This window comes from Chionomys nivalis, chromosome 1, assembly GCF_950005125.1.
Source record: "Chionomys nivalis chromosome 1, mChiNiv1.1, whole genome shotgun sequence".
Classification (NCBI taxonomy): Eukaryota; Metazoa; Chordata; class Mammalia; order Rodentia; family Cricetidae; genus Chionomys; species Chionomys nivalis.
Window position 1 is genome coordinate 3609969 of NC_080086.1, and position 144179 is coordinate 3754147.

General features: G+C 46.5%; 2 protein-coding genes across 4 annotated transcripts in view; both read right to left on the reverse strand.

Annotated features, from left to right (window-relative positions):
• Window positions 1–5243: 5243 nt before the first annotated feature.
• Window positions 5244–68640, reverse strand: Stk38l (serine/threonine kinase 38 like). Of its 3 annotated transcripts, none has more exons than XM_057785778.1 (13): window positions 68537–68640; window positions 27282–27426; window positions 26135–26186; window positions 16807–16929; window positions 16325–16408; window positions 15305–15428; window positions 14003–14157; window positions 13388–13490; window positions 13156–13217; window positions 9768–9885; window positions 9206–9329; window positions 7955–8050; window positions 5244–6254 (listed from the first exon to the last, which is right to left on the reverse strand). In XM_057785778.1, the coding sequence occupies exons 2-13, from the start codon at window positions 27413–27415 to the stop codon at window positions 6035–6037; spliced, it is 1395 nt and encodes a 464-aa protein (XP_057641761.1). In that variant the 5' UTR covers window positions 27416–27426; window positions 68537–68640; the 3' UTR covers window positions 5244–6034. The 3 variants fall into 3 exon arrangements, with proteins under 3 accessions (XP_057641761.1, XP_057641751.1, XP_057641772.1); XM_057785768.1 differs by lacking the exon at window positions 68537–68640 and adding an exon at window positions 68070–68160; XM_057785789.1 differs by lacking the exon at window positions 68537–68640 and having other exon boundaries at window positions 26135–26182; window positions 27282–27387.
• A 75113-nt stretch (window positions 68641–143753) lies between these two features.
• The window catches only part of Med21 (mediator complex subunit 21), a 7635-nt gene continuing 7209 nt past the window's right edge, over window positions 143754–144179 (reverse strand). Inside the window, exon 4 of the mRNA XM_057777269.1 lies at window positions 143754–144179. This exon is cut by the window's right edge and continues 33 nt beyond it. Within this exon, the coding sequence (XP_057633252.1) occupies window positions 144036–144179 (144 nt within the window). The 3' untranslated portion in view covers window positions 143754–144035.

Here is a 144179-nt window from a genome sequence, read left to right on the forward strand (position 1 = left end):
GGCTGGATGAAGGGGGAGGGGAGCTCAAGGTTATCCTCGGCTGAAGTTAGTTCAAGGCTAGCCCAGGCTGCATGAGGTCCTATCTTAAGGATAGAAAGGTACTTTCCCCTTGGGAGAATTTTGAGAAAATAGTTTTGAAACCCAACTTACAGAATCTTGGCTAGTTCTTTCTGGTCAACATTGGTTGGTCCTTAGCTCAGAGCCCAAGAATGAGCTGGTGTGGCAGGAACCCTTGCTCACCCGAGTGGGCCATATTCTGCTTCACTGCTAAAGATCCTGTATGTTCAACTTCCAGAGTAAAGCTAGTGTTATTTTGCCCACTTGGGAAGGAGTCCTCTTTACAACCATGATTGGGAGGGCTTTCCCAACAGCTAGAATCAAACAACAGCATAGTTAATTACACATAATATATTGTCCAAGGTTCATAAAAATAAAAAATATCCAATTTTGAGCTCTTAAGAGGTTGAAGAGAAATAGCTATATAGATAATATTTTGGATTGAGAGAACACCATGGAGAAATTAAAGCTCAAATCCTCATTGTGTCTAGATTGACAGACCCAATAGGCGCTTCTGGGGTAAATAAGGATGGGCTTGGGTTTGGCCTCAGACAGGGAGGTGTGGCAGAGAAGACGCTGGGACAAAAACATGGTCCTGGGAGAGGGAGAGAAAGGGAGGGATGCAGGATTGGAGGAAGGCCTCTTCAGAGGGCATTTAGGAAGTTCTACTGGGTAGTTTGAACCTAAACCTAAACAACTTCAGCAAAGCGTCATCCTGCTTTTCAATGTTTTTGGAGTTGTCTCTATTAAAAGCCCAAACATTTTGAAGCAGATTGTCTTTATGAAGTAGGCCCCCAGCGCTTACCATATGCAGGGCTCTGTGGTGCTTTGGTCTTCACCTACTGCACACAGTCTGTGAATTTCTATAGTTGCTCTCATAGTAACCAACAAGGGACAGATCACACTCTGGAGAGTTTACCTGTAGCCTTTCTAGACTCGTTCAGTAACCCCACATCCATTCGGGAGAGCCTGGTCTCAGCTCCACACTGCGGGTTCTGGTCTCAGGGTGAGCACACTATCAAGTTCTTCCCAGTAAGTCCCATCTGCTCCAGGATGCAGGGCTTCGTTAAAAATGGAGAATTCCTATATCTAGATTGTGGGTAGAGGAAGGGGAGATTATTTCTCCAAGCGAGAGAACAATAAAATCCTGAAAAAACCATAGTTTCAGGTATAGATCGGACAAGAATGAGACTGTCTGATGACATGGCTCAGTGGATAAGAGCAAGTCTGGCTCTTCCTGAGGACAGAAGTTAGGTTCCCAGAAGCCACCGTGGGCAGTTCATAACCACCTGTGAACTTCCGACCCCTTTTCTCATCTCGGAGGACACTGTACAAACCCACACATACAAATTTTAAGTTTTTCCTTTTAAAAGAATGAGGGAATCATCAAAAGAGTTTGTGTGTGTGCACACGTGTGTGTGTGTGTGTGTGTATGTGTGTGTGTGTGAGAGAGAGAGAGAGAGAGAGAGAGAGAGAGAGAGAGAGAGAATGTGTACACTTGAATTAATACTTTTCTAGGGTTTGGATACTCTGGAAGCAGTCATGGCGTTTTGCTCAAGACAATACTCTACCGGCAAGACCAAGTACAAAGAGAGCTAGGCCCAACTGTCTTTGTCCTAGGGAAGGGACTTAACTTTGACTACAGACATTTCAATGAAAGTTAACATTTCAAAGTTAGTGAACATGCTCCTTCCTAATTTAGACACAGCACCTGAGTCGACAGTAGTTGGGTCACCCACCCGACTGGGTTGAGGAATTAAGCGGGAACTCTGTATTTCTTCATAACCGTTTTGGAGGGAACTGAGCCTTGGAGAGCAGCGGGGAAGACAGAAGCAGAGGAGGAAATATGGACTCCGGGGACTCCCAGAGTGCGAGGAACCTGGGATCTGGGAACCCAGCACAGTGGTTCTCCTTGCTCCAGTCAGGAAGGAAGGATGGGAACCCTGCCTGCAGCTCACTGGCCCTGACAGACCGAGTGCAGTGCTGTAGACCGAAGACCATTGCTGTCGCTGTCTCCCTCCGAGACAGGGTCTCACTGTGTGACCCATACCAGGCTTGCGGGTGACAAGAGCTCATCTGTTTAATGTTCCGAGAAGCCCAGTTTGGTTTCCGGTATCCATGGATGTATAGTGAGGCCCAGCCTGGTACCAGTTAATAGTTGACAGTCACAGTCACACACGGGGCCCTTTGCAGAACATCATTTTTACCTTGTCTAATTACGCGGACATGTGACTGCAGATGCCACAGTCATCTGATCCCCCAGAGTTTACAAGCGACTGTGAGCCGCCTGTGTGTGGGTATGGGGACCCAAATTCAGGTCCTCTGTGAGGGCGGTGCTCACTCCTGACTGCTCAGCTATCTCTCAGCACCCCCAGGTTCTTAAAAACTTGAAGCTGTGTGAGGACTGATGCTTATGTTTTGAGCCACCTAGCTCCCTCTGACAACAGAACAGAATGAAAGAGGTTCACACTTCCATGTTTTGGTGATGAAACGCTATCCTGGAGATCTTGTGATGGGGTCACTTCCTTACCGTGAGGTCACTCACCTGCCTTGTGTCACCTGCACTCGTTCCTACTCCCTGTGTGTTCTCAGCTACGGATCCCAACAATTTTAAACCCACACTTGGTCAACTGTCTTAACTGTTTAAATGTAATACGATCCAGGCTCCAAATACTTGTGTCTTTTCATGTGATCTTCAGGTGAACTAGCTACCTTCATGATGTGGTCGTCAGGTGAACTAGCTACCTTCATGATGTGGTCGTCAGGTGAACTAGCTATCTTCATGATGTGGTCGTCAGGTGAACTAGCTATTCTCATGATGTGATCTTCAGGTGAACTAGCTATTCTCATGATGTGATCTTCAGGTGAACTAGCTATCTTCATGATGTGATCATCAGGTGAACTAGCTACCTCCATGATGTGATCATCAGGTGAACTAGCTACCTCCATGATGTGATCGACAGGTGAACTAGCGATTTTCATGATGTGATCTTCAGGTGAACTAGCTATATTTGGTAATTTCAATCACAAAATAGTATTTAAGTTTTAGATAGCACCAACCTGCAAACAACAGAACAAAACAAAACAAAAAAACAAAAAAAAAAGGAAAGAAAGAAACCCCACCAACAGAACTTTCAGAAACATGGTTTTTATTCTCGCTGTGCCTTCTTGCTGCCCAACAGACTTCGAAACGCTGGACTTGGAAGCGCGACGGTTCTGGACAACTGCTGAATTATATTGCTTTAAAAAAATAACTACAATACACTTTTATTTCTTTATTCCTTTTAAGCAGCATTCCCTGTTCACATTTTGTAATAAAAATCTAAAATATTTCTAGTAGTCCCAATATTTATTAAGTGTAGGCTTCCTAAGATTTTCCAGAAATAAATGCTCTAGAATTTGAAATAAAACGACAAGTAATCGTGATCACAGCAAAACGGCTGCTTTTGAATTTTAACAATTCAAAGAGAGAATGTGCCAGGTAGCCAGGGACTCTCATCTGACCCTTAAGTTATTTGTAGGCCTTAAAGACAGGTAGCTACTACTCCTGACAGCATAGACTGTCTAAGGATCTTCTGCACCAAAACACCGAGAATCAGTGGACAGCGTGTACAAAGCTATGCATGTCTTACAGAGCTGTGCTGTTGTGGGAATAAACGAGCCCTATCTTAAGCCTTAGCAGCCAACGAATGCTGTTAACATCCCACAGCTGCCTTTTCACTGAACTAACACCCGCTCGGTCACCTGTGGCTAAGTGGGTGCTGCTGCTCTGGACAGCCTAGGGTTTCACGCCTGCAGACTCAGCTGTGAGTAACTGCTCTGACACAAAGGTTTCAATGAAAAAGCGAAAGACTGTATTAAAACAGGAAACCAATAAATCCGGATTATGCTTACTTTATCTTAGAGAAACCCAAACCATGGAGTACATGGTAAACCTTCTTTGACCCAATTAGAGACTAGAGAAAATGTCATAGGCTTCTGTCTCCTACATTACGTGATTCACCTGAGATAAGGGGATCTGTAAGGGAAAAAGTCCGTCTCAGGGCATCTTTGCAAATTATTTGCTTAATTTGCACCGTGACTCATATTTTCAGCTTCCAAGCGGCAGGCGCAGTCTTCAGTCGCCTTCAGACAGTAGCTTAAGAAAGGCTCTCATGAGAAACCCTGAAGACCGAATCGTGTGTTAACCTCCCAGACGGCCTCCACCACCAGGAAACCTGCTTCTCACAACAGGGAGGTCAGAGAAGTGCTGTCCCTACATGGCGGAAACAAGCTGGGTAATTCTTTACAGCACTCCCAACCCTCCCGAGCTACCTGCACTTGACAACACTGTCTTCCTGCGGTAGCTAGGTAGTTATTGCATCTGAGCTGGAGAATACAGCAAGATCTCTGTATCCAGCCTACTCACCCGGGCACCAGTAAAGCCCCATACACAGCCGGGAGCCTCTGCCGCTAAATACCTTTGAAACAGGGGAGTTGCAGAAACCCATACATCCCGCATAAATTAAGGCAGCTAGTTAAAGTCATCAGATGAGTTCTCCACCGTGTCCGGTCTGCTTTGATGAAAGACGGCGCAGTCAGCAGTGGTGCTACAAAAGCAATGCTCTCAGGAGAGACATGGTTCCCTACGAATCCTCGTTCCACCTCCATCACATGTCCATCATAATGCTCAGCCCTCAGCATTATGGCTCCCGATGAATCCCTTGCTCCACCTCCATCACAGAGGATAAACATTACTCACTCGCTGAGACGTTATTTCTCAACAACAGCTTAGGTAACTAAACCTCTTCAGAAAGTCAGTTCAGAATCAAGATGCTGAGCAAGAAAGGATGATGTAGTCATTAGGGGAGTACCCAAGGGATTTGATGCTTGACGTTTTCTGCCCAGTCTCCAACACCCCCCCTCCCCCCCCCCGCCCCCGCCTGTACTCCTTTCCTTTACTCCACTGAGGGCTTTAACCACAGTGATGAACTAACCATAAACAGGGCTGGCCTTTGTCACAGGTCCATCATGGAGTGTCGCACCCCTGGAAAGCAGAATTCCACTCACCACTGGGAGCCACTGTTCAGGATCTTTGGTTCATTGGCAAACAATGACACTAAAGCTATAGAAGGAAACGAACGTCACCAGCAAAGAAAGAACGCACACTCCTGCTCTTCACATGTCCACTGACAGGATCAGAAGTCTGACATTTAAAAAAATATTTAATAAAAATACTCTAGGTTCTACAAGCAGCTTTCATGGTCATTTCTGAAACTCAACTCACCATCACCCTGTTAAAATAATGCCTGTCCTCTTGTTAAAAAAGAAGTCCTCATGTCACAAGAAAAGTAACCGACATTTGCACAAATGTCTCCCTGCGTGTGTAAAACAATTACTACCACCTCTCAGCGCAGTCAACCTTGGCAGATGCTGGAGGGAGGCAGACACATCCTCACCCTGACAGAAGCTCGCCTTCCCTGCCCCGGGATCTGTGTGAGAGCGTACTTCTCCTTCAGTTCCTTAGGACCAGCACGGAAACCGTCTTCACCTAGAGCTATGATGTCCAAACGAGCAGGGCGAATGTTCTAGCAGTAGCTACAGATGGCTTTTTCTTTTTACTGATTCAAGAACCACGTGCTTTGCAGTGAAGCAGGGACACCGAGAGTGACCTCTGGCTGCCGCGGTGCGGTCAGTGCTACGCAGCTCTGGCTGGATTAGTGTTGTAGTGGGGAGCTCAGCACATGGCAGGATGGACCTCAACATGCACGTAGGCCGTGCAGTTAGGAGGGAATATCCGTTCCTTGTTCCAGTACCTTGTATAATAAAGTTAATACAAATAATATTAAAAAAAAAAAAAAAAAGCCGAGCGATTCCTGTAGCAGTCTCAGAATCCGACCCTGCAGAAGTTCCTCGGGCTGGTGAGTGTCTGGTGCTGGCGCTGCCAGCCTGCAGAGGCAGCTACCTGAGTTCTCGGCTGCGGAACTGCACTCATCCCTCATAATTTCCCAGCTTTCATGTACGTGGGGATGGAGCCACGCTGAGTCAGCCCTTCAAACCTTTTATAGGTGTAATTGAGAAAAACCCAGTCTTTGGATTTGTAGTCGGGCTCCGCCGCATTCGGCACCGGCTGTAAGATGTCAGACTCAGGGAAGTCATCGAAGTTGGAGGTGTCGTCGATACTCTTGATTTCTATAGGGATGGCTGCCGGCCTTTCCCTGAAAAAGACAATTCGTATCAGCCACGGTGAATCTTCTTAACTCTTAACTGTCCAACAAACCATTCTTGAAAGCCCTGCCCACCACTGCATGGGACAGGAAACCCAAGGGTGTCTGCTGTGCATCTGAACACAGCTACGTGGGTGTCAGGATAGCTGAGGTGACACCCTAAAATGTTTGCATTTACTTGGAAGTTTCACACTCTGCATAAAGACGTTCTCTTGCTTTCCCCTGCAGTCCTGGAGTCTGAACACAGCTAGGTGATACTCTTCCACCGACCCACAGTCTCCTCAATCCTTCACGCTATTTTTTTTTAAGGTGAAAAAACAAGACCCAGTGAAAAGAAAATTAGAAGATAAAGAATTTTTACTTTTTTTACTTATTCGTTTGTCTTTTGAGACAGTTTTTCTCTGTGTAGCCTTGGCTGTCCTGGAACTTACTTTTTGGCCAGGCTATCCTTGAACTCACAGAGATCTGCCTGCCTCTGCTTCCCAAGGGCTGGGATTAAAGGTGTGTGCCACCACCCTGGTTAAGAGATGGTCTTTTACTGAGAAGATTTTATGTGGTGTCTAGTATGTGTGAGACAGTGAGATCTATCTAAGTGAGGCAGGGCTACAATTCTAGAAAAGATCTGTATACACAGATATCTGTCTGCGAAAGAGGGAACATGCATATATTTGTGATAAGGTCTGGATGCAAAAACTGTCGACTGTAGGAATTTAAGACAATCAGAGAGGTTAGGTTAAAAAAAATCTCCACAAAAATGCTTTCTTATAGTAAAAACATTTAACTATAGAAATAGATAAGAGAAATTATTACTAAAATTTTTAAGTTAAATTTATTGACTTACGATGCACACACGCATAAGCACGCATGCACGTGTGCACACACACACATGCACATGCGCATACACACACGTGTGCACGCACGTACACACACACCACAGAAGAGCGGAGGTCAGAGGTCATCACTCAGGAGTTGGCACTCTTTCTACCACACAGGGCTGGGGACTGAACTCAGATCTTCAGTCTTTCCCTGCTGAGTCACCTCAACCCCTTATGGGTTTTTATTTTTCCACAAATTTTTAAAGGCTCTACTAGGTGCTAAGCCTACAAAATTATGAAAAAGCAGGTGCCGTCCATGTCTGTATAAGAGTTAGTCTTGTGCCCAGTACTTTCATGAGTACATACTGTGCCTTTCTTGTCTTCCCCGAGGAGTCTTAACACCTTGTCCACGGTGTCTTACCCACAATTTCTAGACCCAGGCATGAAGATTATGGAAGTTTAATTAAGACTCAACTGAGTAGAAAGAGCCACAACCTTGGCCTCTGTGACTACCCGTTCCTGTCCTGTGACCGTTTCCGGAGCAGCACAGCAGACGGCTCTCAGACGAGGCAGCATTGTTTCCTCTCCTCAGTTCTCAGCCTTCCTGACGCTGCAGCCTTCATACAGCTCCTCATGCTGTGGGGACCCCAACCATAACCCTATCTTCGTGGCTACTTCATAACTGTATCTTTGCTGCTGCTATAAATCATGATGCAATTGTGTGGTTCTGATGGTCTTAGGCGATCCCTGTGAAAGGGCCGTTCACCCCCAAAGGTCATGACCCACAGGTTGAGAACCTCTGGTCTAGACAAATCAGAGGCACACGAACCACCAATCAAGAAGCTCATTTTTCTCAGCCCAGGCCTCAGAACATACCTGATATGTCCCCAGTCTACACCCTCAAAGAAGGGGTGACCTTTGATCTCTTCTACACCACCATTCCCAATTCTGTTTTCAGAATCAGCACAAAATCTGGAAAAGGAAACCAATTACCAGTCACATCTTTCACTTAAAACGCTCTAAATGTATTACTTCAAATGTTTTTAGGAAGCATTTTCTTACTGAGTTTACTCTGGGAGAAACGGGGAAATACAAATCACCACAAGTATCTACCATTTAGCTATCTCATCAATATTCCGAATCCATTTCTCTTCATCTCTCATAATAATATTAAAAACAGTGTTGACACATTAATGATTATTTTAAGACTTTTTCCCACTTCGTATACTAACAAAGTTTCTCAATGCTGTTCAGTGTTTTCCTGTGAGGTAATTTTTTGAGAGCCGCGTATGGAGACATCAGAGTGTAACATCCATCGCCGCTGCTGAAGACTTACATGAGTTCCAACTTCTCACAACTAAAATAACACAAGAAGCATGTCTAACTCTTTGCCCCTACATGACTTTATGCTCTATAAATTCCTAGAAATAAAACTGCTGGTAAAGGTCATGTACAGTTTGATAATTTTACACAATATGCCGCTGGCTGGCCACTCACAAGGGATGTCACAATTCATATCCTGCTGTGGGATATCTTGGTACCGTGTGAAGATCTAGTGCTGCGATTGCGGTGATAAAAAGCAGAATGGTCAATAGCTAGGTAGGAGGCATAGGCGGGACTTCCAGGGAGAGAAAGGAAGAGGAGGAGAATCTAGGCATGCAGGAGAAGCCAGGAGACACGGAAAGGAAACAGGAGGTACAAGAGAGGTAATGCCACAGGACAGAACATAAATTAATATAAATGTGTTAATTTAAGTTATAAAAACTAGTTAGGAACATGCCTAAGCTATAGGCCAAGATTTCAGTAATAAGAAGTCTCTGCGTCATTCATGTCATTTTGTAGGGAATGAGAAATAGGTAGTTAGGAGCACTTGCTGCTCTTGCAGAGGACCTGGGTCCAATTCCTAAGTGGCTCACAACTGCCTGTAACTCCAGTTCCAAGGAATCTTCTAGCCTCCATGAGCAAGTGGTACCCACATACTTACACATAAAAATGATAAAATCTTTTTTGAAAGTTTGAATTGTGTAAATCCTTTAAACTGACCGGATCAGCAGCATTCTCCCCAAACACCAGCCCTGCCTCCGAGAAATGGATCATTTGGCTCCTAGGAAGTTTTAAGTCACTAACCTGAGAATCAAGTCCTTGGCTTTCTCAGAGACAGGCACTTCTGGAGGAAAAGCCAGTGTCTCCTTCCAGCTCATAACTTTTCTGTATGTCTCCTGAGGTGTCTCGGAGCAGAAAGGTGGGAAGCCTGGGTATCAGGGAAACAAAATGTATCAGGTTTGGTGATCAGTTCAGCCAGACCTACAGGTACAGAGCCGCAAGAAACAAACAACCTGAGCGCTCTGAGGTGACCCCAGCGTGCACTGGTTTCCTGTGACGTCACTAACGAAGTCCCGCCTTGTCTCATCTTAACCCTTCATCTTAAACCCTTCCTTTGATAAAGGAAGCCAAGATAAATGACTCTCTCCCTGCCATAAGGTCCCTGGGCAGTTTATTGGGTATTTATCAATTCGTATTTAACACTGAAGAACGTGGGAAATAGATTCAAAACGGCTCTGCTAATTTTGCCTTTAATAGCTGTAATAAGCTCAAACGATGGCACCAAAACAGATACGTATCACACACATGAACAGATATGTATCACACACATGAACAGATACGTATCACACACATGAACAGGACTTACCTATCAGCATTTCATACATGATCACTCCCAAGGACCACCAGTCACACAGTTTGTTGTAGCCAGTCTGCATGAAAACTTCCGGAGCAATGTAGTCTGGCGTTCCGACTGTGGAATACGCCTGCAAAGGAGCAGCTTGTCAAACTGGCATTCTGAACCTCTCAGGAGTGTGGATCACTCACTACAGGAGGGGGTTCTCACGTATTGGTGCCTTTGTGTGTCACATGTAAGGCTGGCTGACAGGTGCTGAGTCAGGCACCACATGCAGAACACAGGATTCTGGGCCAAGGAGAGGCCCTTTGTCTACTTCAAATGGAAAGAAAAGGCTGCGCCCACTGGGCCTGACTTCCCCGCTCACTGCTCCTGTGAGCTACCCTTGGAGCCCCCGCTTCTGCTCACGAAAGCTCCGCATGGAAGAACCTACAACAGCCTGACCTTAGGCTAAACCAAGAAAACACACTCTGTAAGCTCCCTTCCTTAGAGCTCAACTCCAGCACATTGCTACATCAGGAGCTACATGCATGTTCCTCCTCGATCCACATCAAATCCTACAAAAAGAGCCTTAAAGCCGGCAGCTCTCCACAGGGCACTATCGTAGAGCCGCTGAAAATGTGACAGCAGGCGTCACTTCAGGGACCGGGGATAAGAAACTGGCAGTTGGTGGGCTGAAGGGATCCCCTGACCCAGACACCGATGAACTCTCTCTTCTTCCTCGGCAGCCACTGGCCCATGAGGATGACTCTTGGTAGGAAATACAGACATCCTCTGCCGTGTTTTTATTTATATTTTAAGATGGGGTCTCAGTATGAGGCCCAGGCTGGTCTCAGGATTCAGGATGCCCCTGTCTCAGTCTCTTAAGTAGGGGGTTACAGGGGAGCACCAATGCCAGCCCTCAGGTAAGTTTTTAATTGCTATTCACTTCTCCCCCTGTAAAAATAGGATGACTGTAATATTTTCTCAGATGTAACATCTGATCTAAAACAACACATTCAAAAATAGAATGACGTTTTTCTCCTTAATACACGGCTGGGCACACTTTAAAAACAGAAAAGTTTACTAGAACATCAAAGTATGCTGCTACTTGGGCCAATGAACAAATGAGCCCAAAATGCAAAAGGTGCCGGGCTGTGGTCACCTGAGTCTAGCACATCCCAAAGGAACACAGAGTCAGCAGCTTTGTCACTGCTGACTCGAACTGAACAATGAGGTGTCTGCATGTGCTGGGTGCTCTGTAAGAGACCAGGAAAACAAAGTCAAAGCTACCTTCCTAGCTGTAGACGTTCACACCTCAGTTAATTCCCAACTGTAGATGTTCACACCTCAGTTAATTCCCAGCTGCAGACGTTCACGCCTCAGTTAATTCCTAGCTGCAGACGTTCACACCTGTTAATTCCTAGCTGCAGACATTCACTCCTCAGTCAGTTCCTAGTTGCAGACATTTATACCTCAGTTAGTTCCTAGCTGCAGATGTTCACACCTCAGCTAGTTCCTAGCTGCAGACGTCCACACCTCAGTTAATTCCTAGCTACAGATGTTCACTCCTCAGTTAGTTCCTAGCTGCAGATGTTCACACCTCAGTTAATTCCCAGCTGCAGATGTTCACACCTCAGTTAGTTCCTAGCTGCAGAGGTCCACACGTCAGTTAATTCCTAGCTGCAGACGTCCACACCTCACTTAGTTCCTAGCTGCGGACGTTCACATCTCAGTTAGTTCCTAGCTGCGTATGTTCACACCTCACTTAGTTCCCAGCTGCGAATGTTCACACCTTACTTAGTTCCCAGCTGCGGATGTTCACACCTCAGTTAGTTCCTAGCTGCGGACGTTCACGCCTCACTTAGTTCCTAGTTGTGGACGTTCACACCTCAGTTAGTTCCTAGCTGTGGACGTACACACTTCAGTTAGTTCCCAGCTGCGGACATTCACACCTCAGTTGATTAATTCCTAGCTGCAGATGTTCACACCTCAGTGAACCATATATATGAAAAGAGGAATGGCCTCGGAAGCAATTCTTATATTTACTAAAAAGGATGAGAGACAGCCGTGAAATTAAACATTAGGGGCTAGGACTGCCTACTGATGTAGTGGGAAGGTGAGTGGGCCGTGTCCCGCCGCCTGGCTAGCTTAACCCCCGAAATAACCACACAGAAACTGTATTAATTAAATTACTGCTTGGCCCATAAGCTCTAGCCTCTTATTGGCTAACTCTCACATCTTGATTAACCCATTTCTATTCAATCTGTGTATTACCACGTGACTGTGGCTTACTGGCAAGATTCTAACCTATGTCCGTCTCAGGCCAGAGATTCATGGCATTTGCCTGACTCTGCTCTTCTTCCCAGCCTCCAGTTCTGTCTTCCCTGCCTAAGTTTCTGCCCTATCAAAAGGCCAAGGCAGTTTCTTTATTTAACCAATGAAAGCAACACAAATATTGAAGGACCTCCTACACCATACTGAGCACTGCACCACTGCCAACACCCCAAGCTTCCTGTTTGCTTGGTTAACTGTAAAGATTGGTGGTTGTTGTTACACCACCCCAGGTTATAGAACACTCCTATAGGAGAAGAGGTGATGTCTCCTCTGAGGTTCTCTGTAGGTGGTGAGGGGACAAGGCTATGGTTATGAGAAAGCTCAGGGGATCCAGCACAAAACCTGAAAGGCCAGTGTGGTGGCTGCCACCTCGTGAGGCCCTCTCCTTCAGGCATGTACGCTGGGCTCCACTGCCCTTTGACATCTGCCTGTTTCTAGCTCACAGATTAGGAAGAGGCAGCTTTGAGAAACCCCACCTGTCTTGGGAGGGAGACCCCAGACCACCCCACAGACAGATGACCAAGCAGAACTGCAGTGTCTTCCAAGGCCGCAGAAACCAACAGCGTAGTGTAATCCTGCAAGGTGGAGGCCAGCAGGCTGTTCAAGTGCCCAACGGTGACCACCATGGGCAGCAGCTAGTAAGGCGGCAGACCACAGAGCGGGGCTTCAGTCACAGCTAAAGGCATGGGCGGCATGTGAGGAATCCATGAGCAGCTCCTGGCTGGGCCAGGGGGAGGAGACACAGGCTCGGCCCATGACAGCCCAGACAACTGTCCAGCCTCCGCAACCAATTTCTGCCACAGCCCTAACAGAGGAATCTCAGCAGCTTCTCCTCTCAGGAGCCACCCACCCCCCACTCTACCAAGCTTCTCTCTTTTCTGAAACCCTCCTTAACAAAACACGCTGCTGCTCTGCTCACTCCCACAAGTGTCTGGTCCTTAACCTTCACTGGCTGGAGAGGATGAAGTGTGTCTCCGCTGACCTTTGGTGAGCCTAGGTCCTGGGGCCAGGCACAGCTGAACCCAGAAGGGTCCCCATCCTGCTCCGCCTGGGAAGGAGACACCCAAGTCTGCGGGGCACTCACCAGCTGCCTCCTGTTCTTCTTCCACGTCTCCGCTTTCCGCTTGGAGTTCATGTTCTGAAACGCTGATTTCAACAAGACAGAACTGCAGTCAGAGGGCAAACTGGCAAAATATAGAACCGCACCCCAAATCATCTAAACCACGGGCAACTCAGGGGAGGAGGGAGCCTTGCTTCCTCGCAGAACTAGGGTTCAGAACTACAAATTTCCAACCAAAGGAGACAGGAGAACTCACAGAAGTCGCTTGGGGGGTTGTGTGAGAGGTTCCTATAAAATTCAGTCCTGTGAGCTTTCTTTAGCCCCGTGCATAGACCAAAGTCAGACAACTTTACGTGTCCCTAAAACGACAAATTCCAGTCAAGTCAAATTACATTAACTGTGAAAACAGAAAAGCCTTATTATAAACTCCTTTGATGAAATCATTCTAAGAATTCTTAACTTAAAACACAGATAGCTGAAAACATGAGGTTATGCATGTTTGATCATTTTTAAAAATGGAAAATGGCATACGCCTTCATCCCAACACTCGGGAGGCAGAGGCAAGAAAATTTCCGTGAGTTCGAGGCCAGCCTGGTCTACAAGAGCTAGTTCTAGGACAGTCAACAAAGCAACACAGAGAAACCCTGTCTCAAAAAACCAAAATAAATAAATAAAATTTAAAAATGGAAAATGGAGGTTTTTTTCAAAAAGCCATTTCCCGTGATGTTATTCCAGAACAGTCACTTTCATGCCTTCTACAAAATAACTTAGTTAACCCCAAACAACCTAACCATGGCTGCTGTCTGCAGCCAGGGAGCTGGCGGTTTTTCACAGCATGAGAAGCCCGAGGACTCGCTCACTCCGCACATGCCTTGGCATCCAGTAGAAGGTTGTCTGGCTTGATGTCCCGGTGGATAAAGCCCAGCTGGTGGATTGCATCGATCGCCAAGACAGTCTCTGAGATGTAGAACTGCGTCTCCTCTTCTGTCAAGGTGTCCTTCTTCATTAGCAATGTCATCATGTCACCTGCGCGATGCAGAGGGTCCAGAGACCGCAACCTGGTGATGCAGCTCCTCTCCCCACACCCAGCCCAGGTTCTCACTGTCCTCACACCTCCTCCTGCTCTGCTCACCACAGGGGTCAACAGCTTTCACCTTTGCTGGTGTGAGACCAGAATCCTAGTGCTGGCGTGATGGGCGTGTGGTAGCCCACACCCAGTTAAGGGGACCCTCTGCAGACTTCCTTCTCAGGTACAGACCGTGCCAGATTTGCAGGTTTATGACTTGCCCCATACCTCAAACCACCCTGCAATGTGCATGCAGCGGTGTCAGTGGGGAGCACGTGCCATTATTGTGGGCAGAGCAGAGGTGAGCACAGAGTGAACAGGCCCACCTAGGGACAGAATTCTGACTTTCGGAATAAGGCTATTTCCTTAACTCTACAGTGCGCTAGACAGACAGACAGAGTGAACAGGCCCACCTAGGGACAGAATTCTGTCTTTTGGAATAAGGCTATTTCCTTAACTCTACAGTGTGCTAGACAGACAGACAGAGTGAACAGGCCCACCTAGGGACAGAATTCTGTCTTTCGAATAAGGCTATTTCCTTAACTCTACAGTGCGCTAGACAGACAGACAGAGTGAACAGGCCCACCTAGGGACAGAATTCTGTCTTTCGGAATAAGGCTATTTCCTTAACTCTACAGTGCGCTAGACAGACAGAGTGAACAGGCACACCTAGGGACAGAATTCTGTCTTTCGAATAAGGCTATTTCCTTAACTCTACAGTGTGCTAGACAGACAGACAGAGTGAACAGGCCCACCTAGGGACAGAATTCTGTCTTTCGAATAAGGCTATTTCCTTAACTCTACAGTGCGCTAGACAGACAGACAGAGTGAACAGGCCCACCTAGAGACAGAATTCTGTCTTTTGGAATACAGGCTATTTCCTTAACTCTACAGTGCACCGCAATGAACACTCAATAGGAATATATCAAATGTCATCCCAACTCCTTCAAAGTGACATGGTTTGTGGCCAGATCACCTTCCACTACTCTGGAAGTAAATACTGAAAACTGGTGGCTGTGTATAAACTCAATAAGTCGGTAGTAAAACTAGCTGACGTGATCACTGCCTGTGCCTGTGAGCTCAGGTCTGTCCACCACTGCTATTTACCTCCAGGAAGAAATTCCATGATCAGATAGAGATTCCGCTTGTCCTGAAAGCTGTAGAACATCTTCACCACCCAGGCACCGTCTGCTTCCACCAGAATGTCTCTCTCTGCTCGGATGTGAGCCACCTACACGAGTGTTTTGTAAAGGTAACTGACCCGTTCCAACGACCCATCCCTACTAGTTACACAGGAGGCGCACAGACACTCGTGTGCTCGTTAAATAGGCAGAACCGAGGGAGCCATTTACTTTAGCTCATCTCCTTAGGCCTATGGGTGAACAGATTCTCTAACCCTGTGAATTAATTGGTGGATTCCTGTTTGCTAGGATGGGCTAGTGTTCCTACAGGAGGAGACGGCAGGAGTGCCCAGGGGATCCCGTGTCTGCTCTCCCAGCAGTCACCAGGAGAGGGAGTGTGGTACCCGAAGGAAGGCAGCCATCAGAAGGAGACAGCAACCATCAGAAACTAAAACCTACCCAACTTTCTGACCTTGAACAGAACCAGGAGAAAGTAATGGCATCTGTTGTCTGTGACCCCAGCCTGTGTTGTTTTCCTTCCTTCCTTCCTTCCTTCCTTCCTTCCTTCCTTCCTTCCTTCCTCCCTCCCTCCCTCCCTCCCTCCCTCCCTCCCTCCCTCCTTCCTTCCTTTTTTTCTTTTTCTTGTTTTGGTTTTTCGAGACAGGGTTTCTCTGTGGTTTTGGAGCCTGTCCTGGAACTCCCTTTGTAGACCAGGCTGGCCTCGAACTCACAGAGATCCGCCTGCCTCTGCCTCCCGAGTGCTGGGATTAAAGGTGTGTTCCACACCACCTGGCTCTGCTGTTTTCTAATAGCAACTGTGCAAACTAACACAGAGTTTATAAAGCTGGAGAAACTGGAATTTGAACCTATGTATTGAAAACACTAAAACAGACTATAAATTTAGTAATATTTAGTAAGCTGGATTTCTTTCTACAGTTTTTCAACACCAGCACTGCTCTGGGTCCTCTGATAGAGGCCCCTGGCACTGCACGGTGGGGAGACACACCTGCTCTTTCTCGAGCATGTCGGCTTTTCTCAGGATCTTCATGGCGTAGATGTGCCCTGTGTCTTTCTTCTGGACCAGCCGTACCTAGAGCACAGATGTAAGTGTTGGACAGTAGAACAGCTTCCTTTACTGAGCCTTGGAATTTACCATTGATAACGTCAAAGAAATCACACACACACACACACACACACACACACACACACACGGAGCAGGGGTCTAGTGTAGCCCAGGCTGGCCTTGAGCTTATTATTAGCTGTGAATGACCTTGAACTTCTGACCCTTGGCCTCCATCTCCCAAGTGCTGAGGATACAGAGGTGTGCCATCACACCTGGTTTCTATGGGGCGGAGTCAAAAGCAGGGCTTTGCGGATACTAGGCAAGCACTCTTAGCAACTGACCTGTGACCTTGGAGCCTAGGAACTACATTTAAACACGGTACAGCACCTGCTCTCAACAGTGGTGATGTCAACAAAGCAGCTCACCTCTCCGAAAGCTCCTCTCCCGATCACCTTCAGAGACTCAAAGTCATCCAGGCCAAGTCTGGTCCTCTTGAGGCGTAAAAACTCTGTTTCTTTACGAGCATGCTGTGATCGGCGTAACTTTTTCTATCAAAAATAGAATTTAAAAAGATTAAAGAAAGGCTGTTTCAAAGGCATGGATGATACACATAAAAACAAAGACAGGCGGTGGTGGCGCAGCCTTTAATCCCAGCACTGGGGAGGCAGAGGCAGGTGGATCTCTGTGAGTTCAAGGCCAGCCTGGTCTACGGAGTGAGTTTCAGGACAGCCAGGGCTACAGAGAAAGTGTCTTGGAAACCAACAAAGGCAGAGCAGCTGAAGAGACAGCTCAGAGGCTAAGACTGTGATTTTCTTGCAGAGGCTGCAAATCACACTCAGCTCCAGGGCATCAGGTGACGCTGGCCTCCTCAGGCCCTGAGCTCTCATGCACATATCATTTAAAATAAATGACGGGAGAGAGGTATGGTATCTTAATTATATGTTTGTCTATAATCTACATGCCAATGTCAAGTATTTATTAAGCAAGGGAAAAATACAACAGTAATAAAAAGACATTTTTAAAACAACTTTTAAGTATGTACCCTTGAAAGCAGACATTACAAGTAGGCTTTTCAAGTAGACCTGTAAGTAGACTACATCATCTTAACCTCTATTATATGTGTATATTGCTGCCTTGTGAGTGGTAATTTAACTCACAAAAATAAATCTTAGATACTGCAAATGCCCTGAGTATTCTGATATGTGTTATTTACTTATTTTTGAGACAGAATCACTGAGTAGCCCAGGCTTGACTGGAACTCATGGCTGTCCTCCTGCCCCAGCTCCTGAGTGCTGGGATTACAGGCATCTGTAGCCAGGCTCTACTTCCTCTGACAACTTATTTTTACTTTGTCAGCAAATCTGCCTCAATTAATTTACTTTCCCAGGTGCTGTCACAGCTGCTGAACCCTGTGACCTGCAAAGTCACACAACAGCAGTGTTTCCAAGGTGATTTACTTAGAGTAAAACTGATTCTTGCACAAATTTCAGCAAACTGCATGAAAGTTCATATAACTTTCTAACGACATGAAATTACAAAATAAAAATTACAAAGTATCATTAAAATATCAACCTAGCTGGGAATGGTGGCATACACCTTCCATCCCAGCACTCAGGAAGCAGAGGCAGGTGAGTATCAGGGAGTTCTAGGTCAGCCAAGATTATAGGGATACCCTGTCTCAAATCACAATCCCAGAGAACTCAGACAACAATGAGGACCTAAGAGAGACTTACATAGATCTAATCTACATGGGAAGTAGAAAAAGACAAGATCTCCTGAGTAAATTGGGAGCATGGGGACCTAGCGGGAGAGTTGAAGGGGAGGGGAAAGACAAGGAGGGGAGCAAAGAAAAATGTAGAGCTCAATAAAAATCAATTTAAAAAAAAGGTGCACACCAAAAAACAAACAAACAAACAAAAACCAAACCCATCCAAGTCAATACTAACACAGTAACACTCTGATTCGGCAAAGATAATAAAATAGGAACTATTTCTAAGCAACATTTTGAACTACCCAAACGCTGCATTTAGAAATCATTCACTTTCTTTTCTAACCTCACTGGCTCCTCACCTAATAAAAAGTCGAGTCCATGACTCAGGGACAGTTCCCAGAACAGGCAGCACACAGTGGGAAACAAAACCACTCCTGCTCATGTCTGAGTGACCCCATCAACCTTTCTAGGCTGAGCTCAGGACACAAGTCCTAACACTCCATCAGCTCAGCACACTGCTCCAAGCAGAGCCACTCACCTGTCCTGAGCCTGCTTGTCTGCGGTAGGGTTAGGTGTCTAACTAAGTCTGAGTTCCATCAAAACAGAACTCTAGTACTTGGAGCAGAGGTAGGAGGGAAGCAATAACTTCTTCAGTTCACACAGTTCAATGAAGACACACTGATGTTTTTTATTTTAAATTTATTTTATTTTATGTATAAGGATATTTTGCCTGAATGTATGTCTTTGTACCATGTGAACGTCTGGTGTCCACAGGTCAAAAAAAGGTGTCAGATCCCCTGGAACTCAAGTGGCAACTGGCTGTGAGCTGTCATGTAAGTTTTATGAACTAAATCTGGGGCCCTTGCAAGATCAGCCAGTGCTTTGAATCACTGAGCCACTTCTCCAGCCTCCAGTTTGATTTGTGGTGTGTCTGTTTCGTGTGTGTGTGTGTGTGTATCTTTGGGTAGGAACCAGGCAATAAAGGAAATGAAGATTTAGCAAATATTGCTTTATATGTGTTACTTTATAAAACAGACTGGACTTATCTTGGGATTTTGGAAACTTAAATCGTTTAAATAGACGAATGCAGCTAAAATCACATTTATGTTTATATGCTGTGGATATTAGTTTAAGGTGTGTTATATTCATTCATGCTGTGGTGTCACCCAGCTACACAACCAGTTATGGAGTAAGAAGAAAAGGAAGGAATGTAGAATAGAGAAAGGTAAGAGCTCAGAGGCAAAAGATAGACGGGATAATTTAAGTTATGGAAAGCTGGCTAAGGCCAGGTGTTCGTGAGTAAGAATAAATCTCCTTGCATGTATATGGGAACGGGGTGGTGGGCCCCCAAAGAGCAAAGAATAAAAATAACCAACTACGGGGCTGGAGAGATGGCTCAGTGGTTAAGAGCATTGCCTGCTCTTCCAGAGGTCCTGAGTTCAATTCCCAGCAACCACATGGTGGCTCACAACCATCTGTAATGAGGTCCGGTGCCCTCTTCTGGCCTGCAGACATACACACAGACAGAATATTGTATACATGATAAATAAATAAATATTTAAAAAAAAAAAAATAACCAACTACATTTCGGTGTACCAACATGAAGCGTGAATTATCACAGGGCCTGAGAAAGCTTTAAAAAAAAATGGACACGACTCCTTTAAGAGAGTTCGCCTTATAGCAAGCCCTTGAACAGCCAGTACATTAAGTGGGGTGAAAAAGCTAAGTGAAAAAGTCCCATGGCACAAGCATCGGCATTCCAGAGCTCTGGGGGTGAACACAGTTCCCAGTCATGTGCCTCTGACCAGGCCTCCGGCTTTAGGCTTGGCCTACACGGACCCGAGAAGCAGGCAGAGCCAGCTGCTGAAGCTGGTAGAGGTCATTGCTTAGCAGTTTAAAGGCTCATTTAGTCAAAAAAAGACTAGCAATACACAGCAAAAGAGGTCCAGTAGAAAAAAAAAAACTCTTAATAGGTTCCACTGTGTTTAACAATGTGCATAGGTGTAAGAAAAGAGAAAGGATTTAGGCAATCATAGAAAAAAAATAAATGTTTAAAAATAATAAAGTCATTAAAGAGAGAGTGAAGTAATATAAAAGAAAAAAGCAATGTGAGATGGGAAATTCCAGGGAGTCTGGGTCCTGGGCGTTGCTGAGGAAAGGGCAGCTGCTGGGGTGTGGGACGAAAGGACTCCTGAAATAAACCAGCCGGGGTGTTCTAAGAACGTCTTAACTTTAAAACGGAACTCAAAAAATGCACTGATTTGGAGAAGAACGTTTGCTTGTATTTCCACAGCAAACGAGAGGCTGTGGCTTCCTTCAGGATTGATATAGATCAGGTTTGACCAGGGAAGACCTGAATCTCGACAGGATATAGATAGATAGATAGATAGATAGATAGATAGATAGATAGATAGATAGATAGATAGATAGATAGTAGATAGATAGAGATAGAGATATCAACAAAGATTACAGCTGGTCTTCCCAGGACTTGGCCACTATCTCAATTTTCTCAGTGACCCCTTAAGAATGCCTCCACCCACAAACAATAGGATGCAGTCTAGAAAAAATGATGCCCACATTCCCAAGAGTAGATGTTTGATATCATTTAGAGGAATATAGGAATACAAGATAAAAAGACAACTATTAATCCCAGATATTTTACATTGGCATGGATTTTGGTATATTGATACAAATTTAAAGTTATTTTTATTACACTATATAAACATTTCTATTCTTATTTATGTTGCTCACTTAAAAATGCAATGTGTAATTAAGAGATGAGGTTAATATAAGTTAGTCTATAACAATCAAACTTGTGATATTAGGTATGTTTTCAAGGCTAAATAGGTATAGTTTAAACAGATGACTTGCAAATACTTCAAAGACCTACAGAATAAGGCACTTAAGATGTTTAATAACCTAAGATTTCAATGAGACACATTTGCTCCTGGCAGCACCAATCTACTTCATAAAGGGATGATGGGCATCAAAGAAACTCCATATGGAGTTTGCTTTCCATGTGAAAAGAACACAGGACAAAGACTGCTGAGCTTTGCCAAGACAAGGCAGGACAGTCCTTTGAAATTCCACCTCACAGGAAAGTCTGCTACACAGTCTAGTCCTGCAAGCTGAAGATGGATATCCCAAACATTGCAGAGGAACTCTGGGTGACTGCCAGATGTTTCTGCTGTTAGGTAATATTACATCCTTCTGGGGCCTTTGGTGGTGTTAAAGACTAAACAAAGTTATAGTTTTCCTTAGTTAGGCTAGAAAGTAAATTAGGTATAAAACTTTGGAATTACTAAGATAGATAATGAAATATTTTCTCTGAATTTGCTAACTGCAAACAGACTGAACACAGTAACTCTTACTTGATGTTTATGTTGTATGTGGTTTTACTGTGTTAAAGTTAAAACCTTTCATTTTTATTTAGACAAAAGGGGGAGATATTGTGAAATCTTAGCTGAAGGTGTGTGACATTTGTTTACACTGTGGGATGTTTGCCGAATGACGCAGATGATGCAGAGCTGAGTTGTGTTCCTTCAGGTCGCATTTGTTTAACTCTGTGAAGCTGTTCCTTCACCTGTCTGAAACACCTGATTGGTCTAATAAAGAGCTTAGTGGTCAGTGGTCAACAGCCAGGCAGGACAGGTGAGGCAGGCATACAGTGGGAATAAACAGAGGAGGGAAGCAAGGGAGGGAGGAGGGGGGAAAGGAAGAGAGACGGATGCCAGGGGCCAGCCACCTAGCAACACAGTAGGCCACAGAATCAGAAGAAAAGAAAGAGACAGAGAATAAAGAAAGTCAAAAGCCCAGAGGCAAAAGGTAGACAGAATAATTTAAGAAAAGCTGGCTAGAAACAAGCCAAGCTAAGGCCGGGCATTCATAAGTCAGAACAAGTCTCTGTGTATTTATTTAGAGCTGGGTGGCGGCCCCCACAGAGTGAAGAATAACAGACAGACAACTATATCTGCATCATTACAAAAGCAGGGACGGCGTTCACAGCCCAGCGTGTCCCCTGTGCTCCCCTCTCCCGGGAACCCAGCACCGCTGCTCTGTGCACGGGTGGTAGCTCTGAGACTCAGCTCGATTCAAGGCCCAGAACCAGAGTTTTCTTTTAAAGGCCACTTGGTGGCACTACAGCACTGTATACCGCATGGCAATAAAAGCGCTTGTTTTAATTTCAAATTGCACATAATATATGCACATGTGCTGAGGATCTGCAGACAAGAGTCCGCTAAAACCCAAAACAGCAACAATAGCACCAACTTACAGGCACTGAGTTTCTGACAGGTTCTCCCGTCTGCCAGCACACAGCCCTTCAACAAAAGGGCACCACAGTAGAACCCGGGCCCCAGGACAACCCATGCAGTGACTTTAGCCCGTCAGGCAGCACTGCAGTCCAGTGGTAGCTGAAGCAACGTCACATTTTTAAAGCCATGAACAGCACTTACTGTATCTGCTCAGAATGTGTATTGAAACAAGAGCCCTGTGCTAGCCCTTCCTTTCCCCTACTAAGGTAAGACCTGAGGCAGACGACTCTTCACGGCTCTCTCCTGCAGCTTAAATCACTTATTTTCATTTTCCCATTAATAAGCATCCATTTTTGATGACTCTTGTTAATGAACAAATACCCTGTCCCTGTGTTTTGAGGCAATCCCATTTTGGAGCTGGCAATCTCTTGCATCTCCCTCCCCAGGGCTGGGATTAGAGACTCCATTCCTTTCCAAATGGATCAGATTCTCAGTCTGCAGGATGCTCAAGCATCTAAAAAGCAGTTAAGGTATTTCAGAGTTCTGAGATATTACAGGGCTCAGCTAACCACGTCATGTCAGCCACTGCTGTGCACAGCCACACACAGTTTAAGGACCTCACAGCTCACCCGTGGACCACTGCACAGACATCTTCTATTACAGAATGAACTAAGGAAAAGCCACACTTGAAGGTAGCTCAGTTGGTAAAGTGCTTATCTTGCAGATACAAGGCCCCGAGTTTAGTCCCCATGGTTTATGCAAAAAGGCCAGGTGTAGTGGCACACACTTATCTCAGCACTGGGGAGGCAGAGACATGTGGAGCTCTGAGGCCAGCTGGCCAAGCAGCCTAGCCTACTGAACTCCAGGTCAACAGGGAAGCAGACAGCACTGGACTGACACCCCAGGCTGTCCTCTGGCCTCACATGCACCCCACATCCACACAGACACATAAGAAGATTTTAGGTTTATTATTTTTTAAAAACAAGAAATTCTAATACTAAAATTGAATTTGTTTTTTTATATACAACATAATCAGAGTCCAAGCACAGAACCTAAAATAAACACACAGAGATTTTAAACTATCTCCACAGAAAAAGTGGACATATATTACTAGTCAACAACTTTTTTTTTTTTTTTGGTTTTTCGAGACAGGGTTTCTCTGTGACTTTGGAGCCTGTCCTGGAACTAGCTCTTGTAGAGCAGGCTGGTCTCAAATTCACAGAGATCCGCCTGCCTCTGCCTCCCGAGTGCTGGGATTAAAGGTGTGCACCACCATCGCCCGGCCCTACTAGTCAGCAACTTTAAGAAACAAAATGATTCGACATTTCTACAAGCTATTTACAAGAACTAAGGAAAACCATTAGCATCCACTAGGGGGAGCCAGGGGCCGCTACAAACAGACTTTCCCAGGCTGTTCCGGACTCCCAAGTTGGCTTTAAAACTCTTTTATCACTTGGCAACATTTCTAAAAGTAGCTTAAAAATGTTTAGAAAAACACCCAGACTTCCAGATCTTGTACAACTGGAGCCTGGCTAACAGAAGGGCAACTGCTCTGTGCCCTGTCCTCTAACACAGCAGATCTGAGCTCTTGGGATCTGACAAACGGCATGTCTTCATTAACAAAGAGTGGGAAGAACAAATGTATTAACCAAAAACAAGCAAACAAACAAAACCTATTTCTTCCTCCACCTCCCCTCTTTCCTTTTTCCCCTGTGGCAGGGTCCTGCTATACCCTGCAAGTTGTCCTTCAATGTATAGAGTTGGGGGGGGGGCATCTATTTCAGCAACCTTTCCCTAGATTTTAAATTAAGATTCTGTATTTAAGATTTCTATATTGACCGGGAAGTGGTAGTGCTTGCCTTTTATCCCAGCACTTGGGAGGCAGAGGCAGGAGGATCTCTGAGTTCAAGGCCAGCCTGGTCTACAGAGCAAGTTCCAGGACAACTAGGACTACAGAGAAACCCTGTCTTGAAACACCAAAATATAAAATGAATAAATAAATAATACAAAGAAAGACAAAAAAAATTCTGTGTGAGCCCAATCATTACAAGCTGTAAGAAAGGTGTAATGTTAATGAGGAAAACTAAGGAGACGTCCTTGCCTTTCTCTATGGACCAGGATGCAGCCTCTAAATTACTCCTCTCACTAAAATTTAAGAAGATAAAACAGGGTTTTCAGATACTTATTAATTTTACGTAAATAACTTTAACCTTCCCTAGCCTCCGTAGGATGTCGGACAGCAGGGCAGGCACAGCGAAGAAAGCTGTGGGCTCTGTAGCTCACTGGGTTCCAAGCCTCACCTGGTGGTCAGCGTCTTCACTTCAGGCCCCTTGCTGACCGCTGAGGGTTGGTCAACCTAGACTGTGACTCGTTCTCATCTGGAGAATAAAGCTTTTTGTTTTGCACGCCTTCAACTCCCTTCCCTTCCTACTGCCCTCTTTAACACACTGGCTATTCTGCATGCACACAGTGCCAGTCCGTGAAATAAACTCTGCCCATCAGTTCAGATTCAAATCAGTTGCTACGTTCTCCACAAAACCTTTTCTGAGCCCCTGTATGGCCGGTGTGGGGGGGGGGTGTCTGTGTATTTTCAAAGTTGCTATATTCCATGATGTATATGTATTTTTCACTTGTTGGAAGGGGGGCTGCTGGGACTCAAACCACTGCCCACCACTACCGAAGTATCATTCCGGCCCTCTGTGTGCTCTGGGATGAGATGCTGAGTGAGGCAGGATGCAGTCTCTGTCTCTGGGAAGATGCTGACCTCAGGCTACCACAAGGACAGGAAGAGTGTCAGTGTAGAATGTAGGGCAGGCAGTGCAATCAGGGAGGATTTCCCAGTGAAGTGAGATGCTGGGGAGGAGAGCAAGCTTCAAGAGGCAGAAATAGCACATGAGAAGGGCCACAGATGAGCAGGGAGAAGTCACAGCAATTCGGGATCGGTCACGGCTGGATGGAGTGCCAAGAGCTAAGGCTGGAGAGAAACAGCCCGCTAGTAAAGAAGCCTGCATTGCACGGTATTAACTACCCTTCTATTGAGATGAAACACCACAACCAAGGTAACTCCTGAGAGACACTGCTTGTGCTCACAGTTCCAGAGGTTAAAGTCCAAAGGCATGGCAGCAGAAGCTGGAAGCCAAAGGAATCCTGAGCCACAAGCAGGAAGCAGAGAGCGCAAACCTGAAATGGTAATTCTTGGAACTCTCAAAGTTAGCCTCCAGCAAGGCCAATCTCCTGAGCCTCCCAAACAGCACCACCAACCAGGAACCAAGCACAAAAACACAGAGGCTGGGGGTGAGGAGAATGCAGGGGCGGGGAGTGTGCAGGGGGGCGGTGTAGGGGTCATGACATCTCACTGAAGCCATCACAAGCAGGAAGGACAGTCAGTCAGACTTGTTTGCAGAATGCAGAAAAACTGGGGAGAGGAGGAAGAGACCATTTCAAGACATCAGTGAGATGCAAGAGAGCCTAAGTTAGGGAGTAAATCATTAAAAAAATATTCAGAAAAAAATGTAAGAAGACGGAATCGACAGACAGGTCCAGAGTCGACCCCCGCCCCTCCCCCACAGAACACAGTCAATGGACAGTGCCCAGCACCTAACCCTGTCCCCCACACCCAGAACGCTGTGGATGGTATTCAGCAAATGTGAAGTTCTTGGGGACAAAGGCCATCTCTTTCTAAGGTACCCACAAAAGCAACACAGTAAGAAGTCATATTCAGATGGAGAAAGCTAGCCCAGCCAAGTCACGCGGTCAGCCGACACCAGTTAGTACAGACGGTTACGGTACCTCCTCATCTGCCAATCCTTCTTCTTCCATGGCCACTTCTAATTTCTTCTGCCTTTTCCAAAGGAAAAAATAATTAGACTTTCTAAAACATTCTTATTTCCATTTGAGAACTACAGTCATTTATCCAAGCGTGTGCTAAGAAAATCTTTCACATTGGACCAAGATCCAACTACTCACTATGATCGGATTCTTTTCTGAGATACTTAGAGGCGATTTAGCATTTTCATACTGACCAAAGCTTTTACTTTGGATTATACAAAAGAAGACCAAGTTGGGTCAAGGATTTTTACCCAAATGGGGTCAAGGACTGAGGATCAACCACCACAGTCTTTATTATCTGTTACTCCTAAGAACACACCAGAAGATAAGCTCCTTTTTAAATCAGTGCTGAGACCACTCCCTCCCTTCCTCCTGATGGAAAACTCATAACAACTGCATCTAAACTCCGCTGGAGTATGTATCTCAGGCGTGCCTGCTGCTGGATTCCACTTGTGTACTGTTCCCCAGGCCCAGCCTCAGAGTGCGATCTCATGCTGGCCTCTGTGCCTGCTATCATGAAAGGGCTGCCAGGGCTGCTCGGTGGTTGAGTCCCAGTTGTTTTCTCCGCAGAATAAGCAGGAGCTGATGGGCCCCTTCCAGGACACTGCCCTGTGGTAGAGCCCAGCCCAGGATGCTGAGACCCGGTGTGTGCTATTCCACCTCCTCCACTTCCTCTTATCATGTGTGAACGATGTTCTTCCTGGTCAAATGTCACTGTCATTTGGGAAGTGCTCCCTTGGTCCCCTATCGTCACTCCCCACTCTCACGGAGCATCTCGCATACACTCCAGGTTTCACTGATGCAGAATGACATGCCGTCCTTATTTCTCTGTGCCCACTAATGCCCCACAGCACCAGTGATGTCATACATTACTCTGTGGTTTCTAAAGTCATCTCTCTAGAGAAACGCACAAAGGCATACCACAACGCCACGGCTGCAAAGATCTGTGTTAAACAAGTGACGTGGGACACCAGCGTATGTGCACAAGACTCGGGGAACCCAGGAAATGAACCCAGCAACCAGGTGCGCTGTCAGTGCAGAACACAATAGAGGCCAGGGCTCCCAAGCAGCCACATAAAACTAAGCACACACTCAGCCTTCACTGTACCTGGTTTCTCTCTCTTCATGCTGCAAAATCAGGTTGCTGTAAAAATTCTCCAGTGTGAGCTTGGCCACAGTCACTCTCTCCCTGGTATGGTTGCTCATAGGAAAGGTGGTTGTTGCCCCTGCTGTCATTGCCATAGTAACCGGAACTGAAATGACATAGTAAAAGCAAGTTCGTCAGCAGTTTTTTAAAAAAACAAACTTCTGATTTCTTTTTATCAAACTCTAAAAATGTTTCACTTCTACTAAGAATAATTAACAACTCAGATTTCTTAATAATAATAAGTAACTAACAATAAATAGATTCAAGCCAGGTATGTAACACCAGCACCAACCACCCCCAAAGACGCACGGGTCCCAAAGCCAGAGAAATTGATTCTGTCCTGGAAAATCCAGAGCTAATTATAGAAAGACGCACGGGCAGCAGTGTGCACGGTAACAGACATGCTGGCTCACGAAAGGTCGCATTGCTGGGTTCACTCTGCTGATTTATCGACCACTTGTCAAACTTCGTAAGATTTTGCCAATAGTTCCATTTCTAATGAACACGTCTCTTAAGATAGGATGTGGTTTCAGCGGTGTCCAAACTCACATGTGGGCACCAGCACTCACACAGGCGTATGTTTTCGGGACGGGGTCACGAATGCTCTTTTCATTCCAAATTCCATTTCTGGTATGGCACTATGTAGCATTTTCTCCAGACTATGAGGTACATTTCATTTTCAAATGAAGCTCAAATGCTTTTGAAAACCAGGCAGTAAATATAAAACTAAATGAATTAGTTTTGAGTGATATATGTCTTCTCAGAGAAACCCAAGTGCCAACTGTGACAAACAGTGACAAACCACTGAGATGAAGGTCATTTCAACCCCTAGGAAGGCAAGGAATTCGGTAAAACAGCCCAAGACAACTCTGCAGGCCACTGCCACAGCACTTCTGCAGTATTTGCTTACCACAGGCTCGGATAAGCCAGAAAGACAAGAGCAGCTCATATATAAAGGAGTTTTGGTACCTGGAAGAGGGTCCTAACAGATAATTCTGCACAAGAGATGGTTTGCCAAGTGAGTACTCCAAGTTCCACTGAGCCGACCAGCACTCCCCACAAACCTTGCACCACCTACCACTGGAAGACATGAAGACACAGGCTTCTGCCTGCGGACCTGGGCAGAGCCGGAAGCCAAGGATAGGAAAAAACAAAGAACTCCTGTTCATCAGACACAGACTGGAAGTGTGCGATTTATTCCCCTTGTCTCGTGGACTTCAGCAGACCGTGTACCACACAGTATGTAGTGCTATATGAGCCTCACACTCCCATCAGAGCTGCTCTGCAGATGGGTTAGCTCCGTAACGAGACGCGGACCTCAGCCCTTGCTTAAAACTTCCGAGGCTTCTTCTGCACACACCACACCAAACAAGCCTACAAACACCAGGGAGGGTGTCTCGGGACTTCGGACAGCAGCCCTCACTGCATCCCCAGGACAGGGAACTAGGGCGTGAGAAGCCCACACAGCAATGGGGTGTGGAGTCCGGACTCAATTCCAACTTGCTCCCTCAAGCCTGCAGTCCCTCACAGGACCTCCCTTAAACCACTCAGACTGGGGAACCTGCTGACTCTGCGGCTCCACCGTGTCTCTAAACTAACCTTCTCTATGAGAAGACATTGCTCATTCTTTGGTGGGTGGTCTCTAAATCTACAGCTCAGGCGCTGGTGTGTGTGGCTGCCAATCTCTTGCCCATTGCTCTAAACTAGAACTTCTCTGGTATCATATCCAACACAGAGCAGACAGTCATGAATAATGGGGGCCACTTCATAAATAAGAGCAGCAGAAGGGATGAAAGAGCTGGAAGAAAGCAAGGTTCTCTGACACAAGGGGTCAGAAACACAGTTCTGATCCGCCCGGATAGTAAGGTCTGACCCCAGTCACTGTTCCCAAGAGGAGATTGCAACTTATGCTCTGCTGACTTCACAGGCCTAAGGCCATGTAAGGCTGACGCCCAGCAAATCCATGGAAATAGGAGTGTCTCACCCCAAGGTGCCTCTGTGAGCGTGGCACGTAGCTTATTCAAAAATAAACTGCTGCACGATATAACAGTATTTCCTCAAAAATCAACAATAATAGAAAGTGTCCCAAGAACTGTCACAGCCACAAGGTCTGTAAGGACTTCACTTTAACTGAACCCTACGCAAAAGCATTTTTTAAAACCTCAGAAACCCAGGGTTCAAGTTCTGCTTCAAAATCGGATGTGGGAAAAGCAAAGCAGGGAAGAGAAAGAACCGTGTCACACAGCCAGCATCTCCCAAATCACGTCTGCTGTCAGGACTGGAGAGTGTGTTGGGGTGGTGGTGGGGTAGACCAAAGAATCAAATTTTCCAGTAAATTTAAGAAACCTAGATTACAGTTAAGAAAGATGCTCGGGACAAAACCTGCCAGCTTTCCTATGTCAGCATGTGTGCACCCTCAAGGGTATAGGCAGTGCCCTAGAGAGCATCCTCGGAGCACATGAAACCCAGGCTCACAGGCCTTCAGAGCTTAAGGAAGCAAGGGCCAGCTACTTTCTCAATAAACACTATCTGGGGGCAAGGGACCTCAAAAGCTCCACCCAAGCGCAATTCCTAAGGACGTCAGGATACTTTCTGTGTGTCTTTCCTGTGGCAATAATGACCATGCACAGGGAAATCTCCAGCTGAGAAGACAACACCCCAAAGTGCCGCAGCCATTCCCAGAAGCAAAACACAGGCAAGAGCAAACTGCACTACTCGAGGACAACAAAATCCTTTCACAGAGCTAAGGAAGAATCAAGCTTCTCTTAAAAACACAAAGTGACCCCGATCATGGAGTTCCATGACTTGTAAGTAAGGCTTGTGTAATCAGAAGAGGAGGTGGAGGAGACACCTTGGAGTAGGCAGACTGGTCTCAGCGGGGAGGTGCAGAACATACTCCCTGCTCGTCCGGCCAACATGCAAGATCTAGAGGCCAATCAAATTCTGGAAGCTACTATATCATAAGATTGGTATACAGAGCAAAAAAGCCGTGCACTGACTTACACAGGGCGAGGTGCCCTCAGGAGCAGGACCTGCATGTGGTCACAAAGCATTCTATTATCACGGGTTAGCAAAAGAGAAATCTGAATTAGGAGGTGCTGTTGCCAGGAAACCAGGTTGGTGTCCAGAGAGGACAGTCACCCCGTGTAAACATTCAGTGGCTTCGGGGTGGGGAGGGAACACGGCTGAAGAAGCAATCCCTGTCTCCTGTGGCCCCCAGACACTGACGGCAACACTAAGTGCCAAGGCTGACCAAACTGTCCCTTAGGAGCAGGTCTGTGGGCCACAGGAGAAAAGATGGCTGAGTAAAACGTTACACATGTCTGTGTAACACATAAACATGGGAAGGAAAATAAACAATTCTCACATCCCAGAGAGTGACTGCCTTAAAATACAGAGAGAACACATGAGGTCCTCAGACACAGATCTGTGGACCTGGATCTTTAGAAAGAACAGCAGATGAGGCTTCTTTCCTCCCCAAATGATGATGGAATGAACTTGACTCCAAAAACCCAAGACAGATGTCAGTAAAAACTTACTCTTACCCACTTTATAACTGTCATTATCATGTTCTTCCATTCGCATTAGACACACCTGAGAGTCCACAGGGCTCGACCGAAAGCCAGGTCAGAGAAGGGGCTGCCCATCACCTCTGCGATCAACGCCTGCAGCACTGGGGAGGCATTCTAAGCACTACAGGAACAATCCATTTGGTTTAGTGAAGTCCACACCTATGCCCCATTTATAACCACTTCATTTGGGTTCAAAGCTACACCACCTGGTGCTATGTTTACCTTCAGAAGGAAGGTTTTCCTTGTGCAGTGAAGTCCAACCCCAGTCCTTGGAGAGATTAGCAAGGAAGAACCTTTTGTTCTAACCAGACACAGGCAGTCTTTAAATTGTTTAATGTACAAAAAAAAAAAAAAAAACTACAAAGTGTTCAAACATTTCAAAGAATGATCCAGATCAGCAGCTGTTACACTGTAAACCCGTATCTTTAATGGACTTGACGCTCGTCTTTGTCCTTTATGAAAGACCTTTCTCTAACCAGAAAAGAAGACAGGATACTATCTGTAAGCCAAGAATTCCCAGACTGAGAGGCCCTTCAACTTCCTGTTCACCTAAACAAGTGACCCCAATTCATCAGGGAAATACTAGCAACAGTGAAGCACAGCATTCCTTAGCTTTGCAGGCGGGACACACACACACAGACATCTATACACAAAAGTGTGTCTCCATTACCAGCAAACTTCAAAGGCAGAAAGCAGTGGCTTTACCTGACCCTGAATGTCACCTCAGCATCTTTAATGTTACTGGATGCCTGGCAGTGTGAGGTCTCCTAATCCATCCTGACTGTGCTACCTCATGCCTGAAGCTGCAGCAGCCCCCCTCCACCCCTGATGCTGGAGCCCTGATGGAGTAGCCAGCCACAGCCTCTTCCCCAGGTGTAGATGAGAAAGCCAGAAATTCAGTCAGTTTAAGTTCAACACTAAGTATACATTAAAAACCCAAAATACATTATGTATGTATATGTCATATACAGCTTTCTAACACTAGATCTATAAACAAAGACTTTAATAAAGACAATAAATAAAAAGAGCATAATATACACGTTCAACATCACCAGCCAATCAGAGCACAGGGAATTTTACAGGCTACAAGATGCTCTTTGCAGTGAAGGAGAGTGCTCCTCCAGGTGTCAGCGGTGGAGCTGACAGAAGGAATCAACCTGTACCGCAGTGGACCTGGGCTTTGTCCTAGGAACCAAAGGATTGTGACAAGAACGGACGTTATGGAGCAAAACTAAAGACAAAAAGTGACTAGTGAGGAAAACCTGAAGTGAGCTTTTCAGTCACATTCCAGACTTCCTTTTAGGGAAGCTGTTTTTTGCAGGGAGCCTCAAAACTGCCTATGTAGGGGCTCAAATTACCAGTCTTTTCAAGTGTCCTCCCTACTGATGACTCAAAGGCTCACACTGAAATCACAAACCAGGGCAGCAGGAACCTGAGCTCAGCTACCTTCCAGCAGTATAAGGCAAGGGGAATTCTAACACGGAGAGAAGAGAAACAGAAAAGCTCTAGATTTGAGGGGGAGCCTGCTCCCTTTGTGCCCTCTGCATTCCAAGGAAGCTCTGCCGGATGGACCAGATGCAGGTACTGAGCCAAAAGGTGAAGGCCTGGTGTGAAGACAGAACAGCCAATGAATAGACAAGGGAGGGAAGGGGGAGTGGTGAGAGGTAGTGTGATGTCATGGTTAGGGGAGGAGCCAGCTGAGGTGTGATGTCATGGTTAGGGGAGGAGCCAGCTGAGGTGAGATGCCATGGTTAGGGGAGGAGCCAGCCGCGGTGTGACATCCTGGTTAGGGGAGGAGCTAGCCGGTGTGACATCATGGTTAGGGGAGGAGCCAGCTGGGCAAGCTACTCAACAGGGCTATCTGGGAAGCTTGGGCATCTGGGGACACTGCTCACTCTCCTGTAAGTGAACTGCTCAGACACATACACATGAACACACTCATGCACACACATATACACACTCACATACAAACACATAGTTATTCACACTAAGAAAGAGCGCATGGATTTTTGTGTGTGCCTTTGTCCTTTTCAGTTGGAATGAAAGGAGATCAAAGTGAACAACCCTGAACTACAAGTGGTCCTTTATGTGAGCAAGAAATGGGGACTAAAATTCAAGTGTACAGCTTAGAACCTAAATAGTCACAAGTGACTTCTACTAATTTCAAGTCTATTTTTTGGCCATCACAAATGATGAAAGAAACTGCTCCCAGCTAAACAGACACATGTGACCTGTGACTGACACTGTGCTAAACACACAGACCACTCAACTTCAGCCATCCTGACGAGATCGAGGAGGGACCTGTGCCACTGACACATGAGAATACAAAAATCTTTAAGACTTACAAAAAATAAGTGCTAATGACCAACTGAACAATTTACCACTGAGTCCTGAACAACACTGAAACACAACCTGGATTATTTGGGGGAAATGTGTGTGTGTGTGTGTGTGAGAGAGAGAGAGAGAGAGAGAGAGAGAGAGAGAGAGAGAGAGAGAGAGAGAGAGAGACAGAGACAGAGAGAGAGACAGAGAGAGAGACAGACAGACAGAGAGAGACAGAGAGAGAGACAGAGAGAGAGAACACTACCTAGCATGGAATAAAAATAAACAGTAGCAAGCTGTCATCAAGGGCACCCACTAATTAACCTTAAGAACTCAGGAAACCCCCCATAAAGCAGTGTCTAATTCAAGCCTATCCAGAATTTTCTAGACTCTAGCACAGGTTCCAATGTGGGAAATACAGCTGAGCACAGAGTAAGACCTTGAAAAGCCACATCTGCTTACAGAAAACTCACCTTAAGTGGTGTAAAGACGACCTTATCTGTTATTAAGGGACAGAGCCACCCCTCCATCTCTCTCACCTTCCAGAAGTGAAGCCGACAGACACGTGGGAAAACAAGCCGTGTGGCCCACAGACAAAGGTGGTGCAATGTGGCTGCCCCTGTGGATGTTTCCACGGAGACTGGTAAGTGCATGCACAGGACAGGGGGAAGCCCAGGGCACTGCAGCAACCTGCAGAGAAGTTCAGTGTCGGCACAGACATGGGGGCCAGCCCATGGGCTGTGTGGTCCCTATGTAACACAAGATCCCAACCTAACCCTAGCTACTGCTTCCCCCCTTACCTTATGGTCTGTGGATCAAAAAGTATGTCTGCCTGTTTTGTCCAGCTGGTTGAAGAAGGAAAACTAATCATGGGGCTTCTTGAAAGTCACACTGATCCCCACTATGGGAGAATCTTGGTTTTGTTTATGTGTTTCTTTGATTACAGTGAATTATCTTTCTGTCATTTATAAATCATTATTTTTCCTCCTCTTCCTCTTCAAGATAAGGTTTCTCTATCATCTGGCTGGCCTGGAATTCTCCACATAGCCCAGGCTGACCTCAAGGAAATCTGTCTGCCTTTGTTTCCAGAGTGTTGGTATTAAAGGTGTGAGCCACCAAGACCACCTCCCCAATTTAAGTCTTTTGTTCTGGTGTTCTACGGAAAAGTTCATTCATTGTCAAGAGAGACTAAGAGCATATCTGAACTCTCTGGCTATCACATCCCACTCTAAGTAGCTGGAATCACACCACAATGCTAACAGTTGTTAAGCAACTTCAATGTTCCCAGCATGAGAAAAGACTCACAAGGTTTTAGTTCACAGAAGAATTTGGCTATTTCAAGAGAATGCAGATTTATGTTTCAGGAGATTTATACTCCTATAAATCCACAGGCTTACATCAAAACTACTAAACATAATTCAAAGACTTGGATTAAGTGAAAAATCGTTGTAAACTAAGATTTGGGTACCCAGATATTAGAAGTTTATTATTCATTTATCTGACCCAACATATGTAAGTTATCATGCGTGTGAGTGTGGGCAGGTGTGAAGGCCAGTCCTCCCCTTCACTTTGTTTGAGGCAGCTCTCTGCATATGCCAAGCTACCTGGATACAACCTTCTGAGAATTCCATGTCCTACATCACAGTAGGGTTACAGATGTCTGGCTTTATGGGTACTGAGGATCTGACCTCGGGTCCTCATATCTGCATGGCAGGAGCTGCACCCAGAGTCATCTCTCTGGCCTCTTCTGTATTAAAATGATGATGACAGCCCAGTTGGATAACGCTTCGCTGGCCATCACCCGAGCACCCTCCCTGGAGGCTGTGCTCCCTGCTCAAGGCCCATCTTTCTAATGGGCTCTCCTGTCATAATCCCTGGAACCACCCCAGAGCTTTAAATAGACACTGTGTGTGCTCAGGTTTCCGGAAGCTTCACTGTCTGGGCAGGAAGACTGCTCACCCACCGCTGAAGGGGAGACAGGACCTAGGGAGAGGTTCAGGACTGAGCTACCTTTAGGTGGACTCCTGAGAGCCCGACAGTCTCGGGGCCCAAAAGGAACATTCTGGGAGGTGCTGTCTCCCAGCGCTGAGAAAACGGCTCCTCTTATCTGTTTGGCAGCCTGTGTTCAGAAAGTTCTTCTTACAGCTAACCTAATTCTTTTCCACTCAAACGCTAACTCACTTGTTTTTCTCATATTTTCCATAAAAATGAAAGCCTTCACGGTAGCAAGTGCCTTCTCAAATGACAGCCGAGTCCGCACTGGCTCTGACTCTGTTCCACAGCACAATCAGTGTGTTCTTACTTTCATCCATTTTGCTAAAGGAAGAACTGCTATGTTACTCACGGAGCCAATGTGTGAATAATACCAACTTCTGAAATGTGCGCACATCTAAACTCGCTACTTGACAAGTTAAAAGGAGCCCTCCCAGCACTGGTCTTACGATAAAATAGTGACAGTGACTGTAAGCTGCCTTGTCAGGCTCAGAACTTCATGTGCGGTGTGCAGCACCTTTTTATCTCTGCTGTGTGTGAGGTTGGTGCCTTTCACACTCAGGGGAAGAGTTACATCAGCAGATACCCTCCTCTGACCGCCATGGGCACCAGGCACACATATGCATACATACACACAGGAAAACATTCATACACATAAATTAAAGTGAACAAATCTAACAACATTCTTAAAAACTAAGAGAGGAGCCCAGTATGGTGGTACTCGTCTTTAGTCTCAGCACTTGGGAAGCTGTAAATTCAAGGTCAGCCCTGTCTACATAGCAGGTTCCAGGTTACCCAGGGAAACATAAAAAAAAAAGAGAGAGAGCCAGGCGGTGGTGGCGCACGCCTTTAATCCCAGCACTCGGGAGGCAGAGGCAGGCGGATCTCTGTGAGTTCGAGACCAGCCTGGTCTACAGAGCTAGTTCCAGGACAGGCTCCAAAGCCACAGAGAAGCCCTGTCTCGAAAAACAGAGAGAGAGAGAGAGAGAGAGAGAGAGAGAGAGAGAGAGAGAGAGAGAGAGAGAGAGAGAGGAGGAGGAGGAGGAGGAGGAGGAGGAGGAGGAGGAGGAGGAGGAGAAGAAGAAAATGCATGACCCAAGATTAGATGGCATGAGCAACTGCAGAACATGGCTGACCGGCTAGATATATACCCTTCTTCACCGTTTCTTCCATTTTCACAGCTGTACGAGGTATATGGCTGGGAATCCTCTCACACCCCTGCTCTCAGCCGCACCTTCCCACAAAAGTCTGCCCTCTGGAGCCTTTACTGGGAGAAAAGTGTGGCTCACCACCCAGCCTCAGTCTTAGCCTCAGGCTGATTCTGGTTCCTCTGCCAAGGTATTTCTGCTACCGTGGACACAAGGATTCAAACGAAAGATGATGGTTTTCTAAAGCCCCCTTCTAAGTTACACACAAACGGACAGTATCTGTTCTAATTATAGACAGCAAAACGATTTATTTAAAAACACACTAGTGAAGAGGGAGATGGTGACCCCTTCAAAGTCAGTCCAGGAAGACTACGTGTTTGAAGCCAGCCTGGACCACACAGCTAGATAACAAAGCCTATTAGAGTTTGTAGGCCATGTGGGTTTCCAGGGCAACGGTAGTAAAACAAAAAAGGTACGAGTGACACAATGACCACGCATAAGGACTGCTGACTGCCGGTGCACTCAGCACTAGAAGTAAAGGTGTGCAATAAGCACATGATGTCACTGAGTGTGCAGTATCTCTGAGGTGGACAAGACTAACCATATAAACATGGATGCAAAAACTAACAGCCTTGCATGGAACTCTAAGACAAACGCAGGGCTTCAGAATAGGGGCAGATTCACGTAAGCCACAGTGCCAGATACAAATGCCAGGTGGAAATGCTGGGCTACCGGAGGAACACACGTAGTCACAGGACAGTGATCACAAAGTGTCTCCCACTGGCCAGAACCCTCTAGGCTAGCATGGGCAGGGGGTCCTTACCACAGCCTGATCCCGACAAGTCCCTCTTCCGTAGGAGTCCTGCATCCACCCAGTTTCCGGACACGATGGAAATTGCTAGTACAGAAGACCCAGTGTGTGAGCGCATCTATTTCTGGAACGAAGTAGTTCTTTCCAAAATTACTGAGTCAGAAATTCTTACCAGCACTAGGTTTGGTTAAAAAAAAAAAAAAAAAAAAAAAGGGAGGGGGCAATTTTTAGTTAAATAAACAGGATGAACCTTCTGTCTCCTTCCAAGAAGCAAAATCTAAAGCTACACACAGCTTGGAAATTACTCCAGAGGGATGAGGGTAGATCTTGCTTTAAAAAAATTAATTACAAAAAATTATTCAATTACATACAAATTCTACAGTTATTTTACCTTTTTAAAATTTACTCATTTACGGGCGGTGGTAGCACATGCCTTTAATCCCAGCACTTGGGAGGCAGAGGCAGGTGGATCTCTGTGAGTACGAGTCCAGCCTGGTCTATAAGAGTTAGTTCCAGGACAGGATCCAAAAGCTACAGAGAAACCCTGTCTTGAAAAACCAAAAAAATAAAATAAAAATAAAGGGTGCCATGCGACGCTAGATGCACACTGTGTAACGCTCCAATCAAGACAGCGTCTGACGTTTAAAGCCGGTGCGATCACGCTCCTCCACCCATTTGTTAACATCACTCAGGCAGGGAGCACGCTACGGCCTTCTTCAGGTACTCTCTTTGCACAGAGAAAACTCACCGGTGATTTTAAGTCAATTTCACTAAAATAAGTAAGCCTACCTCACCCCTTGAGTGCCCTTCCTGTTGTTAATGTCATCCTGTAATCATAACTGCTGGTGCTTTAAATAAGCACAGCACACACAGAGGGATGTGCGGGTCTCACACACTAGCCTTGGGATGCACCGAGGACACACAACAGCTTCGCAGCACACGGTTTAAAAAGTACAAACAACAACAACAACAACAACAGAATACTGCATGTAGCTCCCCACATACTTCCAGGCTGGCTGAGGTCAAAGGGGGACAACTGCTTTCTGAAATGAAGAAGAGGGCCCCAAAAGGCCGCTGTATTGTATTGCACAGCAGGGCGAACGGAGCATCTCTCTCTCTCTCTCTCTCTCTCTCTCTCTCAGAGGTCAATACGTCCGCTGCTGAGACACGCACTGTGGGCCTGCAGTGAGGCAGAGTTCTGGTACATGGAAGCCAGGAAGTAGCAAGACAGAGATGGGTCCAGGACAAGACACCATCAGGAAACTGTCCCACACCTCCCAAAGTTCCATGTCCTCACAATAATGCCATCAAATGATGATTCCATTATGGGACAGGATTGATCTACTGATCAGACCAACATCTTCACGATGCGATCACCTCTTGGCAAGAGCTGGATCCAGCAGCAGGTGAACAAGCTTTCAACACCTGGGGCTTTTTAAAGGGGAAATTCATATCCAAACCCCAGCAGTTTAAGAAAGGCAGGTTGCTCCAGACCACCCTAGGTGATAGTAAGACCCTGTCCTAAAAGCCAGGAGGGAGAAAAGAGAAAACAGAAGCCAGCGCAGACTAGATGAACCAAGACCCACCACGGCGTCACACTGTTTAAGTTGGTAACAGGTACATGCAAACACACCAGCTCCTCATCTTCTGTGTATTTAGTTATTTTCCCTGTAAAAGTCTGGGAAGAATATGATGGAGGAAGGTCATTTGTCAATAAACAAACTGCCTTGACCCATTTGATAGGCCATCCCTTAGGTGGGTGGAGTAGACAGAATAGAATGCTGGGAGGAAGAGGAAGTGAGCTCAGATGCAGGGCAGCTCCTCTCAGAGACAGACGCCATGCTTCTGCTCTCCAGGGCAGATGCGATGAAGCAAGCCGCCAGGTCAGACATGCTGAATCTTTCCCGGTAAGACTGGTGCTACACAGATTATTAGAGATGGGTTAATCGGGATATGAGAATTAGCCAGTAAGGACTAGAGCTAATGGGCCAAGCAGTGTTTAAAAGAATACAGTTTGTATGTTGTTATTTCGGGGCATAAGCTAGCCAGGCGACCAGGAGCTGGGGCGGCAGGAACACAGCCCGAAGCTCCCACTACAATCCTAGATGGGTGTGATGGTTCACACTGATGCCAACTTGAGAGATTTAGAACCGCCCAGGAGACAAAGGTCTACAGAGGGTTTCTGGATGAGGCTGAGGGGGGAGACAGCTGGATGGAGCAGACCATCCAAAGGCTGGAGCCCCAGATTGAGGACCAACACTTATCCCTCTCTGCTTCCTGACTACAGGTGGGATGTGGCCAGCTGCCTCGGGCTCCTGCTCCATGCCTTCCCCATCACAGTAGACTGCACCCTCAAACTGTGGGCCAAAATAACTGTCCCTTCCTTAGATTGTCTTAATTATGTATTTTGTCACAATGACAGCAATACAATAGTGTGGTGGCACATGCCTATAATCCCAGGACTCTCGAGGCTGAGGCAGGGAGACTGTGATATCAAGGTGATGCTACATAGCAAGATCCCGTCTCAAAATGAAAACAACCGAAAAATCCCAGAGGCGAAAATAAATGATGTAACTTTTATCACAGTAAAATTTTTGGTCAGCCACAGCAAGGGGCAGGCAGGCTAATCCTCATGTGGCTACTAGTCAGTAGTAACTTGGTTTCTGGATTTCAGTTCACCGGCTAAGAAAGTAAAATGATAAGATATTTCAGTTCAGTTTCTGCTACAGCATTATTATTAGATTTATAAAAACTTAAGTGTCGTTAATTTATGCTGTGACCACATGGAGTACCTTCATTCCCGCACTTATTTCACAAACACCGAGAGACTGCATCCCGTGTGCTGTACGGTATGAACAGAATACAGTCAGCACAACGCAGACAACACCGATACAGAGTAAGTCTGAGGTTAAGCCTGGCAGACTGGAAAGAAAGCAGACAGTGGCCAAAGACAGCACTGTAAATGTGAAGTTAAGGAGCCCTATACAGTGTGGGAACTGACAAGGAAGCCCACTCTAGGACATCAGCCCAGAGATGAGGGCTCCAGTTCACAGCAAGAACAAGCGGACCTGGTGGTTAGCGGGGCCAGAAAGAAGGGAAGCGAGGCTTACTTGGTAGTTAGGAGACAGTGAGGACAGTTCAGTAGGTGGGGGGTCTGAGTCACGGCAGCATCAGCAGAGCTCTGAGACCTCACTAAAGTGCTTCCTCGGCTTGGACATGGTGAGTTAAAGTGTGAGGAATAATTAACGTGCAATAAAGGAAATACACTCCTCCACAGTGAAAGCATTTCAGAACTGAGTAGCTCAGCCATACTCCTCTGACTCTCTCAAGATGGGAGACATGTTCAGGAAAAGGACACAGCCTTAGAGTTCACAGATTATCAAACGGGTCACAGTTTCTAGGACAGCACAGCACACATCAGGTGCCTATAGCAGAGACCGTGTTTTGAGCACATAAAACAGCTCATTCTGTCTGGTCCCTGCCACACGGTACAGGTGCACCTCTTGCTGACTGGCAGATCTTAATGACATGATAGAGTACATACATCATTTCTGATGGCTCAATACACTTCTGTATTTACCATAATACTATGTCGAACACTCTTTGTGTTGACATAATTGATCTTTTCCTTACAGGTGTCTTATATCTCTGTCTCATAGAACGGTGTAGTGATATTTCATTTGTATTTTAATAAAGAAAGATTGCCTGAAGATCAGAGTAAGACAGCCACATTGATCAGCCTTACAGACCAGGCAGTGGTAACACACACCTTTAATCCCAGCAGCCACATTAGTTTGCCATAGAAACCGGACAGTATTGGTGTACGCCCTTAATCCCAGCCCTAGAAAGGAATATAAGACTGGAGAAGACAGTTCTCACACAGTCTCATTCTGAGATTCCTGGAGGCAGGATCGCCATTTTGGACTGAGGTAGAGGTAAGAACCAGTGGCTGTCTGCTTTGCTTTTCTGATCTTCAGCATGAACTCCCATTTCTGTCTCTGGGTTTTTATTAATCATGCTACAGAAAGGCACATCAGAAAGAAACAGTCAGTCTAGATGACAAACTACATGGACTTTTGCATCAAACTTTTACAATACAACAGCATTTTTTCTCCTCGAAATTATTATTTGTGGCCAGACTTCATGGTGTACACCCGTAACCCTAGCACTTGGGAAGTAGAGACAGGAAGATCAAAGGTTCAAGGCCTCAGCTACACAGTGAGTTTGAGGCTAGCTTGGACTACAAGAGATTCTGGTAGAACACCTCTGGTAGACAAGAGGCCCCAACTAAGTCGGAGACCCAGCACGGAAAAAGAACGGTTGAACAGAAAAATGCAGGCCCACTGCTGCTGACCTGAAAGTCCTGCCTCTTTCAATTACTTCCTCCATGACTCCCTCTCCCTGCCTACTAACCCAGCATCTTGCTACACAGCCTCAGTAGCTTCGAGCTCTTGTCCTCCCACCTCAGCCACCAAGCGCTAGGACTGCGGGTTGTGTCACCATGCCTATGTTTCTACTATGATTTTCTCCCTATCAGCTGTGCTATTAAACATCAAAACTTTGAAATCTGATTATTCTATTCCATGTTCTCATTTTTAAAAAATATTAACACTACTCCAAAGTTACTGACAAGGACAACATAATTCATAACAATTCATGAACATTAATGTGTCCCAGGAAACATGCTCTGTTCATCCTAGCCTGTCACTTCATTTTGCAGAAGACACCAGCACCATGAAAACACGTATCTTACTCAAGTCTTTTGGCCAACACCAGCCTGACTCAACAGCCAAGGCCTCTCTTGCATTATGCATTCCTGTTCCTCCCAAACGTGGGATATCTGGGCAGGTGCTTATTCCTGGTTTAAAGGTAAAGAGGTTTGAGGCTTGAAAAGTTGGTGACATTTAGAGAAGAACACGTCAAAAAGAAGCCACTGTGAGCAGCGAGCTCAGGTCCCTTGCAGCCCACCTCCAGGACCTGCTCTGCTCCCTAGGGATCAACAGAAAGAACAACCCCCACCAGTGTTTAAAGAAAATAAACCCACAGCCAGGCGGTGGTGGCAAGCACCTTTAATCCCAGCACTCGGGAGGCAGAGGCAGGTGGATCTCTGTGAGTTAGAGGCCAGCCTGGTCTACAGAGTGAGTTCCAGGAAGGCTCCAAAAGTTACAGCAAAACCCTGTCTTGAAAAACCAAAATAAAAAGAAAGAAAAAGAAATAAACTCACAAAGTAAAACTAGGAAAATCATACATAATGATTCTATCAGCATAGCCAAGGTCCTGAGGGTCTTTATTAAAAAAAAAAAAAAAAAAAAAAAAAAGTTCCCTTTGCTGTCCAAGGCCCCTACAGGAGCCAGCTGCTGTCTGTCCCTGCACAATGAAGGCACTAAACTCTTTCCTTAGAACCAAGTCTTTTCTCCTCTCGCCGGAGACAGTGCCACTGCAGCCTCCCTTGTGCTGGGCCCTTGTCCACGCCCCGCTAGAGACCCAGCATCCGAAAGCCACGAGCCCCCCAGCTTTCTCATCCGCACTCGGGTTTTCCTTCTTCTGCTACTCATTTCTTCACCCACATTCACCGCTAAAGTGTATTCCACGGGCTCTGAGGAAGTCTACAGCTAATCCTGTGCAGAGCAAACAGATTCAAGAGCTCGGATACACCGTGCACAGGGACCGAGAAAGCACAAAAACCAAACAATTAGGGCGACTGCCTGTCAAGGGGAGTGTTACGAGAACCCTCCCTAGAACACACAGAAGCACAGCCCAGTCATCATGCACAGAGGTCTGGATTTCCTCCCAAGACAAATATGGAATTCAACCAGTGAGATGCCTTCCATACAGTGAGTTCATTTTCAGTCCTTATTAGACTACAAAGGCGGGAAAGGGGAGACTTTTCCTCTCCTTCCTCGAGGAGGCAAGAGAGGGAAAATGTAATATTTAAAGTTGATGACACAATCTAAAAACTTTCCATTAAGGTGCACACCCAGTTGGGTCAGTGTCTAAGCCCTCAGTGAGTCTCCTCAGTCCTGGCCTTCCTAGCCACAGTCCTTCCAGCTCTGCCTGTTCTTAAACTGAAGAGGTGAAGCCATAGCACGCTTCGGTCTTTCTGCTAACATCCCATAATATTTACTAAGTACTGACTTTTACTCATGGAGTCTATCTACTGATTAAATAAACCACAGCCAGTAAAAGTCATACCTGGAAACAGTCAATTGCCATAGCAACAGCAGTTTAAAGAAAACTCATAAGCCAATGAGATGCTTTAAAATCCAAAACTAAGGTGATGAGGAAAATATCTGTAACCAAAGCCAAGGAATAAGCGAACACCTTTAGATGTGCTTAGTGACTCCCGCATATAGCTATGAGTCCTTCTGCTGCAGAGAGAGGCTGGGAAGACAGCTCAGTCAGTAAAGCATGAGGCCATGAACCCATCCCAGTAGGCCCACAACATGACCTGGGCTGGTAGTCCCAGCACACTGAGTAGGTTGAGACAGGTCATCCAACGGGGCAGGTTGTCGGTGGCTCACGCTCTCTCTCTCTCTGTCTCTCTCTCTCTCTGTCTCTCTCTCTCTCTGTGTCTCTGTCTCTGTCTCTCTCTCTGTCTCTCTGTCTCTCTGTCTCTCTGTCTCTCTCTCTCTCTCTCTCTCTCTCTCTCAGAGAGAGACTGTCCCAAAGGGCAGTAATTATTCAAGCCTGAGAGCTGGCAGAGCCCTCTGTAGTGTTTCCTATGCCACCACTCCCTGAGTCTCCATGGCACGCAGCCTATGGAGGACTGACTTAAAAGGCACGGGCATCTGTGATCTTTCAGATTACCGTCAACTCACTAAGACCAACAAACTGTTCACGTGGGGGCCTCCAACTAGAGCCAAGCTTTGTCCTTGTCCTGACAGTGTGTGGCCCTAAGCACCACACTGAAGTGTGTTTTCCCACTCTCTGGTGATCACATCTTTAGGTAAAGCCCCTTAAAACTATAAATGAGTATTGCTTCAGACCCTGAGTTGATAAAGGTGTCTCCTTCTCAGAGACGGCAAGGATACTGCTGAGTGAAGAGTCCCACCCCACTCCTATAGCCGTGTGACCTTAGACAAGTGGCTCCACCCATCTAAGGCCTTGGCCATAGTAAGGAGAGAAAGGATGCCTGTGAGACACAGGCCACAGGCAAGGGTCAATGCTGTCGGATAATGCTCTTGCACATTGAAAAGTGATGGAGGAGTTACTTTCATTTAATAAAGAAACCGCCTTGGCCCATTTATAGGCCAGCCCTTAGGTGGGTGGAGTAAACAGACAGAATGCTGGGAGAAAGAAGCCGAGTCAGGAGTCGCCATGATTCTCCCACTCCAGACAGACGCAGGTTAAGATCTTTCCTGGTAAGCCAGCTCGTGTACTACACAGAATATTAGAAATGGGTTAGATCAATATGTAAGAGCTAGCCAATAAGAGACTGGAACTAATGGGCCAGGCAGTGATTAAAAGAATACAGTTTCCGTGTAATTATTTCGGGGCATAAGCTAGCCATGCGGGCGGCTGGGTGCCGGGGACGCAGCCCCGACGCTCTTATTACAACAGAAAAGACTTGTCATTTGTATTAATTTAATAAAACACTTATTAGCCAGTAGCCAGGTGGGGCAATCAGATTAAGAATTCCGGGGAAACGAAAGGCAGGGAGTCGGTCACAAGCAAGATGCAGAGGAAGGAAGATGAGGATGCCTTGCTAAGACAGGTACCAAGCCGCATGGCTAAACACAGACAAGAACCTTACAATTTAAGTTGTAAGGGTTAGTTAATAATAAACCTGAGCTAATAGGCCAAACAGTTTATAATTAATAGAAGCCTCTATGTGTTTCTTTGGGGTTGAACAGCTGTGGGACCAGGCGGGACAAAAACTTCTGCCTACAGTCACTGGCAGGGCATCATCCCAGGTGTGCGGTTATACTGTTAACACCCCTGTCACCATCTTCTGATAAGAAGGAAGTCCATCACAGGATAACCAGAATCTGAGCTATAACACATAACAGGCCAACAAGTCATATTCTCCAAGTGAGGCCCCAAAGAGAGTGGCACCATTGGGGGTGTGGCCTCACTGGAGGAAGTGTGCCACTGTGGGGACGGGCTCTGAAGTATCTTTTGTTCAAGCTTCCCTCAGCGTGACAGACAGTCACCTTCCTGTTGCCTGCAAGATGTAGCACTCTCAGCTCCAGCATCATGTCTGCCTGCATGCTGTCATGCTCCCCATCATGATGATAATGGACTGAACCTCTGAAGCTGTAAGCAAGGCACCTCAATTAAATGTTTTCTTTATAAGGGTCGCCATGGTCATGGTATCTCTTCACAGCAATAGTAAACCCTAATTAAGACAAATTGGTACCAGAGTATTAGGGTATTGCTGTGACAGGCCTGACCATGTTCCACATTTTGGCTTGGAATAATAGGAACTTTGGGTTAAGAAAGCAGTGGAATGCTTTAAGCACTGCTTAATGCAGCATAGTGGTAGGAGCACAGAAGACAGTGGTGTTGATGATTTGGAATGTCAGGAGCTGGCTCAAAGGGTTTCAGAGAAGAATTTTAGTATGTTGCCTAGAAATCATCCTTATATTTTATTGAAAGAAGTGGCTGCCTTTTGCTTTCGTTCAAAGAGTCTGCCTGACACTAAAGTCAAGAATTTTGGATTAATTACTTTGGCAGAAGAAATCTGAAAACAGCCTAGTATAGTCTCTATCATGTGTATATTAGTGGTCACTCTAATGAAGATTTGTAATGAAAGGAGCAGGCTGAGCAAGGAAAAATATTTGAGGAGAAATAGAGCTAAATTCTGTGTTAAAGGAAATAAAAGGATTAAGAAATGGAATAAAGGGAGTGGTGACCTCAGGGCAAGATCCCCCTTAGCTAAATTTCCAATTTGTTGAAAGGAACTAAAGAAAAGTTTAGAGCCAGCCAGGCAGTGGTGGTACACACCCTTAATCCCAGTACTTGGGAGGCAGAGGCTGGCAGATTTCTGAGTTCAAGGTCAATCTGGTCTAAAGATCAAGTTCAAGAACAACAGACAACAAAGGAAAATAAACAGCTAGTAAAGACCTAATTAAACAAGGGGGCCACAGTCCAGTCCCAGTAAACAGCAGAACTTGGCAGCTTTGGTCACGTGATTTTGACTTTTAGAGTTAAGGATAGAAGAAGTCGCCTCCACACCTAAGGACAGACACTGAGGCCAGACATATGTCAGGAATGTTCCTGAATGGAGGCCTAGAAGAGGGGCCATTGTGTGAAGATGTGAAGTTGCAGCTGGATTGCCTTGGAGAACCCAAGATGATAGAGATTCCAGAGTCACAGGATACCTGCTGAGGAGAGCTGCTAACAGGGAGAGAAAAAAGTATGTTGCAGTCAAGAAAGCTGAACGGATTTGGAGATGTGGAGAGCGTTTTGACATCAGATATGGAATGCAGAGTTTGGAGTTTGCCCGGCTGGTTTTGGGGTCTTGCTTTTTCCAGCATCTCCTCATTATGCTCCCTTCTCTGTGTTTTGGAATGGTAACGCAATCCTGTGCCATATATTTCAGAAGCATATTTGATTTTTACAGGGAGATTATAGTTAAGGGATTCCATGCATCTCAGAAGAGACTTTGGACTTTTAAACATTGTTGAGACTGTGATAGACTATGGGACTTTTGAAGTTAGACTGAGTGTATTTTTTCATTAATATAGCTATTCGTTTTTGGGAACCAGGGAGTGTAATGTAGTAGTTTTAAAGAAAATGGCCCCAAAGGGAGTAGCACTATTAGGAGCTATGGCCTTGTTGGAGGAAGTGTGTCACTGTTGGGGAAGACTTTGAGGTCTTTTCTCAAGATTCCCTCAGTGTGGCAGGCAGCTGACTTCCTGTTGCCTGGTTCCTACACAAAGGGAGACACACACACACACACACACACACACACACCACAAATTAAATTGGGGACTGAAGAGAGGGTTCAGCATTTAAAAGCACTGGCTGCTCTTACAGAGGCCCAGATTCAATTCATGACACTTACATGACAGCTCCAGCAACATGCCTGCCTGCGTGCCACCTGCGTGCTACCACGTTCCCCTTCATGATGATGGACGAAACCTCGAGAACCTCCAGGTTCGTCCCCATTTGAGTCCCTGTGCTGATGTCCCTCCATGATGGACTGTTATGTGGGAAGTAAGCTGAAACAAACCCTTTCCTCCCAGGTTGCTTTGGTCACAGTGCTTCATCACAGCAGTGGTGTCCCTAACTAGAACAGAGGGATGTGAGCAGACAGTGACACAGATTCTTTTCTACAGGGGAGGAAGGAAGTCATAGCAAGCAATGATACCAAAAGTTGACAATTATGGGTAATAAAATATACGTGCCAGGAATAGCTCAATGTCACAGATGTGCAGAACACTGGACTGCGCAGATTTAATTTCCATGTGATAGATGTCACCACTGATGGGGAAGATCAGTCAATCACATCTGGCTTGGGTGTGGCCACCTGGAGCCAGGTAAATAAACAGGGGAGATCGGTGCGTGCGCGCTCTGCGCGGTGAACTTTTACTCTGGTCGCATGAGTTTCCATGATTGAGGGATGGGGGAGGTATTTTATAGGCTCAGGGGTGTTCTTGAAAAAAAAAAAAGGGATAATTGGTGATGGGATAATAGACTGGTATTTGTGAGTTATTGTTGTTAGACAATTATATTGGTATCAATTCTTATATATTGATACAAAGTTAAATTACATTAAATATTGTATGCAAGTATGCTTCTACCTCTGTTTAAAACATTTTTTATGTATTGATATATATATTTTCCATATTGCAGTGTACATTTCTACCTCTGATTAAAATACTTATATATTGTTTATGTAATGATATTTATTGTTTACATTTGGAGGTCATTGTCCTCATTTATTGCACAGTTGTTTATTCTCTTAGTCTTTAAGTTAGATACGTATTGAGAATTATAGATCAATAGTCATCTATGTCTGTCATATTTATAGTTAGGCTAATCAGGTTCTTTAGATACACAGAGATTATATTCAGTATAGATAGTATAATCTTCAACCTCTTCAAAAAGCTGTAAAAAATGGCATTTCAGCTAATTTAGAGTTCTGTGGTAGTGAGACACAATGGCTCCTGGCAACACCAATCTATTCCCAAGAGACTGTTGAGCACCAAAGACACGTCACTTGGAGCTTGTCTTCTTCTTGGCAGAAATGGCCTTTGGGCAAAGAAAAGCCCATACCTCGACCACTGACAGAGATACAGAGTATCCGTAAATGGATAAAACAGGACTGTCATATCCTGCTAAGACAGGGTAAGACAGTTCTGAAAAGTCTCTTGCCTTTAAAAATAGTATGTCAGTTACGTTAGGCCTTAGCCAAACAAAGTTGGTTGACTCAACATTGCAAATGAGACTTTGGGTGATTGCCCAGATAGTCAGTTGTCTCTGTCATTTGTTACACATTTTGAAAGTCTCTTGATTGTACTTCCTGTTTACTCAAGTAATATTACTTCCCTTTTCAGATCTTTGATGGAGTTGAAGATTAAATGATTGTAGTTACCCTCCTCATGATTTAGCTAAACTTAATTTCAATACATTATTTAGACTCCTTAAAATAGAATGCTTAGTAAAACTTTTGTTATGTGTTTCTTGCTTAATATTGTTTATTGCTTGTAATTTCATATTTGGCATCTGTTCCTATTGTATATAATTGTATTGGGTTTGATTCAATCTTGTTTAGACAAAAGAGGGAGATGATGGGGAAGATCAGACAATCACATCTGGCTTGGGTGTGGCCTCCTGGAGCCAGGTAGATAAATAGGGGAGATAGGTGCACGTGCTCTGCGTGGTGCTCGCCTGACCCGTTTGGACATCGGAACTTTTGCTCCGGTCGCGTGAGTTTCCCCGTTTTCAATTATTAAATTATATCTATTGTTTTGAGTTGGTCTGGTTATTTTAGCCTACCTATCTAATACGCCTTCACTTACACACCACACAATAAAGATCCCATACATGAGCAGAAGCTCTGTGTCCCACAGAAGAAGGAGGACTGAGCACAGCAGGGATATCATGTGTGTGCTTGGATGGCCCTCTGCTTCAGGTTCCGGTCTAAGTGCTGAGCCACCTCTCCAGTCGCTGGGAAACAGTAACATGAAGATTTACATGGAGATTCTTCTAGGGTTTGTGCTTCATCCGATATAACCTGGGAAGCATTTTCAACTCAGAGTCACCCAGATGGACCTGGTAGGAAGCGGCAGCATGCTTTCTGTTCAGTGGATCGTGAACAGGAAATCACCTTAGTCATCAAAGCCAGGGAGACGCCAATGAGATTCTGACGAAGTCGGACATATGGTACAGAATAGAGGTAACTGAGTGCGTGGCACAATGTAGATTAGTAGAAACAGGTTAATTTAAGTTAGAAGAATTGGGATAATGCCAAGCCAAGGCCAAACTTTCATAATTAATAAGTCTCCATGTCGTTATTTGGGGCCTAGCTATTCAAGAAACCATGCTACGATTGGCACCCAACATCTCACATGTAAATCCACGTAAGGCCTCAAAAAGCTGAAAGGAAAAGCTCCCAGGAGGCTCAGGGCTTGTGGCGTACAGGGCTTCGGCTCTCATAAGCGGCCCTGCTACTGAGCACTTGAACGGTTATGGTTGCAGCAGATTAGGTAGAAATGCCTACTGCACTGTGGACCCAGAAACTTCCCAGAGCTGGGGCCTGAAGGCATGAGGCTCCGCTCTCAACCACCCAAAGGGGGCAAAGCCAGCTGCCAGGCCATTTGCCAAGTGGAGCCACCTGGTGGAGGGCGTAGCCACGGCTTAGCAGTTTCAGGTGTGGCTCATACAGTCAGAGAACACTGTAAGTACACCACTGTGGATGCATAGAGAGTCAGGCCCAGACCGAGACAACATCGGAACAGAGATAGTATGCTAAAAAATGTGCTTAGATGCTGAAGATAGAAAAGAAAAATGGGTACAGATCATAGAAAAAAAACTTAAAAATAATAAAGTGAAGACTTTACAGGGGGAGTAAAGTATATAAAAAGAAGCCACGAAAAGATGGGAAATATACAAGGTGTCTGGATCCTGTATGGTGCTTTGTTAACTTTAAATTTTTTTAATGCTAATGAACAAAAAACAACAGCTACTGAGAGACACTGGATTATGAGAACTGCTAATTATATATTTTTAAATTGTCTTAACTTCTGAATGAAAGTCAGAAAATACATTGTGTTGGGGGAGAGGTTTTGCTTTTGTTTCCACAGGAAACAAAAAGCTATGAATTTCCTCAAAATTAGTAAAGACAATATTTAGTCAGAGGAGACCTTCTGAAAATCTTGGCTACAGATATGGAAAAAAACAAGAAAGACTACATGACAGGTGACATATATGCTGATCCCTCTCCGTAGTAACAGCGCTAAGACTGGATGAGACATGATGGATCTCGTTGGCTACCGAGTCCTCATGACTTACTATTACATGTCACCCTTTCATGTGGCATGGACAGAGGTTTGGTTATGTGGTCCAAAGGGACTTATAAAGTTGACAGATGCCTTTTACCTGCTCAAACACAGAACAGAATATGATCTTTAGCTGATTTGTGCAAACGGCACATTCCGTACTTGTGTTAATACAGATATGTATATTATCTTTAAAAGTTTGTGTTTTCAGGAAAAAAAAGAAGAGCAGACACCAATTAAGACAAGTAGCCCAGGTGATCCAGCCTCTCAGCATGCCTCTGTTGTGGTTTTCTCAAAATTCTGTATCTGAAACAACTTCAAAGCTGCTATCCAAGATGGTCCAGGCTCACAGACTACTCCAGCCAGGACTTCAGCTAACCTCCACACTTTACCACCACACAGAGACTGGACAACAAATGATACAGCTCGTTTCCCCAGGACTTGACCATTATCTCAATTTTCTCAGGGTTCCCTAAAGATGCTGTTAGCCCCAGACAACAGGAAGCAATTTTAAGAACACAACACCCACATTCACAAGAGGTTAGTCATTCAGTGGGTCGTAAATGTTTGTCACTGTTTAGGGGGCTTGGCTGCAAATTGTTACTGGTCATGATAAGGAAGGAAACTAAGCAAGGGAGGCTATATTCAAGGATCTCTTTCAGAAAAGAAAAAAGCGAGGTAATATGGGAATGACAGGAAAGAAGGGCAGACTACTGAACCTACTCTTAGACTAAAAAGCAACCACTAGTCTCGAGTGTTTTACACTGGTATAGATTCTGTATACGGATACAAATTTAAGGTTATTTTTGTTATACTGCATATATGTTTCTACTCTTGTTCAAGGTGTTGTGCCTATACAACTCATTTAAAAATGTAAAGCTCAAGCCCTTGAAAGTTAGTTAGGATAATAAGAAATGCAGGTTAGTAGTTAAACCATCTATAACAATCAAATACGTGGCCTGGCAGTGTTAGGTATGTTTTCAAGGTCAAATGGATATATTTTAGACAGGTGGTCTTCATAAGCACTTCAGAGATCTAAAAAATATATCATTTACAATGTTTTAATAACATAAGGCTTTTCATAATAGTGAGACACATCTGCTCTTGGAAGCACTTACTTCAAAAACGGATGATGGGCATCGAAGAAACTCCATATGGAGTTTGCTTTCACTGTGGCAGATCTAGGCATTGGGCGAGGAACTGCCCTTGCCTCAGGTGCTGCAGTGTGCTGTTCAAACTGGACAGGGAGGGCCCAAAAGAAGGTAACTGCCAAACTTTGCCAAGACAAGGTAGGACAGTCCTTCAAAATTCCTGCTTCACAGAAAAGTCTGTCAGATACTCTAGCCCTGTAGACCAAAGATGGATGCCCCAACATTGCAAAGGAACGTTGGATGGCTGTCCACCCAGGCAAGGAGCCTGGGCAGCAGCTTGTCTTTGCCTCTTCACCCCACCATCCTCTTCATTCTCACTTCCACCCCCACCATGCTGCAGGACCTGTCTGCTGAAGCAGCATAAGGGCAGGCTTACGAATGCCAGTCTCTCATCTCCAAACCACCGCTCCTAATTTACAACTGGGATGGTGCCACAGCTCAGCTCAAAAACTCTAAATCAATCCAATCTAAACTTCAGACCTGGGCTTTATTAAATCCTGTAATGTGACCTATCCTAAATATATAACTTTATTTTCTACCATTCATTAGTCCCCTCCCTCAACAACCCAAAGGCATGCTGTAATCTATCTTAATTTTACATGGTCCTTCCTCAGGACTTGGAGGGATAGCTCAGGGGAGGAGTATGTGCTTAGCAAGCACAGAGCCAAGTTCAATCTCCTATACTACCAACTAGTTCAGCCCATGAAGTACATGCATACAATTATGAGGACCCAAGTTCCATCCTGGGAACTCACATAAAGAATCCAGGCACTAAGAGATGGCTCATTAGTTAAGCGTGCGTGCTGCTCTTCCAGAGGCTGGAGTCTAGCTCCTAACGCCCAGGTCAGGGGCTCACAACTGTCTACCATCCCAGTTCCAGGGATCTGACACCTTCTCTGGACACCAAAGGCCCCTGCACTTACATAGCACGTGTCTACACACAGACCCAAATATATAGATAAAAAAAATAATGCACAGTAGACAGCACCTCAGAGGAGAAATAATCAAGGCTGGCCTATGGCCTCTACAAACACACACATACATACAAATATGTTCCTTCTTTTACCTTCTATTTATATTTACAGAAAATAGTGAACTTTCCCTCTTTTGCTAGATTTTCATGTCTCCAACTTCATTTTTGTTTCAGAACTTGTGTGACACTTATTATCAATCTCACAAGACGGCGTCAAATCATAAGCTCAAGCAGGCAGTCTCAATCATATGCTGTAACCACAAAGTTCCAAACTCCTTGAAGCCAGAGCCATCCCATACCCACTCCCCATGATAATCAGGATAACGCAAAATGTGCAGAAGTACTCAAATGTGATCTAGCAAAAACGCAACAGCTTCAGCCTGGCTTCTCTGTAACACACACGCACAGCAACTTAGGCAGGTCAGGTGCTGTCCTAAGGGGTCACAAGATTGCTGAGAGGCACCGTTCTGGAGGAGACAACAGGGACGCTAAGTCCTGCACACCAAGGACACTAGAGCTCTTGGGAATGACAACTGGGTTTCTCCGGGTATCTTCCAGAGAGGTAGTAACTGAAAATCTCAAATACCTCCCAACTCCAGAGAAAAGGCACGAGGTTTTTAAAGGGTACTTAGACTGGAGAGTCTAAAGTCAGAGCTGCCTTAAAAGATTCCTGCTCAAGAGATGCTGCTCTCCCTAAACCATGACTTTCTGGCCCAGCCGTGCTACAGGCTGCCTGGCAAGCAGTTTACACACACACACACACACACACACACACACACACACCAGCAGCACTAACGAGCATTCCTCCCATGCTTCTTAGTCCTGGGGCTTCCTGCGCATGCATCTTCCACTGACCGACCTCTCCTAAGCACAGGATGAGAAGGACATGAAGCTGCCCCAGGAAAGCAGTCCAGGAGCAAACACTTGTTCCACTCTGCGCACACTCAACACACAACTCCTCTATCACTCTGCCGCCAGGAGCCTCTCCAGAAAGTAGATGCTCGACAGTCACACTCACTTTCACAAGAAAGACGCTCAATCTGGTGGTGTATGCCTGCCATCTCACTTGGGAAGCTGAGGCAGGAGGATTGTTCCAGACCAGCCTGTCTCAATAAACAAATTAATAACATTTTCAAAATGTAATGTTTTAGACTATTTAACTTACCAATACCAAGCAAAAGTTTTCACAGTGCTTTCTCTCCTCTAAGAAAGTATTTTGTCTATTTTATATTGAATCAATTAAAATACATGGAACTTACCACATGTAAACTATAAAAATGATTGACTTTACAGTTTGGGGCTCACATCAAGACCTTTAAACATTATTAGGCTAAACCTGCACTACTGAGGGTCAGCCTCAGTTGACTTTCTATTCTATAAAATTGATATTTTAGAGTTTACGACGTATTTGAATTTAGTTTCGACGTGCAATGGCTGGGTTCTCAGTAAGGCATCACTATTGCCTGAACTCCAACCCTAGCAGACATGTGTTTCTACTGTGAGTCTTCTTCTACCAACTGGGTGACACAGAGAGACAGAAATGGAGCCTCACTGTCGGTATGTCAGCATACAGGGAGGGAGGGACCTAGCTGGGGAGACTGTCTGTCTCACTGAGAGGAAGAAGAGTGTGCTTCCCAGAGAACAGCTTCTGCTGCCGACACTAAGGACCATGAGCACCACTCGGACTGAATACTGACAGCCATTAGGCTTCACCCATGATGGCAAACCATACACCCTCTATACCACCTGCCTCTCACTAATTCCTAAGGAGGAACAGGACTCCGGAGAAGGCACCTGTTAGTTTATTGTAGAATGAAGCAAATGGGAAGGGTGTTAACAACAATGTAACTTGGGTCCTCCTCCCTCAAAAACCCAGCAAGCCCAGGAGACCATGACTCAAGCTGGGTATTCAACAAAGAAGGCCTTGATGCTTCACCAGCAAGCAACATGGAACCACTGAGCATCACACAGAAGGGGATGGTGCAGGATTCTGGACTGGACGCAGCAACGGCAGGGAGCAGAGGCATCAGAGGCACTGATACTCTGGAGCCAGAAGCTGATGCAGAGATGAGCTGCAGGGACAGGAACCTCGACTTTGAGGATATCTGCTAGAATTCTCCCACAGCTAAAATGAAGACACAAAAGCACGCCTTGCTAAAATAGCCCATTATGTCTCATATGGTGAAAGAAATATTCTAGACATCAACGTGACCACTGGGAGGAAGTGAGCTGACTGAATGGAGGGCAATTAAGCCAGAAGCCTGCAGCCTGCTATGCTAGCTGGAAACGGGAATGTGGGACACGACCAGGGAACACAAATTACAAAATGTTCAGAACAAAGAAAAGCAAATCCTGCTTGAGATGCTAAAGTGTGAGTCATGCTGTAGGAAGCTCTCAAGAATAGAATCCTAGTGAAATCAGCTTTGATTGATTAGCTCAACAAACACCAAACATCACCTTGTGCCAGGCGCTGCTCTTGGGATCCAGGTGATTGATACAGGCACCCTTAGGGTCTAATATGATAGGGCACACGCAAAGCATAGGGGCTCAGAGACCATGAAGATTTCAAGACGGGCATCAGGAAGACTTCGTTAGGGGAGTTTACAGAGCTGGAGAAGGATGAAGTGGAATGCTGGGAGAGGAGGGTACTACCTGTGCTGCTATTTCTCCTGCAGCAAAGCTTTAGGACAAACCGCCATGGTGAGCTCTCTGGATGGGTTTCACAAGGTACACTCTACTGGGGTGGTGGGGGGTGTCTAAGAATCAGTGCATTTGGTGAACGTTTAAACATGACACAGAATGCAAGGTGGATGTGGGCAAAAGAGGCCAAGACAGGGGAAAGGGCCGGGCGGTGGTGGCGCACGCCTTTAATCCCAGCACTCAGGAGGCAGAGGCAGGCGGATCTCTGGGAGTTCGAGACCAGCCTGGTCTACAAGAGCTAGTTCCAGGACAGGCTCCAAAACCACAGAGAAACCCTGTCTCAAAACTCCCCCCCCAAAAAAAAGACAGGGGAAAGGCTAGTTCAAAGCCAACATAGACAGCATACTGAGACCCCATCACAAAAACAAGCCAAACAAACCTAAGAATATAAATTCTGCAAGACTCATTTGACTTAGGCAAGACTGCTATCAGTGATCTGGGAAAGAATTCTGAACAACACTTTTATCAAATAATTGTAGAGTTACCCACCAAAATCTGGGGAAATAATCCAAAATAGGGTACCAGAGTCCAAATTTGAAGCAGAAGTGTAAATTATATTTGACTTAATTTTTTTAAATTCAAATGTGGGACTGGGAAGATGGTTCAATCTATAAAGCGGCTGCTAAATAAATAAGGACCTGAGTTTGGGTCCCCAGGTTCCACCTAAACTGGGAGTGGTAGCGCATACATGTAATCCTGCTGCTCAGGAGGAAGCAGACGATTCCTAGAGCTCACTGGCAACCCAGGACAACTGAACGGGTAAGCTACAGGTCTAGAGGAAGAGCACAGAAAGACATCCAGCATCAGCCCTGGGCCTCCATAAACACATACAAACACACGCACTCACCTACATCAACCTGTATAAACACCTGTTCTCTCTCTCTCTCTCTCTCTCTCTCTCTCTCTCTCTCTCTCTCTCTCACACACACACACACACACACACACACACACGAAAGCAAATGCTAAGGGATAAACTGTTACATATACTATTTGTACTGAGAAGAATGAGGTGGCCACCCTGCCACACAAAATTTCCCATTCTTAAACTTCAGGCTGAGACGGTTCAGAAACAAGGAAAGTGAGTGTCATACCTACTAGGTGAGTCCAACCTTTCCATACTACATCTACAAAGTTCACACCTGAGAAGTATGAAATAGGAAGTCAATTTACACCTGGCCTGAGGCCAGGCCCCATAGTTAGGCATACAAAGAGGCAGAGTAAGTGTCCCCATGATGCGAAAACTTAGTTAACACCAGCATGAACCACACAGAGTGGCCAAAACCAATCACCAACATCAAGTAATTCAAGAGGGGCTGTGGGAACCTGGAGCGCCACAAGACCAAGGGCAGTGAGAAGGATGCAGATTATTGGGGTATGAAAACAGAACCTTGCTGAAGAAAAGACTGCTAATAGATGTGGTGGTTTGAATGAGATCCCCACCCCCCCCAGTCTTAGGCACTTGAATGCTTGGTCCCCAGCAGGTGTCACCGTAGGGTGAGGTTTCCAAAGCTCCCATCATCCCCAGTGCTCCCTCTGCCTCCTGCTTGTAGACTGAGATGTGCGCTCTCTGCAGCTGCAGCTACAGCTGCCTGCCACCACGCCTCTGCTCTGCCATCATAACCTAACCATCCGGAACCATAAGCCCGAGTACACTCTTTGTAAGTTGTCTTGGTCATGGTATTTTATCAAAGTCATAGAACAGAAACTAAGACAACAGAGGAAATCTGTATGTCTGGGGTGGGGAAGAAGGGTTAACAAGCAAGGTTTTGCTTCGCACCCTGTGATCTGTCTGAGGAACATGTGCACTGCACGCACTCAGAATGAAGCAAGCCAAGTGTTTTTACAAAGAGGCCACACCAGGTCATCCCGGTTTAGTGACACCCCACTGTAGCTTCCCTAGAGGTTCCTGTAGGGGGCAGTGTGCTGACCCCAGCTCCATTCCACTCATATGGACAAAGTTGTCAATTAGCAATCCTGTTTACACATCAGGCTCTCAATAACGCAGTAAATCAAACAAATTCCCCAAATCCTGCAGACTTCTAGACGCAAAACAAAACCTTCACAGGCACAGCTCTGGAAAGGTAAGAGTCAGACCTTACACATGGACCCCAAATCCAGGCTATCTTGCCTTCCTTATGACAATGCCAATCAAAAACTGACAGGAGCGGCCAGGGAGGTGAAATGTGCGGAGCCCACATATGAATAAGGGTAATGAAGATGCTGAGCCGTAAACAGAAGTGAAAGACAGTCATCTTCAAAGACCACTTTTGCTCCCCCACGAAATTACCTAATTCTGTGTAAGAACAGACCAAATTACATAGGAGAAAACTCCGATTAACACTGTTCCCAGCCTGACGAATAGTAAATAAAGGACCAGCATGTTACTGACCACTGCTTAGGATGTAAAACACCATGGGAGACACATGCATAAAACACTTTGAGAAGCCAAGGTTGCGGGGTAGGGTATACACCTAACTACCAGAAAGAGCAAAGGAAGGCGTCCTAAGCAGAGAACATGGCATCACCCACGGAGTCCGGAAAGGCTATAGAAAACAGTGTATGTGGCCCAACGTAAGGAAAGCTCCGGGTTCAGTGAGGCTCGAGTGGGAAAGATCATGATGAAAACTGGAGAAGGGAGTCAACGTAAGTCTCAAGAGCCGAGATTAAGTCCTGCTGTAGAAACAACACTCGAGTGAATTAATGGAGAGAAATTAGCCACTAACTTTAGCGACCCATGGATGTGATGACCTAGAAGGTTCCCGAATTTAACCAACACTGAGAAGAATGTCTGCAGGGAGACTATGTGGAAATCACAATAAATTTTTAAATTATATGCTTTATGGGGGGGCACTGACTTCATGTGGAAATCAGAGGACAATTTGTGGAAGCTGGTCCTCTCTACCTATGACTCTTAAGAGTGAGAATTACATAATCAGAATTCTATGGGGACCAAAAGACTGGCAGGGGGCAGACACAGCGATGAGAAACCCCTGACGTCAAGAGAGGGCACTAAGAAGGAAGCAGAGACAAAGATGTAGGGCAGGCAGGAAGTCGTGCTTAACAAGTGACTGCCCACAAGTGATCATAAGGAGGGGCCGAGGATGATTCCCAAGGTTATAGGTCAGATTAACTCGGAAGGCCGTGGTAGACAAATATGAACCCTCATCTCAAAATAAAAGAACAATGTGACACAATGGTAGAATAACACCACATACTGGAATGAACAAGAGATCGAGCAGGAGACAAAGCAGAGGCAAGTGGAATCCAAGTTATCCATAAACACACCCCTGGCAATAAATTGAGGCAGATGGACATTGGAGTCTAAGATCAGGAGAGGGGGCCAAGCAAGACACAGAGTTCGGAGGTTAAGAACAGGTACTGCTTTTGCTGAAATCCGAGTTCAGATCCCAGCTCCCCCATCGGGTGGTTCACAACTACTTGTCTCTCCAGCTCCAGGGAATCTGAAGCTTTGGTTTTCTGTGGGCAAATATACTCATGTGCACATACACCCCACCCCCAGGCACATAACTAATAGGTTTTTGTTTTTCCTGAGACAGGGTTTCTCTGTAGCTTTAGGGCCTGTCCTGTAACTAGCTCTTGTAGACCAGACTGGCCTCAAACTCACACAGATCCGCCTGCCTCTGCCCCCTGAGCACTGGGATTAAAGGTGTGCACCACCACCGCCCGGCTACTTAAATAGGTTTTAAGAAGATATATTAAGCTTGGAAGTCATCATTGCACAGTGCCCGGTAAGATATCGGACCACATGCGATCACCAACCCCAGAGCATATGGAGTGGGACAAGTGGGGGCAGAAGCCTGGAGAACTGCAACCACTTCAAAGAATGAAAGCCAGCTGCCTTAAGAGAGGAAGGAGCTTCAATATTTAGACAGAAATCAGAATCCAGTTGGTGGCAGAGAAAGAAGAGACACCTCCTCTCGGAACTGACTAGATATGTATTGTAGAGTGCCTTTCCACGGCAAAGACATGGGAAAGCGAAAGTCTGGGATCCAAATTCTTTTCTAGTATGGGAAGGCGAGCTGTCGGCCCTGGGCTGTCTCCTAGGACAGGTGTGTGTGCGAGGTGGAGAGCTGTCAGCCCTCGGCTGTCTCCTAGGGCAGGTGTGTGAGAAGGAGAAGAGCTGTCAGCCCTGGGCTGTCTCCTAGGACAGGTGTGTGGCAGGGGTTCTCCAGACCTGCTCACACCCATTTCCCTCCTAGAGCCAGGTACACTGGCTATCAGTTAGAAAATGCAATCTACTGGTAAAAATTCTAACACAGGGCTGTGGACGGATCAGCAGTTAAGAGCACTGGCTTCTCTGTCAGAGGACCTGGGATCAGTTCCCAGCACCCACGTGGAGACTAACAACCATCCGTAACTTCAGTTTCAGGTGATCCAACACCGCCTTCTGGCATCCAAGAGCACCGTACATCATGCTGCACAGACGTACACATAAAATAAAAAATAAATCCTTAAAACACACTCTCATACCAATATCCTACCTCGTCCCTCCACCTTCACCTGACCGGGCTACAGACAGAAGGAAAGACAAGAACATGGGGACCTCTGACACAGCGTGGGTAAAGCCAGGTCAGAAAACAGGGCTATGGCCAAATGTCAAAAACCTATGGATTCATATCCTAAGTTTTTCCTACATCCCAGAAATGTGGCTATAATGTTCACTACTATTTAAAGTGTTGGTTTTTGTTTCCCATTCTGCTCAAGTCTAGCGTCTCTATTAGACACATTTTAAATGGAACCTATAAATACCAGACTAAAACATGGTGCCACCGTTGGCCCTAACAACCCTACCGGGCACTGTGACCTTAACGCTCACCGGGAAGGTCTTAGAAGCACCTGTTTTCTAAGCACATGAACTTGCCCCTCTCCACCCAGGGCCTCCCCCGTTGCTCTGTAAGGCCTTCTCCTTCTGCTCTTCCGTCTTTCACTTGCCCCAACCATGTCCACTGCGCATAAATGTTTATTACAGTCACTTATGGTGTGAACATAAAGTTGGAACAGCTGCAGATTCATGGCCTGGAAACGCAATGGACACTTCCTACGTGCAGTCTGCTATTAACTTTTCAGTCGCCCGCAGAGAACTGTTTAAATGTACTGCTTCCTGGGCCCAGTCCACCGGACAGAGGAACCGGCACTGCAGACCGTGCACCCGACAGAGGAACTGGCCCTGCAGACCGTGCACCGGACAGAGGAGCTGGCACTGCAGACCGAGCACCCGACAGAGGAGCCGGCACTGCAGACCGTGCACCCATGAGCTTTCAGAAGCAACAGTGGAATGTGCGTTGGAACTGAAGACGAGCAGCAGGGTGGAGGAGGGCATGCCTGACGCCACTTGAAAGTATCCCACGGAAACTCGGTGTTCCATAAGCCTGAAGGAAGAGACACGGCTTCCCTCCCACGATGCCCCTGCCCAGGACAACTGCTCCGCAGCTGTACTTTGCTGCGACAAGAGCCAGAGCAGGTCCGTGCGTCTGTTAAAGGCATTCAGTAGATGGTGTTTTCCACCTCTCTAGAGCTGGTGGTGCTGTCCTTCTCTAGTTTCCCCAAACAGAAGCAAAAGGCAGTCTCTGGCTGGAATGCCACCTGCAGGAGGAGGGGCGCTCAGCAAAGATGCTTCCATCGGGCCTACAAAACACTTACAAAAGGTCAGGGTATTCAAGCCAGACAAAATAACACCAAAAAGCACTGCAAATAAAAGGCTCATTTATCCTGCTGAGACTCATGTCCCAACAGTGAAAACCCCAGGGGCCTGTGCCCCACCCCCCAGTGTTTCAGTCTCTGACACCATTTTATGATGTCTTCCTGGGGCTAGCTGGCCTTAAAAAGTCCTTCTTATCCTTCAAACAGCAGCTCAAATGCTACCCCTTCCTGGGAAAGCCTCACAGTTCCCAAACAGGGCTCCTGGTTTTTTTTTGTTGTTGTTTGTTTGTTTTTTGTTTTTAAATCATCTCACTGCTACAGCATCGTACCTATGACTACCATTACGGAGTGATGTCTGTCTGTCTGTCCAGTGAGGGAGCACCATGACTTTCTAACCTCACATTACCTGGAGCACAGGCAGGTATCTCTGTACAAAGGGACACCGGGGTTCTGAATACAAGGACAACACCCACCACTCTGGTCTCTTCCATCTCGTCTAGTTGAAAATGTCATGACGCCCTAAACTGTCGATCCCTTCGGTGGTCTTCCCAAGTCTGGCCTCCCTTCTCTTGGCTCACTCCCCAAGTATCCCTACCACTGTAATATAGCAAAGCACAACTTTAATTAAATGTGCCGAGCTGTGTGGCTGTTGAGGCAAAGGCTGAGATGACCCTTCTCCAAGCTCAGTGGCCTCGAATGCAATTGGACAAAAATTACATAATTAGCACATGACTTATCAGGTGTTATCGGGACACCCAAATTGTGCTAATCCCTCTGCCTGTCATGTCCATGACTCTTAAACGGTCAATTCACAGTTGAGTCCACAAAGACACTTCCTCACCCGGGAACAATCTCTGCTTCCTCCCACTGTCTGAGCTGTAGTTATCTGTACCCGTTCAGCACACCACGTACAGGACAGAACCCATCTACATGGAAGGGTAACACATCATGGTGCCTGTGGCCAGGTACCTAACACAGCGCTGGGAAAGAAGCTGAATTACAATTAACCTCATTAGAAGCATCAGGAGCCTGGGACTCCGTGAGAGCTAACCTAATACCAACGGGGCAATGCATGCAATTCAGTACTAAAAATTTTCCACTTCAGGTACAGAAATTAGAGAAAGTCTTTCCTGTTTGGCTTGATAATGAAAGGTGTGTCCAAATGAAAGAAACGGATCTCAACTGTAAAAACACAGCAAAGGGCAACTCCTTCGTGCTATGAGCCAGGCAACCAGTCCCGGCACTTGGGAGGCAGAGGCAGGCGGATCTCTGTGAGTTCAAGACCAGCCTGGTCTACAAGAGCTAGTTCCAGGACAGGCTCCAAAACCACAGAGAAACCCTGTCTCCAAAAACCAAAAAAAAAAAAAAAAAAAAAAAAAGAGGTTCTCTCAAAGAATTCATCTTCCCATGCTATAAAATGCATACTGAATTTCTTACAGCAGGGCCACTGTAAGGGATCTCAGCACCAAGCCTAGTGGGGCGTATCTTTAATCACAGCGTTCAGGAGGCAGACGCAAGCAGACCTCGAGGCCAGCTGGTTCAAGTTCCAGGCCAGCAGGGGCTACATAGTGAAACCCTGCCTAAAATTACTTGTATGTATGGATGCATACACAAACACACACACACACACACACACAAAAAGTAAGACTGCCCTTGCTCACCAAGCCTGGCTCCAACCCTCAGTTCTTTTATTTCCGTTGCTATCTGCTCTGCCTCATCCCCCTCCTTCAGCACGATTATTCTAGCTAGGAAGCAAGGCATTGAGCTCAGGACAAGCAGAAAGCAACATAACTAAGAACCAAAGACTGGGAGTTTCATGATTAAAAATGGAGAAAAATCCAGTCTCACAATTCGACAAAATTAAAAACAACGCCCAAGGCTCACTACGCCACTGTTAAAGAAAATGCTGTGCTGTATTTAGCCAACCTTAATTGGTCTTAATTAAATCAGATGGCCCATAGCTTTGTTTATTTTGGCTTGACTGTTGAGGCCAAGAACCACGTCTGATCTACTAATTTTGTAGAGTTCTCAGCAAATACTCTGCTCCCAGCGGCTTTTAATCGATTAAGACAACTAATGTATGTGTGCACAGTAGATTCAAATTTAGGTGTTGGCTCTATCTAAGCTGTCAGGTAAGTGACTTAAATTGAGTTCTCTCTCTCCAGTAAATGGATGTAACAGTAACATCCCCACAAATGAGCAAGAACACCTATACAGGTGCTTCACAGAACCGTAAAACACCATATGAGGTGCAATGAGCAATGAGTAGTCTTGAGATAAGCTTTCTCGCGGAGCAAGCCCTATAAACCTGAGCACAGCTGTAGATATTCCCAGGAAAATTTGTGTTTGGCATGCAAAACCGTAAACAGTTCTTAAGAGGTAGGAGGGGGGAAAGGAAAGTGAGGCCAGACTGGGAGAGGGGATGAGCAAACCGCAAAGGAAAAGCTGTTGTAATAAAGTAACAGAAGAGAGAGCAAGCCTGGGTCTTAGGTCACTATCGAACTCTATCCCCCCCATTCCTGGCCAACTCACCTCACCTTACTAGCAAAGCTTCAATTTCCTCAATAATCCACTAGGCTCCCATGCGTATCCAGTTAGACTATATAGCCACACCGTTTTTATGTTACTGAGGACTCTGTCCGTACGTACTAAGTAGCACGTTAAACAGCAACTGAGGAACTAGACATTCACCGGGGAAAACCGAGCGAAGCCTGTGTAAGAGAACACTCAGACGGCTCTGAACCGACAGTTTTGACCAGGCTACTGAGGACTGCTGAGAACCACAGGCTAAACCCCAAGTCACCAAAGCACCAGCCGCAGTGGCTCCTACATGTGCATGCACACGGGCACGAGCCTCTACCAAGAGGGTGGGCGTGTCAGCGTCTACAGGGGCTTCTCTGCTCCACACTTTCAGACACAGTAAAAGCTGCGACCCACAGCAAAGGCTGCAATTGAACGTGGCAAAAACAGATGACATCAGCAATCGTGCAGTCACCTGGGTGCTGCCCTCTTGCTTCTCACTGGAGGGGTATCTACAGTGGATCTGGGGGGCTAACACTACTAACCTCACCCTGCTCAGGAACCACAACGAAGGGGCTCCAGAAACCAGGAGAGGAGGGGATAAATTCTGAATCAAATACAAAGGTAGCGAATAACTGGGGAGGAAGGAGGAAGGAAGAACAGATTACTCCAGGGAGGGTCAGGAGCTAGCTGAAGAATGTAAAAGGGAGAGGAGAGATGGCAGGACAGCAGGAGGGTCAACGGGGTCAAAGTACATTATAGGTATTACAAAAAATGCCACAATGGAACCTCTTATTTTGCACAATATACATTAAAACATTTAAACTAAGCTTCAAACAAGTTCAGGTTCCCCCAGACAACTAGCAAGGCATGAGATCTGCTCAGTCACACACAGGTCTGTGTGCAGTCAGAGCACCACAAGGCCTGGAACCGTCAAGGTCATCCCTAAGACTGTGCAGAGGTCGTCTAGGAGGCCAGCATTATAAATGCCTCAGAGCTTCTCAGGCGGGAAAAGATGTTCTCCAAATGTTCATTCCCCCAGGAGGGGGCTTGCTTTCCCTTTGCCAGAAGAACTGATGCCCCTTCACCCCAAGAAGCTTTCTAACCAAACCTGTACTCAGAGATCCCCGTAAACCTTGTAAACTATAAAGTGGACTTAAAAGAATCCCTGCGAAATTTTGGGCCGGTGATCGGGAAGCTGCTGTCAAAGGGACAAATAACTGGAAAGGCCAGACAAGGAATGCGACCTGCACACACGTGCTCAGAGACGTGCGGTTATGCCAACACTGCACATATGGAGTCAGTACAAACAGGATGACACATGGAAACGGGACTGAAGCCGTGCTAACAGATCACTGTTGCGTCTTCGTCCTGGTTTGTGAACTTTAAGTATTGACAGCTCTGCGCCTCTCCCCCATTCAAGCTCACGAACCGTAAAAGACTGGCTTGGAGAGGGGGGAGTCCCAGAGCTTATCCCATTCAGCCAAGAGAAGACCACTTCCTCCACTGGCTTGTGGACTGGCCCCTGGACCTCTCTGTGACAAGCAGTCTTAGCAAGGAAAAACGTGAAGAGCCTGGATCTCACTGGACGTTTGAGAAATGCAGGCAGGACTCACCACCGCTCACTCATATACACCATTTTACTGTGACTGCATCTCCAGTTAATCAGCAACAAACATTCACCCTGAAAATTCATAAATAAAGCCAGACACTATTCTTTCAGCACCCATTTATCTAGCATACCTGTACGAGGCACAGTGCCTACCACAACACCTGTGACTTCACGGTCCCAGAGACCTTATACAACACCCCAAATGTTTAGTGTCCACAGCTGAACTTCTCCCGTTTCACACCTTGTTCCAGACAAGATCAGAACAGCTACTTATGGAAACACAAACTGAAAGGGATGAGACTGACATCGTCAACTCAATTCCAACTTCATAATTCAATCCAAACAATACTTAATGCCAAGTAACCTTTAAAAACACAAGATAAAGTATATAGCAGTTGAAATGTTGCAGTGGAGAAAGGGTGAGTGCACTGCTAATTTCTCATTTTGAATCCACATGGGTGCTGACAGGCAGTAATTCAAAATTATCAAGTCTCCGTCAATGGTTACAACTAATTAGCACCAGAAGCATCCTTCAAATGTGGGCTAACATATTTCACATGTCAAAAATAACTCACACGCCAAGTGTGGTAGTACACACCTTTAATCCTAGCACCAGGAGGCAGAGGCAGGAGGATTGCTGCGAGTTAGAGCCAGCCTGGTCTACAGAGTGAGTCCCAGGACAGCCCGGAACTACATAGCTACACAGTGAGACCCTGTCTGAAAAAAACAAACAAAACCACAGCTCATTTCCCTAGGTTTTCATTATCTTGGGAGTTTTTCAGAAAACCAATCTCAAAATTTAGATGCATTTTCCAAAATCTACTCTTTGGAACTGCAGACCTGAGCAAGACCTTCCTGAAGAGCAGGAATGCAGGACAGTGGGTAAAGCCAGGTGTTCAGGCCAAGGTGACTCCATCACTTCCTGCCTACCTGATCTTGGCACTCATTTACAACCTCAGCCAGTCGGGAGTCAAAGAAACACTCCTGAGGGTAAACAAAGGATAAAGTGTTTCTCTCACAGTCTCCCTATCCAGGCGGGCCACCCAGATCCCCTCCACAAACGCCTCTTCTGAAACCCTCTGCTGTCTGGTAAGATTGAGTCCCTCGTTCCTCAGCTTCAGCGTGAATTTTATATTCTGGTCACTGGAGGCGGGGTCATTTCTCTCCACCTGCCTCAGGACAAACCACAGTATCCGTGTGTGTATATCAAGGACTATCTGCGTACAGCACGCAACCGACTCTTTCCTCCTTTCAGCCCTTCCCAATCAGCACACCCTTCACCCTGCATAACCAGTCCATGAAAGCAATGCTCATGCCTCACTGAGTATTCCCTGGAGATTTGAACAAAAACTGCTGGGGGAACACAGAAGAAAGAAAGGAGACAAATGTTTATTTGGGGCTTTGTTTTTCTTTTGTTTGGGGGTTGTTTATTGTAAACAAAACCCTTCCACCTTAAGCTTGTTTTCATCATCTCATTGACACAGCCCATGGTACTTTTCATAAAAATCCAGGGGCAGGCTTTCTGCTCCTGTCAAACCTAACCCAGTCACAACTTGCCTATCTGTTGATTTGACTGCAATGCTAGGATTCTCAACCGGCGATACGCTTGCTTAACTGGCTCTGCATTTACTTATGTAAAATAAATTTATCCAACACTACAGAGAGATGCAGATCCTCCTGGCTTTGGTGGCCCCAACCTTTCCCAGCTGCAAAAAAAAAAAAAAAAAAAAAAAAAAAAAAAAAGGCGCTCTGCTCAGCCTGTTACCAACATGATGCTTCTGGTATTTGAGGGAGCAGAACTTCTCTAAAGAAAAATGGTCAAACTGAAGCTAACACTCACTGTTTATAAAATACATTTTTCCTTTGTTCTTCATGTTCCACCTTTTGAAATTAAAACTTAGTATTAAAAAACTGCATTTTTGGTGGGTTGTTTTTTTTTTTTTTTTGAGAAAGAACTTAAAGTCGGTTGAGTAGGGAAGAGGAATCTGAAAGGGCTTGGGGGAGGGAAAGAATATGACCAAAATATATTTAAAATTAAAAGCAGTTTTAAATAATAATTTTAAAAAACCTGCAGAGGATACTTTTTTATTTGCACAACCATTGTTTCTAATCTTTGACTTATTTTTAAGCAATCTCCAAAAATAAATGATGGGACTAGCAGTGTTTTCTGAGTCTAATCTGTTTCATTCCTTAACAACAACAAACACAACACCCAACGCGCTTCTCATTCTAAGCACATCCCACCGAATGAAAAACCTACCCAGTCCGCTAAGAGAAAAACACCGAGTGAGGCCATACCCCAAACTTTACCCACTGTACTTCTTTTGGGATCAGGATTTGCCACCGAAAAGTACTTTTATGAACTTAAGCAATAAATATCAGAATTTATCATATCTCGAACTAATTTCTCTCCCCAAACAGACGCTCTTGGCCACGGGGCAGGAGAGTATAATAAACTTAATTGTTTTATATATCCTGAGGCACAAAAGAAAAACGAAACGTGTGTGAGTGTTATCGAGACAACTTGGGATGCAAATAGCAAGGCTTAAGAATAGCAGATCTTGACTCGAAGGGAGACCTGCCTGGCCGGCCGATTTAAGCTACCACTGCCAAACAAGGGCAAGATCTCCCTCGTCAATCACCACCTTAAAACCATTAACTTTGCTCGTCTAGCCCCTGGCAGGCGCGGGGCTAATACCAGGGCCATTTCCATAAGTGGCTGCTAGCGAAACGCATCCCAAGTTGCACTGAGAAGCCGGAGAGCGAGCGCGCCGGCGCTGCCCGGAGTCCCGGGGGGCGGGAGCAGCGCACTTCTGCAGCAGCCGCGCTCCAGCCCCACCTCGCATCTCTGCACAGCCTTTCTCCAAACTTCGGCATCCGAAAAGCAACCCCGGACCGGGGACAGTCGCGTCGGTGACAGGCAGGCCAGCGGCTTGGGAACAGTTTGCTGTCTGCACCGTGCACCGTGCACCGGCAACTTCGTGCCGGCCACCCGTGCCCTTCGCGTCGGGAGCGGACGGGAAGAGTGGGCCGGGAGCAGGGGCGAGCGCGAACCGGCGGCTCCGCTCCGGGGTGCGCAGGCTGCCGCACCCACCTCGGCGAAGGCCCCGGTGACTGACAGGCGCTGGGGGCGCGGCCCCGCCTGCAGCCCGGGGACGCCGCGCACAGCACAGCCGCGGTCCTCCGCTCTGCCGGGGACCGCAGGGCCGGACGCCGCGAGCAGAGCCTCCCCAGCGCGAGCGCAGCCGCAGCCCCGCTGCCCTGCCCCGCGCCCCGTGCCCGCAGCCGCCCCGCGCCCGCGCTCACCTGCCCGGGTCGCCCGCGGCTGCTCAGCCTCCTCAGCCACTGCAGCCCGCGGCGAGCGTCCACCGCGCCAAGCCCCGCCCCGCCCCGCCCCGAGAGGCGGGACCAAGGCGGCCGCTCCGGAGTCTCGCGAGGCTTGACTCCTGGGTGTGTGTTTGTTTTTTTTTTTTTAAAGGGGTCGTCCCTGACGTCATACGCACCGGGCGGAAGTAGTCTTCTGGCGTCAAGTCCCGCCCCTCCCACCTTCGCTGGTGGTCCAGGGTGCTGGGCTGTCACTGCTAGGCTGTCTGGCATCCTTGCCCCGTGGCTTTTTCTGGTTAGAACTGGTTCTGCCTTACCTGAGAGGGCCCTGGGGTGCTGCAGAGGCACTCACCGCCCTCCTCACTTCTCTAGGTCGTACAAAGACAGTTAAGCGGGGAGATCACTCGTTTTTGCAGTTCTGTGACTTCCATGTCTCCATGACTGGACCGAATGACTTAGGAGTTCGGATGTAGGAAGACCACAAGAAACTTGCCAGCATACATGAAACATTTGCTGACTTACCTTGAAAATCCTAGAACAGCTGGCAACATAACATAAAATAATAGGGAGGGAAATTGCCATCGCTGTCTTCCTGTCCCTCCTCATCGAAGACGGAATGAGACCCAGTCTTAACAACAACAACAACAAAAAAGCAAGGCTACAGCTTGTCATGATTTATCCAGACTGCCATCTACTCTTGGCACTTGGGGCTATGATGAAATAAAATGAGGAGTACTGGAACCCAAGCCTCACGCTCTGATAGCTGACGGCACAACTCACAGCAGGCCGGGAGCTTAGCATACACCTTACAGACGCTCCTCGCCTCCTGGGTGTAACACACTGGGGGAGGTGAAAGACTTCTAGGCTACTCAGAATGGCGTCCGATTTAAAAGTTATGAATCATTTATTTCTGGAATTTTCCACTTCATATTTTTAGAATATGGTTGACTGCGGGTGGCTGGGACTGGAGGAAGTACGTCTGGATAGCCAGAGAAGAGGCTGCTGTAGTTGGGAAATCACTTTCCCACAGGATGACACAGGGGAGTGTTTTGGGAAAGTAACACAGTTTTTTTTTTGGGGGGGGGGCATAAATCTGGTCTTTTAATAGAACAAATAAAATCATTCCCAGTCACCTCTGACAAATTCGTCTCTTAACATAAACATTGGAGTTGTATGAAATACCCCTTAGCTTTTGCACTATTAAAACAGTATATGAAGTAGGAAATTTTCACACAAGGGCTAGAGAAATGACTCAGAGATTAAAAACTCTTGCTGCTCTTGCAGAAAACCAGAGTTAGGTTCCCAGCATCAACTGAAAATGGTACACACTGTAATTCCAGCTCAGGGAATCTGAAATCTTTTTCAGTCACTATGGGCACCTACATGCATGTACACACAGAGAGAAAGACAGATGTATCATAAATAAAAACACCTAAACTTTAAAATATATAGCAAATGAGGGCTGAAGAGATGGTTCTGTCTCTGAAGGGCTTCCCCACAAGATGAAGACCTGAAAATTAGGATCTCTAGTACCCATTTTAAAAAGCCCTATCTGTAACCTTAGCCCTGGGGAGGTAGGGGTAGGAGTAGGCAGAATTCTGGAGCTTATTGCCCGGCTGACTCAGCCAATCCAAGAGCTCAAGGTTCATTGAAAGATCCTGTCTCAAAAAATAATGTGAACGAACTGGGGTGTAGCTCAGTGGTAAAGTGTTTGCCTAGCAGGCGCAAAGCCCTAGTTCAGTCCTCTGTGTCAGGAACAAAACAAAACTCATTTCCCCATAAGTCTGGGAAGGTGGCTCAGCGGTTAAGAGTAATAACTGTTCTGGCAAGAGAAAAGGTTGCTTCCCAGCCCTCTTAATTGTGTGCCTCAGGACCTCCTGTAACTTAGGCACCAGGGTCTCTGGCGCCCCCTTCCTGATCCCACAGGCAGCTACACTCACCTGACATGTAGGAAAGAATCATAACATTATTTCATTCTCTCTCTCTCTCTCTCTCTCTCTCTCTCTCTCTCTCTCTCTCTCTCATATATATATATATATTCTGTGCTTTTTCATGCACAGCTTGAGAAAAGTAGTCTGGTATTCAGTGTATGTATGAGGAAATTGGTTCCACAGTCATAAGTCACATATATGTCTATATATGCATACCAACTCCAGTGTGTAGGATCAAAAATATTTTATGGTTTGCTTGATAGCAACTTTGAGTTTCCAAATATATATGCTTTTCCTCAACACTGTGTTAAGGTGAACTAATCTAGAATGTTTGACAAGCGTAAGTCTGGCCTCTAAGTAGCTTGAGATCATTCTAAACAACTTCCTTTAGGAGGTCATTGATGTTATCCAAACCGAAACATTTTAGAGATATGCACCTCTTGAAATTCTGGTGAATTCTATGGATCACCTTTCAAAGTAATATTCTGAAACGTCCTTCAAAAACGTATCTAAACCGGGCGGTGGTGGCACACACCTTTAATCCCAGCACTCAGGAGGCACAGGCAGGCGGATCTCTCTCTGTGAATTGGAGGTCAACCTGATCTACATAGTGTGTCCCAGGACAGCCAGGGCTACACAGAGAGACCCTGTGTCAAAACAAAGCAAAAAAAAAAAAAAAAGTCACGAAGAGGTTAAGACTCTCAACGTAATAACTCCTGAGGAATAGAATCCTGCCAACAATCTCACAAGTAAGTTTAGAGGCAGAAATTTTGTGTTGCAGCCCCTTTAACAGCTGGCACCCAGTCTGGCAGCACCAGATTCACCTGAGTCACGCCAGGCCCTTTCCTACACAAGTCTGGGGTAATAAATGATTTTGATTTTGTTTTCCTGAGACAGGGTTTCTCTGTGAAGCCCAGGCAGTGCTGGAACACACTCTGTAGTTCTTAAATGCAGAGATCTCCTTGCCTCTGCCTCCCAGGCACTGGGATTAAAGTCGTGAGCTACTCCACAAGGCAATAATTTGTTTGAAATTACAAAGTTTTGGGGTAATTTGTCACACAGGTGTAGATAACTGCACCGCTTTATACAGAGTTCTTTATTAATGTGTTAAACAACACCAAGACTGGCAGGATGTTTGTAGTGCTGACACATACCAGCAATGTATATCACTTCTGAGAGACCTGCAGTGACTTTAGTGTGGAAGACACTGTGTAGCATTTCTACTGGGAATAAAGTCAGAGAGATCACTAGTATTAGTGTAATTCCCTGTCTCCCCTAGGGATGGAAGAAATGATGATTTTCACTTAGTATTTAGTGAAAGAAACATAAATGTGCACATGTTGATTAGAACTATATTCATATTTTACTCCATAAAAACTTATTCTCAAGAACATCCTTGGCGCCTAAGGGACTCCTTAGCAGTTAATATCATGTTTGGCTCTTGCAGAAGACCAACATGCAGTCACCAGCACCCATATTGGGAGGCTCACAACTAGTTCCAATGATCCGACACCCTCTTCTGGACACCACGGGCACCTGTACTCACATGTTCATACACACACAGAGAGAGAGAAAGAGAGAGAGAGAGAGAGAGAGAGAGAGAGAGAGAGAGAGAGAGAGAGAGAGAATTAAAGATAAAACAAATCTTTTTTAAAAAATCCTTTAAAATAATAGTTCATTTGTCGGACTTCTAAATTCTATCTGCCTGTCTGTCTGTCTGTCTATCTATCTATCTGTCTGTCTGTCTGTCTCTCAGTTAATAACCCCAGGTGAGGGATAATATTTCGTGGTCATTGCTAACCTTATTTTCTGGCGGTTTAATATGGATTTTCTGTTCTTCCTCTACTCTTTCCTCTTCCTCTTCCCCACATCTATGCTAAACTAACATGGAATATGTAAATCAGTTGATTTTTATGTGACTATGACTCAGACTATTTGAAATGTTAAAATTCGCTCTTTAGAAATGTCAGCTCTTCTAAAAAAATCTACACACTAAGAAAGTTAATGAGGAGTTTCCTCTAGTGGTGGGTGGGGTTTCTTCCCTTTTGTTGTAGCCACCCCGCTCAGTGGCTCTAAGCACAGCTGTGACCCCTTTGGCCATGTTAACTGCGTATCTAGTGGTTCAGCTGATCAAACTCTCGGGAGTGAAGAAAGACAGATGGAGACCGTCTCAAGGGGCTGCAAGATGGCTCAGCAACTAAAGGTTCCTGCTGCCAACTCTGGTAACATAAAGTCTGATCCCACATGGAGGAAGAGGAATGTCTCTGACTTATGCCCAGGAGCCACCCAGAGGCCACCTGGGCCTCAAGAGAAAGCCCAGTGTGGGGACACCTAACCGAAGTGCTTGCCAGCATCTTTGCTTACAGGCAGAGGACAGGACAGACCACAGGCTCATGTGTGAGCATCAGTCCCACGCTGGAGGTGCTGTTTGGAAAGTCTGAGGAATCTTTAGCACACAGGACCTCGCTGGGCACACGAGGCTTTAAAGTTTATACTCACCTCTGCTCATTGCATAAACTGTCTGCTTCATGGTTCCCAGTCCACCAGGATTGAGGGGGTCTCAGCTTCACCATTTTGCCATTGTGCAGTCTGTCAAGCCTTTCTCTCCTTCTGGGGAACCACCTTTAGCCACAACCCATAAACCTTCCTCCTTCTGACAGATAGGCTACCACAGCAGTAGACGCCACTAACACGATTCTTCTGCTCTCTAAACCACAAGGCACTCATCCATGTGGGGATAATTCAGAAGGTCCTCATTATGGGAGGATAGTTGTTACGGGGTGGGGGTGGTCAATTAAACATTAGAAGTGTTCGATTGGAACCTCCAGCTCGCTACCCGCACGGTCCAGAAAGCCCTATCCACGTATTTCTCTCCAAACCCCACCACCCAGAAAATCTCCAACAAAGACTGGGCACCAACAAACCCAGTTCCCATTCTTGGCTACCGTTGCAACTTCCTTCCCCGTTGCTACTAGCAGCCCAAGTTCTGGCCTAAAGTATTCAGCTTTGGACCATACTTGGGTAGAATTCAGCTTATAGACAGATATGTCATCACACTATAAAGACAGACACGCCTACAACCTACAAAGTCTCCTTGCATTGGTTCAGGGGTACGACTTTTCTGGCCTCAACCTCTGGGACTGCAGAACTTACCTACGAGTTGCTTTACACAAATAAACCTATTCTACCTTTCAATTCCACTTGCTCTGGCTTACTGCCTTGGCAGAGAACCTTATTAAGGAGGGGCAGTATTTGCCTGTAAACATTAAAGAAAATAGGGGGTGGGTTATTTTTGCTTTTTGGCAGGGGGATTCTGATGCAGTCTAGGGGTCTTAAAATGGATTCATTTTCTCTGCCGGTTAAAAGGTTAAAATCTGAAGCAGAGCTTGTGACACAGAGAATTCTCGAGGCAGGATGGACAGTTGGCAAAAGGTGTTTATTGAGGGTGAGGGAACGCAGACACATGCAGCAGGCCCAGAGAAAAAGACTCTGCAAAGCAGAGGGGCTCAGGAGGCTGAAATTCCAGTCTCTGCTTGGGGGCTGGGAGTTTTAAAACCTCTTATGGCATTTTTCTCCTCTACTTTAGGGTGATCTGTTTGAAGACAGATGGTTGGCTGCTCCACAACTGTTGTGTGAGATCCTGATCTGGCCTTGAACTTGTCCAGTGAGTACCTCAGCAGGGGATCTGCTGGTGCCAAGTCAGGAGGGCGAGGAAGGAGCAGGCCACCTTGAAAATGTGTCACCTTTGTTACCTAGCCTTGGCCCCTCTCCTTGCTGTCAGCATACCAGGGAACCTGTCTACCTTCTAGTCTTTCAATTCCATCAAAAAGTAAACTTCAAATAAGATTTTTATTAGAGTTTAAACTGGGAGTGGTGGTACATAGCTTTAATGCCAACACTTGGGGGGCAGGCAGATCCCTGTGACTTCAAGATCATCCTGGTCTACGTATAGAGTTCTAGGGCAGACAGACAGACACACACACACACACACTCAGAGGCACACAGAGAGAAACACACACGCACATACACACAATTAAAAATTAAATCTAAAAAAACGGGAAAGAAAACTAAAAAGGCTAAGACATTGTCACAAGCTAAGGATGACCCTAGAATGGAACTGAAAGGAAGCCTGCATGGAGATCCATCTTAATTGATCAATTGCTGGTTATCAGCCTCATGTTTTGATGATCTTTGCTTCTTTGCACAATCTTCTAACTATTTGGGGCTAAGCAATAAAGACCCAAGAGGACCATAAGGTGGCATGAGTCTAAGTCCCTGTTTCAGTCCTGGGGCTAAGGTTGGGAGGAGGCTGTAAGGGAGGTCACACAGCCTGTGGGTTCTTCAATCACACAGCCTTCTAGAGGGGTCTGGGGCAGGCAAGAGCATTTCCTGGATGAGCGATTACAGTGTCCAGTGTCGATGACTGCTTTCTGCTGAGTGTTTTCCTAAAATGGGCGCTCAGGACCGGCCTCACACTCTGCTGCGCTCTCCAGCCTCCCCAGGAGTGTGATTGACATCTCGGTTGCTTTTTATGCTGACTTGGTTTCCTGGAAGAAGAAACCACACAGGACTTTCAGGCTGAAAATGACTCCTCTTCCTCCTCCTTGGTTAGAACACAAAGGGCCTCTGGAGGAGGTCAAAGTTAGCTCCACATGGTAGCAATGGGCAGCCATTGAAGGATTCCTAAAGGTGATTAAACACACACTCCGATGCCAGTGTGAACTGCTCTGCACTCTGATGCCAGTGTGAACTGCTCTGCACTCCGGTGCCAGCGTGAACTACTCTGCCCTCCGGTGCCAGCGTGAACTGCTCTGCACTCCGGTGCCAGCGTGAACTGCTCTGCACTCCGGTGCCAGCGTGAACTGCTCTGCACTCCGGTGCCAGCGTGAACTGCTCTGCACTCCGGTGCCAGCGTGAACTGCTCTGCACTCCGGTGCCAGCGTGAACTGCTCTGCACTCCGGTGCCAGCGTGAACTGCTCTGCACTCCGGTGCCAGCGTGAACTGCTCTGCACTCCGGTGCCAGTGTGAACTGCTCTGCACTCTGATGCCAGTGTGAACTGCTCTGCCTTCCAGTGCCAGTGTGAACTGCTCTGCCTTCCAATATCAGTGTGAACTGCTCTGCCTTCCAATATCAGTGTGAACTGCCCTGAGTACTGCAAACTATGTTTGTGGAAACAGTTAAATTATAAAAGCACAGAAATCCTCTTCCTTATCAAGTGCATTTTCAAAAGGACTTTCCAGCTACATTTCCCTGAGGCAAGAGTGTGCCAATTAGCAAATAGAACCATATGCAGGAAAGGCTGAGGGTGTGGTTCAGTGACAGACAGCTGGCCTTGTCATGTACAAGACTGTGGGTTCAACCCATGTATGTAGATGAGCACACACACAAACACACATGCAGCAGTATTTAAGCATAAAATCATGATTAAATATTTTGTTTACACAGTACTATTTGAGTTTATCTCAAACATCACCAAATTTGCCCTGGAAAGAGCTTTAGTATCTGTCAGTGAAGAATATAATTTTATTTTTAATCTTTTTAAATTAATGTGTATGTGTGTGAACCCGAGTTAGTTTATGTGCACCATGTGTGTGCAGCACCATGGAAGCCAGAATAGAACGTCAGATGCCCTGGAACTGGATTTAAAGGTAGTTGTGAGCCACCATGTAGGTGCTGGGAAATGAATCTTAGGTCTTCTGGAAGAGCAACCTGTTGTGGAATATTATTTTAACTAGGCAAACGATGTGAGATTCCCCTCTGTATGCTGTGATCATTATCGATTAATAAAGAAACTAACTTGGGCCTGCGCAGGGCAGAATAGAGGTAGGTGGGACAGAACCTTGCTGGTAAGCCACAGCCATGTGGCGATACACAGATTAATGGAGATGGGTTAAATTAAGATGTAAGAGCTAGCCAATAAGAAGCTAGAGCTAATAGGCCAAGCAGTGATTTAAATAATACAGTTTCTGTGTGGTTATTTAGGGTCTAAGCAGCCTCCTTACAACAGGCAAAGATGTGTTACATTTTTTATGCTGCAGAATATTACTTTAACTATGTAAAGGTCTGTTACATTTGTTTATGCTGCATCTACTTAATTATGTAAAGATGTATTGCATTTGTTTCACCTTGCCTGCCTAAGACACTTGATTGGTCCAATAAAGAGCTGAACAACTAATAGCTAGGCAGAGAAAGGATAGGCGGGGCTGGCAGGCAACAAATTGGAGGAGAAATCTAGAGAAAGAAGAACAAGGGAAGGAGGGGAAGAGAAGGAGGTACACTCCCGGGGCCAGGAGTCAGGCAGATGCCTGCCAGACAGACATAGAGAAGCAGTGAAAGTAAATGTACAGAAAGTACAAAGCTCTGAGACAGAAGGTAGGTAAAGAGAAACAGGTTAGTTTAAGTTAAAAGAGCTAGATATGAGCCTAAGCTAGGCCAGCCATTCAAAACTAATAATAAGTCTCTGTGTCATGATTGGGAACTGGTTCATGGCGAAGAGGAGAATGTACAGCAGCCCAGCCCATGCTTGTAGCTACTGAGCCATCTCCAGCCTCTGACACACACTTGTGAGAAGAATCATTTGTTGGGTCCATAAGAAGACTTAGTAGGAAAGACTCTACAAACCTCGCAAACTGTCAATCTGACTTTGACCCCCAGAACCCACTAATGATTGAAGGAGAGAACCAATTTCACAAAGTTGTTTTCTGACTTGTGTGTGCATGCCACGGCAGGTACACACCCTACACAACAACGTAATAAAATAAAAAAGAGCGATTCATTACAACCGCTTCTGTAGTTCACAAACACTGTCGGTAAACCTTCATGGCAACTGGATGGGTACATAATGATAAGCTGAGCTCCCGGCCAATCAGAAACGTGTTTGGAATCTTGCTGCATCTGTCTGAAGAAGAATGCTATTAAGAACCTTTATAAACACTTGCTACCTTCATCCAAGGATCCCAAAGCGATTGTGTATCGACATGCGTGTGACAGACAACAACCCTGATGCCATTCCTCAGACACAGTGCACCTAAACAAATGTGTATGTGTATTTCGCCTGCATGTACGTGTGTGTACCACATGCAAGCCTGTTCCTACAGGGACCAGAGAAAGCACCTAGTTCTTTGGAACTGTAATTTCACACAGCTGTGTTTGCCAACTGGGAGCTGGGCGTCTAAACAGGGTCCCCTGGAACAACAGCCAGTGCTCTTAACTACAGAGTCAACTTTCCACCTTTGTTTTATTTTGTTTTGTTTTAAGACAGATTCTCATTATGTAGCCCTTGGTGTTCTGGGACTCTATACAGACCGGGATGGCCTGAAACTCACAAGTATCTGCCTGTTTCTGCCTCCCCAGTGTTGGGACCAAATGATCTCCATCCCTGGAGCTTGCTGGCTAGCCAACCTAACCAATCAGTGAGCTTTGGGTTCAGTAAGAGATCCTGTCTCCAAAAAAGGGAAGAATAGTAGAAGATGCACAGGGCTTTTACTTTGGGGCCACCAACCAGCTCCCAAATCATGAAGCAGAGACTTATTATTAGTTTTGAATACTCGGCCTAGCTTGGGTTTGTTTCTGGCTATCTCTTTTAACTTAAATTAGCTTTTCCTTTGTCTACCCTTTGCCTCAGGGCTTTTTACTTTTCTTCCTTCTGTGTATCTTACTTTCACTGTCTCTTGTGTCTGTCTAGCTCGTGTCTGCCTGGCTTCTGGCCCCAGGAATGTCCCTCATTCTCTCCGCCTTCTCTCATTCTTTTTGAGCCTAGATTTCTCCTCCTGTTTATTCTCTCTGGGCACCAGCTCCGTCTATCCTTTCTCCTGCCTTGCTATTGGTCACTTGCTTTTATTAGAACAATCTGGCAAGGTGAAACAAATGCAGCACATCTCTTCATAAATAAACAAATGCAGCAGAAACAAAAATAACACACCTTTACACAGTTAAAGTAATATTTACTTTAACTGCGACATAAACAAATGTTGCACACCTTTGCCCAGTTAAAATTATTTCCCATAGCAAGAAAACATTTGGCATTGACCTCTGGCCTCCACTCACCAGCATGTGTACACACACATGTACACTATGCACACATACACCAAAATAAACAAACCTATATCAGTAGCCTTCCTTACTGGATGTAAAGCCCTGGCTTCAGTCCTTAGCACCACAGAAAGAAAGCAAAATAAAGCCTCCATCAGCAGATCAACACCGTGCTCAGAGTCACCATGAGCAGTGATACAATCAGGTGACAAAGACAGGTATGTAAAAAGCTTCTAGATGCAGGGTGTACACACACACACATGCACACACAAAAAGTATATACACACATGCACACACACAAAAAGTGTGTACCCGCATGCATATACACAAAGTATATACACACAGAGTGTATACACATGAAGTACACACACAATGTGTACATATACACAAAGTGTATACACACACAAAGTGTACACACAATGTATATACACACACAAAATGTATATACACACATACAAAGTATAGACATACCCAAAATGTACACACACACAAAGTATGCACACATGAAGTGTACACACACAAAGTGTACACACACACACACAGTTGCATATAAACAAACATGTGGTGTGAGCACGTGTGCCACCATCAAGGGGGCCCCAGAGCCCTCGTCAGTGGCAAGGCTGTCAACTCCAAGAGGGAAGCGAGCTTTAGTTAGAATTCTATGTCTGGGTTTGCTGTCAACTGGGAAAAGGCTTTTACTTTCGGATGTGCACGCGTTGTGTAAACTTCTCCTGGACAGGCAAACAGACAGGGTGCCAACAACAGACAAAGGCTGATTCTGTTCATCTAGCCTGGTGAAGCGATGAGTTTGATTAGGGTTACTTGCAGAAGCATGGCCAGCTAGGGAGCAGCTACCACCCTGAGGAGCCACCCTCCACTCCCTGCCCACCAACCATCAACCGCCCGCGGGTTTCAGGGGTCTTATCGTCTCTGAGAGAGCTCGACTCTCTCCCTGAACAGCTTGTTTTCTTCGCCAACATTTCTATTTCTGTTCTAGTTCCATAGATATTTTTGTCCCACACTTCCCTCGTCATTGTCTTTACCACCATGACTTCAATTCTCGTTTGTTCCAAACCTGCTCGAATTAATCAGATATTTTCCAGACTTGATTGTGGTCTGCAAAGGAAAGTTAGGGAGCTGAGATGGGTGGGGCCGGCTTGCCAGAGGAGAAAAGGCCTCCCAAGGCAGAGGGAGGGCAGTTCAAATGGGGAACTCAGGCGCACTCCGAATCTGGCCAAGAACCCAGCCGTTGAGGTCCCCACCACCTTAGAATTTTTGTGCATTTGCTCGTACATTTAAACAGGACAGACAAGAGACTGTTTCACACTTGGCACAGGCCTGAGCTCTTTATTACCAGGTTAAAATAACCCATGCTCTTTCTGGGACTGCTATGGAGTCACACCCCAGGGACCATACATTTTTGTTCAAGACCTTCTGGCCACATAGTGAACTCCAATCCCAAAGGATCCTTGGAACCAAGATAGATTCAGGACTTGGGAGGGGCTGTTTGCATAGTCAGGAAATGGCTCACAGAGGGGGCAGGGTCGATTGCTTTGTGGGGAGTGGTTGCCCTGGGAGACCTCCCATCACCACTGTGGGCCCTTGGCTGCCTGGCTTACTCCCCTGCGTAGGGCAGCATTGCAGTGGAAAGAATGCCTGTTCCAGTCGGGACTCGCCCCACTGTAAGAAGAGGGTGTCTGATTCATGGACAGTCTGTCTCGGGTGGGTGAATGGGAAGCATGGTCTTTTAAGAGGAAACCTTTTGGGCTTTCAGGTTTCACATTATAGGGAAAGGAACCTGCCTTCTCTGGTCTCTGTGCGTGTTTATATTTAAGACGGGGCCAGCATGAGAAAGCTGCAGAAATAACTCAGTCCACCGTCGGCAATGTCCTCTGTACCCACTGTAAAGGATGAGGGTGTGACTGGATGATAAAGTGTCTTCCTGCCACTGCCAGGCACTGGATTCATCAATCCTGCACCCCTCCCAGACAAAAGTCCTCTGTGGTGGTTACTATCAGGTGTCAACCTCAGGATCTAGAATCATCTTGGTTACGTTAAATAAATATAGATTCAACTTAAGTATAGACAGTCACACTCCTAAGAGCTGAGGTTCCAAAGAGATAGGAGGTGAGGTGAGCACAGGCATTATCCCTCCCTCCTTCCTGTGGAAGCAATGTGACCTAACACACCACGACTTCCCAGCCATGATGGGCTGTACCGTGTGCTCTGGCTGTCCTGGAACTAGCTCTGTACACCAGACTGGCCTCAAACTCAGAGATCTGCACTCCACCAACATTGAACCAGCTGATGACTTAAAGTCCAGTCTCCACTGGGGTTCAGTGTTGGTGGGGTGCCCTCAGTGGGTTTGGAAGGGACATAATGGCCTGTGTCTGCACCACTGTGGCACATACAAAGAAGCCCCACTCCCCTACACGTCCTCTGTGCATTGCCTGCTCACCCCTGCCCAGGCTTCACTGAGCTCTCTGCTGTGACCGCTGCTCTGTCTTCCCCACGTTCTCAATAGGAATCACCGGCGTGGCCTTTCCTAGCAGCTGCTTTCATTTCGTGTGTCTGTGTCAAGTGCAGCAATTTCTCCCAGACTCGCTCATATTCAGGAACTTAAAAGACAGACCCACTTTTTAAGGCTTGAGAAGTAGCGTAGACCGGACTAATGTCTCTGTGTTGAAGCACCATGACCAAAAGCAGTTTATGGAGGGCACTGCTCATCACTGAAGGAATTCGGGACAGGAGCTCACACAGGGCAGGAACCCGGAAAGAGGAGCTGGTGCACAGGCCATGAAGGGGCGCTGCAGATTGGCTTGCTCCCCATGGCTTGCCTCAGCCTAGCTTCTTACAGGACCACCAGCCCAGGCATGGCACTACCCACAATGGACTGGGCCCTCCCCCATCAATCACTAATTTAAAAGATGTCCTACAGGTTTGCCTATAGGAGGCATTTTCTCAAGTGACGCTCCTTCCTCTTCAACTCCTCTAGCCTGTGTCACGCTGACATAAAACTACCCAGCATGGAAGTTAGCAACTCAAGAACCTTAGGAAGTTTCTAAAACTGACCAGATGCACAGGGACCATGCCTATTCCCAAGGTTATATGAGCAAAAGGACTGCCGAGGAGGCAGACACCCACCGAGCTGCCTGGGAGAGGCGCAGACAGAGTTTCCTAGAAACACTCTCCAACCTGTAGAGCTGTCTTCAAGTCGTGCAGTGAGAGCCAGGGTTCTGGTTTCTGTGCACCATCTCCCCTTCTGGGGAAGACTTAGTGATGAAGCTGTCCTCGAGTCTCTTCTGCTCCTGTAAGTAAGTAAACCCAGTAAAAGCATTCATTCACCAAGTTAGACTGTAGTGGTCGGCCTACTTCGGCCGCCATCTTCCCTACCTGGAAACAGGAGACAGGAGTTCATGTCTGCCCAGGAACAGTGTCACCCGAGTATATGAGTGAAATCTATGCAAAGGAAAACCCGAAAGATGGGGGTTAGGCAAATGGAATTATAGTGTAAGAGTCATATAATGCTTTTGAAAAGTAGAATAATGATAACTGAAGATAGACTGTGAAATTTAAGATGTTTACTACTTGAGAAAACTATTTTATGTAGAAGATACTTAGCCAAAATATCATTAGCATATCTAAAACTATCAGCTTGTGGGCTGACTGAGTGAGATGTTTTAGTAGGTGAAAGTGCAGTAATCAAGAAAAAAAATCAGAGGTTCGGGTCCTCACTCTACCACCACGTAGAACCTTTGGGAGTTGTTGACCCTTTCACAGGGGATGTGTATCAGGTAACCTGCATATTAGGTGTTTATGTTACAATTCATAACAATAGCAAAGTTACAGTTATGAAGTAGCAATGAAAATAATTTTATGGTTGGGGTCACAACATGAGGAGCTGCATTAAAGGTTCGCGGCATCAGGAAGGTGAGAACCATCGCTCTACTATGTAGCAAGTTTGAAACCAGCCAGGGCTACGTGAAGGAAGAGCTGCTCTTAGCTCAGTGTCCTTATCAGGCTTGGACTACGTAGTCTAGTTTGTCTTGGAACTGGCTACGTAGAACAGGCAGGCCTTGAGCTCACAGGAATCCCCCTGCCCCTGTCTCCGGAGCGCTGGGATTAAAGGCGTGCACCACTACGCCCCACAGATTCAGGATAGCTTGGGTTTAAGAACAGTATGTGGAACTTGGCCCCATCAATTATTTGTGTAAATACACTTAACCTTTTTGTATATGTTTTATTCATTATCTGTATTTTATTTACATAACACATAGCACGTGACTATTATCAAATATTAGGAGCTAGACATGATGTCTCAAAGCTGTAATCACTGTGTTCATGAGGGTGAGGCAGAGGGATTGGTATGAGTCCAAGGGGCCAGTCCAGCTACAAGGGGCCCTACCTCAAAACAAAAAGTTTAAATGGATAACCTTCAATTGTTACCTTAATTCGTTCTTGTCCTTTTCTTTATTTTCTTTCTTTTTTGTTTTTGTTTTTCGAGACAGGGTTTCTCTGTAGCTTTGGGGCCTGTCCTAGAACTCGCTCTTGTAGACCAGGGTGGCCTTGAACTCACAGAGATCTACCTGCCTCACCTCAGCCTCCCAAATACTGGGATTAAGGGCGTGCGCCACCACCACCCGGCCTTTTATTTATTTTCTACAGAGATTTCCCAATGGTTAGAGCACCAGCTGCTTGTCCAGAGGACCTAGGTTCAATTCCGTTTTCTTCAGTTAGGTCAGACTCAAGTGTAGTCTCCATTAGGTGACATTTCCTATTTTCAGACTTCATTTATATGTACTTGACTGACTTAGAATTAACCAGTTAGCTCTACACTCTGAGCACAGGACAGAGACTCAGCCAGCAGCCGGGTACCTCTCCTGACGAGACAACCAACCTCCCAGCTGTGGTCTCCACTGCTCTTGATTGTCTACAGAGACTGAACGGACTTCCTGTTGCAAGAGGAGGGGGCTTTTCTCTAGAACGCTAGGGACACAGCTGTGGAAGAGCAGGAACAGTGTGGTGAGCTCACCAGAGCCCGAGCTGCTAGCTCCATGTGTTACAGACTTCCCTGGAGAATGCTGGTTGGGTCTGCATCAGCCACAGAGCCTCTCTGTTATCCAGCCTCAGGAGTGAGGACTGGATTTTTGCTCTCTCCCCAACCTACTATCCTGGAATCAACGAGCCAAATTATTATGAGTCAAAGGAAACCTGAATGATGACAGGGACTTCTAGAGAAATGCAAACCAGAAAAATAAAAAAGCAAAACTCCAACTCAACACTTTTGTTTCTAGCATTACCCTTGTCCCCCAGTCCACTCGTAAGGAGACCCGTTTCTTTTCCAGTCGGCTGACACTGAGTCACGGCTGATGCCATAATCGCCTTAAAACCGTCTTCCTCATCAGCATAAAGCCTTCCCCAACACTGATCACCGCTGTAGAACTTGTCCTCTGACCATCATTGTCTGGAAAGCAGAGCCGATGTGCTCACTGGCAAGAGGCCCTCGCTACAGAGAAACCCTGTCTCGACAAACCAAAAATAAATAAACAAATAAAAATAAAAGATGTGTGTTGGGCCAGGTATCGGTAGGACAGAGGCAGGCAGATCTCAGGGTTCGAGGCCAGCCTGGTCTACAGAGTGAGTTCTAGGACAGCCAGGGCTACACAGAGAAACCCTATCTCAAAGGAAAACAAACAAAAACGATGTGTCTTGGGGTGTTGAGGTAGAATAAATGTGGAGGGAGAAGAAAGAAGAGGGAAACACGAGGAAAAAGAAACAAACTAGCATTAAGACCTGTCACAAAACAGCCCCACTAGGCACTGGCTTATCTAACCTCACTTTTGGGTCAGCGGCAATGTCTGTCTTCAAACCAGTACCCACAGTGGGCTGATGTAAATGTGAATGTCCCCCACAGGCTCATGTGTTAGGCAGTGTTCCCAGCTACTGATACTGTTTCAGTTTAGTAGGAGGCATTTAGGCCGTGGAGCCTTGCTAGGGCAAACAGCAGCTGGGGAACGGGCCTGGGGGTTCTAGCTTGTCCTGTTTCTGGCTGTGTCTCCCTTCCAGGGCAGTAACCAGCCACCCCTCACTCTTGCTGCTGCAGACATGGACCCCCATGTCCTCCCCATGATGGACAATATCCCCTCAAACCACAAGCCAAAATAAATACCACCTCTATAGTAATTTTAAAAAGTGGCATGAGAGAGAAAGACACCATGCAGCAGAGCTCAGGTGGAGGGGTTTTTTATGGGGGGAAAGTGGAGGGGGAGGGAAGGGAAGGAAGGGAAAAGGGAAGGAGAGGAAAAGGGAAGGAAGGGAAGGGAAGGGAGGGAAGGAGAGAAAGGAAGGGAAGGGAAGGGAAGGGAAGGGAAGGGAAGGGAAGGGAAGGGAAGGGAAAGGAAGGGAAGGGAAGGGAAGGGAAGGGAGGGAAGGAGGGGAAGGAAGGGAAGGGGAGGGAAGGGAGGGAAGGAGGGGAAGGAAGGGAAGGGGAGGGAAGGGAGGGAGGGGAAATGGGAAGGAAGGGAAGGGAAAGGAAGGGAAGGAAGGGAAAGGAAGGGAAGGGAAGGGGGAATGGGGACGGGGGAAGGGAAGGGAAGATGGATACTGAACAAGCATGAGTAACATACTATAATCTGCTGTCTATATGTGAGAACAGGCCAGGCTTGAGAAAGGGGTGTTATCTGTTTCTAACCCTGAACCATGCTGCCTAGTTCCACGAGACTTCCTGCCCAGGCCTCTGTTTCTAAGCCTCTGTACAGTTTATGGCTGGTTTTCCGCCACGCTGCTTATAGTTATTTTAGAGCTTTCCAGACAAATCAAGCTTACAGCAATGGTTCTCCAGCTGGGGCTCGACCCCTTTCGGGGTAGAATGACCATTTCACAGGGGTCACCTAAGACCATCAGAAAACACAGATATTTATGTTATGATTCATAACAGTACTGCAGTTACAAAGTAGCAAGAAAAATAATTTTATGGTTGGGGATCACTGCAGCGTGAGGAACCGTATTAAAGGATCACAGCATTAAGAATGTTGAGAAGCACAGGCTTTAGAGTATATGTATATGTGGGCGTATACATACATGGATTAATTACAGTGGTTTGCAGACTGTGGTCCAGCTAACCCAACAATGGCTGTCTAAAGACAGAAGGTCCAAAAATCCAGTAGTTGTTCAGTCTGCAAGCCTGGATGTGTCAGCTGGTCATCACTATATGCTAGAATCCCTAAAAAAATTGTCTCTAATGCCAGTTATGAAGGGACTTGCCAGCAAGAGCAAGAGCAAACCTCCAGAGAGCAAGCTTCTGTCTCTCATCTCCTTTATACAGGCTACCAGCAGAAGGAGTGACCCAGATCTTTCCACCTCAAAAGATATGGATTAAAGGCATATTTTCCTAGCTCAGAAGATGCAGATTAAATATGGGTCTTCCTACCTCAAAGTATTTAATTAAGAAAAAATTCTTTACAGGCACGCCTAGTCCCTTGGGTTTTGGTTAATTCCAGATGCAAGCAAGTTGGCAAGAGTAGCCATCGCCCCTGTCCGATACCGTCTGAATGAAGGTGGTAGATTTTGACAAGGGGGTCTGACCGTTTCTAATGACACCTGGACTGTTCAAGTTATGACTGAGTTGCAAAGACTTGAAATATAAGCCCAAATAACTGTCTCCCACAGATCAGAAATGAGTGTCCTCTTGAGTAAGCTAAGACTAGGTGGCACAGTTGTGCTGTGAGCCCAGCAGTAGCTGCTAGCGTCCACTCTGTCTGCACTCCTGCCCATCGCACAGGGCTGTTCTCAAGGTTGCCCAATGTAGCAGGCTTTTTCTTCTGGGCCACCAACCAGCTCCCAAATCATGAAGTGGAGATTTATTATTGTTGTGAATGATTGACCTTAGGTTACGCTCGTTTCTGGTTAGCTTTTCTTTCTTTGTAACTTAAATTAGCCTGTTTTCCTTGTCCACTGAGAAGACCAGAAGAGGACCTCAGGTCCCCTAGAATTGGAGTTACAGGTGGTTATGAGCCACCATATGAGTGCTGGGAACCGAACCCGGGTCCTTTGCCAGAGCAGCCGGCAGAATGCAGCAAGTGTTCTAAACTGCTGGGCCATTTCTTCAGCCCTGTGTCCTCTTCTTATCAACCTAGGACTCCAGACCTAATTAGTGATTTTTCTTTTCATTAGAGCAACCACTTCCTTCCACATGGCCTCATTTATAATATCACAAACTTTCATTTCAGCAGCACAGGAGAAAGCATTGTGTATCTGAAGTTTCCCCTGAGGGACAATCTCGGAGAGAAGCGTTTAGCTCAAAGCAGATGGCAATGGAAGGCTGCCCCTAGCTATACCTGGCAGGCAATTTTGTCGTCCAAACCTCTGGCCCCCATCCTCTGGTTTCAACCCTACTCCCTTGCAGTACTTAGTGCTGTGGTGTTGTAGTTAATTTTAGGGACATGAACACGGGACTCAAACGGTGATGTCATTGTATGAAAGGGAGGAAATGAGGGACGATGTTGGAAAACCAGATACTTTATCATCCATTGTAAGGGAGTCAATATACCACATTCAACGACAACAAATCACCAATAGTTGAACATCTGAGTTATTTAAAGTTTTTAAATACTGTGATTCATTCATCACACTGAAGAATGGAAAGGAGGGGGCTGCGGACAAGGCGTGGGAACTTCCTGCTTGGAATAATAAGCAGGGTGACTTAGCAAAAAAGCAAAATAATTAGTCATGTGACCAACAGAACAGGCTTAATCATCCGTAAAGTAGGGGAGGGTTGTACCTGCAGCAGAATCCTCATACGCAGGACTAGAGACGTCCTCTGCATAAGATGTAAACTACAAGTGAAGGTGAAAGTGATGGCCTTGGAAAAGATGCCGTGGGAAAAGAAACCCTTCTTCACTGGAAAAGTGGAAAATTCAAGGTTACAGTGCCAATGGCTGAAGCCACACCACCACAGTGGCCTACGGTGACGTGAGGAATTCCAGAGATCTCACTTGGTGATACCAGGATTCTTCCTTTTCCATGAGGGAGCCTCTCCAGATGAGCCAGTGTGAAGCAGGCCTGCAGGCGGTTAGGAAGAGGGGGTGCGTGCCTGTGTGTGTGGTACTTGTGCGAATGTGCATGTGTGCGTGTGTATGTGCACACATGTGAGTGGGGTACCCACAGAGTCCAGATTAGGGTTTTAGATTATCCCCTGGAAGTGGAGTTATAGGTGGTTGTGAGCCACCTGGTCCTGAGAACCAAACTCAGGTCCTCTTCAAGAGCAGTACACAGTCCTACCTGCTGAGCCATCTCCCCAGTCCTAGTTAGGGAGAGATTTTACACAGAGTTAACCACAGGGTTAATGGCAAAGCACAGATGAGGATAAAGCATAACCAAGTGTGGGTGTGAGCATGGGCATGGGTCTGGCATCTCAGGAGAGTCCTGGGTGTGGGCAGTGTGATGGCTCAGTGGGCAAAAATACTTGCCTTTGAGTCTGAAGACTCAGGTTCCACCCTAGAACCCGCACGGTGGAAGAAGAGCCAATTCCTGCAAGCTGTCCTCTGAATTCCACACCTGCACATGTGTGCAGCACTCTGTGAATATATGAATAGTAAGTAAATACATAAATTGACAGGTAAATACATGAATAACTTTTTAGAAGCACAAAATTAAGAGAAGATGGTTCAGAAGGTACATGTGCTTGCTCCCAAATCATGTGACTCGGGGACCCCCGTGGTAAAGGGTGTTTACTCCCACAAGTGTTCTCTGACCCCCACACATGTGCTATGGCATGCACACACACACACACACACATATAAACAAGAGAGTTGTGTTTAAGTATCTTTACAAGTATTGTGGGGTTTTTGGTAGGTTCTGACATCTCAAAGGACTTCCTTTTAAGGGACATGAATGAGATCACAGATGGCTCTTCAGGGGCCCTAGATGGGCTGCAGCCGACAAGGTGGAACCCTTGTCTGTGGCACTCAGAAGGCGGAGGTGTCTTCACTGTACACCAAAGCTTATCTGCTGTTTGTGAGAGTCTCACAGAATTGCAGTTTCCCTTGTGGGAAAAGAGTAAGGCCACAGACACGCCAGGCTCACGCCACTCGGACCTTAAGTATGGTTCACTGTGGTTTTTAGATGCTTATTCGGAAACATCGCTGTATAAAAAGCATGCCATCTTTACACAGGTAGCTTCCACAGCAAATGTCAGCTGTCCTGGAACTTTTGATTCTTACCCACAGGCCTCAACCAGACTCTGCTATAAATAGAGACTGTGATTTTGTTTCCCAGCCTCCCAGACCTGAATAATAATAATCATACAGAAAACTATATTAGTTACAACACTGTTTGGGCAAGGGCTTTGGCATATCCCTAGCTAGCTCTTATATCTTCAATTAACGCATTTCTATTAATCTATGTATCGCCACGAGGCTGTGGCTTACTGGTAATGTTCTGGCATCTTTGTCCTTTGGCAGCTACCTGATGTCTCACTGACCCCACCTACTCTTTCTCTTATCTCTGTTCGGGTTTCCTGCCTGGCTTAACTGTGTTAAGTCATTGGCTAAAACAGCTTTATTCATCAACCAATAGAAGCAACACATGTACAGAAGGACCTCCCACATCACTCGACAGTGAGGCTCTCCTTTTTCTTCTCAGGGCCCTCTCAGTTTCCGTGTCTTCTTTCCCATTTGTTTTGGGTCTTGGTTGTTTAGAGTCTTTGGGGGACAGACTTTTTGGTAGGAAGCAGTGGGCTGGTCCACACACTAGGAATCATGTATTAGAACTCTGAGTAACTCTTAGTTCTAGGAGTGGAGATCATTTCTCCAATGTTACTGTACTTTGAATTTTTAAATAGTTCTAAATGGATCCTAGGCAGAATGGACATATCACTCACACAGAAGCTATTTCAAACCAAGCCACGGGATGCTGCCCTGGTGGGGCTCTGTTAAAGTAGATCACTCTGTGACAATCATAAGGTACGTGATCACCTCTGCTTCCAGGAGAATTGCTTCCTGCTGAACACGCTGTGCTGCAGTGTGGACAGGATGCAATGGGTAGTTTGTCTCTGCAGGTTAGCAGGATTGAAGAAATACTTCATTTATTATTAGTCTAGAATTTTGAATTGAAGTAATTTTACATTGGCATTGCTTATTCTGGAATAAGATGTTCATCACTAAGGTTGAAACAATACAAAATTGTATAAAATATGCTAAAGTTGGTAACATTTTTCCAGAAAGTTTGCCAGTGTATACCCTCTTACACCGTCTCCAATAATAGGAATTTTGACGCTGTAGCAGGCATGGCTTGGGAGACCCGTGTTCCCTACTTCCCCCAGGGCAGACCTCTGTAACTACTGTGCCAGACATTGTTGCACGAGTCCTAATTGGTCTTATTAATAAAAACCTGAAGTCAGATATGGGGACAAATTCTGAAAGATCAGAGAGACAAAGAGCAGCAACAGCCAACTCTTACCTTGCTAACTCCTTAGCCGAAAAAGGGCTGAACGCTGTCTCCTGGTATTCTTCTCTCTGCCCAGCCATATCACTTCCTGTTTGTCTGTACAGACCTCCAGACCTCTATGGTTAACTAGTTGCTAGCTCCACCCTCTGATCTTCAGACAAGCTTTATTTGTTGGAGTACAAACAAGGTATCACCACAAAACATGACTTCATTAAAGGTAAGCTGGTTGCAGTCTGGCCTTGTCTCTCTGGACCTGTTTCTCAAACTCTCTGGAATCCCAGATGCCATTAACAAGTCCAGCAACTGTGCAGCCTCCACACTGGGGAGACCAGTGGAGAATTGTCGTGGTCGAGATCATGCTGGGGAGACCAGTGGAGGATTGTCGTGGTCGAGACCATACTGGGGAGACCAGTGGAGGATTGTCATGGTTAAGATGTGAAATGTCCCTCACAGCCTCATGTATTTGAATGCTTGGTTGCCAGATAATAGCACTATGCTTGAATGCTGTGGGACCTTTACAAATTGGAGCCTCACTGAAGCAAGTAGGTCACTGGGATGAACTTTGAGATTCTATAATCTGGCCCCACTTCCTGCCTGCTGTAGGATCCTGCATGTTGTGAATATCTGTTGTTATTATTGGTTGATAAATAAAACTTTTTTGGCCCATGGCAAGGCAGAATAGAGTCAGGTGGGAAATCCAAGCAGAGATACAGGTGAAGAAGGGCAGTTTGGGGGATGCCAGCCAGTTGCCTAGGAAGCAAGACATGTAGAAAATGAGGTAAGGCCATGGCCGCGTGGCAATACATAGATTAATAGATGGGTTAATATAAATGTAAGAACTAGCTAGTAATAAGCCTGAGTCATCAGCCAAACATTTATAATTAATAGTAAGATACTGAATAATTGTTTAGAAATGACTGTAGGGCCAGGCAGGACAGAAAGGCCTCTGGTTACACCTGTCTGATTTCCATGTGTGAGCAGCCTCTCTTCCTGTGACACAGCAGACCCCTCCCACAGCCATGCCCTCACCACCATGGTGGACTGCATCCTCTGAAACTGTGAGATGAACTGATCTCTTCACAGCCACAAGGAGAGTCATGTACACCCCAGTTACTCAAGCCACAGTAGGCAAGCACGAGATGCTTAAATGGACATGCCATTGTGATTCCTTCATCCCCAGCCACAGGTGACCCTGCCATTGCTCGTGTCGGCACCACTCAACTGAGCCGCCCCCAAGTTCCTCAAAGAGCTAAACGAGGAAACTGACAAATGATCATTATTGCTCTAGGGACGTATTTCAAGGGGTGTTCTGATGTGACATCATGTGACTACAAGCACTCTCAATCCTTATTTAAGATGTGCCTACCACCGCCAGTCCGGCTTTGCTTGGAGAGATGTTTTAAGGCACACATAAACCTTGAAGAATGCAAGGCTGGAGAGATGCCCAACAGTTAAGAGCACTGGCTGCCCTTCCAGAGGATCTGAGTGAAGTTATAAACTCCACAGTTTATACCCACCTATGGCTCCAGTTATGGAGGATCAGATCCGTTTTCTGACCTCCATAGGCACCAGGCTTCTACACGGTGTACAAACATACATGCAGGCACAACATTTGTACACAGAAAGATAAATCTACTTTGAGAATGTGAATGAACACCTATTATGTATCTCACTGAATGGCCTTTTCATTTAATAGATACATCATGAACAGCTTTGCACAACAGCGTATGATGGAGGAAGGTCATTGGTTAATTAATAAAGAATCTGCTTGGCCTGATAGGTTAGAACATAGGTAGGTGGAGTAAACAGAACAGAATGCCAGGAGGAAGAGGAAGTGAGCACAGACGCCATGCCTCTGCTCTCCAAGGCAGATGCGATGAAGCTGTGACCCAAGATGGATGTAGGCTAGAATCTCCCTGGTAAGTCACCACCTTGTGGTGCTACACACATTAATAAAAATGGGCCAAGCAGTGTTTATATGAATACAGTTTGTGTGTTGTTATTCCGGGGCATAAGCTAGCCAGGCGGCCGGGAGCTGGGTGGCAGGAACGCAGCCCGCAGCTCCTACTACAAGCGTATATTTTATTTTGCTTATCTCTGTGTATCCCAGGCTGGCCTTGAACTAACAGAGGTTCACCTGCCTCTGCCTCCCGAGTGCTAGAGTTAAAGCCTGCACCACTCTTTGGTTGCATTTCACTCCTCTCTCTGCACCGACTGCGCTTTAATCTCTGAGCTCTAGTGGATGGGAATCTCTGTCTTTTCAAAACAAATGAAGTGTCCTTTAAAAAGACATAGTTTGGTGTAGTGCTTTACTTATATAGCCCCAATTTCTCAAAGTGAGAGGTAGAAGGGGTAGGAGTTTAAACCTAGCCTGGGCTGTGTGAGATCCTGTTTAAAAAACAAACACCCCACCCCCCCAAAAAAATCCATAACATATACTATAAAAATTATTAAAACCAATCTGTTACAGTAAAACAAATGACAAAGGGTTATGCTTAAAGCAGCAAGGTTTGTGGACAGTAAACACGAGAGCTTGCAGCTTATCAGGCAGGAAGAAACATGGGGTCTCCATAGATCTCAGCTGGCTCCCATAACGTCCCCAACCCAGGAACATTTGCCAAGCACAGTTGCCCCTACACAGGCCCTTATATCTAATCATGGCAGACGGACTCATGGTAAGGACAGATTATAAAAAGCCTCTTCCTCATCTTAGGAAGGAGACCACCCCATACCACACCATAGGCAAGAAGCTGGCTGAAGTAACCAAGGAAAGCTACGTGCATCTTGGCAGTTGTGGGAGGAGTTCACTGCCTGTATGCAGAAAGACAGGGTCCATGGTGAGCTACAAGTGTATAAACATGAGACCAGAGACAGCATGTGTAATGGTTTTGAAGCAGTATCAACCTAGGTTAGCTGGTAAACCACGCCCAGGTCAAAAAACAAAATGAACAGGAGTAACTGGTTCTGACCAGTGTCCTGAATGGGTGGGCAGAGTGACCAGACCCCCCGCTAGGACAGGGGAACATGCAGAGAGTATGTGAGCCTCGGTTAGCTCTGTCTGTTATACGCTCTAAAATTAACCACTGTCAATAGAAATGACCTTAGTCCCCCTAGGCTTTTCTCTCTTGGGACCCCTACCGTTCACTTCTCAACAGACCAACTTCTCACTCTTGTCTGGGTCTTTATCAGTCAACGCAAGACAGTGAAGAGCCACTGACTCAGGCTGACTCCTGACCATTGACTGCCGCACCCACCACCAGGCTGAGCTCCCAAAGCTGAGAGAGGGTGCACTGTTCTCAGAAATCTGTAACAAATTCATCATGCAATTCTGTACACTTCCCCCCTCACCAATTTTTTAAAAATTCAAGTAAAATGTTTATTCCATGTTTGCACGTGTGTCCCCATCCTTGTGTACATATCTGCGTCTGCCTATGCCTACAGAAGTCAGAGCAGGCATCAGATCCCCTAGACCTGAAGTGGCAGGCAGCGTGGGTGTGACATGGTGCTCGCTGAGCATCCCTCCAGCCTTCTTTCCATTGTTATGGGAGCCGTCGCTCTCATCCTTTACCTACGGCCTGGGCTGCCTCTGCTCGGTGAGATCCACAACACTGGAGATACCATCAGGCCTTTCCATGAAAGGTTTGTGTACCCTTCTTCACCTTAGTGAGGACAGAAGTTTGTTGTGTGAACTTAGCAGTCAAAATATTCAGTCTATCTGTTTGCATTAAAAATATTCTTTGTTCATTTGTGCACATGCACACTGACACTATAGCACACGTGTGAGGTCAGAGGGCAATCTGGAGAAGTCAGTTCTCTCCTCCCACCACGTGGACTGGGATGGAGCTCAGGGCATCGGGCTTGGCAGCAAGCAGCATTACGAGCTGAGCCATCTCACGGGTCCCCTTTGCCCCCACCCCCTTCCTTTCCTGTTTTAGACATGTTTGTATACAGCCCAGGCTGGTCTGACACTCTCTATATAACTGAGGTTAGCTCTGATCCACTGACATTCTAGCCTCTGTCAGGGACTGAGGTTATAGACGTGGGTCACCAAGCCTGCTTTATGGCTTCTCTTCTTATGGGATGTATAGGCCTTGTAACTGTATCTTGGGAAATAGTCATCATAATTTCATTTCCCAATGTCTGCATCCCTGGTTTACTGCTGTGAAGACATACCATGACCAAGGCTACTGACGGAAGAAAGCTCTTCCTTGCAATTTTAGAGAGTTGGTTCATTATCACCATGGCAAGTTGACAGCTTTTCATCCTGAAAAAAAGAGAGAGAGACTGGGCCTTGCCTTAGTTGCAGTTTCTATGGCAATGGAGAGACACCATGACCACAGTAACTGTTATCAAGAAAAACATTTCATTGGGCTGGTTGTCATTTTCACTGTCTAAGACCATCATGGTGGAGAGCGTGGCGGCATGCAAGCAGACGTGTCACTGGCTGTATCTTGGCTTGCAGGCAACAGGAGTCAGTTGACTCACTCAGTGGTATTCTGAGCATAGTGAACCCCAAAGCCCACCCCCACAGTGATACACTTCCTCCAACAAAGCCACGCCTCCTAATAATGCCACTCCTTATTGCATTCAACCTACCACAGGCCTGGAATGGGGTTTTGAAACCTCAAAGAATACTCCAATGTCACACTTCCTCCAACAAGGCCATGCCTCCTACGTCCTTCCCAAACAGTTCCACTAACTAGTGGTTGAGCATTCAAATATATGAGCCTATGGCCACTCCTGTTCAGGCCACCACACCCATCTCTCATGGTCATCCTCAGCCACATAGCAAGATTGAGGCCAGTCTGGGACACATGAGACTGTTATCACAAACAGAAGCTCGATTTGGAAGGCTCAGATATGGGTTCAATAGTCCTATAATATGCTCACGGACAAACAGAGATCTGCCCCTTGTCAGAGAGCTGTGATTAGCAAACAGTGGCCTGAGCTTGGGTACTGTCACCTGCCCCGGGGAGAGCCATGGGTCCCCCCTTTCTAGTGTTCATCTCTGCTCACTTCACTTTCCCAGGATACCTCGTTCCCCTGGTAGACGCATGCATTCTAATTGTCTGGTTTTCATCTTTTTTGGGGTTGTATACACTTCATAAGGAACTCTTTTGTCTAACCTGATGCTTCCACAGAGTGTCTCTCAGTAGGTGTTGCTTAGTGGTGACGGAATGCAATGATTTCTAATGACACTGATCATGTGAAAAGGTAAACAGAGCCTTAGCAGTTACGCGCCCACCCCTTTCTTGACTGCGCATTTGGCTCATATCACTGTTTAATTTGCTCACTTGTGTGTGCAGAAAGGAAGCTGTCTCAAGAAGCTACACAATAGAACTCTGCTCAAGAAACCAAAACCATTCCCTTAAGAAAAGAAAATTCCTTATCAGGAGTCCAGCAGTTCTATCAGGAAGCCCACAACGCCTTGAGGGAACAATCTTCCTGGACTTGTTTCCTGGTGATCAAGGTACTGTAAAACCACATTAGCAGGTCATAAACCCTCTCCAGCAATTTAACGGACAGGTGGGGTGATGGTCACAGTCAGCTTTCGGGGAGTTCCACCAGAAAGAAGAAGCACACAGAGGTCTTCACCGCCATTCTAGCAGAGAGCCTACAAAGCCAAGCCGGGGTAGAGGCTGCTGGCTCACAAACTCCAAGCAGGAAGTTGTCGCTGGTAAAATGTGAAATGTCTCCCCAGGCTCAGGTGTTTTGAGACTTGGCTTCCAGCTGGAGGTGCTGCTAGGAAGGATGAATTGGTAATTAAAAATGCAGATAGTCTATAAACATCTGGGAGAGGTTTACTCCACTAATACTCGGGAAGGCGGTTTAAAACTGACTTCTGAACTGACTCACTTAGCAGGCCGGGAGAAGTCTGCAGCCAGGGCTTTCTCTGTGGTTGTGTGAATTTCTCTCCCAAAAGCCACTTGACAAGAAACATCAAACCCTGGCGTCCATGCTCTTCGCACACCGACACTTCTACGGGTAGGACTTGACTCCAAGGAGATAAAACACTTTGGAGATTTTCAACACCCCAAGTGCCCCGTGGTAGAGCTGGCAGGGTGAAGGTTAGGACCAGCATCCGTAAAATACTGTGCAACCTAAATGCCGTGACTCCAGGCTACATCAGTACACATGGCTTCAGGGACTGAGCCGTAGAGTTCCATCGGCTGTCTCCCTGTTCAGCAGCCAAGTCGAAGTCGCTCCACCCTTAAGGATAGACTTTGACACCTGACTCACTGACACCCACACCACCACCATCCAAGGTAACAGATTATGACAAACCAGTCTAGTCCAGCCTCGGGAATTTCCCTTTCTTTTCTTCCTTCCTTTCTTCCTTCCTTCATTCCCTTCCTTGGGTTACTATTTCTATGCTATACACCATAACCAGAAACAACTGGTACAGAAAGGGTTTGTTTGGCTTAAGCTTAAACTCCCTAATCCATCACTGAAGAAAATCAAGACAGGAACTCACACAGGGCAGGAACCTGGAGGCAGGAGCTGATGCAGAGGCCGTGAAAGGGTGCTGCTTACTGGCTTGCTCCACACAGTCTGCTTGCCAGCTCAAGGGGCTGGGCCCTCCCACAGCAATCACTGATTAAGAAAATGCCCTCCAGGCTTGCCTACAGCTTGCTGTCATAGAGGCATTTTCTCAGCTGTGTCTTCCCCTTCTCCAGTGACTCTAGCTTGTGGCAAGTTGACATATAAAACTAGCCAGCATGTGTCCTCTTTCTTTTCTGATACAGAATCTAATGTATTCCAGGATCCCAAGCTTGTCTTGAACTTGTTAGGGAGCCTAGGCTGGCCTAGAACTATTAATTCTCCTGCCTCCACCTCTCACAGGCTGGAACGGCACCTGCTGCCACAACTGGTTTATGCCATGCTGGGCACTAAACCCAGGGCTTTCTACATGCCAGGCAAGCACTGTGCCAAATAAACCGCATTCCCAACTCCCGCCAGCACAGACTTCTGGAAATTCCTGCTTTCACTGTGGAGTGATACAGCTTCACTGTGTGCAGAGCCCCTGTCTCCATACACAGCCACACTGTGTGCAAGGCCCCGTCTCCACACACAGACACACTACATGCAAGGCCCTGTCTCCACACACAGACACACTGTGTGCCAGGCCCCATCTCCACACAGAGACACACTGTGTACAAAGCCCCTGTCTCCACACACAACCACACTGTGTGCAAGGCCCCGTCTCCACACACAGACACACAGTGTGCAAGGCCCCGTCTCCACACACAGACACACTACATGCAAGGCCCTGTCTCCACACACAGCCACACTGTGTGCAAGGCCCCATCTCCACACACAGTCACACTGTATGCAGAGCCCCATCTCCACACACAGCCACACTGTGTGCAGAGCCCCTATCTCCATACAGCGCCACACTGTGTGCAAGGCCCCGTCTCCACACACAGCCACACTGTGTGCAAGGCCCTGTCTCCACACACAGCCATACTATGTGCAAGGCCCCGTCTCCACACACAGCCATACTGTGTGCAAGGCCCCGTCTCCACACACAGCCACACTGTGTGCAAGGCCCCGTCTCCACACACAGCCACACTGTGTGCAAGGCCCCGTCTCCACACACAGTCACACTGTATGCAGAGCCCCATCTCCACACACAGCCACACTGTGTGCAGAGCCCCTGTCTCCATACACAACCACACTGTGTGCAAGGCCCCGTCTCCACACACAGCCACACTGTGTGCAGAGTCCCTGTCTCCATACAGAGCCACACTTCGTGCAAGGCCTCCTCTCCACACACAGCCACACTGCGTGCAAGGCCCCGTCTCTACACACAGACACACTGTGTGCCAGGCCCCATCTCCACACAGAGACACACTGTGTACAAAGCCCCTGTCTCCACACACAACCACACTGTGTGCAAGACCCTGTCTCCACACACAGACACACAGTGTGCAAGGCCCCGTCTCCACACACAGACACACTACATGCAAGGTCCTGTCTCCACACACAGCCACACTGTGTGCAAGGCCCCATCTCCACACACAGTCACACTGTATGCAGAGCCCCATCTCCACACACAGCCACACTGTGTGCAGAGCCCCTATCTCCATACAGAGCCACACTGTGTGCAAGACCCCGTCTCCACACACAGCCACACTGTGTGCAAGGCCCTGTCTCCACACACAGCCATACTATGTGCAAGGCCCCATCTCCACACACAGCCATACTGTGTGCCAGGCCCCATCTCCACACAGAGACACACTGTGTACAAAGCCCCTGTCTCCATACACAACCACACTGTGTGCAAGGCCCCGTCTCCACACACAGCCACACTGTGTGCAGAGTCCCTGTCTCCATACAGAGCCACACTTTGTGCAAGGCCTCCTCTCCACACACAGCCACACTGCGTGCAAGGCCCCGTCTCTACACACAGACACACTGTGTGCCAGGCTCCATCTCCACACAGAGACACACTGTGTACAAAGCCCCCGTCTCCACACACAACCACACTGTGTGCAAGGCCCTGTCTCCACACACAGACACACTGTGTGCAAGGCCCCGTCTCCACACACAGACACACTACATGCAAGGCCCCGTCTCCACACACAGCCACACTGCATGCAAGGCCCCGTCCCCACAAGCAGCCACACTGTGTGCAGAGCCCCATCTCCACACACAGCCACACTGCATGCAAGGCCCCGTCCCCACAAGCAGCCACACTGTGTGCAGAGCCCCACCCCACAATGGTGGCCCAGGGAGCTCACTCCACTCTCTCAGGCACTCATCACCTCCTTTCTCCAGTCCACCCCTGCTCATCTTAGACTTCATGGTCACCAACTGAAAATATCCTCTTGCGATATGGTGAATAGTTGGCCCCACCATCCTCACGGCAGGGGCTGCAGCGTCTCCTGTGCTGGCCCCCACTCCCCTTTCACCTCCAAGTTGACAAACAGCGTTAAAGAAGCACACCTTGACAGATTGACACACTGTCACCTGATGGTCACCAATTCCCACTCAGACCTGGTCTTGAGCTCAGTCCCACAAAGGCTGAGCCTGAGGCAAGGGTTCAGGTCTCAAGTACAGGAGCAGACAGAGGGGAGGGATGAGAAAGGCTAGGGACGCAGTTCTCAGGGGTGACCAACTGAGCTGCTCCTGACCCTTTGAGCAGGTGGGACTCAGGAGGGAACCTGAGAGGCTACAAGGAGCCCGGCTGCAATGCCCCACCCCCAGCTCTGAGCATAACCTGGGTCTGCTCTCAGCAGTGTTAAGTCCTTCATTCCAGGCTGCCTGGTACATAGGCCACAGCGTGCTGTGTCCCGGTATACTTCATCTTCTTCTGCAGGCTCCTCGGCACCTCTTGGCGTCACCCAAGCCTCTGCTGGTCTTCGCAGTCTTCCCATGCTCACCAGTGACCTGGCCTCCTCCTTCACACGGAAACACTCAGAAAGGAACTCCACGCATGTGTGTCACCCTGCATCCCTCACTGCACCTTTCTCTCCTCTGAAGTGTTAGCGTCTGTCCCTCCCTTGCTCAGGCTAAACTGCCTGTCCACCATCCTGTCCTCTGATTGCTGGATAGCTCTCCCTGGTTGATAGCTTCACATTTTACGTCTGGAGACTTTCTGGCCTCCTTTCTCCCTGCCACACCCTTCCTATTGCCTGTCTCCCATCCCACCGACTCTGGTCCCTTTCCTGGACACAGTGGATTTATTGCAGGACTCGTATCTGTGTGGCTCTTATACTGGGCTATCTCCTCTTGTTCAGACTAAGAACTACGGTCAGCTGCTGTCCTTGGTGTGATAGGAGAGCAGGGGTCGGGGGCAAGGGCTGGGGGCAGGGGCTGGGGGCAGGGGGCAGCAACCATATTGCTCCCCAAGTTAGTCTCTCCCCTGTGCTTATATGTTAGCTCTTTTGGGTTTCCCCCTTTCTCCCTGGTCACACCTTATCCATCTCTATTCATGTTGTCATTGATGCTATTTGTAGGTCTCCACCATTCCTCACCGATGGTCAATGTCTGTGGAAACATCCCAGATTTTGCCCCAGAACTCCGGACTTGAATGCTTTTGATCAATTCACACACTCGTTTCTGCCACTTTGATCAAGTTACTAAACATCACTTAACCTATGTTCTTTGGAAATGAGAACATGTACGGCTTCCATATGCTTAAAGTACAGTTTTATTCTGGAATAATCCCCGAGTCAGAAACTTACAGAGTTAGCACACAATGGTCCCTGTACTTTTCTTCCCATTTCTCCCAACGGCTGCGTTTCACCTAACTGCAGCAGCATCAAAACCAGGAAGCTGACATTGAAAGAACACAACTGTTCTGTCATCCGATCATGCAGACCCATAAACCCACCACGGCTATGAAGGCACAGAACCCAAGCCTCTGTGTTTGCTTCTGCCTATATTCCCAGCACTCGGGAGCTGAGGCAGGAGGATTGCCTCAAGTTCTAGACCAACCTGAGCAAGAGAGAGACTATTCTGTTATGACCACAATCCCTCATCTCCGTATCTTTTTTAAAAATTACAGTCACTATTTTGTGGCTATGCACACACTTGTGATGTGGAAGTCTTCTGTTTTGTGTTGATTTCATTGGTTAAATAAAGAAACTGCCTTCGCCTTTGATAGGACAGAAAATTAGGTAGGCGGAGTAAACAGAACAGAATGCTGGGAGAAAGAAGCCGACTCAGTCAGTCGCCATGATTCTCCCATCCGACACAGACGCAGGTTAAGATCTCCCTGGTAAGCCACCAACTCATGGTGCTACACAGATTATTAGAAATGGGTTAATCAAGATGTGAGAATTAGCCAATAAGAGGCTGGAATTAATGGGCCAGGCAGTGTTTAAAAGAATACAGTTTCTGTGTAATTATTTCGGGGCATAAGCTAGCCAGGCAGCCGGGAGCCAGGGCGGCAGGAACGCAGCCTGTGGCTCCTTACTACACACTTACACATTTTTGTGTTCTGTGGTGTGCATGTAGAAGTCAGTTCTCTCCTTCCACCCTGTGGGTCCCAGGTGTTGTGATTTAAAAACCACACCAGGGGAGAGAAAGGCCCCATGCAACAGAGTTCACATGAAGGGTTTTTATTAGGGAAAAGGAACATTAAAAGGGGGAAGGGGAGGGGAAAGTCTGGCCTCTGGGGACAGAAATGGGAGGAGAGGAGGGGAGGGGGGGAAGGAGAGGGGAGGGGAGGAGAGGAGACAGAGAAAGAGGGAGAGAAGGCAGGTAGGCAGGGCCCTTTTAAAAGGGAACGTAGTGAACATGCACAGGAGGTGCTCTTAGGGGCTACAGCTGAGGACATAGCCTGTCAGGAGCCCAAGGGCAGCCAGTGCAGATGCCTGAGTGCTAACACCAGGAACTGACCTTTTGCCAGACTTGGCAGCAACCACCTTTACCCACTGAGCAATCTCGCTAGTTTGCTCATTTGCATACGTTTTGAATTTTTATTTCTATCAGATCCTGAGAGAAGAAAAATGTGTGTTACTTAGCTCTCTCCAACCCGTCAGTTTTGAACACAGTGCCCTGCTCTTAGAAGGCTCTCCTAATGTTTGGGGAAAGCAAGGATGGAAAAAGAGAAGCTGGATTTAGCCTGGAATCCAGGATAGCTCCCCTCCTGTCCCTGGGTCTTGCCCCTGGATTTGAATCCCATCTGTGACACCAGACACGGGCCAGCAGTGGGAGTGTGATAGTGACCTCACCGTCATAACAACCACAGCCCTGTCTGTAGTAGGCAGGATCTTCCCTATCTACTTCCTTTTTTGGGAATATCTCTGATCAGGCCACATGACCAGTCACCCTCCCCGCCTGTCTGACACGGGGCTTAGTCTGTCTTACATCACTGGGGCATTCCTGTGTGCACCAGGGCACTGTCCTGACCTCAGCCTTTCTGGTCCTCAGCTGACCCGTGGGTCAGTATCCATCTGCAGGCCAGGGGAAACTGCACAGCTCCCGGCTCCTGGCTAGGTGCTGCTTAACACTAATTTTTTGACTTATTGTTGTCCTTCGTTTTGGCTGGCATCAGAATTGTGATGGCCTCCTTCATACTTTCAGTTCACAGCCCTGCAGCTCTCCACCATGCACCTCACGGCATGCACCACCACACATGCTAGTAATTGCTTTTGACAATCAACATTGGTTTGCTTAGTAGCTGTCATAATCAACAGGGGAACTCTGGAGACAGAACAAGGTGGAGGGAAACAGCTGTTGCCACAGGTGTGGTGGTGTATGCCTGTAATCTCAGCCCCCAAGAAGCAGAGGCAGGAGGATTGCTGCAAGTTTGAAGGCTATATGGTGAGATCCTTTCTCAAAAGAGAAAGAGAGAGCTGGGAGGAAGAAGGAAATGAAGAGAGAGAGAAAAAAGAAAAGGATAGGAAAATTTAAAACAGCCAAAGAAACTGCATAAATCACTATTTATGTGTTCAGGGGTATAGACCCCACATTGAGTGTGTGTGTGTGTGTGTGTGTGTGTGTGTGTGTGTGTGTGTGTGCCACAGAAACAAAACACAATAAACTGTTGGAAGAAGAAACAAATGAGTGTCTGACCAGCAGTGATCTGTATTGTTATAAGTTCTAATCAGAGCAGAAGTCATATTTGCATTTCCTTAAATAGCCTGGTTAAAGTCTCTAAAGAGAGAAACATCAGCTCAGACTCTGTGTGGCAACATTGGATGTCTGACATCCAGGAGCAATGATTCCATCTCCATGCTGAAACTCGCTTATCAGCTGCGGTTTGTAAACTGTGTACAGTCATTGTGGGCTGATGTCACGCTGTCAGCAGGGGAGCCTGGAAACAGTCCATAGTGGAAATCCTTTCCACAGGAGGAAGCAAGCAGCAAGGATTGGATGCCTGGGTGCCTTCGCCCTGAAAATGTGGAGATTGGAAGCAGTTTTATGTCCACTGGGCAGAGGCCCCACTGTCTCCTTCACAGAGCGCTTGACGGTGAGGCTCAAAGCTTCAGAGATCGCAGAGGAAGGGCTTAGCTCAGGTTCCTCATTTATTCAATAAGTGTTTCCTCGACACTCAGAACAGTGTCTGGTACATGCTGGGCTCTTGGGAAACTTGTTGCATGAACAGGCAATACTCAGACCTTGAGCAAAGAAGAAAGAACAGATAAAAATATGTTCAATTGCCAATAAGCCCAGGGCAATCTGGGAAACAATAGCACAACTCGGACTTAGTCACGAAGACTGTGGGTCCCACTGCAAAATGAAACGGAGGGACTGTGGGCCAAGCTGAGGAGTGGTGAAACCCTTCACGGTCTTGGGCTAATGTGGGCATGACTTGGCCATTGGTTCACTCTAGGAACCAACACAAGAGTTCTGTGGTTGAGTAGACTCAAAACTAGGCAGATGGAGAGTAGCCCAGCCTAAAAGAACGCCACCAGCTAGAAGAACAAGGAGAGGATTTGATCTCCTAACGAAAGCAGCTTAGCAAGAATCAAACAGGGCAGCCAAGAGCTACAGTGCGGTCTCACAGAACTCAGACCAAAAACCAGATTTGCCAGGAATACATGGACAGTAACTGGGGGAAGCTGTGTCTGGTGGGTCTGTGTGGATGCTCAGGGCTTTCTAGGTCACTGTTGGCAGGTCTGATTCCAAGGGTCACCAACCGGGGAAGTGCTGAGAGTGTGTGAAGGGTTTCTCCTCCATAGAAGGCACTTTTCTCGCAGCTGTGACAAGACCTCCTCACCAAAGCAACTTAAAAGGGAGGACCAGTCCATTCTGACTCTGTGTGAAGGTCCAGTCCCGCACAGCGGTAAAGCTGGAGAGCGGCTAGAGATGGTAGCAGGGGCGTGAGGCAGCTGACCACTGTGTCCACAGGCAGGAAGTAGAGACATGAGTGCCGCTTTCTGCTTTATTCAGTCCAGGACCCCAGTCTGTGGAGGGGGTGCTGTAGTAGGGGCTGTGGGCCTCTTCCCACAGCCCGGCTCATGGTTGCCTGGCTAGCTTATGCCCCAAAATAACGACACACAAACTCTATTCTTTTAAACACTGCTTGGCCCATTTCTGTTCATGTATGTAACACCCCAAGGAGCGCTTACCGGGAAGATTCTAGCCTACGTCCATCCTGGGTTGGAGCTTCATCACGTCCACTCTGGAGAGGAGAGCATGGCGTCTGTCTCTGAGAGGAGCTGCCTTGCATCTGCTCACTTCCTCTTCCTCCCAGCATTCTATTCTGTTTACTCCACCTATCTAAATTCTGCCCTATCAGATGGGCCACGGCAGTTTCTTTATTAGCCAATGACCTTCCTCCATCAGGGTGCTGCCCACATTCAGAGTGGATCGTCTCAGGAAACACCCCCACAGACACATCCAGAGGTCGGTTTCCATGGTGATTCTAAATGCCATCAAGTTGACAGTCAAGATTAACTATCACATATGATAATTTTCACCCCTCTGGGTAGACATATGGCTCACCCAATTATTTCAGCAGCTTTGTTTCTTGCTTGTGTATAATGGCAGGACTGGTGTTTAAATTAAATTCATCAACTAACACTATATCTCTAGCACCAAGACTTGGCACATCAGAGGGACATAGTAGGAATTAAAGAAAGAGCTAGGGTCTCCCTATGGAAGAGCTTGACCTCACAACCAGCTGGGTCTGGATTCTAACAACCCTTCTCGCCTCCTCTACCTCTCTTTCAATGGACAGAGCAGGAACTATGGATAAGGAAGAAGGCAGCTGTGACCTGCTGTACTAAGTCTGGCTCTGAAAATATTCCTTTGAGAGGAAACTAAGAAATATTCTTTTGCTAGCTGAGCAGTGGTGGTGCATACCTTTAATCCCAGCACTTGGGAGGCAAAGGCAAGCCGATCTCTGTGAGTTCAAGACCAGCCTGGTCTACAGAGCGACTTCCAGGGCAGCCAGGACTACACAGAGAAACCTTGTCTCAAAAAAACAAAACAAAACAAAACAAAAAACAAAAGAAATACCTACTTGAACAATTGAGGCGCCTTCTCCTTGTTCATTTTGAAGTAGGGTCTCATGAGTCCAGGCTGGTCTCATGTAGCCCAGGCTGGTCCCAAGCTCACTATGCAGCCAAGTCTTTGTTTGAACATCTGATCCTCCTTCCTCTTCCTCCCAAATGCTAAGGTAAGTTGAGCCGCCATTCCCACAGATGGTGTTTTCCCATCAGAATTTTCTGTCAAAGAAGAGCGTTGCTAGGACAGTATAAGGTTTGGGACAGTAAGAGCAAACCACAGGAAGAAGAAAGGGGAGGAGGAAATGCTTAAGACTCGTTACCCACTGGACCAGGACTGGGTTCAGGTCGCTCGCTCCCAGTTACTCCCCCACTCTCCCCACGCATGACTTGCCTCTGTTCCTCCACGCATGGCCTCAGAGAACATCCCAGGACAGAGACCCCGCCCACCTCGCGCCTTCTTCTGACTTCTGCACAGTGGGCCCACTGCAGAAGCTAATCCCCTCAGACTCCCTGTCCCCAGCCCCACCACCATGAGCACTGTCAGGTCCAGAGACACCCCCAAGTCTCTCTCTGTACCAGGGCCTGTCTTCTCTAACCCTAAAGCTGTCCTGCACAGGGATAGGGTCTTCCCCTTTCTCTCCTCTCAAGGAACCCGTCAGATGCCTCTTGGCTACACTCTCACTCATACTTACAATAAAATCTTTCTCATCAACCTAGGAGCGTTCATGTTCTCATTTACATTCAAGTCCAAATAAGGACAGTGTGTGTGTGTGTGTGTGTATGTATGTATGTATGTGTGCATGTGTATTGTGTGTATGTATATGTATGTATTGTGAATGTGTGTATGTGTTTATATGTATGTATATATGTATGTGTGCGCACATGTGTGTGCATGTATGGTGTGTGTGTGTGTCTGTCTGTCTGTCTGTGTGAACTAATAAGAAGAACTCCACAAACAGATTGTCAGCAAGACCAAGTCTTACCCACTAGGAACTTGTAAATGGCTCTAAGAAATAACAAAGAACACAAACTGTGGAAAGGCCGGTGAGTGGCATCATCACCTCCAAAGGGACTTGATGTTTTGGAAAAAGAAAACTCACCAAATAGCTGCGAGAGGTGGTAAGAACTTCTCTGAAATGTCAAACTCTGCCTCGTTTCTCACAGCAGATAAAATCAGGGATTTTAAGTGTGATCCTAAAGGGCAGAGGGGAAACCCAAGCAACAGATCAATACTTAGTGCTAGCTGCAGAGTGACTTCCAGAAAGATGGTCTGTGGCGACACGGAAGGAGTTGAACCGCTGTCTCCTGAAGTGCTTGTCTCTCAGAAGGGAACATTTTCACTTTTTCTTCAAACGTCTTGGTTTGGCAAGGTCAGTTACACCCTAAAATCCAGATGGGAAGCAAGCAGGTGGGGCTCCCAGCAAAGTCCACAAAGATACAGGTGGCGCATTCACCTCGCAGGGTATATCCCCAGGATGTAGGGCACCAAGGAGAGGCTAGGGCCAGAGCAACGGGGACAAGGGATCCATGCACTGGGTCTTTGATGGAGGAAGGTCATTGGTTAATTAATAAAGAAACTGCTTGGCCCTCATAGGTTAGAACATAGGTGGGTGGAATAAACAGAACAGAATGCTGGGAGGAAGAGGAAGTGAGCTCAGATGCAGGGCAGCTCCTCTCAGAGACAGACGCCATGCTTCTGCTCTCCAGGGCAGATGCGATGAAGCAAGCCGCCAGGTCAGACATGCTGAATCTTTCCCGGTAAGACTGGTGCTACACAGATTATTAGAGATGGGTTGATCGGGATATGAGAATTAGCCAGTAAGGGCTAGAGCTAATGGGCCAAGCAGTGTTTAAAAGAATACAGTTTGTGAGTTGTTATTTTGGGGCATAAGCTAGCCAGGCGACCAGGAGCTGGGGCGGCAGAAACTCAGCCCGCAGCTCCCATTACAGGTCTTCCTTACAACCTTCCAGTGAGCCAGGTATGGTGGCCCATGCCTAGAGTCCCTGTACACCGGAGCTCAGGCCATCCTCAGCTACATATAGAACTCCAGGTCAGTCTGGGGACATGAGGACCTAACTCAAAAGAATTATTTAATTTTTTAGCTCAGAATTAGGACAGAATGTCCAGAAACTTCTTAAATTTCCATAAACATATTTCTGCCCCTTTCTACTATGTGAAGTGCCTTTCCTTTTTTCTTTTTCTTTTTTTTTTGGGGGGGGGGTATTGAGACAGAGTTTCTCTGTAGCTTTGGAGCCTGTCCTGGAACTAGCTCTTGTAGAACAGGCTGGCCTTGAACTCACAGAGATCAGCCTGCTTCTGCCTCCTGAGTGCTGGGATTAAAAGTGTGCACCATCACCACCTGGCTCAAGAATTATTTTTAAATTAAACTCTTTATTATTTATTATTACTAAATGTTGGGTTTACATACCTATTTTATATACCTATTTACGTGGGATGGTGTAAAAAAAATTCTCAGCAGAAAAGATTCATAAGTGAAGCAGTTTAAGAAGCATTCTAGATCACCCTAGATTCTGCCCTTTCCTCTCCAATGCGCCTGTGTTGGGGCTCAATCTCTATTCTCCCCTGGAGATCAGTCCAAAAACGGGCTGTTCAAACACTTCCTTCCTGCTCGCCTAGCGCCAGCCACATCTGCACAAATCTGAGTGTTTCCCCTTCTCTACAATGTGTGCAGCACCTAGGAGTGAAATGTCACGCGGGGGGGGGGGGGGGGCAGGGAAGTCCTGTCCTGAGAAGCATCGGCATTGACCACATACGAGGGACAGAAAAGTCCACCTTTTATTCCCTGCGTGTTTTATAATTAAAGAAAATAAAACTCAAACCCCAGCTCCCTTCTCTTTCTTTCTTCTTCCCTCCGCCTTTGTTTTGTCCGCTCGGCCTCTCCCCAGCAGCCTTACTCCCTTCGCTGTGCTATTTCTGGAATCGGTGCTTTTGCTCAGGACTCTCCCCCCACGGAGTGCCCCATCTGCCGCCCGCTCTCCCTTCTGGCTAACTCTATCGTTTGACACATTGACACACGGCGATAGGAACTCTGCTGACCCGGATCCCAGCTAAGGTGGATAAGGCGTTTGTTCTCTGTGCTCCCTCTAAACCCCAAAGTCCCTGATGCGGGCACCCTCCCCTTGTCTTGCTGCATTTCCCTCCCCAACTAAGTTATCAACTTCCAGAAGAGGAAGAAAATAAACAAAACAGTTCTTCTTCAGCTTTGAATGGCTTCCCCCGAAAGGGAATGAATGGATCCTCGGTAAAGTCTGACACAGAACGTAAATTGCACTAGAAAGGGAATGCGCGATTAAATAGTGCCTGGATTAAAGATGGATGCCGGGTCTGTCACTTCTCACTGTGCCTTGAATCTGGATTGGCATGGGACTGTCATGGCCACTAGAGGACGGAACAAATGACCGCGTGCTAATTTAGGGCCTAGTCTTTGAGGCTCCTGGCAACACTAACACCTTCCTCTTGGAACTGAGTAGCTATGCTCTGCAAATCCCACACAGCCATGGAACATCGTCCTGGGAGAACCATGGGCTTGGCCAGCCCCTGCTGCTGACATCAGTGTCTAGTACCAACTCAGTAGCACGTGACTCAGTTATTCTGAGTGTCTCAGTGTCTCCTCCATCCTCAGGAGCCACTGAGCCACCCATGACACCAGGTAGAACCGAGCTGGGCTGTGCCTAGCAAGCCCTGGCCATATTGCAAATAAATGTGTCATGGTTTTAAGTCTCGAGGCTCTAAAATGACTTGTTTGTAACATTAGAGAAAATCAGTGGAGGAATTGAAGGGTTTTCTGGTCACAGCCCCTCTCTCTCTCTCTCTCTCTCTCTCTCTCTCTCTCTCTCTCTCTCTCTCTCTCTCTCTCTCTCTTTCCCTACATCCTTTTGTCTTATTTCCTTGCTCAGTTGCCACCAAGACCCCTAATAACTTCTTAGGAAGCCCTTTCAATATTACAAAATACTATAGGGAAATTACACATTTCATTTTTTATAGTTTCACACCAGAAATATCATAACCATTTTTCTTAAAAAGATGGACCTTTTTGTTGGTTCTTTGTGAGAGATCTCACCCTATTGTGGAATATTAGCTTAGGATGTGTTACATTCATTTATGCTATAAATATTAGCTTAATGATTTAAAGATGTGTTTCAGTCTTTTATGCTGTATTTGTTTAACTCTTTGAAGCTGTGTTACTTTGCCTGTCTAAAACACCTAATGGTCTAAGAAAGAACTGAATGGCCAATAGCTAGACAGGAGAGAGAAATAGGCAGGGCTGGCAGACAGAGAGAATAAATAGGAAGAGGAAGAGAGAGAGAGAGAGAGAGAGAGAGAGAGAGAGAGAGAGAGAGAGAGAGAGAGAGAGAGAGAGGAGAATGCCAGGGGCCAGTCACCCAGCAACACAGCCAGACATGGAGTAAGAAGGAAAGAAAGATATAAGAATAAAAACAGATAAAAGCTCGGAGGCAAAAGGTAGAAGAAGAGAAACAGGATAATTTAAGAAAAGTTGACGAGAAATAAGCCTAGCCAAGTTCAGGCATTTATAAGTAAGAATAAATCTCTGTGTATTTATTTGGGAACTGGGTGGCAGACCCCCAAAGAGCAAAGGGTAAAGAAAAAAAAAAAACAAAAACACCTACACCACCCTGTATTGCAGTCTGACCTGGAACTCACTGTGTGGCCCAGGCTGACTTAAACTTAAAATTCTCCTCTGCCTTGTTGACGCATGTATAGTGCCATGCCTGTCAGTGCACCAGCAGGCCCGTGGAAGGTGCTGGAAGAAGGCTTGTTGGATGGATGGAGGATGCACACAGTGCTCTATATTCTACGTCTGAGCGTTTCTGAGCGCACGGCGACAATCCTGCCTTCCACCTCAGGTCGGGCTGTGGACCAGCCTTCCTGTGCAGCTGGTATTGCCCTGGGCTGCTGTGACCTCCTCCAGCTTCACCAAACCGCGGTCAGCGACTCCCTCCATCTCTGGCTTCAGTGACCTAAAAGATTTGACTCAGCTCCTGAAGGCACCATCAGAAACAAGATGAAAGTGTGTAAGCAAATGTCATGCCTTGAGCCTGTGTGAGCTCAGTACAGGCAGGTGAATGGGGCCCTGCTGGTCAGAGGTTGCAGTCTGCCGTGGCCTGGAAGCTCTCTCTGAGCTTGGAAACATGGAGGGCCCCCTCCCCCGCAGAGGTGGCTTCCTGCTCTCTATCTGACCTTTGGAGACTTTCTCTAGGCCCAGATGCCTGACTTATGTCTGGTGTGACGGTTGAGGCACACAGCTTCCCCCTGCCGCCCATATGGTAAACAGACTCGCGCTTTAGGATAGGACTGTGCTTTCCAGAGCTGATAACTAAGACTTGCGCTAGGAGCTTTCTGATAGGATCATGCTGCTTAATGCGAAATAGGTGATGCCCAGCCACCGTTCCCATGCTTTATATCGCCCCTCACTCTGGAATAAAGGTGAACTGTCTAGTTGAAGCCGTCTCCCAGAAGGCTGTATCTGCCACGTGGCCTTCCAAAGCTCTCTGTCGTTGCTTCTGCCCCTTTGTCTTCATGGACTGGTGACCAGTGGACTGTGAGGAAAAAGGGAACCTCACAGTGTGTGTGTGTCTATGTGCGCATGTGTGTGAGTGTGTATGCACGCGCGCGTGTGTGTGTGCACGTGCGTGTGTGCATGCATGTGTGTACATGTGTGTGCACATGTGTGCATGCGTGTGCATGTGTGTGTGCTTGTGGTGGGGAGTGAGTGTATGTGTTGGTGTGGGTGTAAGCAGGTGCACGCATGTTCATGTGTGAGATGTCAGAGTTCGATCTCAGGTGCCATTCTTTAGTGGCCATCCACCTTGGTTTTTGTTTTGTTTTGTTTTTGAGACAGGTTTCTCTGATAAGCGCTGGCTCTCCTGGAACTCACTCTGTAGACCAGGCTGGTCTCAAACTCAGAGACTGACCTGCCTCTGCCTCCCGAGTGCTGGATTAAAGGTGTGTGCCACCACCCCGGGCTACCCACTTTGTTTTTTGAGACAGGGTCTCTCACTGGGACTCACAAATTTGGTTAAGCTGACTAGCCAGTGAGCCCAGACTCTGAATGAGGAGATTACAGGTGTTCACAACCATGCCCAGCTTGCTGTTTTGAGATAACGTCTCACTTTGTAGTCTTGCGAGTGCTAGGGCTCGAACTCAGGACTTCACGCTTTCACAGCGAGGATTTTTTTACCGACTGAGCCATCTCCAAATCCCTCCGTTCACCTCTCTTTTGCAGTGGTGAGCACCGTGAGTCTTTGAAAAGGTGAACATACAGCTGAAATACCACCATTTGCTGCCAAAATGAACATAGGCAAATTGCTTTACCCTTTCCACTAGTAACCCTGAGTAGATTTGGGAGCTGTATTGAGAAATAGCAATTTTCTATGAAAACTGACTAGCCAACCCTGAGCTCTTAGTTCATATAATCTACCAGACTAGTGTGGTAGGTCATACTTAGTACCTGCATAAGCTCTTTGACAGATGATCATATCTAATGTTTCCACATTGCCTTCTAGAAATATGCTATGAATGTTCTCGTGAATGCAGAGCTAGGGAGTTCCAAACACATACGGGGACAGACGAATTATGACGACACATGTGAGCATGAAACGGGACTCAAACTGTGTGACATTAAGCAGACTAACTACCGGGGGCTGTCGGTGAAATCATAGCCTAGAAGAATGAGGCAAGCTAAGCCAGACTAGCAGAGGCAAGCTTCTGAACTGGCACACGGGGTAGAAGGCAGTGCTTTTTATGTCCAAATATAGATGTCGACTCATACAGTCTGGGTTCCCATCTGAGGGGCAAAATGATATCATTGAAGGAGGCAGAATGACATCACTCTGCAAATGTTTCTTGTCTGTCTGGTTTGGGGGGAATTAGACATTTTCAGTTCCTCTTTCTCAGGTTTCCCGTTAGTTTCCCTGAACACTGCTCTCCTTGAGAGAGGCTACAGAGGCTCCTGCTTCTCTTCGAATTCCCGGCATGTTGCAAACATTTTTCCATGTCTGACATGGGAACTGGTTCCCACCCTGTTTGCTCTCCTGGAACTGATCTCACAAGAGCCACTAAAAGCGGTCCAGTTGCTCAATTCGGGAGGGTTCTGGTTTGTCTCTCTGAAACTATATACAGTTGCTTGGGCTATGGACCAACTCCCCTCCCCATCTGCGCTTGTCTCAAAAGTGCTAGAACCCTGCAGATCACTTCGGGGGATTTTCCTCGGCTTTGCCTAGAGGGACCGTTCTGTGTTCTCTGTGGCTACAATTCAACCTCCTGCTGCACCTCTAAGCCCAGAGGGCAGCGGATCTCAGTTTCCCCACACTGTGCCCATTGGACGGTGCCCGTTCAGTGTGTGAACACTTGGTCCCTAGCTGGCGGCAATGTTTAGGTTGTGGAACTTAGCTGGAGAAAGCGGGTCACCGTGGGCAGGGCAAGCCTTGCCGGCCGGCCTGTCACCTAACCTCACACTTTGCTCATCCTGCCTGTCCTGAGATGCGAGGTGCCAATGAGTCTCGGTTGCGCACGCCGGCCACCAGTGACCCTTTTCCCTCCGGCCCTCCTCTCTGACGGACTTTCCTCTCAGACTGTAAGACACAGTAAACCCTGCCTTCCTTAACTCGCTTTTGTCCAGCGTTCTCCACCAGCGCAGCAATGAGAACAGTGACTAACAGGCTAGCCCTCAAACCAGCCTATTCTGGTCTCTGCCCGCACCAAGAGCTGTCCGTACGCTCCGGCGTACTGGAGGACTGTTCATGCTGCTGCATGGCTCGGTCTTAGGAAGTGCATTGCTGCACCCTTTCCCGTGCCTCTTCATAGCTTAGCTCTCTGCCTTCTACAAAAATCTTATAAATCCTGCATGATCCAACTGTAGAGTCTCCCCTGCCTTGGTTTTCTTAGCACCTTGCTGCTGGCTGCCTGGGCTGCCTGGGCGGATCTGTAGCTTTCTCATTGTTACCACACTTTTATCTCCTATTTGGCTAGTGTAATGATTCCCATGTTTTATTACTCTCAGCTTCGCACCTGTTGTTCCCTTACATTTGACCCTGGAGAGCAGTGACTTCACTGTCTTTGTCCTTTCCCTTCCTGGTCACCCAACCTATGGCCTTGCAGGTCATGGTGTCCTCAATTAGCGCTTTTCACATTGAACCAAGCTTATTTTTCAAAGACCAGATGTATAATCAGTTGCTTTGCTACCTAAAGAGTATGTGCGTGTGCATGTGTGTGTGTGTTTGAAGATGGGGGTACTTACTGTATCTTGGGTCATATTTATTTTTGTGTCAGAGCTCTCTTCCATTGTATACATTATTAACTGAAGGCAGGGAGTGGTCCCTGCTTTCTTACCCCCAGCTGCCTCCCAGACTCCATCCACACTCATCCAGAAGTCAGTGTCTAACTATGAACAAACGGCTCACTTGGTTGAGTCAGTTCTAAAACACAGGGGTGTCATTTAGTAAATTTCTTCTCCCAGATTAAACAGAGCCTGGAAGTATGTTATAATGGATGCCTATAAGCTTTAATTTTGTTCAGTAAAATAAATGGTTACTAGAGAATATGCCTGGTTCAGCTCAAACCTGATGGAGCAGGTCTGGGTATGGCATCTGGATAAGCACAGCTCCTGGTCTGTCACCTGCCTGGAAGGTCGCCTTCGACAGTAGCCTCTGTCGGGACTGTCTAGCAGGGAGCTCGCATTGGGAGCATCAGACAGACCAGCTCCTGCTTTTCACTGCACAGTGTTCTGCATCTTGTGTTTCTGAAGCCAGTCTTTACAGTGCTGGGGGCTACACCCAGGCCTCACTCACACCACTAAGCCACACCCTTTTGTTTTATTTCTTTATTTGTTCTTTTTGTTGTTGTTGGTGGTGGTGTTTTTGTTTGCTTATTCTTCTGTGACAGGATCTTACACTGTAGCCCAGGCTAGCATGGAACTCACTGAGTATCCCAGGCTAACCTTAACATCATGGCAACTCTTCTGCCTCAGCCTCCAACATGCTAGGATAACAGCTATTTGTCCCTAAAGCAGAAAATGCGGCTCAAACAACGTCAAAATTAGCTTCTCGGGAAGCCAGGGGCAAGGCAGTGAACAATAATCTTAGCATGCAGGCATCAGAACTTGAGTTCAGATCCCCAGAGCCCATGTAAAGCAGAATGTAGCCGTGGGCACTGTAATTTTAGCCCCTGCAGTGAGATGGAAGACAGACAAGAGACTCTGGAGGCCAGCAGGTCAGCTAGCCTGGCATGGACAGGCACCAGGAGGCTCGGCTGCCAGCAAAGTGCACGGTGAGGGCTGACACTCTCCTCCTCTGACCGCCACATGCATGTGTGACGCATGCACATTTAAACTCTCTCTCTCTCTCTCTCTCTCTCTCTCTCTCTCTCTCTCTCTCTCTCTCACACACACACACACACATCAAATAAGTACATAATTTTTTAAAAACCAAATTCAAAAAGCCCCAATCAAGTCCAAAATACCACACACAAAAGAAAGAAAAAAGAGAAAGTTCACTTTTTTTAAGATTTAGTTTTATTTTTTAGCTAGGCAGTGGTGGCACACACCTTTAATCCCAGCACCCGGGAGGCAGAGGCAGATGGATCTCTGTGAGTCTGAGGCCAGCCTGGTCTAACAGGAGTGAGTCCCAGGACAGGCTCCAAAGCTACAGAGAAACCCTGTCAAAAAAAAATTTAGTTTTATTTTCGTGTGTGTGTGTGTGTGTGTGTGACACGTGTGCCGGTGCAGGGACCAAAGGAGGGTGTCAGGTCCCTAGAGCTGAAACCACAGGTGCTTGGGAGCCTCCATTCAGCCTTGGGTGCGCTGGAAACCAAATTTGACTTACATACAGGCAAAACATCCATACACATAAAATAAAAATAAATATCTTTAAAAAAATAAGAATTAATAAAGCCTTGTCTTCGCTGAGAGGTCCTGTAAGCAGGGGTGGCGGCTTGCTGTGCGTCTGCCAGCCTGCACTTGTTTCTGTCTCCCCGCTCTCGCGCTTGGAGAGAGTAAAGCTGGACACACTCACAAGTCTGTGTGTGTTGGAGTGTTGTCAGCCTCCCAGCTCACTGGCACAAGGCCGCGTGGAACTGGGCTCCTTACACTAACTTGGCAGAAGTAGAGTCTGTGCTGACCGTTTCAGCAGCAATGAGAGCCAGGTCCCCAAACCAGAACAGTTAGTTAATGACAGCCTCAATGAAGTCCGCACAGGACCTCCTCAGACAGTGAGAAGGGGCCTTTGTTCTTCTTCAGAACAACTAATCCCTCTGGGTACAGACGCCCATCGTGTGACCCAGTGGCATTTTGAAGCAAGCACCTGTCTTCCTGCAGGCGGGGCTCTTGCAGCAGCCGTGGGCGGGGCTCTCACAACAGCAGGGGGCGGGGCTCTCACCAGCAGCAGGGGGCGGGGCTCGCAGTGGACAGGACTCCTAGATGTAACTGCCTATTTTGAGGACAGGCGGCTATTGAATTCGTGTCTAGATTCACTAACTTTGATCAAGAACAACCCGTATTGTCTTGAATTCTTAGGATTAATTACATAGCCGACTTCAGGCAAACATCTGAAAGAATGTACCACTGTCAGCTTGGGATCTTTTCTCACAATGAATAATTGTATTTATTATCCGGAATAATTATGAAAGGGAAATATTACGCTCTGTAGAATAATTATAGTTTGGAAAACTACATTTTAAACTCACAGCAGATCCGAGTAGAGGATTTTCCCAATTTCTCACATGGGATTTCCTATTTTGAATCTGAAAAAAATAAAATAAAAGAATTGTCTCTATTTCTTATCTATGCAGACGGTCTGGGCTGCTTCCCCAGAGCCCATCAAATTATCCGCCCAAGACGTCTCATATGCCCTGCCAAGAGCACAAGAACTGCTTCTCAGATGGCCCAGAAACATTCAAGAACAGAGATCCAGATGCCTGCCTGGTTCTGCCACCTCACCGGAGAAACACTGAACCAGCAACACCCGCAGCCGGCTTGTGATGTCATAGTTACAGAGAGGTTGAAACGACTTCCTCGGTCTAAAGTGATTGGATGGTGGACACAGGTAGCGAGCACTGTGGACTCGCTAAAATGACATTTCATCCAAGGCTAATCCTGATTTACACACCCACGAGCAGAGACATCTCCATCAACCCCCCAGAATTCACTATTAGTCATTTTTCTGCCGTTGAGATCATATGTCGTGAGCACGTCTGACATTAAAAACAAGCCAGGTGTGCAACAAATAGTATGGCTGTTAAAATATCAAGATAACATTTAATCTTAGGGACAAAATATACATTTATTTTCAACGGGCATTTAAGTGAAAAAATCAGGTAATGCAAAAATCGTATTATGAGGTTGCTGAGATGATATGTATTATATAAGAAGGTAAAGGGCTGTGAACAGACACCAAAATGTTTGCAACACCTATTTTGGAATGGTGAAATCATAGATGGTTTCTGCTGTCTATTACATTATTTCTAAGAAAATTATTATAAAGTAAAATTTAATATTATTAATAAAAATCATGCTTAAATAGCTACAGCTTATTTTTCTCTCCTATCAAAAGCTTTAAAGAGCTAGACAGTTTTCTCTCAGGGTTCAAAAAAGGATGCTGCAATAAGAGAAAGGGCAAAAACCTGAGCGTTAGGAAATCTACTCTCGTGTTCTTCCCATGCCTCTTTGTTGTTCTTTATTTCTTGTTCTCTATTCTAATTCTTCTGTCCTGTCTATAGTTTCTTAGCTCTAAGTTCTCTGTCTCAGTTCTAATTCCAATTCCAGTTCTCTGCTACCTTCTTTTTCTTCTTCATTTTTCTATCTCTGCTCATTTATGCCCCAGCTTCTGCTCCAGCTTCTGTTAACTCTCCTTGTTCTTATCCAGTTATAGAGACCCACAAGATCTTGCAGGCATAGAGGGTAACCAGGCAACCCACATATACAGACAAGGGAAGTTTACGACCCTTGGTCCATTAGCATTTTTGCCAAATGCTGCAAACTCTAAGGACCTCTAGATCTGAGGTTTACACCATTTATGCTAAGCGGTTGAAATAAGGAGGGGACCCAAGCTTCTAAGCTGTCAAATCAGGCACTTGATGCCTATCAGAGGCACCAGAGATTTGTCTTCCTCTGGGCTGTGGGCAGATGGTTAATTATTTTACCTGAGGGTAAACTGGGGTGAAGGTGAGAAGCTAGGAATCTTTTAATGCAAGGTTAGTTTTAGATCTCTTCTTATCTATGAGTGAGGTCAAACCAAGGAATGCTTATTTTTTCTAGCTATGAGTGCAGCTAAGAATCAACAGTTTTGGGCATGTAGTAATTCCATGTCCTTGGATATCTGGGAATGTCATAAATGTAATACTTTTACCTGGACACTTAACACTGACCAAATGCCTGCCAAGAAAGATTAATTGCAGGAAGTCAGATCTTTATGCTTACACTGAAAGAAGGAACAAAGACCTGGTATAGAAAACAGGTTTCTTGACTGTGTGACGGCTTTCACACATAGCTGGGGAATGTCAACAGGAAACCCCAAATGCAGAGGGAAAACTGTGCCCAGTAAATGATCAAGTAGTGCTGAACTGTGGGAGATAAATCCCAAATCTGTAACAGAAGGAGAATAGCTACAGTGAGAAGTTTACAGCAAGAAACAGCCACTTCATTCACAAGGCAATAATTCCAACATGACTTGCATTTGGTTTAATTCTCCATACAGAGTCTCTGACACTGGTGGATCAACTCTGTGAAGTGACGCTGATTAATTATTGAATAATCCTGTGGCTCGTAGCACTTGTCATAGGAATCTCTAAGGAAAAAAATTTCTTATTAAAGATTTGCTTTTATGTGGATGAGTATTTGCCTGTGTGTTTGTGCACTATGTGTGTGCAGTGCCCTTGGAGGCCAGAAGGGGCATCAGAGAGCAAGAACTGGAGTCACAGATGGTTCTAAGCCACTGTGTGAACTGAGAACCAAACCTGGGTCCTCTTCAAGAGCAGCCAGTACTCTTAACTGCTGAGCCAGCTCTCCAGCCCTTTCTTCTCAGTTTTATGTGACTTTTGAAGAACTGGTTTAATGTTGGTTTCTTTTATCTAACTGGATTATTTGTTCTCCTTGTCACTGTGGCAAAGTTCCTGGCAGGAGGAATTCAAGGGGGGAAAGGCTTATTTTGGGTTGTGGTAGTCTGGGTGCAGGCAATCGTGGCCTGGACAGCAAGGAGGACCCACCCACCTGGCAGCAGGGGCTGAGAATTATTCAAACGTGGCTGATCAGGAAGAGGGCTCGGCAGAAACCAAAAAGCCCTCACCAAAGCAACCCACTTCTGCTAGCCGGGCCCCAGGCCAAGGCTTCACAACCTCCCAGAATAATGCCACCAATTAGGGACCAGGGTTTCAAATACATTAGCCTACTGGGAACATTTCGTATCTAAAACGTATCAATAGCCATACTTATAGAATCCTTTTTACATGTACATGTTTTGTGTGTGTGACTGATAGAGGTGGGGCATAGACAGTCAGTGCTCACCTCCCCCACGGCTCCAGAGACTGGACTCAGGGCATCAGACTTGGTGCTGTCTCCTCTACCCATGCAGCCTCCTGGATGCCACACCCATCTGCTTTCTGAAGCAGGGTCTTGTTCTGTATCTCAGCTCAGTCTCCAACTCTCTCCAACCTCGGTCTCCCTGGGCTGGGACTCCAGCGAGTCCTCCACTCCTAGCACCTAACCCAACCGCGCTTTTAAAGCAGCCGCACTGAATCTGAGAATGGAAGTGGACATTTGGCAATGATAACTTTTAATTACGTTTTTTTCAATTGTCAAGAACTGGAGTATTATTTTGCTATGTTTGGTTGTTATGTGTTAGAAGCCCTTTCTTTTCTAAGGGGAGACAGAAAGGGAGCGGATCTGGAGGGTAGAGGAGGTAGGGACAAAACGGGAGGAGTATAGGGACAGAAAAGCATAATCAAGATAGATCGTATAAGAAAAGAATCTATTTTTAATAAAAGAGGGGGCTAGAAAGTAGGCTGTGTGGCTGACATCTTTTCCGTGTCTATCCCTAGGGGGGCTTTCCTGTACAAGTGCCCTGGCTTCCTCCCTCCGGTGTGCCTTTTCACGCACATCCAGCTGTGGGATTCTTCTAATCTCACCTGTGGCTGGTGTGAAATCCTTGGGATGCCAGGCACTGCCATTTCACCTCCATGTTTGCTACCATGGAGTTGGGCCTTCCTTCTCGGACAGAGTGTTAGAAACCCAAAGTCCACAGATGAGACACCCAAAGGGAAACAACGGATAACCAAACAGATGGAGCAAACAAATCTGCAGAAGTGAGAGGCCCACGGGTCTCCAGCAGAACCGGGAAGCCTGTCTGCTGGTCCCAGGGTTCACCCGCACTGTTAAACGCTGTCTGTCTGGGCCCTGCCTGTCAGCTAGCTCACTTTCTTTCATCCTAACGCAGATTTCCCCTCTGGACCACAGAGGACTTTCTACCTCAATTCCTTGGATGTGTTCTCGGATTTAGGAGGAAAAGGCTTTGGACAAGATGACCCAGTTTTCAGAGCAAGTAGAAAGTTTGTTCACCGCAGTGGAAATTTTACAGAATTTTTTTCAAAGTTTTAAGACACTGGGAAGGGGGATTTTTAAAGAGAAATACTGAAGATATGGCATAAAAGACATCAAAGGTTTAACTTAGAAAAATCTACAAGCCAAGACTCTATAAAGATCCCAGACTCACGGAGATTAAAAATAAGCAAGGTCATCTGCCATCTCAGCAAGTTTCAATATGGCTTTTTCTCTTGCTTCTTGTTTGTATGTTTTTGTTTTTGTTTTTTTTCATTTCCCAAGACAGGGTTTTCCTGTGTAGCCCTGGCTGTCCTGGAAATCACTCTGTAGACCAGGCTAGCCTCAAACTCACAGAGATCCACCTGCCTCTGCCTCCTGACTGCTGGGATTAAAGGAGTGTGCTACCATCACTGCCTTTAACTCTGTTTACTATAAAGACATTTTATTAAGCAGCGAGAGTGGTTAAGAAAAGATTGTACTCACAAGACAGTCCTTTTGTGCCATCTGACATGGCGTGAGAGTTTACGGCCCAGATTGGTGTTTTATCATGGCAGCAGAAAGGACCTCAACACATGTCTGTGGTCGCACCTGCTAGCATGGGAGCTTCCCTGAGTAAAGAGCTCCCAGGGCCGACAGCTTGTCCTCCAGCTAACTCCCACCGTGGTGCCCCTGGACCCGATTACAGCACGGTGAGGCCAAGGCCTCTCATCAGCTTTGCTTGTACTTAAAGTGATTGGACTGGAAATCGCATCTGGATGGCGGCTGCATGAGCATAATAAATGCATCACAAATGGGGAGTGGAGACTGCCAGGCTGTTAGCTTCCCAAGAGTGGTGATTGCGGTTGCTGGGCTGGACTTGTGGTGATGGCAGAAGCTGGGGCTCCGAGGGAGATGCTGGTTCCTGGGATAATGGTTCACGGGACTAATTGGGTCTGCACTTTCCCTGGGGATCTCTTCTTCCATCTTTGCTGTCCCTGAGAGCTCTGTGGCTCAGTCTGCAGATGGCAGATACATTCCATTCCTATTGTTTTGAACATGTGATTGTCATTCCATTGCTATTGATGTGTCAGGGGAGTTTCCACAAGGGCATGCTGGGATCCAAAGAAAGCACTGCACACCAGGTCCACGTATGTGTTAGCAACACACCCCTAAAACAATGGTTCAGCTCACCCTCTAGGTAGCAAGAGGAAAGGAATAGTCCGAGGCTGTCCACAGACGGAGGTCAGGGGAGGCTGTCCACAGATGGAGGTCAGAGGGAGACTGTCCACAGATGGAGGTCAGAGGGAGACTGTCTACAGACGGAGGTCAGGGGAGGCTGTCCACAGATGGAGGTCAGAGGGAGACTGTCCTCGGACAGAAGTCAGGGAGACTACCCACAGATGGAGGTCAGAGGGAGACTGCCCACAGATGGAGGTCAGAGGGAGACTGTCCACAGATGGAGGTCAGGGAGACTGTCCACAGACGGAGGTCAGAGGGAGACTGTCCACAGACGGAGGTCAGAGGGAGACTGTCCACAGACGGAGGTCAGAGGGAGACTGTCCACAGACGGAGGTCAGAGGGAGACTGTCCACAGATGGAGGTCAGAGGGAGACTGTCCACAGATGGAGGTCAGAGGGAGACTGTCCTCGGACAGAAGTCAGGGAGACTACCCACAGATGGAGGTCAGAGGGAGACTGCCCACAGATGGAGGTCAGAGGGAGACTGTCCACAGATGGAGGTCAGAGGGAGACTGTCCACAGATGGAGGTCAGGGAGACTGCCCACAGATGGAGGTCAGAGGGAGACTGTCCACAGATGGAGGTCAGAGGGAGACTGTCCACAGATGGAGGTCAGAGGGAGACTGCCCACAGACGGAGGTCAGAGGGAGACTGTCCACAGACGGAGGTCAGGGGATGCTGTCCACAGATGGAGGTCAGGGAGACTGTCCACAGATGGAGGTCAGAGGGAGACTGTCCACAGATGGAGGTCAGAGGGAGACTGTCCTCGGACAGAAGTCAGGGAGACTACCCACAGATGGAGGTCAGAGGGAGACTGCCCACAGATGGAGGTCAGAGGGAGACTGCCCACAGATGGAGGTCAGAGGGAGACTGTCCACAGATGGAGGTCAGAGGGAGACTGTCCACAGATGGAGGTCAGAGGGAGACTGCCCACAGACGGAGGTCAGAGGGAGACTGTCCACAGACGGAGGTCAGGGGATGCTGTCCACAGATGGAGGTCAGGGAGACTGCCCACAGACGGAGGTCAGGGGATGCTGTCCATGGACAGGGGTCAGAGAAGGGGTGTTCCTGAAGGCTGTGTTGGTTCCTTATTGCTGTCATGATATAAATACCTGATGAGAACAACTGGGGATGCTCACCACCTCTGCTTACTCTAGGACCGGGCTCACCCACCTCTTCTGTCCTCACTACACACAGCACCCAGTGTTTCGTGCAACAACAACCTGAAAGTCTCCATCATCACCTTGATGTGGGAGGTCCTTCTGTGTTGTGGGAGCTGTGGGCAGCATTCCCTCCCGGCTCCTGGCTGCCTAGCTAGCTTATGCCCCAAAATCACGACACACAAATTGTATTCTTTTTTTTTTTTTTTTTTTGGTTTTTCGAGACAGGGTTTCTCTGTGGTTTTGGAGCCTGTCCTGGAACTAGCTCTTGTAGACCAGGCTGGCCTCGAACTCACAGAGATCCGCCTGCCTCTGCCTCCCGAGTGCTGGGATTAAAGGCGTGTGCCACTACCGCCCGGCCAAATTGTATTCTTTTAAACACTGTTTGGCCCATTATATCTAGCCTCTTCTTGGCTAATTCTCACGTATTAATTTAGCCCATTTCTAATAATGTGGGTAGCACCCCAAGGTGCGCTTACCCGGAAGATTCTAGCCTACGTCCATCCTGGGTTGGAGCTTCATCGCATCTGCCCGGGAGAGGGGAGGTATTGAGTCTGAGCTCACTTCCTCTTCCTCCCAGCATTCTGTTCTATTTACTCCACCCACCTATGTTCTAACCTATGAGAGTCAAGCAGTTTCTTTATTTTTTAACCAATGACCTTCCTCTATCACTTCTGTATATGTGTTGCTTTTATTGGTTGATGAATAAAGCTATTTGGACCAATGGCTTAACAGAGCAAACCCAGTGGGAAATCTAAACAGATATAGAGAGAGAGTAGGCAGAGTCAAAGAGAAGTCATGTAGTTGCCAAAGAAAAAGGACACCAGAACCTTACTGGTAAGCCACAGCCTGGTGGCAATACACAGATTAATAGAAATGGATTAATTTAAGATATAAGAGCTAGCTAGAAATATGAACCACTAGTGTTGTAATTAATATAGTTTCTGTGTGATTCTTTGGGACTGAATGGCAGGAGCAGGCAGGACAGAAACTTCTGTCTACAGCTCTTGGTCACACCCAGTGCATCTGGAGACGCATGGTGCAGTCCCTCTGGAGACGCATGGTGCAGTCCCTCTGGAGACGCATGGTGCAGTCCCTCTGGAGATGCATGGTGCAGTCCCTCTGGAGAAAACGGCGGGGCTGGGGGTCAAGTCACCCTGGTTTTCATACAGGACACAAAGAGAAAGAACTGAAGGACCCAACAGAAATGAGATGTCCAAGTGCTTGACGATTCTGACTCAGAATGGAAAGCTGAACCTAAGAAGAGGCTCAACCCACAGTGCACATTCTCCCCAGGACAGTACGGCCAGGTTACAACGCTCTTCCTGAAAGACAAATAACAGTTGGAAAAAAGTAATGAAATCGATAAGGGAGAATCCCCTATAGAGCCTGGTGTCTGAGTAGACAGCGGGTAGAGTTCAAGAGAGGAGACTCAGAAGAGAAACAGGCTCCTGATTCTGAGGCCTCAGGAAGAAGCCTGGGTCTGCCCCTGCTTGTAGCTTGGGTGTGTGGCCTTATGCCTTTGAATGGAAGGATCCCCCTGTATCATTTACTGTTTTGTGTTTTTGAGACAGGGTTTCCTGTATCTCAGGCCAGCACCAAATGTGCTATGTAGCTGAGGATGGCTTTGAACTTCTGACTCTCTTGGCTCTGGACAGTTGGGATTACAAGTGTGTGCCAACATGCCTGGTCTGTGGTGCCATGTTTTGAGCCCAGGGATTTGTGTATGCGAGACAAGACTACCAGAGCTACATCTTTAGACCCTCGTTATTATCACTGACTGCAGTAGTAAGTTGTTATCTTTAATTCCTGTATTACCATCCTGTCGTTCATTCACAACTTACTGATCCAGGGAAACTATGACAGACAGGGGTTGTTAATGGAGATATAAACGCTGCTATGACTTCTTTTTTTTTAATATTTATTTATTTATTATGTATACAATATTCTGTCTGTGTGTATGCCTGAAGGCCAGAAGAGGGCGCCAGACCTCTTTACAGATGGTTGTGAGCCACCATGTGGTTGCTGGGAATTGAACTCAGGACCTTTGGGAGAGCAGGCAATGCTCTTAACCACTGAGCCATCTCTCCAGCCCCTGCTATGACTTCTTGTACATGACTCACACAACACTTCTAGGTTTGTACTCAAAAGCAGAACTGATGGGCCATGGAATATGTGTATATTTGGCTTAAATAGATACCGGCCCAAAGATTGTCAGTGTAGTTGTATACATTGTATTCCTAGGAGCGCAGTCTGAGGGCCTTTGCTCCACTTTGACCTGATTATAGGCAGAAGTTTCTATCCCAACCAGTTCCACAGTCACAGAAATCATACAACCAAAACTGTGCTTAGTAGAAAATGATATAAACATAATACATTATGTGAACTTTGATCAAAGTTTTAAAGCTCAAGTATGTATACTTACAGGTGATACAAGTCCTCGGAGTGGACTAAATCCTTGGAGTTGGATCTCAGACTGTGTAAGGTCAAGTTATATGATGCCACTCATACAATAAATGGGAGACACATGCCTGTCTCCTAGGGTCCTTTGAGAAGGACACAGGTAATTAATTTCAGAGAGTCAGTTTACCTTTAGGCATACCCACCTCGTAATAACCATAAGGTTGTTGTAAGAGTCAAGAATAAAAGAAAAATAATTGTGAATTATTATTCCTGAGCCCGTGAGATGACTCAGTAGATAAAGGCTTGATGACTGAGTTCATCAAGTTCATCCCTGGAGCCCACATGGTGCAGCAAGAAACTGGCTCTGCCAAGTTGTCCTAGGATTCTCCCTGCTGTGTGATACATTTTAAAAACATTTGATAACATGTATTAGCCACTTAGTGTCAGACCATATAGTATTGATACAGGTCACGTGATTATATGAGATGGTTTATCACCATTCTTTTATAGCTCTCATAGGATGGGACTTAACCAGGACTACACAGTGGTCCCCCCAGGGCTCGGGCGCACGGTGTTCTATGTTTTCTAGTACAGAGCTGTTCAGTGGAGATGCACCAGAACACTGAAGCTGGGGCGGGGAGGAGGGTTGGCTCAGAGACAGAGCACCTGCCAAAGGTCTCCGACACTTGAGTCCCATCTAAAAAACATTAATAAATAACAGGATAACAGGAGGCACATAGTAAAGTCTCACCTTTTACAAACCCAACTTACACCTACTGGGCACCGAGCCAAGGTAATATGGCTTTCTCAGTGACTGTCTGATTTCTGGGAAAACCATGAGGGGAAAAAAAAAATCAATGCTGAATCACCAGGTAAGTCCCGAGTTCTAGGTAGCACGCATTGCCTTGTTTTATTTAGCCACCACGGAAAAAAGTTGACAGTGAACTTCCATCTCAGGCCTAGAAGCCTGCCTGAATCCCCGTGCATCAGCTGTTGTTAGATATGACATGCACAAATCATGGGAAATAAGAACCCGTGTGCTAGACAGCGAGCTTCAGACGGGGCAGGGGAGAAGTCTCTGGCAGAACCTCTCTCAGGAAGGAGGGATTTGCTGTGGAATATTAGCCGCTGAGGCATTTGGAAGGAGTGTGTGTTGGGGACACCACAGTTGGGTCAGGTCAGCAGTGCCCAGCTGCCTTCAGGAGCTGCAACGCCTATAGTAACTCTTACTGGATTTTGGTTTTGTTTTGTATAGTTTCATTTTCTTTTGCTTTGGAACAGACTTGTTATTTCAATAATAATGTCTTCACCTTGTGCTAAGACCATCAACATGACCATTTACCTATAGACTTCCTTATGCTTTTAGCTCTGGCAGAAGAAAGCTGTGATTTGGGAAGAATCTTCCAGTTGGGCAAGGTGGCACAGCTGTTATCCCAGCTTCATAGGAGCCCAGGGCAGGGAGTCACAAGCTCAAGGCTTGTCTGGACTACAGGATGAGTTCCAGCTCAGATGCCTGTGCAGTGAGTCCCTGTCAGAATGAAAAGATGGTCCAGAGGCAGAGTGCTCGGCCAGCACCCACGAGACCTTGTCCCCAGACCGCAAGGAGGAATCTGTCGCTTTAGCCCATCTTGGGTCCGGATGACGAACAGAAACCCTGTGGCAGTCTGGCTGATCCTGATGGGGAAGGCGACTCTCCTCTCAAAGGTTGACACAGTCTATGTGGGGCATTCACATCTTCAGAACTATCCTTCTCAAGTTCCGAGATTCAAAACACCAATGGCAACAGGCTTGAGCTGCGAGAGAGAAGAGTGGAAAGGAAAAACCTGGGGGACGATCTTGGCAGTAGAATTCACCAGGAGGTCCCCAGGTTCCAGCCCCAGCATCCAAAACTTGAAATGGAGAAGAAATCAGTGTTATTTAAAAACAATAAACTGTATCTTATAGAAATATAGATACTTTATTTTCTACACACAGGCACATAGATAACTTCTGAGGACAGAAAGATTTCATCAGGGCTGGGTTGTGGTACCGCTTCTGCTTTGGGTCAGTCATAACATATTCTTCAGTATGCTAAGAAAATCCAAATAACTATTTTAGGGAGAAATATATAATTTTTAGGATAAATATATATTTTTGAGACATGCCTTATTATATAGCCCTGGCTGGACTGAAGTTTGATATGTAGCCCAGACTGGCCTCAGATGTGCAGAGATCCTCCTACCTCTGCCTCCTGAGTGCTGGGATTAAAGGCGTGTGCCAGGAGGAAGATTTTAATGCCATTTCAGTTATTTGTATCCTTCTCTGAGACCCTTTTTTGAGCAGGGTTTCACTCTGTATCCCAGCCTGTTCTGGATTTCACTGTGTAGCACATCCTGCTTCTGCCTACCCAATGCTGAGACAACGGGACCCAGTGCCGGACAACGGGACCCAGTGCCGGACCACGGGACCCAATGCTGGGATCACGGGACCCAGTGCTGGACAACGGGACCCAGTGCTGGATTACGGAACCCAGTACTGGACGATAGGACCCAATGCTCTGACAACGGGACCCAGTGCTGGACCACGGGACCCAATGCCGGGACCAGGGGACCCAGTGCTGAGACAATGGGACCCAATGCCGGACGACAGGACCCGATGCTGGACGACGGGACCCAATGCTGGGACAATGGGACCCAGTGCTGGACCACGGGACCCAGTGCTGGACGACAGGACCCAGTGCCAGACGACGGGACCCAATCCTGGGATACAGGCATGCTCCACCACGCCAAGTTTAAAACAATGCGTCTATACACTGTAATTGTTAATATTACCGGCTGTGTACCAGAAACATCCCCAGGTATAAGGAAACTGTCACATTCATAGACAGAGCTCATGTCTTCTAAAACTCTAATTTCTCTCTTGACAGCTAAAATTTTATCATTGGTCACAGATACTCTTACTCGAAGTGGCAGGGTTAGTTGCACTGCTTGTGAGGTTACCTAGTTATAACTAACCAGCCTATGTCAGTCATACACGGTGCCGCATGAAGGGACCCATCACTCTCAACACGCAGCAGAAGCGCTTCATGGATGCGGGCTCGTGACTGGTCCCACAGAATCCCAAGGATCTGTGGTCGCGGGTCTAGGCTGCATGGGTGGTTACTGTTTCATCAGATGGATCGTCAGCGAAATAAGGTTTTTCTTTCTTCTTTCCCAAGAATATACGCCTGTGAAGAGTATATGACAGGGCTGGAAAGATGGCTCAGCAGCTAAGAGTGCCTAAGATCACACCAGCACTCACGAGGGCCGCTCACAACCATCCAGGGGATCTAGTGCCCTCTTCTGGTTGCTAAAGGCACTGCACTCACAGGTACAGGGACCCCCCCCATATAATAGACATTTACACATATATATGTATATATGTATATATATATATATATACCCTCCCCAAATACATAATACACATATATTATATATCATTTATATATATGTGTGTGTGTGTGTGTGTGTATCATACACACACACACATATGTATTATATTACAAAAGAATACAATGACGAATTTGGTCTTGGTGTTTAATACTAAGGCTTGATTAATTTCACCAACCACTGCTTTAAAAAATGCTAATGTTGGAAGCTGAAGAGAAGACTCAGCAGTTAAGAGCATTTTTTTTTTTTTTTTTTGCTTTTGCAGGTCCAGGTTCAATTCCCAATACCTACACAATGGTTCTACGGGATCTGGTGCCCTCTCCTGGCTTCCATGGGTACTGCATGCACATGGTGCACAGATGCACATGCAGGCAAAACACTCATAAACACAAAATATGAATAAAATTCAAGGGTTTTTTTGAGTTTGGGTTTTTCCATGTAACCCCTGCTATCCTGGAGCTTGTTGTGTAGATCAGGCTGGCTTTAGAGTCATAGAGAACTGTCTGCCCCTGCCATCAGTGAAATAAAGAGAGAAGTGAGTGAGGAAGACATCCTGATGTCAGCCTCTGGTCTCTACATGTGCACACACTGGTGAACACACCTGCACGCACACACATACCCCCTCAACACACTGGTGAGCACACCTACACACACACCCATACACACACACTGGTGAGCACACCTGCACACACACACACCACTTACACACTGGTGAGCACACCTGCACACACGCACCACTTACACACTGGTGAGCACACCTGCACACACACATAACCCACACACACACTGGTGAGCATACCTGCACACACACACATACACACACACACCACTCACACACTGGGTAGCACACCTACACACACACGCACACACATACCCCCCACACACACTGGTGAGCACACCTGCACACACATGCACACACCCCACACACACACTGGTGAGCACACCTGCATACACACACACCACTTACACACAGGGTAGCACACCTGCACATACACACTGTTGAGTTCATCTGCACACATGCACACACACATCACACACACTGGTGAGCACATCTGCATACACACACATACCCACACACACACTGGTGAGCACACCTACACACACATACCACACACACAACTGGTGAGCACACCTACACACATGCACACACATACCGCCCACACACACTGGCGAGCATACCTGCACACACACACACAAACACTGTTGAGTACATCTGCACACACACTGGTGAGCACACCTGCACACACACATAACCCACACACACACTGATGAGCATACCTGCACACACATGTGCACACATGTGCACACACACATTCAGCTGGAGCCTCTGGCTTGCCCCTGCCTGGTTTAGAAAGCCTCATTCCTATCCTCTCTCCAACCTCACCTTCCCAGAGAGTCCCAGTTCCAGGTCCTTGGTGACTACAGCAGCTTTCTCCCCTGATGCTGCCAGCCACCAAGACCCCACCTAAAGCACTCACTTTTGACCGCACTTGGGCAGACTCGGCTTGTGGTGGACACATCACCCCTCACCTACAACCTATAAAATCTCCCCATGTAGTTCAGGAGAGCCTGGCTCTGGCCTCAGTCTCTGGGACCAGTGCACTCGCCCAAGAGTTGCTCTGCTCAATAAGCCGGCCACTATATACTTTTTCAGTTTGATTGATATGGCTTACTGCACAGGCAGAGAAACTTATTATTGGGGGGAGCAAAAACCTATTAATATACACCACACACACTTGCACACATATACACCATATTCACACACACATACACCACACACACACCTGCACACATATGCACCACACACACCTGCACACATATATACCACACACACACTATTACAACTGAAATGTAAGTAGCAAATTTAAATTTGCTAGATTACATAATCAGAGATTTCATACTTTAAACAAAAGGGTTCAAAGCTGACTTTGGAGGATTTAAAATACATGAGATGAATGGGTACAGAGCTGTCTTAGGTAGTCGTATAGATTTTTATTAATGGCAGACATCATTTTTGGCAACAATATAACAAAAAAATAAAAATATTTCCAAACATCTGTTGCCAACAAGCTTCAGAGAGCCATCCTGGCCGAGGGGTGGAGATCCCACATCGGGTGCCATCCTGGCCGAGGGGTGGAGATCCCACATCGGGTGCCATCCTGGCCGAGGGGTGGAGATCCCACATCGGGTGCATCCTGACAGAGGTGGAGATCCCACACCGGGTGCCATCCTGGTCAGGTGGTGGAGATCCCACACCGGGTGCCATCCTGACAGAGGTGGAGATCCCACACCGGGTGCCATCCTGGTCAGGTGGTGGAGATCCCACACCGGGTGCCATCCTGACAGAGGTGGAGATCCCACACCGGGTGCCATCCTGGCCGAGGGGTGGAGATCCCACATTGGGTGCCATCCTGGTCAGGTGGTGGAGATCCCACACCGGGTGCCATCCTGGTCAGGTGGTGGAGATCCCACACTGGGTGCCATCCTGGTCAGGTGGTGGAGATCCCACACCGGGTGCCATCCTGACTGAGCAGTGGAGATCCCACACCGGGTACCATCCATCCTGGCCGAGGGGTGGAGATCCCACATCAGGAGCCATCCTGGCCGAGGGGTGAGATCCCACATCGGGTGCCATCCTGACCGAGCAGTGGAGATCCCACACCGGGTGCCATCCTGGCCGAGGGGTGGAGATCCCACACCGGGTGCATCCTGACAGAGGTGGAGATCCCACACCGGGTGCCATCCTGGCCGAGGGGTGGAGATCCCACACTGGGTGCCATCCTGGCCGAGGGGTGGAGATCCCACATTGGGTGCCATCCTGGCCGAGGGGTGGAGATCCCACATCGGGTGCAACCTGACAGAGGTGGAGATCCCACACCGGGTGCCATCCTGGTCAGGTGATGGAGATCCCACACCGGGTGCCATCCTGGTCAGGTGGTGGAGATCCCACACCAGGTGCCATCCTGACAGAGGTGGAGATCCCACATCAGGTGCCATCCTGGCCGAGGGGTGGAGATCCCACATCGGGTGCCATCCTGGTCAGGTGGTGGAGATCCCACACCGGGTGCCATCCTGGTCAGGTGGTGGAGATCCCACACCGGGTGCCATCCATTCTGGCCGAGGGGTGGAGATCCCACATCAGGAGCCATCCTGGCCGAGGGGTGAGATCCCACATCGGGTGCCATCCTGACCGAGCAGTGGAGATCCCACACCGGGTGCCATCCTGGCCGAGGGGTGGAGACCCCACACCGGGTGCCATCCTGGCCGAGGGGTGGAGACCCCACACCGGGTGCCATCCTGGCCAAGGGGTGGAGATCCCACACCGGGTGCCATCCATCCTGGTCGAGGGGTGGAGATCCCACACCATATGCCATCCTGGCCGAGGGGTGGAGATCCCACACCGGGTGCCATCCTGACTGAGCAGTGGAGATCCCACACTGGGTGCCACCCATCCTGGCCGAGGGGTGGAGATCCCACATCAGGAGCCATCCTGGCCGAGGGGTGAGATCCCACACCGGGTGCCATCCTGGCCGAGCAGTGGAGACCCCACACCGGGTGCCATCCTGACAGAGGTGGAGATCCCACACCGGGTGCCATCCTGACAGAGGTGGAGATCCCACACCGGGTTCCTTCCCCTTGAAGTGACAGATTAAGTGTGAGGTTTCTGTGAACGTTGTATGTGCACACAGGTAACTTCTGGTGTCAAGTGCTCCAAGTGACGTTGCATTTGTTCCTAGTGCTCAATCTTTCCGTGTCAGGCCTAGCATTCTTTACCATGAATATGTGTCTACACACTTTGGTTTTTCTGTTTAAAACAGGATATTTGTCATTGTCCGTGAGTTTCTGCCTTGCGGGGTGATACTAGTTCAAACAGGCTCAGAACACTAATTTTCAGTGGACCGCAGGGAAATCAGCTGATACTGTGACCACGCTAACTAACCGGGCTCTCTCACTGCTGGGAAACTGCTCCAGTCAGAGCCAGCTTAGGGCCTGAACTCAAGGTCAGATCGCCCTCTTGTGATCCTGCGATGTTTGTCCTTGACATGGAGTTTTAAAGGCGCTTGGCATAGAAGTTATTTATAAGTGGGTAGATGGGTAAATAGGTAAGTAGATTAGATGGATGAATAGATAGATAGATAGATAGATAGATAGATAGATAGATAGATAGATAGATAGATAGATAGAGAGATAGAGAGATAGAGAGATAGATGATAGATGGATGAGTGGATGGATAGATGAGACAGACAGACAGACAGACAGACAGACAGACAGACAGACAGATTTCTGTTACTGGAGCCCAAGCCCAGGGTATTGTATGTTCTAAGCAACTACTAAGTGGCCTATATATTCTGTTCACAGTTTGAATGTTCTTACATTTATTTCATGGAATGTAAAATTTACACTTCAGAAGGATACAATGAAGTTTTTCCTGGTACAGTCACAGATTTTGTGTAGCCCTCAACACTGTTTAAGCAGTGCACATCTTAACTTCCCTGATCCCTATGATCATTGACTTTATAAACAGGACATGTGCGTGTTGTGTGTATATATAATATATACAAAAATGAATGTACTATACACAGTACCTACACGTATGCATATATGTGTGTGTATGTATTATGTAAACGGGTGTTCAGCATGCAGGGTTTTTATTCTTTCCTTAGTGACTTACAGCGTCTCATGTGAGATGCCAACTTCAAATATCTGTGTAGACTGTGCTTTCCGTCTGTGCTGTCTTGCATCTATCTATTGATCTAACCCTGCGTAGCTGGGAAGGAAGTGCTGGGGCTGAATATGAGTGGCAATCTCTACCACTGAGCTGCATCCCAGGCTCCCGTCCTAACGATTAAAACAAGCTCATCGCTCTGTGGTCCTTCCCCATGCGGATCGAGTACCACTGGCCCTTCAGATGTCCGTGTACATTTTGTAAACAGCTTGTTCAATTACACAGAGATTCCTGTTGGAAATTTAACTAAAATTGTGTTAAATTTGGACTTGTTGAAGAAAATGATGAACAATATTACAACACTGATCTTATTTAGGTTTATAATCTTTCAGTGATTTGTGATGCTTTTCACTCTGTCTTGTTTACCTTGCTCTTTTGTTCCCACTGCATTGGTTCCTGATTTGGGGGGGGGGGGTGTTTTGAGACAGAGTTTCCTTTGTGTAGCTTTAAATTCTTATTGTTAATGTGACCGAAGATTTTCTCTCTACCAGTTGTTGCTATTCGGTTACATTTATGTGTGTCAAATGTCCCCACACTTACTCATGGACTCTTCTTTATCTTCTTTACATAAATATTTTGTATTTATTTAATGTTTTGCTAGTTTTCTGAGATTAAAATCTTGCTATATAGCCCTGATTGCCCAAAATTCTCTATGCAACTCAAGCTGGCCTCACATTTGAAATCCTCCTGCCTCAGCCTCCCAAGTACACTTCACATCCGTCTCCTTCCATCAACCTTAAACAAGCTTTGCTTCGCTTTCAAAAATATTACAATTTTAACTTAGTTTTGTCTTCAAAATCTTGATGACAGCCACAGGCACAAAGAGAAATGGATCTGGTTATTAGCTTACCTGGATCTCAGGTTTACAGGAAACATGTCTGACTGACCTTGCAATACAATGTGTGCCTTAGGTTTACATGTACATTTTATATTTTAATTTTTAAATATCTACTTATTTATATAATTTATGCATATAGGTGTTTTGTCTGCATGTTTATCTGCACACCAAAAGAAAGCATGGTTCTCAGTGACTACAGTTACAGATGGTTGTGAGCCACCATGTGGATGCTGGGAATTGAACTCAGGTCCTCTGGAAGAGCAGACAGTGTTCTTAACCACTGAGCCATCTCTTCAGCCCTACACTTTATAATTTGAAATACTTTCTTTTTCTCCCTTATTAAAACTTCTTTTTTATTTCGCTGGGCAATGACTGTGCATGTCTTTAATCCCAGCACTCAGGGAGACAGAGGCAGGTGGATCTCTGGGAGCTCGAGGCTACCCTGGTCTACAGAGTGAGTTCAGGACAGTAAGAGATACACAGAGGGAAACCTGTCTCAAAAAAAAAACAAGAAAAGTTAAAAAAAAAAGTTTGTCCTGCACCAAGATGGATTATTGTGATTCTCATTTTAAACTATTAGTGTGTTAAATTATATCACCATAAGTAACTGGGTCAAAGATTCCAATAATTTCAAAATACATTATTACATTTCAAAATGATCACTGAATTTTAGTGTAAAAAGGCGAATATTTAAATTGGTAAAAGTGTCGGGTAGTGGTGGCGCACACCTTTAATCCCAGCACTCGGGAGGCAGAGGCAGGCGGATCTCTGTGAGTTCGAGGCCAGCCTGGTCTACAAGAGCTAGTTCCAGGGCAGGCACCAAAAGCTACAGAGAAACCCTGTCTCAAAAAACAAAACAACCCCCCCCCCAAAAAAACCAAAACAACAACAAAAAATTGGTAAAAGTATGAAGTTATTTATTTTTAAAGGTAAAACTGCCATGCATTTATTCCTAAGATTAAACATAGATTCAAAGTGATTCATTCAATTTTCTAATTGCCAGTGAATTTCATTTGCTAATATTTCCATGTTTATTAATGAAATAGGTTTTAATTTTTATTTTTGGATTACTACTATCAAATCTATGGTTTTTCATGTATTTTGTGCAAAACTGGAATTCAAAGGCTAAAATTTTATCAATATAAATTTAATTATTTATTTATTTTGAGACAGAGCCTCAGTATGTAGCACTGACTGGCCTGGAACTCACTATGTAGACCGGGATGGTCTGGTCACAGAGATCTGCCTGCCTCCGTCTCCCAAGTGATGGGATTAAAAGTGTGTGCCACCATTCGCAGCTAGATTTATTTTATATTTAACTATATGTGTAAGTGTGTATGCGTGTGCACCTGTGAGCATGTGTGATGCAGGTCCCCAAAGAGTCCAGAGAAGGTGCTGTTCTCCTGGGGCTGGAGTTACAGGTGGCTTTGAGCTGTCAGGTGTGGGTGCTGGGAACTGAACTCGGGTACTCTGTAAGAGCAAGACATTCTCTTAACTACTGAGCCATCCCTCTAGCCCCAAAGACCAATTTTAAATGAATGGTAAAACCTACCAAAACTCTAGCTTGGTGTTTTATTTTTGCAGGGACGTTTTAATTACTGTTTAAATTTCTTTAAAGCCTTGTTGCGGCTTCTACCTCTACTTAAACATTTTTATGTATTGATATATACATATTTACCATATTGCAGTGTACATTTCTACCTCTGATTAAGATACTTATATATTGTTCATGTATTGATATATATATATATATTTACCATATTGCAATGTATACTTGTACATTGTTTACATTTGGAGGTTATATTGTCCTCATTTATTGCACAGTTGTTTATTCTCTTAGTCTTTAAGTGGGATAGGTATTAAGAATTGTAGATCAATAGTCATCTATGTTTGTCATGTTTATAGTTAGACTAATCAGATTCTTTAGATACATAGAGATTATATTCTGTATAAATAATCTTCAACCTCTTCAAAGAGCTGTAGAAAATGACATTTAATTTAATCTTAAGAGTTCTGTGGTACTGAGACACAATGGCTCCTGGCAACACTGATCTATTCCCGAGAGATTGTTGAGCACCAAAGACACTCCACTTGGAGCTTGTCTTCTTGACAAAACCAGCCTCTGGGCAAGGAACTGCCCATACCTCAACTACTGACAAAATACATAGTATCCAAAATGGATAATCAAAACTGTCAAATCTTGCAAAGATGGTTTTAAAAAATTTCTTACCTGTTAAAAAAATCTGTCAGTTATGTTAGGCCTTAGCCAAAGTTGGTTGCTTCAACACTGCAAACATGACTTTGGGTGATTGCCCAGGTAGCCAGTTGTCTCTGTGATTTGTTGCATGTTTTGGAAGTTGTTTGATTGCACTTCCTAATTACTCAGGTAACATTATTTCCCTTCTCAGATCTTAGATGGGGTTGAAGACCATATAAATGTAGCTACTTTCCTCTCATGACTTGGCCAAGTTATTTATTATAAAAGACTTAAGCTAGTTAGAATAGGATATTTGTTCTTATTGTATACAATATCGTAGTAGATTTAGAACTCTTACTTAAACAAAAGGGAGAGGTTCTGCAGGAGCTGCTTCCGCTCCTTCAGTCAATAGACTTTAAGATACCAGCCCACTTGGGCGTGGTCTGGTTGGTTTTAAAAAGCAGCAGTAGCTGTGTGCTTGCTCTCTTGCTTCTGGCTCTGCTTCCAGCTACCAGACTCCTTTCCTGATTGCGCAGAGGGCTGTTGTCTGGGGCAGAGGGCTGTTGTCTGGGACGGCGATCTGCAAGTTTTTTCCCTTTAAATAAATAACCATTTTATTAATTATAATTCCAAACTGGTGTGGGAGCCGGGCAATGGTGGCGCACGCCTCTAATCCCAGCACTCAGGAGGCAGAGGCAGGCGGATCTCTGTGAGTTCGAGACTAGCCTGGTCTACAAGAGCTAGTTCCAGGACAGGTTCCAAAACCACAGAGAAACCCTGTCTCGAAAAACCAAATAAATAAATAAACAAATAAACAAACAAATAAATAAATAAATTGGTGTGGGATTGTTTATGACTTACGTCTTCAAAGCCTAAGGAGGCATAATGCATTTATCTTCTTGTATTACATGCTAAACTATTTTTCTAGGAATGTCCTTTTTGTCAAGATTTTCAGATTTGTTGGCATATACCTTTAACTTGAAATATCCTTAGTGTTTTTAAGATCAATGCTGGGTTTTGGCTTTTTGTTTAATATCATTAATGTATGGCACCTCTTTTCCCATGACCAAACTGGCTTGCTGGCTCTATGCCTTTACACACTAACGTTGAGGTGTGCTTTCTCCACCATATGGCTGTTTCCAGTCTCTGTTGCTATCTGTATTCCTTCTCCTTCTCTAACTCAGAGGGAAACTCTGCTCAGGTTTAAACTTCTTCCCTAATGAGAGCATGCAGATGGATCTTAGATCTCTCACATAAATACTGTCACTTAGCTAGACACAAGTTTATTTTATTAAGTTCTGTAGCACGAATAATAAATAATCCAGAGACAGATATTGGATCCAAGCTGAAGATCAGAAAAACAAAGTGGCCAGTCACCAGCTCTTACCTCTACCTCAGTCCGAAACGGCGATCCTGCCTCCAGGAATCCTCAGACAGAGACTGTGTGTGATATCTGTCTCCTCCCGCCTTATATTCCTCTCTAGTGCTGGGATTAAAGGTGTGCACCACTACCGCCTGGCCTCTATGGCTAACTAGTGTGGCTGCTGGGATTAAAGGTTGTGCCACTACTCCTTGGCCGGTATGACTGACTAGTGTGGTTGCTTTGCACTCTGATCTTCAGGTAAGCTTTATTTATTGAAACACAATAATATCACATTATAGTTCTGGATTCCATTGTTTTCTATTATGTTCTCATTGACCCGAGGCCAATGATTCTTAGTGTTAACAGTTTTTAGAGTCAGCATGCTGGCCTTAGCAACACCAACAGTCAGGCTTGGCCACTCATCCCCAAAAGACCAATTAAAGAGGCAAATAATAGTGAAATGCAGAGAAAGGCTGCTCCGTGTGGTCACACAGCTCAACTCCATCTTCCCGAGGGCAATAACTAAGCAGTTCAGGTCACTGTGTGTTCCTGCCCATCAGGGACCCATGGTTGTGTAGGCTCCATTTTGTCTGGCTGGGTTCTGACATGTATCAGGTTGACATGTATCAGGTTGTTGTCTCTTCCTGGGAGACCATTCCTCCCTGCCTGGCACTGTAACCATTCTGGCGGGAGTGAAGATGTTAATGGAAACACTGTGTTCCTCCCTTCAGCTTTCAGACTATTCAAACAATGGTCTCAAGGAACTGGGATTTCCAGGAGGGTTCATGGTGGGAAACGGAAGAGGCTAATGTGTAGCTCTCCAACCACAGGTTGTATGTGTCTCCCTAGCTCAGTGGTTCGTGACCCCTTTGGGGGTCACCCAAGACTATTGGAAAACACAGATATTTACAATTCATAACAGTAGCAAAATTACAGTTATAAAATAGCAACAAAATAATAATAGTTGGGGTCATGGCAATATGAGGGACTGCACTAAAGGGTCACAGCATTAGGAAGGTTTCTATACTGCCCCTTAGGAACTGAGACAATGAGCTCTATTTAGGAAAGGGTGGAAGGGAAGAGTCGAGGGGTGCAGGACACTGACTCCCCCTGTCTGCTGTACTCCTGTACACCCGATGTTGCTGTGATGTACTGCTTCTGTGTTGAGTGCCCCTAGTCCATGTCATCCCCATGTCTACAGTTCTAAGCACAGAAGCAAGGGGTGCACGCTGGGGCTCCTGGACAAACCTGGCACCACGGTAACGCTTTCTACAGGGCCCCCTTTTACACGTGGCATTTTCTGACCTGTTATCGGAGGTCATTAGGAGGGGCCAAGGAGTTCTCCAGGAGCATAGGGTTGACCGCTCCTTTTCCAGTTTAAATCTTTATCATTTAAACTGGTTATGTTGTGCTATCGTTAGTATTTTGAGACAAGGTGGTTGGCCTTGAACTCGGATCCTCCTGAGTGCTGGAACTAAAGGCACACACCACTACACCTATTGCTTTGTGCCACCTACTGATAGCTGGGTGCATAATGCAGGCATCTAATTCCACCACTCCTGAGGCAGAGGTAGTTAGAGCAAGATTTTAAGACTAGCCTGGGCTACACAGTGAGTTCAGGGACAACCTGTACAGTTTAACAAAGAGGCTTTCTCAAACAAAACACAGAATTTGGGAGTGTGCCTCACATCTGTAACTCCAACACTTAGGAAGCTGAGGCAGGAGAATTGCCATGAGTTTGAGTCCAACTTTTGTTACATAATGAGTTACAGGTCAGCCTGAGCTATAGAAAAATATGTTGTCTCAAAAATCTAACCAAACTAAACCAAACCAAAATTTCCAGGTTTATTTTGGCTCACAGTTCAAGGGTACAGACCATCACAGCAGGGGAGTCATGGTGGCCAGAACTTGAGGCAGCTAGTCACACTGCATCCAGTCAGGAAGCAGAGAGCACCCCAAAATTATAATCAGGCATGGTGGCACATGCCTTAATCCTAGCACTTGGGAGGTAGAGACAGGCAGATCTCTGAGCTTTAGGCCAGCATTGTCTACTACACACTTTGTTCCAAAGCAACCAGAAGCTATACAGTGAGATTCTATCTGAAAGAAAATTAGTTTAATTTTATTCCTGTGTCTTTATTATTGTATGCACACATGTGTTTTGCAGGTCAAAGGAGGGCATACAACCCGAAAGCTGGAGTTACTATGTTTGCAGGTGCCCAGCCTATTACATGGGTGCTTGAATCCAAATTTCAGTTCTCATGATTTATCAGCAAGGGCTATTAACCACTGAGCCATCTCTCTAGCTCCCATTTCATAGATCTGTTTGATCTGATGATATCTCCTTTCTGGTTTTCATTTATATTCAGAAGTGATATTGGTGTACTACTTTCTATGCAATACTTGGGCCTTGAATGAATCACAGCACTGTTTTCTCTAGGCTTTCAGAAAGAGTATCAGTGCCCTGACGGTTAGCTGTTCTACCAACAAAACATACTGGTTAGTATACATCGGTTAATCTTTGGCTTCCTTTTATGACTGATTGCAGAGACAGGCATTTGACGGCTCTTGGTCAGGTTCTGTTCTAGTTACTGAGGACGCGGCAGTAGTCGGGTAGGAAGTCAGCCACACGGTTACAAACGACAGCAGCAAGAGCTAAAGGGACCCGGAGTGGTATGAGTTGCCTTCTCGGGTGAGCAATGGTCTCTGAGGTTTCTGTTGTACAGATGTGGAGAGAGCTGACCCCAGGATGACCAGTACGGTGCTACCTGTGGAAAGAGCGTCCAGGACAAAAGCCTTGTCGTGAGGTTCTGGTTAAATGTTAATAAATGTCAGCAGTCAACTAAGAAGAAAGTGAGGATCTGTCAGCTGAGCAGGACACTGGGAGGCAGTTCAAAGAGCTCTGACTGCCCATCTGAAAGAGCTGAATATTCAGCTCATTGTTTATGGGCGGCAATATTCCTTTTGAGACGGCTAACGGCCCTAAACAGCCTTGGCTATCCTGAAACTCACCCTGAAGCCCAAACTAGCCTTGGACTAATGGCAATCCTCCTGCCTCTGCCTCCCCAGTCCTGGGATTACAGACTTAGTTAGCATAAAGGTCAACTTCCACTTGATTCAACGGAGAATCATGCTACACTGTTAAGTCCCAAGGCTTTGATTCTGTGCTCTCTAGTAAATAAAATACACATGCACACACACATACACGAGAGAGAAAGAGAGAGAGAGAGAGAGAGAGAGAGAGAATGCTTCCCCTATATTCTCTAGAGGAATCCAGAAATACTCTCATCAAAGGCTTTTAAGACAAAGACCACTATGGGAACTGGAGACAGGCCCAGTAGTTGGAAGCACTGGCTGTCGTTGTAAGGACCTGGGTTCAGTTCTACATCTGCAGTGAGGTTCAGGACAGCCAGGGGTATGTAGGGAGACTCTGCCTCAAAAGCCAAAACGAAACCAAACCAAACAAACAAAAAGCTAGCATAAGAGATTAGTAACTTCAGGGGGGCTGGAGAGATGGCTCGGTGATTAAGAGCATTGCCTGCTCTTCCAAAGGTCCTGAGTTCAATTCCAGCAACCACATGGTGGCTCACAACCATCTGTAATGAGGTCTGGCACCCTCGTCTGGCCTGCAGGCATAATACAAGCAGACAGAACATTATATAATAAATAAATATTTTTTAAAAAAGAGATTAGTAGCTTGAGCTGGCCCTGGTAGTGTCGACCTGTACACCTAGCTACTGAGGAGATGCAGAGAACGGGAAATTCAAGGCCTGTTTGGGCCCAGTGAGATCAGGGCAAGTTAGTGAGACATTATCTCAAAAAGTAAAAAGAGGACTGGGGGTATAGGTCAGAGGTAGAGTCTTTGTCTAGGAAGCACAAGGCTCTGGATTCAATATTTAGTAACACATACACACAGAGACACGCGTCAAAACACAAAAATCTCTAACTTCATGAAGTGTCTGTGCTGACATGCAAGGGTTTTTTTTTTTCAGTATTACTAATATTTAATGTTAGTAAGGTTAGAGGTGGCCAATGAAAGAACTTCTATGAGGCAGCAGCTTGTACTGTAAGACGCTACAGGTTTCAATTGTGGAAACACAAAGTATCCATTGAGCAGACAGCATTAGGGACCTGGCTCCATGCCAATGAGGAGCCCATGCAGTGGCAGAGGCTTTTACAAGACTGCTCCCAAACTTCCCCTTTAAGTGGTTTGGTGCCACACATCAGTTTCTCGCGTTTGCCAGTCTTTCACATGCCTGTCTACATCTTTAGGATGCCATTATTATTATTTTTTTTTTTGTCCCTTATTTCCCCTGGCTCTTGAACTTCGTGTGTGGCATTCCCTGATCAGGTCACTCATTCCTGTAACGTCTGTAGGTCTTCTTTTCATAGCTATGTCCCTTTGAATCCACTTTACTGCTAGTAGGAGAGGCTAGACCTTAGGGCCAGAAATCTGGATTTGGTCTGAGATCACTCAATGAACGGTCTTACCGTCCCCGCTGCTGCAGGGAACGGCGGCCCATGGTAAAGTTCACTGCTCACGTGCAGTCTCTTTTTTGGTAACTCGCTAAGCAGTACCTAGTCAGAAGGATGGTAATGAAAGCAGGATGCCAGAAAACTGTTATTATACCAAGAAGGGCATGCCAAGACTCCAGGAAATAGACGTTAAGTTAATTTGTATGTCCAACTTTGCCCTATCTTCTCTGGAAGTATCCAGAGGATACTCTCTTTAAAGGCTTTTTAAAACAAAGATCATTGTTGGGACTGGAGAGATGGCTTAGCACTGGGATGGCTGGCTGCTCGTGCACAGAACCTGAGTTCAGTTTCCAGTACCTACATGGTAGCTCCCCAGCTATCTCTACCTCCCGTACCTGATGCAATGCCCTCTTCCGGCCTCCAGGGGCACTGGGCACACACATGGTTTGTATACATATATGAAAGCAAATATTTATAAAAATAAAATACCATTTTTAAAAGACCCTGATGGGCCGGGCGGTGGTGGCGCACGCCTTTAATCCCAGCACTTGGGAGGCAGAGGCAGGTGAATCTCTGTGAGTTCGAGACCAGCCTGGTCTACAAGAGCTAGTTCCAGGACAGGCTCCAAAACCACAGAGAAACCCTGTCTCGAAAAAAAAAAAAAAAAAAAAAAGACCCTGATGGCTGTTATAGTAAAAGATGTTCACTATGAAACTGGTTCCTTAAATTCAAATGAGTAGTGGGGAAGACAAAGCAGTAGGAGACAAGGACTAAAACCCCATAAACAGGACGCTATTCTACTGACAGGTTTTCTCGGATTTGATAGTAAGTGACTCACATAGTGTTACTGCAGCAACAAAAAGTTCACAAATGACTAGGTTTAACCAATAAATTATGGTAACTTTTGTAGCTAGGCCTGGTGCTCCTGAACTTTGAAACACAGGAGAGCTTGATTATAAAACAAATGATGGTTCAGAATGCTCTGGACTTGTTTCTCAAGGGTTCTTCAGAAATTTAAGGCTTTGGACGAGAGAGAGAGAGAGAGAGAGAGAGAGAGAGAGAGAGAGAGAGAGAGAGATCCACGAGTTGGCTGAGCAACTTCAGTTGCAAATGCTGACACAAACATTAGCAACAACAAATGCATGTAAAATGGAGGAAACACCACTGAGTTACTGATATGCTAGGAGTATATTGATTAAAATACAACAATAAAGGTCTACCTGTTGGTAAGATCTGAGAGAGGAACTGAGATACGACTCAGAGGTTAAGAGAAAGAGCGCTTGTTGCTCTTGCAGGGGCCAGGCTTTGATTTCCAATACCCACGTTATGGTGCAAATGCTTGCAATCCAGTTCCAGAGGATCTGATACCCTCTTCTGACACCTGAGGGCACCAAACACATATGGTGCACATGTATAATTCCAGATAAAATATATAAAATGAATAAACCTAATAAAATTAAAGAAAAAAACATCAGAAGTACTTTCAGATAGAGAATGAGAAAGAATCAACAATTCAAGAAAACGTACCACCTCACTATGAAGAAATGGAAATTAAGACTACAGGGAAAGTAAGTTAAAAGTATTTGAACATAGCTGGGCAGTGGTGGCACACGCCTTTAATCCCAGCATTCAGGAGACAGAGGCAGGCGGATCTCTGGGAGTTCAAAGTCAGCCTGGTCTACAGAGGGAGTTCCAGGACAGGCTCCAAAGTTACGCAAAGAAACCCTGTCTCGAAAAACCAAAAAGGGAAAAAAATATTTGAACATGGTTCAAGATGGAAGCGTCTCACAACAGCACTGGAGCCCTGCGGACAGTGAAGACAGAGACAAGCGTCTCACAACAGCACTGGAGCTCTGTGGACAGTGAAGACAGAGACAAGCGTCTCACAACAGCACTGGAGCTCTGTGGACAGTGAAGACAGAGACAAGCGTCTCACAACAGCACTGGAGCTCTGTGGACAGTGAAGACAGAGACGAGCGTCTCACAACAGCACTGGAGGCCTAGGGACAGTGAAGGCCTGTCGAGACAAAGGCAGAGACAAACTAGGATGTGTGACTTTCTGGAGGAAGAAAGCTTTTCCGATAACTCACTACTTCCTGTCTGCTCTAGTTGTTTCTTAAAAAGACTTTCAGAAGCATTTCCTCAAAGACCCAAGTTTATATAGCACCACCTTTAGGAGGCAGGACACCTCCCTAAACTGCAGTGCCCCTTATCTCTGCCTTTAAGGTTATGTTGCTCTTTGGAAGGGCTCCAGGAACACAATGAAGGTCAGACCTGGAGGAGTAGGGCCCAGTGACAGAGTACCCACCATACACAAGAAGCACAAGGCCTGGATTCCGTCCCTCACTGTACACAGACCCCTTTAATCCCAGTCCGTAGGAAGGCAGAGGCAGGCAGATCCCTGTGAGTTGAAGTCAGTCTAGTCTACAGATCACAGATCGAATTCTAGACAGCCAAGGCTACACAAAAAAACCCTGTCTCAAAAAAACCAAAAAAAGAAAAGAAAAAAAAACAACATACACAAAACATCCAAGAGCTTTATTGTATGTTTGTCTGTTTAATTATATTGTGATCGTTAGTACAGTATCTACCTTGAAAATTAAGTTAGATAAAAAATGACGTAACGATATTTGAAGATGACTCCAGGGCAATAGTAACGTTGAAGCTTTTGACTTATCCCGTGGAAACAGAAGACAGTGAGAACCAGTTGAGAAGGTCGACGTCGCAGCATAGGTTGTAGCTGCTGGCAGGGCCACGTCCTAGTCTGATGCGGCATTCAACAGTCTTTTCTCAGTCACGTGTCCGCGATGCTATGAGTCGGGCATAGACTGGCTGCGGGTAACGCTCCGGGTCTTCAGCTGTGACTGCGCAATGTCAGCAAGCGCGCTCTGGATCTTTTCCAGAAGCATGTCTCCTCGGTAAACAATGTCCTCCAGACAGGTAGCAGCTTCGTG

Bases quoted from the DNA above. Each gene is read 5' to 3' on its own strand.
- Stk38l (XM_057785768.1), bottom strand. The intron at 26,187-27,281 runs GTACAGTGAAGG...CCTTTGGAAAAG, and splicing joins CATGAAGAGAGAGAAACCAG to GCAGAAGAAATTAGAAGTGG. The intron at 9,886-13,155 runs GTGAGTGCCCCG...GCTCCTTTGCAG, and splicing joins AGAAGAACAGGAGGCAGCTG to GCGTATTCCACAGTCGGAAC.